The sequence below is a fragment of the Callorhinchus milii genome, unplaced genomic scaffold (assembly GCF_018977255.1).
Source record: "Callorhinchus milii isolate IMCB2004 unplaced genomic scaffold, IMCB_Cmil_1.0 Scaffold4, whole genome shotgun sequence".
NCBI lineage: Eukaryota > Metazoa > Chordata > Chondrichthyes > Chimaeriformes > Callorhinchidae > Callorhinchus > Callorhinchus milii.
The window spans coordinates 12,496,654-12,618,882 of NW_024704745.1; the positions used below are offsets into that span (position 1 = coordinate 12,496,654).

The 122,229-nt window shown below is 40.5% G+C and overlaps 3 protein-coding genes across 6 annotated transcripts; 1 reads left to right on the plus strand and 2 right to left on the minus strand.

The window, feature by feature from the left end:
- Positions 1-33,156: 33,156 nt before the first annotated feature.
- On the minus strand, positions 33,157-56,698 carry tent5c (terminal nucleotidyltransferase 5C). Of its 3 annotated transcripts, none has more exons than XM_007895862.2 (2): positions 56,243-56,698; positions 33,157-37,680 (listed from the first exon to the last, which is right to left on the minus strand). In XM_007895862.2, exon 2 carries the CDS (start codon positions 37,654-37,656, stop codon positions 36,502-36,504), a length of 1,155 nt encoding a protein of 384 aa, XP_007894053.1. In that variant the 5' UTR covers positions 37,657-37,680; positions 56,243-56,698; the 3' UTR covers positions 33,157-36,501. The 3 variants fall into 3 exon arrangements, with proteins under 3 accessions (XP_007894053.1, XP_007894055.1, XP_007894052.1); XM_007895864.2 differs by lacking the exon at positions 56,243-56,698 and adding an exon at positions 49,225-49,305; XM_007895861.2 differs by lacking the exon at positions 56,243-56,698 and adding an exon at positions 44,877-45,000.
- A 3,209-nt stretch (positions 56,699-59,907) lies between these two features.
- On the minus strand, positions 59,908-89,752 carry gdap2 (ganglioside induced differentiation associated protein 2). The gene is made up of 13 exons (XM_007895865.2): positions 89,528-89,752; positions 85,055-85,194; positions 81,668-81,821; positions 80,805-80,893; positions 80,089-80,165; positions 79,517-79,676; positions 78,343-78,493; positions 77,582-77,658; positions 73,706-73,782; positions 71,417-71,556; positions 64,901-64,955; positions 64,294-64,437; positions 59,908-63,711 (listed from the first exon to the last, which is right to left on the minus strand). The coding sequence occupies exons 1-13, from the start codon at positions 89,707-89,709 to the stop codon at positions 63,664-63,666; spliced, it is 1,494 nt and encodes a 497-aa protein (XP_007894056.1). The 5' UTR covers positions 89,710-89,752; the 3' UTR covers positions 59,908-63,663.
- A 1,547-nt stretch (positions 89,753-91,299) lies between these two features.
- On the plus strand, positions 91,300-116,691 carry wdr3 (WD repeat domain 3). 2 transcript variants are annotated; one of them, XM_007895866.2, is made up of 27 exons: positions 91,300-91,366; positions 92,611-92,837; positions 93,497-93,706; positions 94,309-94,427; positions 95,502-95,580; positions 97,043-97,138; positions 98,763-98,858; positions 99,387-99,488; positions 101,271-101,368; positions 102,653-102,763; positions 102,851-103,081; positions 104,017-104,110; positions 104,562-104,663; positions 105,259-105,344; positions 105,980-106,115; positions 107,960-108,016; positions 108,462-108,562; positions 109,409-109,520; positions 109,858-109,992; positions 111,047-111,097; positions 111,410-111,475; positions 111,608-111,700; positions 112,786-112,833; positions 112,979-113,022; positions 113,537-113,665; positions 114,790-114,883; positions 116,328-116,691. In XM_007895866.2, exons 2-27 carry the CDS (start codon positions 92,667-92,669, stop codon positions 116,481-116,483), a joined length of 2,817 nt encoding a protein of 938 aa, XP_007894057.2. In that variant the 5' UTR covers positions 91,300-91,366; positions 92,611-92,666; the 3' UTR covers positions 116,484-116,691. The 2 variants fall into 2 exon arrangements, with proteins under 2 accessions (XP_007894057.2, XP_042189808.1); XM_042333874.1 differs by having other exon boundaries at positions 91,315-91,370.
- Positions 116,692-122,229: the final 5,538 nt, after the last annotated feature.

Genomic DNA, 122,229 nt, shown 5'->3' on the forward strand with positions numbered 1-122,229 from the left:
AGATTACACAGTGCTTTGGGGAAATTTAGCTGATAAAGCATATTCATTCAGTTTGTTGCTCAGAGCGAGTGAGAGAAGCTGTATAATTTGTAGGAATTTCTTACAATAACCGGTCATTAATCAGTCATATTCAACATATTTATGTACAAACATACACGGTCAGTAAACTTTACAGTTAATCCTGTAAAGCATTTTGAGCCATATCAAATGCAAAACTTATTATTTTTCCATTGTTCCATAAATCCTTTCTGAGACATATCAACTCACTAGAAAAGGTAGGGCAGGAACTAAATGCCTGTTTTGTTTGTTACAAATACATGTTAGCCTGGCTCAGTTTGTAGCACACATGTCTCGGAGTCAGAAGATTGTGTCTGACCTTGTCTTTGTAAAGCATTTTGAGACATGATAATAATAATCCTTGCATTTGATTTAGCGTCTTATCGCGTCTTCAAGACATCTCATAGCGCTTCATAGAAAATAGTGTAAAGTGAATTGACTGTATATTTTGTGGGAGAAATGCAGCAGCCAACTGTGCACAGCAGTGTCCCACAAACAGTAATGGATTGAGTGACCAAATTATTATTTTTTTAATTAAAATTTGTTTTGGATGGGATTCCTATGCCCGGAAAAGCAAACCGCCAATCAACTAACAACCAGGTTCCTACTTACTGCTAGGTGAATAGAGGTGTGTGGAGTAAGGAAACAATGTTTTGCCTTGCCTGGTAATCAAGCCCAGGTCCTCTTACTTGCGATGACAGTGCTCTAATCACTGAGCTACAGGACTCAACGACCTATGCGAAGGGCATTATATAAATATTTTTGTTGACCCGTGTTGAATACTTTCCAGAATGAGGATGCATTACTGGGGGAGTGAGTAATGCTCTGTGTCTGCAAAGGAATCCATTCCATTGCAGACACAGAGAAATGTGTAGGTGGCATGCGTGTGTGGAACTCCCAATCGAGTTTGAATACTCTTAAGCTTGGTGATGGTCTGTCAGATACCTGGCTAATGGAAAAAAAGGAATTTTTAATAGCCACCTGGAACAGACAGATTGAACCTTGGTTTAACATCTCATCCGAAGGATGGCACTTTTGGCTATGCAGGACATCTCCAACACTAATTTTAGCTGTGGCAATGGTTTGGAAGCAGGGAAAGCAGTGTTTTTACTGAATAGCACCGAATGTTCAGATTCAGAGACAATAAACAAGCATGATGAGCAGGATCATCTAGGTATTGAATGGAAAGGCAGTGTGGGTGAATTTTCAAGGAGTTTAAAGGAAAATAATTCACCCAATACTCACTACCATATCTTTCACCTCAAAACCACCAAAATCCACCTCCATGGCTCTCACTCTATCATCATATTACAATACGAATCTGAATGTAGCAATTTTCTGCAATGTTTTATCATGATAAATTTTAAGACAAAATGTTTTTACAGACCAGATGGAATTTCATGTCTTGGAGAGGAATGGTAACAAGTTCAGACACACAATGAAATCCTAAGTTTCTATTGCAGAGACTCAAGTATTACTTTCAAAATATTAGGATTTATTGTTATGTAGTCTTATGCCAGCTCTCCCAGTGGGCCACTGAGTAAAAGCACAGAACCATACAGACAGAGGCACGGGTGGTGTGAATTCATAGAGTTTGCAACACAGAAGAAGGTCATTTAGTCCATTAGGTTGTGCTGGAGCCAGGTCAATATGACTGTGGAGGGACGGAGGCCAAGTTTAAATGGTGGGCTTTGGAGATGAAAGAATATTTGAAAGTGTTTATTTGATTGTCTTTGGCAGGGCTTAGTTAGTATCTATGAGAAGCTTTCATCCAGGAGTTTAGAGTGGGTAGGGAAAAGTGCATAAACCAGCAATCTGGGCACAATTGTTTGGCTGTCTTTACACTCCCTTCCTTAGCCCGTGCTCCTCCCCTCCACAGCTCGGGCTCTCAGCTGTGTGAAGCACTTTTAGACATCTTCCCAGCAGGAAAGGCATTATATAAATGTAAACTGTTGTTGTTGTGCAGCTTGCTCTGTAGAGAGAATGCGCTTTCCTGTTCCATGCTCTCTTACGTTCCCAGGTTCTTTCATGCGCAGATCAATACGGATACCAATCTTACCATGAATTGTTTAAAGGGGAAATCCCCAGGTTTTACATTAATTATGGATATCAGACCTCACTGGCAGAGACATGGGAACAGCAAAATATTGCTAATTTGAACCAAAGTAGCAATATTTTGGTTCAAAATAGATTTCAGGGTTTTCTATTGCTCCCTAAAATCTACCAATGGAAGCTCAAAAAAAGTGACAGTACATGAGTTGGTGTTGCTCTGAACAAGAAGCTGAAACACGAATGCAGTTTCCTTGTAAAGCAAAACTTATGCTTATAGGGAGACGTCTGCAGAGTCTCAGTATTAGAGGTACATTCAAACCTGAGTCATACTTGTTCGTCATTGTGTTAAAAGTCTTTCTTGAACCCACGCACTTGTCTCAATCGAGCTGACATGTAGACAGTTTTGTGGTCAGTGCTGAATGAAATCCTAACAGTTCTTTGGTTCTTACTCAGTCCGGTGGAATCATTTTAGCAAAAGGTTAACTCGAGAGTGGAAAACATTCAAATGTTCTTAACTTTACTCGGCCACGTATATGTAGAATTCACTGAAGGTTTAATTCTATTTCCCTCTGGTTGTTGCTGAGAATATGTTTGACACAGAATTAATTCAATGCATGTTAATTGTAAATTTGTTTGTAAATTTGTTCAGATGGAAATTTTTGTTGCCTCTTTTGTAAATACCACTATTTTTGCTTGATCTCCACAGATTGCCCTAGTTTTACCTTTTACGGGCACATTTTCCAAACTGACCAGATGATTTTCTAGGATGCAGTACAACTGCGAAGCACACAGCAGATCTCCACTATGCAACAAAGATGTTTTTTTTAAAAGCTAGTTTAGGCATTGAGGAATTTTATTCTGATTGGGTAAAAGCACCACACCTGGGTCCTTGACCTCAGAATAAAGTGTGACCTTGACCTAAGAATTGCGTGGCTAGTGGGCCTTAGCGATTTACTTAGCTGTGTTACACCTTGTACTACACAACACATAAAGGACACTATTAACCTCAGGGTAGATAAAAATAGACTGGAAAGGTCAGTTGAGTTGACAAAAGTACCATTACAGCCCGAGAATCTTAATTTACAATTTAGGCGGAAACATAGAGGAGCCTATGCTTATTTGTGCATCAAAAAGATTTTAACTTCAGTGACCATTCTTGGGTGTAGCATATGTTTCTTTGTTTAGTAGATGTTTTATGAGTTTCATCGGTGAAAGAAGGGTGAAATCTACCCTCTCATTTAACCTAAATTAAATTAACTTTTAAGAATCTTAACAGGTCAGAGCATTCAGAATTCAGCAAAGTCAGCTTTAATTTTGAAGCCTGTTTTCTATAAGTACAGACTGAACTCAGGAATTTGTCAAATTCTGGACAATGTAAACTGCTACATAAATAGAGTCAATCTAGATCCAGATGGAATTTCTCCCCCATTGAAGAGCACAGTAGCCTCGTACAAAATCTCTGTTCCAAAATGAGATACGACATTTAGAGTCAGAACCCTTGTCAGGTAGCAGCACAAATAGAATTGTAGTTATGAGGGAGGAAAATAGGCCCTTAAGTGCCTTATTGTTGACTTATAGTCATTTCCTGCATAATTGCCAATAAGTAAAAAGCTTTGGAACAGTGAATAACTTGTAAACCATCGGTTTAGTAAAAGCTTGGCAGCAGACCGAGTTCTTCAGTATATATGTCTCGCATTAAAATCAATGACGTGTAAATCATATAACACTTATATATCATCTTAAGTGTAATCAACATTATTTAGTAGGTCTGAAGGAACTTGATGGATGCTGAGATAAGATGGAATAGTTTCGGATTCCATGTTCTGCACTCAACTTGGAACAAAGCATGAGGAAAATGTGTCAAGAGGTTGCTATTTAAAGAGGTTTTGATCACATCATCACAGAGCAACAGAGGTTTGGAGGCCCTTTTGCACATTGGATCCCATCCATCCAGAATATCCACCCTACCGTCCATTCATTACAGCTGTTTATAAATGAGCCCCAAATCCTGTCCTCAACCACCTTTCCCAATAACCCGTTCCAGTTATTAATTACCCATTATGTTGGATCATGAATTTCTTTTGAAAACCCCAAAGCCAAGCTGGCTCATTAGCATGACTTGGAAGGGCAAACCATTCACTAGGGACAGGGATTCCTCCTCCTCAGCTCCTGTTAACCCCGCAAGATAAAGCCCTAACACTTTCCAGAATTAGGTAACCAAGGAGAGTGCGTATTCCATTCCAACAATCTATCTCTGAAATTTTCAAGTGTAGGTGGGATGCACGGAATTTTCAGTTTGGTTTGGATACTCTTAAGCATAGTGATGGGTTTCCACATGTTAACAGCAAATTATGTCAGCGCAAGTAAAAAGTTCATAAAGTAGACACACTCGACGGTTATTCACTTAAGGGGGAAATTGTTGTTTAACAGGAATTTTGCCGTGACAAATACAACTCCCTGGTGGATTTGTTTTAAGTGATGTGTTACAACTATGTGATACTAATTTACAGCACCTTCTTGTTTCCAGAAATTGCTGAAACCCCAAGTGAGTTGTTTAAGGGTTTGTAATGTGAGTAATACAATACATTTTCCTACAATGCTTTCAACTTTGTGAAACTTTGCTGAAGTGCTTTGGAAACAAACCTCTCTTTTGATTTCACTGGAAAGTACAGCCCATTCGTTAACTCTGACTACAATAACAAGATTACATTTGTATAGCGCCTTTCACATCAGGAGGATGTCTAAAGCCTTGTTTGCACTTCATGTTTCATGTGATCTTAAAACTAATTTGGAACAACATGTGAATGATTGAAGCTATTTACTCCAGTTCTACTTAAGAGTAAAACTCCTTCCTCCTAGAAGCACATTTGAAATATTGACTGGCCATTTTTGATTCTCTTTCAGATGCCAACTGTCCTGTTGTGCACTTCCAGAATATCCAGTTATTGGATATCTTGCTATTTTAACCAAAATTAAATCTTAGCTTGAAGGGTCACTCTATCTTAAAATTTAAAATCACATGCAGTAGCATAGTGGTTAGCATGTTCACCTTGCACGCGAGAGGACCTGGGCTTAAGTCAAGGGCGTGAGGAAACCTTAGGCAAGTTTCCTTACTCTGTTTACCTAGGAATAAATAGGAACCCAGTTGTTAGTCAACTGGCGGATAGCTTTACAGGTGTAATAATCCTTCCAAAAAACTATATTTGGTCACTCAATCCACGACTGCTGTGCACAATTGACTGCCGCATTACATCCACAATATACACGTTCAATCCACATTACAACATATTCTCTGAAGCGCTTTTAGAAATCTCAACGATATGATAAGGTGTTACATCAAATGCAAGGATTTTTTTTATTATTACATTTCTCAAATCCAGCCTTAACTAGGTCTTTATTTTTTTTAAAAAAAGTTGACAAAAAACAGATTCTAAATTAAGCTGAATTTATGAATTTTCCACAATTTTGTGCTCTCTGAAAAATAAAATGGCTCAGACTAGCTGAAATTTCAAGCCTTGCTAGTTTCAGAATCAATCTGAGCTGAGTGACGATCATTCCTTTCAGATCCAGTTTGAATGCTTCTGTTGCACCTAAACATCTTTAGTGTAACAAATTAAAGAGGACTCTTAATGGAACCAAACGTTCCAGTTACAGTAAAATCCTATTGTTTAATGTTGAATGTATTAATTACTGTACATTACTTTGTTTTAATTAATTATTGCAACGGTGCCATATTTCTATTACAATTTTATTATACTAATTCATTATACATTAGTGCACGCTAGTCCATTGTAGCCAATGTTTCATCTGGATTACTTGCAAGTCCTTTAGACTCCTGAAACAACAGGGTTCGGAGTTCAGAATAAAACTGGTTGAAACGTTGATATCATGGCGTGGTTTATTGATTTAAGTGGTGCTTTTATTAACTTCGACCATGCTGTTATTCATTGTGGTAGCTTGGTTATTCATCTCAATGATACAGTTATTAATTTGACAGCAGAGTGTACAGTGCACAAGAAACTCTGCCCAAGTCCTAAGGTAAGCAACTTGTTTGGAACGCTGAGACTATTGATAACAACAACGTGCATTTTTATAATTTCCCTTACACAGAGTAGCAATGCAAAGCGTTTTGATGAGCACGTTTTGTAGAAGGCAAATTAAATCGCCTTCCGTCAAGCTGCAGCCTAGTCCGATTGTTTCACAAAATCCAATCTAGTTACCCAAAATTTTTAATTTTCTGCATTTCTAAATTAAAACTGCAACTACAAGCATCAATGTTTTTCACTAAAATTCCAATTGTACCAGTACATGTTAGAGTTGACAAGAATATAAGACAACCTGCCTTTTTTGTGTTAATCCTTAACCTGTGGGAAGATCTACAGAAACTCAGTTTTCTTTCTCTGTGGGTCAACCAGTTCTCTATGTTTTCAGTTAGCACACTGGGAACCTGCAAAAATACTAATATTACAGTAATAAAGTAACTCAAACTTCAAAACACTTTATTACTGTAATTATCTCTAATATAATACAAAATGCTCCATTTTAAATCTACTTAAAAACACTTTAAAACTGTTACCTGTTCTCTCCCCTGCCACCCTATCCAACTTCACATCTCCGTCTCTCAGTCTTTTTATCAGTTAAGCATCATTCTTTACTATTCTCTACTTATCCTTTAGTCGAGCTATTTCTAACTTCTAAAATGTATTAGTTACAAGGACTCAATGGCAGTGCGAAAAGCTTGATAAATCTATTGACAAACAGACAATAAATCTACTGACGAGCAGAGAACTCCCACTTGTGTGGTTTACTGGTCATAACGACCAACTGTTGGTCTCGCACGCAAAAGATTAATTAGAGAGATTAAGATTAAGATCTTCGATACCAATGTTGCTTTTTTGGTCAAGTGTTTTGAATATGACATCAAGACCCATTGGGATGACTTTAAGAGTGCAATCAAGCTTGAGGTTCCATGTAATATAGAAAGAATACGTGTGTGCTGTGGGTTGGGGAGGTACACAGTCATAACACAAGTGGATGGATGGCTTTAATAGTGTGTACTGCCCACTTCCTGGAAAACTTGTAATTCTTACATTTTTAAAAATCACTATTAGGATGTAATTTTTTCGTGAGACAAATCCAAGTATCAAAGTTCAAGAATGTATGTGTGTATATGGGGTGGGTGTTGAGATCAATTATTTATTAATAATGCTCACCATATCCTACACTAGGTAAAGTGAGGTCTTAGCCTATGGAAGAACTTGAATTATCTGGTACATAAACTACCAAATCAAAGTCAGGGTATGATCATCACCCTTGTAAAAGGCATCCTTTCCTGTGAAGCTCTTTATTGCCAAGAATCATCCTTTTTGACCAAGACTGACATTTGTTGCCAGCGTTGGGCTGATAATTGAGCTTCTGAAATAAATGCAATTTCACCAGCAGAGTGCACTGTTAAGCATTTCTGAAAGCATTACACGGGAGGTCATTCAGCGAAGCTGTGAATTTTGTTATAATAAATAATCTGGTGGCCAAGCAAACTTTAAAAGCACCATTTTTTCAAAGCACTTACATGGATAACCAAAGCGAGATCTATTCCTAATTCTGTACATCCCCTGTACGAATCCAAAATATGGATTAAAGAGTAATTAAAGAGTACTAAAGGAAAGCTGCAGGGTTAGAGACAACTGCAGATGACGAGTTATAATAGTACAATCCATATGGCATCTTATCGCATCATTGAGTCTTCTCAAAGTGCCTCACGGAATTTTACTGAGAAGTGTAGACTGCGTATTTATGGACAAATAACCATGAAGGTAAGGACCAATTTTTATTTAGGGTTTGTTAGCCAGAACACTGGGAGAAACTCGGTTTACTTTTTTTTAATAGTACCATGGGATTTTTAAGGTCTACCAGAATAGGCAGACTAGGGACTCTGTTCAGCATCTCATTCGAAAGATGACACCTACAATAATGCAACACATCCCCAACACTCCGTTAGAGTGTCAGCATGGACCGATTTCAAGTCCCAGTCTTGCATAAAGCCACCTATGAAGAAATGTAATCACAGTCCAAACAAGAATGTTCTTCCCTGGATTGGTGGAATAGCATGCGTAAAAAAATATAACGGGTGCACATTCAAAATAAACTAGGGATTTGCTGGACCTTGGAAGGTGTTCTGTGGGCAACTATGACCATGTAGCCCATCAAAACAACAACAACAAAATTACATTTATAGAGCGCCTTTAACGTTGGGAGGATGTCCCAAAGCACTGAGGGAAGAGCAAGGGAAGACATTGGCAAATAACCTGAAATTATTCCTAAAATATCCAAAATATTCCTATTTTGAATTGCTTTTTCCACTAATAGATTTGCAAAATGTAGAGGATAGAGAGGATTATTCTGAGCCCAAAGTGAACTGCTCCAGACCAGTTTATATTAATTCCTCAAACACCCAATAACACCTTCTCTTCCTGCCTTCAAAACAACTTTTGAAACTTATCTCCTTGACCATGCTTTGGTCAACACCCTCCAAGTCGCCCCCTTTCCCCCCTGCTGGTGATCTCCTTTGCCTTTGTGAAGCATTTCAAGATGCTCTCCATATGTGAAATGGGATATATAAATGCAAATTCTTCTTGTCAGTGTAGTCAGGAGGAATTATAAACTGAAATACAGTCTTGGCCAACATAATGGACAAAACTTAAGTCAAATACCACATGCTTTAACAAATTATACAACCAATAGCAGATGTCTCAGTTATGCGTATTGTGGCAACCCACAGTAGTGAGGATTTATATTTCAGAGAATATATTTTGAAAGATCTGTTGGCATGTAAAGAGTCAAGCAGGCAGTTCTTACTGTGGGTATTTGCATAAGTCTAAATGCATTGTTGAAACCGATACCACCTTTGTTTAAATTGGGATCTAGGACAGTACTGAACAGTGCCCAGTACAGCTGCTACTTTCAGCCTTTGCTTTACAGCGACATAAGATTCTATATTCAGAGCCTCTTTTAAAAAAAATCTACCCCTAATTTGATTCAATGTTTTTCTTGCTTATGTAGGTCTGCGGTGATACTGATGCATCATTTGCATTGAATTAAATACTGGAATATCATGAGACTAGTTCCCACAAAACTAATACAGTAGAACATAACTGTTTATCTCTTCCTCACACAACAATGTTGAATTTTTTATAGTAAGAAGGCTGCACAATGATTTTTTTTTGCTCAGCCGTGTGTCTACCAACTACTCAAAGTTCCATTTACGCATGTACATTTCCCTGTGTCTGGAATGGAGTATGTATTCTCATACTAGGAGGGACACATCCTGCTCACCTAATCCCGGAAAGTATTAGGTGCAGTTTGGCAAGAGGCAGGGTTTGGTGGAATCCTAGAGTGTTTGTTTGGGTATTGCTGGACTTTAACCAGCTAAAGCAGTGCAGCTTGCCATCACCAACATTGTAAGGAACTGCTTGTTCAGCCAGGACCACTACTCTTCAGGACTTCAGCTTGCAGGGGTAATGAGAGCTGAGTGGGAAGAATCGCAGGCCCCAATACAGCACTGAAACTAATCAAATTCAGAATATCAAAGTTTTTTTTAAAATAGGCCAATAGTTTCACGAGTAAAGCATTCAAATCTGAAATTAGAGAGTCAAAAGTTTCAATGTTAGTCTTGATCCAAATTGAAGGATTCATTTCCTTCCCTGTTAAGAAGTGGATTTAATCCGGGACAAAATAAATTTTCACTTAGAAAAATATGGGTTTATAAAGTACAGCCAACACAGATTTGTTAAAGGCAAATCATGTCGAACAAACCTGATAGAGTTTTTTGATGAAAAGCAGAGAGGGTGCATCAAGGTAGTGCAATTGATGTAGTTTATATGGATTTTCAAAAGGCGTTTGCTAAAGTGCCACATAAGAAAATGGTAAGTAAAATAGAAACCCACGGTATTAAAGGAATAGAGGCAGCATGGATACAAAACTGGCTGGGAGACAGAAAGCAGAGAGTAGTGGTAAACAGTTGTTTTTCTGACTGGAGAGAAGTGTGCAGTGGTATTCCCCAGGGATCGTATGGGGACCACTGCTGTTTTTCATCTATATAAATAACCTGGACTTGGGTATAGGGAATACAATTTCCAAGTTTGCAGGTGATACTAAGCTAGGAAAAGTAGTAAACAGTGAAGAGGATAGTAGCAGACTGCAAATGGATGTAGACAGACTGGTAAAATGGGCAGTTTAATTGGAGAAATGCAAATTGATGCATTTTGGGAGGAAGAATGAGGAGAGGCAATATAAACTGATGGTACGATCTTAAAGGGGTGAAGGAACAGAAAGTCTTCATATAAGTAAATCTTTGAAGGTGGGAGGATAGAAAAAACTGTTAAAAAAGCATACGGGATACTAGGCTTTGTAAATAGGGGCATAGAATACAAAAGTCAGGAAAGTATTATGATCTAAAACACTGGTTAGGCCTCAGCTAGAGTACTGTGTTCAATTCTGGGCAACACACCTTAGGAAGAATGACAAGGCATTGGAGAGGGTGCAAAGGAGATTTACTAGGATGGTACCAGGAATGAGGGACTTCAGTTATCAGGAGAGGCTAGAGAAGCTAGGATTATTCTCCTTGAAGTAGAGAAGGTTAAGAGGAGGCTTAATAGAAGTTTTCAAAATTATAAGGGGATTCAATAGGGTGAACAAGGAGAAACTATTTCCACTGGCAGCTGGGTTGCTAACCCAAGGACACTGATTTAAAATAGTTGTTAAAAGAAACAGAGCGGAGGTGAGGAGAAATGTTTTTATATAGCGAGTTGTTCGGGCCTGGAATGCATTGCTTGAAAGGGTGGTGGAAGCCAATGCGATAACAGCTTTAAAGAGAGAAGTAGATAATTATCTGGGGAGGAAAAGTTTGCAGGCTATTGGGAGAGAGCGGGGGAGTTAGATTGAATTGGATAACTCTTTTCAAAGAGCCGGCATAGACACGATGGGCCGAATGGCCTCCTTCTGTGCTGTATAATTCTATGATTCTATAATTTAGTTGCTTTAATCAGCCAAAAAGCAAATGACCAATTTTATTTGAAGGATTGTTGATCAGGACAACAGGAGACACTCCCTACACTTTTTTAATAGTATCATGGGATCTTTAAAATCCACCTGAGTAGACAGAAGGGTCCTCAGTTTAACATCTCATCCACAGGACCCTGACAGTGCATTGCAGTGTGTTCCAGACAAGTGGAGTTAGCCTAGATAAGGCAAGTCCCAATGTAGACTTGAATCTAGAATCTTCTGACTCAAATTGAGAGTGCTACCAATTGAGCCTGGCTGGCTTTATCAAACCAACAGATTGAATTTCCCAATTCCTACAGTGTAGATGAGATTTCTTTGGTGGATTATGTATAATATAACTCAACCCAAATCAATGATGTGTTAATAAGCTTCTGTATTTCTCAATACTCCACCACTCTAAACCATACACTTTGTCCCACTTCCAGTGTCCTTTTGTACTTCCAGCCTTTCTTATTGGCCCTTCTGTTAATTGTCAATTTAGCCTTAGACAGAATAATTGAATTGATCTTTTCCACATTCCGTACATATACATCAATAGCAAGCCGAAATAGCGGGGTAATCCTGTCACTGTATAAATCATTGGTGAGACCACACTTAGAGTACTGTGTACAGTTCTAATCGCCACAATACAAAAAGGATATTGGAGAAATCGAGAAGATACAGAGGAGGGCAACCAAAATGATTGAGGGAAGGACTGGATTATGAGGAGCGACTAAGTAAATTGGGCTTGTTCACACTGGAAAAAAGAAGATTGAGAGGCAACATGATTGCTGTCTTTAATATTCTAAAGGGGCAAGACAATATAGATCATGAGAGGCTGTTTCAACTTATCCAGAATAGTAAAACCAGAGGACAAGGCCTGCAATTGAAGGGGGATAAACTCAGAACGAATCTACACAAACATTATTTCAGTGAGCAAATAGTGAACCTGTGGAACAGACTCCCCAGGGAGATGGTTGAAGCAGTAAGTGTTGATTGTTTCAACACAGATTAGATTTCTTTTAGGAAATAACATTATGCGATATAGTACATAGGTAGTTTAGGACATATGTGCATGCGACCGTCAGGAAGATGGAAGGCGAACTAGATGGGCATTGGTCTTTTCTCGTCTAGCATTTCTTATGTTCTTATGTACATGACTATTTACTGATGCACATTGCGCAATCCTGTACATGTCTGAGTTTGGGATACACTTAACAGCAATTCAGCAGAAACACAGTACTTGCATTTATTGGCATCATGAAATCCATATGTGGAGGAACCTTTGATCTTGGAAAATTCACAATTTGGCAAGAATAATTTCAATAAAGAAATTAATTGCAGGCAGTGCAAACAACCAAACTATCCCTTACCAAGTTTTTTACAACTTCACTCATCCAAGATAATAAAACCCGAATTATTATCTGTTTGGCATCAAAGGGTAGTGTGTACCTCTTGATGGCACGAAGGAAGTCTGTGGTGCAATGACCCAGTTCTCATTATTTAGAATGTGAAGTAACATACGTTTAATTATAAACAGAAGTTAGCCTAACTTCAAGGTCACATGTTGACAATCTGTCGTCAATTACCATAATATTTCACACTTATTTTGAGTAGTTGATAGTAACAGGTAATGGAATATTCCCCAATGTTTTACACCTAGTGTCTGGTTCGCATACTCCAAAGTAAGGTAGACATTCCTTAACCATTGCATCTACTTTTGGTATTAAAAAATAGTAATCTTAATAATCTTTAGATTTGGTATAGCACCTTTCACAGCAGGAAGACGTCTCAAAGCGCTTCACAGGACATACTGTAAAGCGTAGTGACTATTTGCTTTGCGGGCAAACGTGTAATAGAGTTACCCAAAGTGATATAACTTAGAAGCAGACCATTCATCCCACCTAGTCTGTGCCCGTGGTTATATGCTACACTATCTCTCCTATTCTCCTCTCCTGTGACGCTATTCTCTTCACTCTCACATAGGCAGCAATTTATTTCTTGGGATTCCCTTGGGATGTGCTCCCGACGTGAAAGGCGCTATACAAATGTAATCTTGTTGTTGTTGTTCTCTTGGAAGGACAATCAAAGTCCGTAAGAATTGGACCTATCTCAGGAGTGACGTTGATGAGAATTCTGGCAGGATTCCTTATTAAGGAAACCGAACACAAATTTACTGCTGGTTTCATTTGCAATATAGAGGAGGGGAATTATTAGAGACAAATCCAGACAATTGAGCAACAGGACCAGCCCTCGTTCTCCTGAAGATTAGTACCAGAGCTATTGAAACTAAATTGTTCATACTGATGTTTTATCCTCTGAATTGAAACACTGCTGTCTTTGTACTCGGCTGTGAAAGAGCAGAATGAACCAAAGACCAGAGAAAATTGTAACAAAGACAATTCATGGCTCACTTCATAGCTGTTTGTTGGATGTTGTTATGCACAAATTGGTTGCCGCATTCACTTACAAAATGCACACTTTATAGTATTTCCTGTGAAGCACTTTGAGTCATGAAATATCAAACACACAGTTTATTATTATTTTATTATAAACTTGACACTGTGAGGTAATGAGGGCACAGACAGAGTTGTAGAGCTGTGACTCGGGTAATATTTAACCCCAAAGTCGTATGTATCTGGTGAGTTCCCATCTGGTGAGGCTCAGTCCTACCTGTAACCTAACAGTTTACTGACTCTAATGAAGTCTCAGAAAAATATAGCAGAAGTTTTGTTGGAATTAAGGCCCAAGATTATTTCACCTAGTCTTAGCTGTAAGAATATTGTGTGCTTAAAAGAATTCTTAAGAGTAGAGAATTGTGGAAAATTCGTAGTCAGCGTGAATAAGGAAATTGGTTCTTTTTGTGCACTGGGGAAAACCTGCCTCCAAATAAAGAATAAATTTAAAAGTTTTCTAAAATTAATGCTTGAATTAGAGGACAATTGCCTTAAGGCTAAAACCATGATAATAATCCTTGCATTTGATATCTTGCCTTATCACGACATTGAGAAATCTCAAAGCACTTCACAGAATACACTACAGAGTTAATTGACTGTATATTTGGTGGGATAATTTCATGCTTCAAAAGAAATAGATCTGGGACTCACCAACCTCATTTTATTTGGTCAGCCGGTTATATGACAAACAAATGGATAGAAACCCATCACCATCCTTCAACATCTCTAAACTATAACAATTGAGTGTTCCACACATGTATGATTTCTGTTTGCCTGGAGGGATGTTCCCTACATACCTACCAACCTATTATATTTATAAATATTTTGAAGAAATGGCAGTGGGAAGTCATATCATGTTGTGCACCTAGACAGCTCAAGAGAATCTTACACAAAGAGCCAACAATAAGAATCAAGTGCGAGGCGTGAATGTACATGAAAAGGAAGGAAATTAAATATAGTCTTAATAAGTGGAGCTATGTCAGAAATTGTGAGAGATATCGAGTGGGGTGTCTCAAGAGTCTGTGCTGAGATCTTTCCAATTCCCTGTGTATGTAAATGACCCATATGTGAACGCTCAGTCTAAGCTGGTTGAATTTTCAGATGTCACCAAGCTACTGTGCCACCAGAGGAGGTAGTCAAAGAAAGATCTTACAAAGAAAGCTCAGCAGGATTTGAAATTGCACTAGAACTCATCAAGAGGCATTTGAAAGAGACAGGAGTATTGACCCTTTGCCCACTGGGAAATAGAGTATTGGGCTACATTGCCTAGTCAGTTGAGTCCATGCGCCCAAGTGTCATGCTCAAGCTGTATAGTGTTTGTGTCAGGTTTGCACCAGAAGTACTATGTGCAGTTATGTTCGCTAAAAATGTCTAAACAATTAGCTTCCTTCGAATTTGACTAATAACAACAGTCATGCCATTGCTAATTACTCTCTTGTTCTGCAAAGAGCTTCAAGATGTTTCTTTCACACCAAAAGGGCTATGTATAAATGTGTAACCTCTGTTTCTTGTAAGACGACACCATTATGAAAAACCCGAAGTGTTGGTATTTCAGAGTCAATCCACCCTCTCATTCTATGTGTCAGTACTGCCCACTGGGGAAAATGTTTCATCAACTCTTTCCTCTCACTTCTCTTTGAGCCACGAAAGTGGATCAGATAAAAAGCCACAGAATGTGAAGAACGCCCTTCAAACCTGGTGCATGAAAAATAGACACTGTTACCCTAATACTGGTAATCCAATGTTCCACTCCACCCCCTGCCCCCACCCACCACAAACACACACACACACGCACTCAGGACAACAAATTAATTTTTTGCGTTCTGTGTGTCACGGATATCAACTTGCAGTAAATGCCACACACATTTCTAACTCCTTGCGGGAAATGATAGCTATTCTCCCCCAAGTTTCCATTGCATGCAAGTCAAGGATGAGACGTTTGCTCATTCGTTTAGGAAGAGGTCATCTGCCCACCTGCCAAACAAAGGCCGCAAGAAGAGAACCGATCACAAAAAATGATTAAACAGATCCAAAAAAATTGGTTGAACATCATGTAATTTTTCCATGGAGAACCTCCTTGGCTCAGAGATCCCAATAATTGGCAAATTACAGTCCCCAGTTTAAAAACTTCAGACATTGAGATCCCTTTTGTGGGCGGAGGTCACTGGGTAACAGAACCCACAATCATTGTTATTGAGCTTTCATGATGTGCAGACTATGAGCGCCATTCACAAGTGTGGGCCTCAGCGATTCAAATCCTGGTCTTGAGCCAGTGACTTGCCACTTTGTATCAATCACAATACTAAACATTGTTCACCCATGGTGGGGGGCTCACACAATATAAAATTAGCTGATGAATGTGTTAGCCTCCTGGATATGTATGTTCTAATTCTATACAAGTCAAAGGGTCACATTGCCACTCAATTTGCATTAATCACCACCCAACCTGATGAAAACTTTTTTTTTCTTTTTGTGTCCAGTCTGCTAGCAAGACATGAAATACACAAAAATGCCTTCACTCATTTACTGACAGAACAATAGGTCACCAATACGATGGCCAGTATAAGTCTGCCATCCTAAACTGATACCCCATCACCACGCTGAACAACTGACTGAAATACAAAGTAGATTTGGTATATTGGGGGTTGCGCACTCAGTGATTGTTTCAGTTGTTTTTATTGTACATTATTGTGCAGCATTCTCGATCACAATGAAAGCCTCCCACCTCCTCCACACCCACCGCCCTCAGCTTTACAATACAGTCCACTTTTTGTTGTGTTTGGCACTTTTATTGCCAACCAAATCCGACTTTCAGCAAATAACACCACAGTTCCAGAAACTGGTCATTGTCCTCATCCATTTTAGACATGAATGGCTTGAGAATGTTCCTTTTGATACAGCTTGTTTTTAGAATTCACACAGAGCACGCTTAAAGATCAGTATGTGTGGAAAAATAGAAGACAGACTCGCCTCATAAAAGATAGGAAATGCTTTCTTTGAAAAACAATTGAGCCGGGGAGGAAAAAAATACATGTTTTAATATAAAAGTCATTTCTGGACGGATTAATAGCATTTTGGATCCTGTTCTGTTTCTGTTGCAGACAAGCTGAATTGGGCTAGAGTTATATCCCAAATGAGGTTGCGGTATTTTTCAAGGATTCTGCCGAAAAGTTTCTAAAATGAAAATCCATATTACTTTCAGTGCCTTATGAACTGAAAGTATTTCAGCATTAAGCTTTTCGATTTAATTGTATTATGAGCAGGAGAAATTCGCAAGCATAGTCTTAACTTGTCCCCTCACTCACCCTGCCATGCTTGGTGGGTGGGGTGGGGGGATATGAGGTAGCCCTAAACTGGGCAACAGCTCTACTTCCAATGTTTGCATAGATTTCCCCTGGGAGTAAAACAAAGTTTCTCCTGAGTTCAAAGAGCTGGAATTTCTGTAGCTTTTGTTGTATGGAAAATTAGAGCATCACTAATGTGGTAAATATAGCCCGTGACATTTTTAAAACAGTCATGCAATATACATACAACAAGATAAAAACCAGGACCTTCTCAAGTATAATTACACGGTGTATTAACACGTTGAAGTATCAGGGAGCTACAGTTCCATATACTGTAAACATGGATTTGTGTTGGTGCATGGAATTTCTGAAGGAGGAAACAACCTTACGCAGTTGGGTGTAATTTGATGCCAATGGCAATTTTGCATTTAATGGAAAGTCTGAATAAGGAATTCTGTTAGAATACCCGTCCACCCTTGAGAATTCCACTGCAAAAGTAGATCATGTTAATGGAGGTGTGACAAACCTGACAGTTAGCGGGAGTCTCCATTTGCACAGCTTGAATGCCTTGTTAGGAAATCTTCCTGAGAAATAACCCCAAAGTAAACCCGATCCTTCTCTATGGTTATATTGGATGGAGACAAGGAAGTTGGAAATTTGACCGCTCTCATCCATCGAGGGAAGTTTGCTTTCATTTCAAGAGCGACATTTTTCTGAAGCATCGTCATTCTTCTGTGGAGGAATGTGTACCAGGGTGGTTAGGGTGAACATGCCAAAGTTTGCGTTGGCTGTGCTTACTCAGTATTAATACTTTCTTTGTTCCTCCTCTACAGCGAATGGTGAAAGAGATACACTACAGCAAGTAGAGGAAGATTAATGTGAGTTTTGAGCAAATGTGGCTAAAAATCGCTAAATATGGCTACTTATAGTTATTTCTTTATAATGCAATTTCAGTAAGGAATAAACCATGTATAAAATGTGTTGCTGCACAAAATCAAGACAAAAATGGTTTCCAGTTTGGAATGAGACAAATGGAACAAGATCGATTTCCAACCTTTTCCTCAGAGCGAAGTTTTAAGATATTCTGACCCTATCTCTTCCAACAGAAGTAATCCTAGAATATGAACTAACTACTGTGAGTTTAGCTCTATTAATGTCAGAAGGTAGATTGCATTGCATATGGTTCTGGAACCTGATTTTCTCACAGTGTGTCTCAATCATCTGTCAAAACAAGGCCAAGATTAGAACTTAAATATACAAGTAAATAGAGCAATGGAAAAAGAAGGCAGAGTTTTTTGGTCAGTTGGATAATAATAATAATAACACTTGCATTTGATATAGCACATCATATCTTCGAGCCATCTCAAAGCGCTTCACAAAATGTACGGCAAAGTGAATTGTGGTTGAAACGTAGCATCCAGTTGCGCACATCAGTATCTCACAAACAGTCGTGGATTGAAGTGACCAATTTATTACATTTTTTTTGAAAGAATTATTACCCTCAAAAAGTGATCCGCCAATCAACGAACAACTGGGTTCCTACGCACTGCTAGGTAAACAGAAGCATGTGGAGTAAGAAAACTTGCCCAACATTTCACCATGCCAGGAATCAAACCCAGTGCCCTAACCACTGAGTTACAGGACTCCACAGGATGTCTGTCATATGTGGAAACTCATCAAAATACTTAGGAGCATCCAAGTTAGACCACAAACCACATATGCATGCCACCTAAGCATAGACAATTCCCTGTGTCTGGAATGGAATGCACACTCTCTCCCTTGAGGGATGCACATTAAATTTACCTAATTCCAGACAACATTAAGCGTTGGCTCAGTGTCAAGGCTTGGGGACCCCAGAGAGTGCTTTGAGGTAATGCTGGAGTTTAACCAGCTAAAACTGCATGGTTTGCCATTGAGTGCACAGACTGGCAAAGTTCCCGTTGCTCGTCCAGCTAAAACCATGCTACTCATTAGGGCTTTGACTTGCGGAGTTAACAGGCTGGCTGGGTTGTCATCAGGAGTGTCTGGAGAACTGTGGTCTCTCATTTTGGGTAACAATTCTACAGCTGAAGGTAACCCTCCAATAACACCCTGTGGCTGTTATTGATAAGTGACCTTAAAAAGGGTGTTAGCAGATTAGCCAACCTTTGTCTGAATTCCACATGCATGCTCCCAGCAGGAGTCGTTGGATAAAGATTGCAGAGAAATCTACCCAGTTTTCTCCACTTTCTGTCCCAGGAATCCTGAAGGCAACGGCAGTGCTCCCAAGCCGCTCGCTTGCATTGGCTAACTCAAAACAGATCAAAAGTCAAACCTTTAGTACAACATGATGTAATGCATTTATTCACTTTTTTTAATAAAAGTAATTAATCTGACTTGCCAGTAACATGTATTTATGCAGCTAAAAACACCTAAGCCAAATAGAAGGTCCCAAACGCATCATTGATAATGTACTGGCTAAGACATGTGCAGGATATGTCTCAACTGGGAAAATATTTGTTTTGTTCAACTTGTCTTGGCAGATTAGAAGAAGAGTGACTCCCTTTGCAGTAATGTGCATGTTGTGCTCCTTGGTTTCCAGGTCACAGCTGGTCTTTTTCTTCTAAGATTAAGGCCTCACTTTGCGAAATGGGAAGATCATTTCTATTTAATCTGTTGTGACTCATCGTCTCTTTGATTCCAACACATCCTGCTCTCTGTGACCTGCAAAATTAAACCCAATGATATCCATTTCTAGTTTCAGTGACGCTCAGCAACATGCGTGAGGCTAATCTGGGAGGCTTGGTCGTAAAGAGATTTTTTTTCACAACGCAACCTCACCTATGTAATAGGATTGATATTGCTCCAGGAAGTCTGATTGTGTTGAGGTTATTGCCGTTCTACGTACCCTAGGAATTAAAGTCTTAACTTTACAATATTTGTGAGTGGGAGTAGTTGAAGTCATACAGGATACGGATCAGGAACCTGTTGGATATATTTATCCAAGAGGCGAACATGACTAAATAATGCCTATGAAGAAAACTGAAAGTGAATTTTCTTTTGGCATTGAATGATTTGTGCTGTTTTTATTCATTGTATATTGGTCACAAGTTGTGATTTCGCAGAGCACGTTTGATATTATGTCACATAATACAGGTTGTACTTCTGGGTATACAGGATCTTATGCACTAAAGGATATTTGGTCTGAAATCTCTGGCTTGGGAACAAGAAATTTCTAATTGAGAATGCAGTGAGCAACCTGGATCATCAAAGGGGCAGAAACAGAAGTCAGCACACTTTTTGGGGTTGGTGGGGGGGAAGGTATTTTGTCAGAAGCAATCTTAATATTAAAGCAATCCTGTCAAATCAGACACTAGATTGTATTTATGTTACTGTCCTAATGATCCCCCATTGCCTAGTCTAATTGTATTGACCAACCTGTAAAAAAATCTGCAATTTTTATATTTCAGTTGTTTTAATCAATACAATTTTTAAATGTTGGCATGACATTGTGTTGTTAGCGAAGTAAAATCAATATTAAGATCATTTCTGAGGAAACATAAGAATGACATAGGCGATAGAAGCTCGACAAACAAGAAAAAAATTGGACGAGTGAGCACATAATAATAATAATTCGTGCACGTGATATAGCGCCTTATCACATCACCAAGACGTCTCAAAGCGCTTCATGGAATATATTGCAAATTGAATTGACTGTTTATTTTGTGGGTGAAATGTGGTAGCCAATTGCGCACAGCAGTGTCCCACAAACAGTCATGTATTGAGTGATCAAATTATTATTATTTTGAAGGTTTATTACACCCAGAAAAGCGATCCACCAATCGACTAACAACCAAGTTCCTACTTACTGCTCGGTAAACAGAGGTATGTGGAGTAAGGAAACTTGCCTAAGGTTTCACCCTGCTGGGAATCAAACCCGGACCCTCTTGCTTGTGAGGCGAGTGCTCTAACCAATACTCTACAGAACTCCATATAAACAAAAGTGACTGAAGGCAGGAAACAGCAACTGGATTGGTGGACAGGACAAGAACAGATTCAGCTTAAGCAGAAGGCCCAGATAATTGTCAAGACCAGACAATAGTGAACTAAATAATCAAGACACAACCAGAGGGAAAGCCAGAAGTCATGATCCGGGGATATAACTATACTCCAGCAGCATTCCTTAAGCGCTCATAGAATAAAGCATTCCTGTGTGACTTTTTTTTCTTTTTTGATGGACATTCAGGATTAAACTGGTTGGGTGGTTGGCAGTTTAGCAAGTGAAAAAACACCTATTTTTGTTGATCATCTATCTGCAACTTTTTTTGGTACTGTAAGTGAAGACGCCGGATTCTTTTTTTTCATTCTCTTATTCTTGAATAAATACAAGTCAATTGTTTACCGTGAAAGAGCAAACCTTTTGCCCCTCTGGTTGGCCACTGTGGCCTGAAATTTCACCTGTTCTTGCCCTGTGTGTAACACAATTTTGGTCACTCAATCCATGACTGTTTGTGGGACACTGCTGTGCCCAATTGGCTGCCTTGTTTCACCCACAAGATATACAGTCAATTAACTTTTCACTATATTCTGTGAAGCGCTGTGAGGTGCCTCAACTACGTGATACTATATCAAATCCATGAATAATTAAACTGGTGTAAAGGGTTACGATTTGCAATGATAAAATATGGTCGACATGAAACCCAGAATAAAGCGTTAAAACAACGATCAAGACCAGAACTAGATCAGAAGGAAAGACCCGAACAATGGTTTAAACTAGAACAATGCCAGACGCCAGAACATTTGAAAGTAAAAATGACACCGATATCAACAAGCAACAATTCATGTGGCAAAGATACAGCAAAACTCAACAGAGCTGAAAGGTAACCTAGCAGAAGATTGGCACTCTGTATAGTTAGAAGAGATGATATAAGAAATGATCCTTTAGAGAAATGTCATCAAACTTAGCCTAATGAGTGATCATTGCTGATATGCAACTCAACTCAGCGATTCAAAAAAAGTTGCTTGTCTTTTGATGACCGGATAGCATCAAGTACACACTAATTTTATTTTGGAGGAAATTATACGAGACTATGTGATGCAAGTGGTAAATTAGTCATTTTGATTGCAATTGGTGGTGTTCATGAACAGATAGGATTACTGAAAACAAGCACCTGATGAACTAGGATGGAGGCAATCATTATTGTGCTGTAACTTGCAAGTCTGAGGGTTTTGAGCAACAGTAAAATGAGGTTTGAAATGCAAAAGCAGCTCCAAATCAACCACTTTCACATTGAATGCCTTCAGTTCTGATATTGTTGTGTTACTCCATAAAGTATTGTTTCCCTGGTGATTGCAATTTTTCAGGTCACTGAGAAAAACCCTGATCCGGTGTTTAAACAAACTAGGAATAGTGGAGCCACCACAAAAGGATAACTACTTTTTTTCTGCTTAAATTTCAAAAGATGGAGCCTTTGTTTTTGTAATCAGCACATAAGCAAAATGATCACAGAGAAATATGAATATAAAACATTTTCCGATCAACTGCACTTAAAGAGACAATGTGAGACAAAGTATCCAAATCAGCACGACATGCTTCTTTATTCTAATTGTGGGTGATTAATGATTAATTTAGAAGAAAGTATTCGTGGAGCCTTAATGTTCTGAACTACTTTTGCTGAACTTCAATTGTATATCTGATTAGTTTACATCAGATTAAAAGATAATCCAGAGTCGAAGAATAAAGAGAGTTTCAGGATGTTCACACAGAAAGAGAACTGAATTACATAATGTACAAAGCAATAAAATATTTATGAAGCAGTAAGTCATTCCACAGACAGGGCGCAGAAGTATCATTATTTTGGCAGTATATTAGAATCACACAGTAATGTTATTCCTGAATAAAATCAACAGTGGTGGAAATATTGAGGTCTGAATTGCTATTTTTTTAAATAAGAGTTTTCACTCCACCTCGCCCCCTCCTTAGCCTCCTTCAAGTCCTGCCTCAAGACCCTCCTCTTTGACCATGCTATCGGCTACCCCCTCCCCTCTCCTCTCCCCCCTGACCCCAACTCAGGTCTGAAATGCTGTAATCTGTCCAGCGCCTTGGGACGTCCTCCCGACGTGAAAGGTGCTATACAAATGTAATCTTGTTGTTGTTGTTAATATGGAATTTGAATTTTGAAAATTGGGACTATGTGCTATGTTCCAATTATAATAATAGTAATAAAAATCCATGCATTTGGTATAGCGCTTTTTACGTCTTCTAGACGTCTCAAAGCGCTTCAGAGAATATCCTGTAAAGTGAATTGACTGTATATTTGTGGGTGAAACGGGGCAGCCAATTGTACACAGCAGTGTCCCACAAACAGTCGTGGATTGAGTGAACAAATGAATATTGTTTTTTTTGAGGGATTATTATCCACGGAAAAGCGACCTGCCAATCGACTAACAACCGGTTCACAGTTACTGCTAAGTAAATAGGTGTGTGGAGTAAGGAAACTTGCCCAAAATTTCGTCTGCCGTGAATAGAACCTAGGTCTCTCGCTTGCGAGGTGAGTGCTCTAACAACTGAGCTACAGCACTATGACTATGAAAAATGCTCATATTGTGTTTTAGCTTTTGATACTTAATTAGAGGAAAGGAGTTATCAGTTTACCTCAGTCGGAGGCACCTCTGAGTACACAGGTTGCATTTCACATCGTTGATCACTCTCCTCCTCCGCCACCTCTTCTCTTACCTCAACTTTCATGGTTCTGTCCTTGAGTGGTTCAGATCCTACCTCTCACATCCTCTCCACTTCATCTCCACAAACGGCTTCTCCTCCATCCCGCACACCATCTCGTGTAGCATTCCTCAGGGCTCTGTCCTTGACATCCAGCTCTATATCTCTGCCTCAACTCCAGGACCACTGCTGTCTTGATAGAATGTCTGTCAGACATCAATTCCTGGATGAGAATTAACCTTCTACAGTTGAATGCCAATTAGACCAAGGTCATCCTGATTAGCTCCTGTCAGCACCTCCACACCTCAGGCACTGGCAGCATCTCCATCCATGGATGCGCACTCCACCTCACTGAGCCAGCCCGGAACCTTGGGATCTTGTTTGGCCCTCAACTGTCCTTTCAATCCCACATCTAGGCTCAACTATGCCGACTCCCTTACCAACTCTTCGGCCTTCCCAACTCTTCCCTCCACAAGCTGCAGATCATCCAGAACTCTGCAGCCAGTGTCCTCTCCCGCACCAGGCTCCATGACCCTATCACCCTCACCCTCGCCCGGCTCCACTGACTCCACATCCTCCACAGGATTGAGTTCAAAATCCTCGTCTTCCCCTTGAAGGCTCCCCAGGCCTTGCTCCTTCCTACCTCTGTGACCTGCTAACCCCATATCAACCTGTCTGCGCCCTCTGCTCAGCAGGCTCCGGCCTGCTCCATGTCCCTCGCCCAGCCCACTCCACTATCGGCCTTCTGCTTCTCTGCCCCCACCCTTTGAAACTCCATCACCCAGTACCTTTATCTTGCTCCCTCCCTTGTCTCCTTCAAAGCACGTCTCAGGACCATCTTCTTCGATCCACCCTCCTAGCCCTACCCTCCATCTCTCCTGATCCCAACCTGCAGCTTGGGTCCAAATCCCTGGCCCAGTGCCTTGGATGTCCTCCCGACATGAAAGGCGCTTTACAAATGTAATTTGCCTTTTTTCCAATAGAAGTCAGTGTTAAACCTATCATTTAGTCTTGCTCATTTGGTAGCCATTAAAGTGCTATATGGCCCAGATTTCTGGGTATGTCCAAATTTGTCCTATCTTGCGTTCAGCCACAAACTGAACAATAACAATAAAATTCTAAAACAGATACACTCATCAGAGAAATAGTCATTAATCCAACAAGCTTCTCCACTACTGCCAGTATCAGGATGTGTGGTGAGTTCAATTTTTTTATATATGTGTCCCAGATTTGGTTTACAAAATATTGTCACCCCATTAAAGATTATGACGACTGCTCCCCAACCGCCTTCTTATAAATTTTCCACTGATAACACTGCCTGGTAGGGTGTTAGTTTATTATATTTTTATGTTGACATTCATGCTATTGTGTGACTGGGACACACCTCATTACGATGCATGGTGCTTGGCTCCAGAGTTGGGTTATAATGAGGCAGCTAATGATTCATTTAGGAGCAAAATATACAATAATTAAATAATTCAAAACTGTCAGCCCTGGTAGTTATAAATCATATTCTAAATTCAAGTCTAGGACTTGGTTTGATCAAACTCTCTTTTTAAATAAAGGCACTGCATTGTATGATGATTATTTTAGGCCCACTGGTGACTTTCAGAGGTCAGAGAACTGACAAGAAGGAGGAGTCTCTAAACCTTTCTGAGGTCACTGAAGGAATGCAAACTATACAGATCAAAGTTAATGAAAGTTTATTGCCACTTCCATTAATAATTGTTTGCCCTGCATAACTCTAAAGTTGTAAAAGGGAGTAGACACAAGATTAACTGATTTTGCTTTTATTTTTCCATCACATTTTCTCTCCTCCCCTCCTGAAGGTCAGTTTCCTCAATGGTTGTTATTCATGTGTGAGCCTTGATACAACTTCACAGCCAAGTCTGATTTTATCCTTATGCAACTTCCACAAATATGCACCTTCAAGCAAGGGATATGAATCCAGGATAGGAATATTATTTGATTTTGATCTTCACTATTGCAAAGGCACTGGGTTCAGTTGTCCTGGCGATCCAGCTAACTCAAAACAGACCAGGATAGGAACCTTCTGTGTCACTCATACAACACTGTGCATCTTTGCCTTTCCAGGGACATTTAATGCTGCATAGTCACTTCCATCTTAAATTAAATTTTCTACAACCTGGAGACAGGTAATATCACTTTCTCCCAATTTTAGGTGAAACAACCTCTATGTATTTACAGCAACACAACTTCAATTTAACACACGGGTAATACTCCACCTACATCAATCAGCACTCAAAACAGGTGGTCTTTGTGAATCATGTGTTTATGGAATTCTCTACCCCAGAAGGCTGTTAGATGCTCAGTCTTTGAACATATTCAAGATTGAGATTGATAGATTTCTAAATAGAGGGATTAAGGGATATGGGGATAAGGCGGGCAGATGGAGTTAGGTTAGAAGATCAGCCATGATCTTATTGAATGGCGGGGCGGGCTCAAGGGGCCGAATGGCCTACTCCTGCTCCTAATTCCAATGTTCCTATGTACATGCCAACCAGGTACTGTGACCATAGTGGCTATTATATAGCTGTGGTCAGGGTAAAAGTAATGAACTTTAAGCAAGTTTCAATATCATTAATCATAAATGCTATGTCAATTTGCATGCAGTTTTATGAGCTCCTTTTATGTTGAAAGGGCAATATTGGCACGTTAGGGAGTTTCCAGCTAGGCTGAATTCCCACATTGGTTTGCTCTGAAGTCTCTGCTGCAACACTTAGCATGCTGATCATCACAGCAAGATCTCTGTCTGCAGAAGTGCAAACATGCTATAGATCTTATTAAAATAAGAAAAAACTTGCAGTTATAGTATGTTATATTTAGCTGTTCCATTTGATGTCTCCTCCATACATAATTAATAGAGCACCATCTAAATCAGTAATATTGTTGATATTCTTTAACCTGAGATTAGTTCCTCACCATTGCTTGACTTTTAGTTGGCACTGGCTTCATATCATAATGAATCCAAATGATTGTAGAGTTACTTTGAATAACCATGTTTAATTGCAGCGTGGCAATCAAATTTAGAAGCACATACTCCTGATTTATCCCTTAATCTTAAATAATATCAATGAAATATATCTGGACACTTATTGCTGTCTCTCAGGTGCCATCAAAATAGTTTTATGCTTAAGAGCTGTTGCTTAGATGGAGATGAGATACTAGGATCTAAAATGTGGTGATTTAAAACATTATCTTAATAAGGATTTTGAGTTGCAAATAGGGATTTTTTCCAGTAACTTGGGAACACCTTGGGAACGTGTTCCCTACTTTTTTGCGTATAATTACTCACATTTACAAGCAAGCGCTCCAGGACGCTGCCCTGCATGAGGGATGTTATATAAATGCAAGTTGTTGTTGTTACTGGAAGAAATCCTCATTTGTGACCGGGAGGTCTTATTAAGAAATCCTGCTTGAACTCGTCCCACACTGTAGAACATTCACGTAAAGACCTAGCATTGTGTTTGGTCTTACAACACACTCCTGGCTCAAATTGCAATATTTTTGTTATAATGTTCTCACAGTGGGGATTGACAAAATTGTAAATACCTAAAAAGTTAACTCGATTTAGCTTTCGGCGAATGATAAATCCCTTATGCAGAGAACCAATGGCTGTGAGGGAAGACGTCCAAGACAAGACTATTAAGGATGTATAAAATTTTAAATGGGGTTGAAAGAGTAAGCCTAAAAACAAAAGTTTAGGATGTACCAAGATAGTAGAACAGCGGTTTAGAATTGCAATGGACAATTTCAGGACGGACACCAGGAAGTTTTTCAATACTCAGAGGGTAATTAATGACTGGAATAGGTTGCCAATAACGATGGTTGAGGGGAGCTAATTTCAAAACAGCTTGATGTGTGTTGGGAGAATGATAGGCTGGGTCTTGTGGAAGGATAAGATCAGATAGGTCGAAGGCCTTCTTCATCTGAATCAATCTTGTGATCTTTTGTTAGGACAATACCCCTTCCTCCCCACCGTCCGCCATTTTGTGGAATCCTGTAGCTCAGTGGTTAGAGCACTCACCTCGCAAGCAAGAGGACCTGGGTTCGATTCCTGGGCGGGGTAAAACGTTGGATAAGTTTCCTTAGTCCACTCGCCTCTATTCACCTAGCAGTATTCAATAATATCAAGTGAATGGTCTACACATTGCCCTTTGCTGCTGTTGTATTTCAATTGCCCCTTGTGTTGAAGGATTTTTCAGTGGTAAACACTGCATATGTTTTCTACAGGCATTTCCCCCATTATGTGGTTTCATGAAATTCTGGTCAAGGAACTCAGTTGTTAATCGATTGGTGGATCGCTTTTCCGGGGGTAATAAGCCCTTACATTTTTTGGGGGGGACACAGCAATCGACTGCAATTGTGTTTCGCCCACAAAATATACAGCTAATTCACTTTACAGTATATTCTGTGAAGCACTTTGAGACATCTCGAAGATGTGATAAGGCACTATATCAAATGCAAGGATTATTATTATAAATGTATCCGTTACACTCTGAGGGCTCATCCCTCAATAAGTGCATAGTCTGCACATCGCCCCTTGCTGTTGTTTATTTCAATCGCACCTTGTGTTGAAGGATATTTTAGTGACAAATGCTGCAGATGTTTTCTACAAATGCTCCCCATTGTGTGGTTTCATGAAATTCTGGTCAAGCGACACTGAAACTAGTAATAATAATAATTCTTGCATTTGATAATTGCTTTTCATGTCTTCTAGACATCTCAGAACACTTCACAGAATAGACTGTAAAGTAAATTGACTGTATATTTGTGGGCGAAACGCAGTAGCCAATTACGCACAGCAGTGTCCCACAAACAGTTGTGGATTAAAGTGACCGATTTATTATTTTTTTTCTTGGGAGATTATTATCAGGCATATGGACTAAGGAAACTTGCCCAAGATTTTGCCCTGCCGGGAATTGAACCCAAGTCTCTCGCTTGCGATGCGAGTGCTCTAACCACTGAGCTACAGGATTCCACAAAATGGCTTTAGAACTATCAGATCTTAGGGCCAATGAAAAGGGCGGCCTATTTATTCATTCACACAGTATCTACACTGCCAATGCAGTATAGCACAAACAAATTACTACTTTTTNGTTTGCGTGTGTGTGTGTTTGTGCACATGGCTAGAATTTTCTAGGTGAGGGATGTCAGGTGTTGACATACTTCTTATCCTCCGACCAACTCCATGACATGTTTCCCATCTAGGCAGCGTCCAGCCTAAACACTCTTGCCAAAAGCTGCAGTGTAAGCAGTTCTTGGAATGTGTGTCCAGGAGTGCAATGGGTTGATTCTTCTAAATTTCCTTCCATGGACCCTCCCCTGCTTCCCTCAAAAAATCTGGCTGAAATATGAAATAGGTAATGTAAATTTAAGGGCTTATTACCCCCGGAAAAGTGATCCTCCAATCGACCAGGTTCCTTGACCAGAATTTCATGTTATACAGCGGAATGTCATTAGATAACATTTCCGTGTTTGCAGATTTCACTTCTTTTTACATTGCAAAACTAAGGTGCAGAGGAAAAACCAAGCATCAAAAGAAATAAAACAACCAACAACAATTTGCCTTCATATAGCGAATGTGGCAGCCAATTTGGGCACAGCAATGTCCCACAACAGCCATGACGTGAATAATCAATGTTATCTGGGAATGTTGATCAGCTTGACACATTCCTATTATTGCATTGAGTATCAGCCTAGATTAAGTGAGTGCAATGTCCCAAAATAGTGCTTGAACCCATAGCTTTCTGATCCAAGAGGTAAAAGTGCTACCAATGTGCAGCAGGCTGATGCCTAAAGCATAATTAAATAAGCTTCAGATATTGGTTATAAGAAGCACAATCTAAACACAAACACAAGAAACTAATAGCTTAATATCTCCATAACATGTGCTGAAATATTAAAATAGTAATTTCCAAGACCTGTTTTAATAATGTGATGCAGTGTAATGAAAAGCATGTTACCTGAATTCTTTTTAATGATGTAGTAATTAGCAGGTAGAATTTCAGAAGGAAAGGACCACTCTTCCAAGGAACTTATAATATTCTCTGAACTACAAAGTAATGCTGCTTCAAATATTTCACCGCAGGTCTCAGGAGACCCAGATTTCCTTATGGGATTTGTTTGTGCATAAAAATCATTTGGTTAAACAAACATTTTTAAAATAAATCCCTACCTTTGACTGATCCATTGACTCTAAAGAAATATTTGGATGCGTCAGACATCCAATTACAATATTAAAATGAAATTGTTTGTTCGCAGGTGATCTCTTGGGTGACATTTTTCTAAATGGTCACCTGACAACAATTTATTTAGAGAAAAGTAAAAGGCTCACTTTGGAACCAACTGCTAGATAAAGCACCAGGTATGATCATCCTTAGTAAAACACTATCACAAGATTGATACAGACGAATCTTGTGATAAAGCCATTTGATCAGATCCTTCGGAATACCCCATTCCAATATTTTCCGATCACAGAATCAAGCCATTCCTTAAATGAGTCCTGTGTCCTGGCCACAACTATCTTCCTGTTAACTCTTTCCAGCTAAAATTATCCTGTGTGTAAAATATTTTCTGCTGTCTGGTAATATTAAGCCCTTCGTAACTCTAACCATGTGCCCTCTTGTTCGGCTGCCTTGGCTTATCCGGAAGTATTGTTATGGGTTTACTTTCTCTATTTCCATTCCTGTATAATTTCCCGTGAGACCTTTCTTTTTCAAGATAGAATGCCTTAGCTTGTCTATTTGTCCCTGATAGTTTGCTCTCAAAATATACAGTCAATTTACTTTACAGTATATTCTGAGATGCCCTTTGAGATGTCTTGACGACCTGATAAGGCGCTATATCAAATACAAGGATTATTATTATCCTTCTGACAGTGGGGATCAGTCTCATTGCTCTCATTTGCAAGTTCAATCTCATCCATAAAATACAAGCATCTCCTACTTTTATTTCAAATATGTAATAACCGGTTTTGAATTGCATTGAAACAGGTGCTTGCCCAGTTCCAATCAGCTTGATATCATCTGCAAATGTAGTTACTTTGCTCCTCGCCTGCAAATCCAAGTCAACAGGAACCAAATGAGTCACAGTCCAATCTTGCTCTGAAGGCAGCCCATTCAATACATCCCCCTATTTTAATCTAGTTCCCTTTGTGGTGATCTGATCTTTCTGTTTAGCCAATTCACAATCTACTACATCCATGTTTTACCCTTGACACCCAACGGTAGAAATTCCATCCGTTCAGATTTATTCATTCAACGTAGCATTTCAGTGTACGCAATAATTTCCAAATTGTTGAAATCAGTTTTAACTTTGAAGTCAGTTTTCTGTAGTTCTTAAAAGAAACTTGCAACAAAGTGGTTTCAAAATTAGAGATTGCATGAAATTATATATATTTTTAAAAATCACTGTTAAGAGATTTATTCAGTGCTCAAGCAGATTAAAGTATTTAAGATTAAGGAGACTGACTGAACTGTTGAGGTGGAATATAATAACAATAACAATTTCTCAAATGGGAGAACATAGCAAAGCAAATTTATAGAACATCTCTAACCCTTGCTAAATTGCCATTGGTGCCAATGATGTGATTAATTAAAGCCTGAATTCTTCCACAAAAAATAAACTCACTTCAATTACTAAAAAGAAACAATGGCTCCCTGGACTGGGATGGAGATCGCTATCCAGCAATATCCTGCTGGAAAATCCGTCTGGGTGTACAGCTGCTCGGATGCCAATATTGTACTGAAACAGTTTGGATTCACATATGACCTCCTTCCCATGCGCGATCCCAGTCTGTTTTAGTTAGTGATTTATAACAATAAACCTTGCATTTGATATAATGCGTTATCTCATCATTGAGATGTGTCAAAGTGCTTCACAGAATATACTATAAAGTGGATTGATTGACTGTATTTTGTGGGTGAAATGGATTTCATCAACAACAGAGCATTTATCAGTCAGTAAGCTCTGATTGGAAATAGCTTGGAATGACATTTTGGGTTTTGGTCAAATAACCCCCCAAAAATCACGTTATGACTATGCTAATCTTTGAAAATCTTGTTTTCTTCTGAGAGCGATCCCGTTAGATTTGTCTATCTTCTAATAAGCATTTCTGCATGTGTAGAATGTAAACCTAATGAAATCATTTTAAATACATCCGCTGAGAGTCTTTGGTGAAAAGTATTGAAATTTCACACAAAGCAGCAACAGAGAGTTGAATTCCACTTCATATAAGAAAATAGATGCACTTTTCTAGCATTCATGTACAGATGGGAAATTGATTTTTTTTGTTGCTTTCTCTTTTGAAAATAGCGAAATGCATTTCACTAACATTTTGTTGCTGTTCAGCAAACAGTTTGAAAAGGAACAATCTTCTGCACAAAAGGTTACAGTTTTTCATGCAGATCATGCCAATGTCAACCCTGGACATTCATCAAAAGGCTAGGCTGACACTAGTATTACATTGGTGGAGATCAGCTCAATGACCCAAGCCCTATATTTATCTTTTCACTGCTTATTCAACAGACAATCCTTGCTCATGTAGGTCATGAAGACAGGTTTCAGGTTCCCATTTGTCCTTGCAGACAATTTTGGTTCTAGAAGAGTTGGGGGCAAGGGGTGGGAATTGAAACTCGTCTGTGGGGAGAATCCTCATTCCCTTAGTGGAACGTAGTCTAATGTCTGAATAGTGCAGGCCTAATCTTGCTCACCAATAGAAATAAATTCAACATACTACACCAATCAAACATTGGTATAATTCATAATGAAAGATCAGAACATCTTAAGAGCAACAAATTGTAATTAACAACTCTGGTCATCTATTTGTACCAGAATTTTTCACTTTGTGTTCTAGCGATTCATATTTCCTCAACTGAGCTTTTTAAGAATAATATTTCATAGCATGAGCCACAGGAAAAACATAAAACTTACAAAACTTGCATTTACACAGACCCTTTTTTGTAAAATAAAATTTCAAAGCCCTTTTCAAATTCAGTGTTGAACACCACTTGGGAAATACAAAGTAAAGGCATTGACTGCATGCATGATCTGAGATTTTTTAAAAAAAAAGTATTTTACAAGTACAAGGCTGGTGTCATACCAGTGGTACATTGTTGTTGTACTGTAGTGGGTCACATTACTACAGTAGTGGGAGTGATGCATTGTCAAAGGTGGTGCTATCTTTCATAAGAGGTCCTGCCTGCTTTTCCAGCTGGATGTTAAAGAAGCACGTGACACTATTCAACAAGGGAGTTTCTCCTTGCACCCTAGCCAATAATCCTCCAGATTAATTAATAATGATTTATTTTGTGGTTGACAGGTCAGCTACCAGTGGCAACTTGACTGTCATTGTTAAGTGTTATGATATTGCAACTTAAAGCGTTTTAAAAGTGAGTTATTTCTTGAATGACTATGGTACACTAATATGTACCATATTCCTTTGCGCTGGCACAACTACAGAAAATGAACTGTTCCTTAAATCTTTGCAAGACAGAAAATGAAAGGGCTCCAGTGAACAAGATAAGAATAAAATTCCTGAGTCAACTTTCGTTGGTAGTCTTTATTCTCAAATAGGGACAATGGTTTACAGGTTTTCGAGTTTCAACAGCAGCACAAAACAGTCTGGAGAAAAAATATCCAGTTGTGATTTTATCACACTGAAGCATCACCAGTAAATAATTATTCACTACACATGGAATTGGATTACTTTTCAAAATGAAAAAAATACATTTTTAATTCTTTTAGGAGTGAAACTTGTTTGTGTGTCAAATTTTTCAACTTTTAACCCTGCTTTCCACTCACCACAAAAAACACACACACCCCACTGATAACAGATATGGGTCAAAGTCAATTTCCTTCTCACCCATCTGGGACACACACATCTGAAGAAAATATCTTATCCAGGCAAAGAATTTTAATGCATTTTTCACAATGTCTCTTTGAATGTTCGTGCATCTAAACAAACCTGAACTAGACATGACTTGCCAAATGAACATCAGATTTAGCTGTATTTTATAGTAATTCTCAAAAAACAGTATTACTCTCGGTATTAAGAGCACATTTATAAATTCTCTCTCAAAAAAAGAGGAACTGTATAAAAATACTATGATGATTGTGGGTCAGGGCAAACAATTGGTGATACTCAGCCCTGCAGATCCTGAAGGTCCCAGTTGGTGCCTTTCAGCCAGCCATCAAGCTGAGTGAAAGGAACACAAGTCAAAGTTTCCCCTCTATGAAAGTCCTTTCCAGAGATGGCCTGATCAACAATGGACGGCACCTGTTGAACATGGTACAATATCCTAGCAAAGGTCATTACACTGGAGTTGGGGAGGGGAGAGAAAGGAACCTCCAAAATATTTCTCTTCATGGTTCTGAGATATAGAAAAGATCTACTGTATTTTCAAAAAATCTTTTAAGAATGTTCCTACTTTTGAGTGTAAAAGGATATAAACATCCTGTTTCTAATTGATTGCTGAGCATGCCGTTACATTTTACACATGCTTGTCTTGTCAGGATTGGAACCAAATTTATCTGACGAGAACTTCAGGTGTGGTCCTGAAAATGTAAATGAAGAGATCAACAACAATGACATGGAAACTGCCCAGCCTGCTCAGTAGATACATACAAACAGTCAATGGGATCACACCATCCTTTAAAAGACTGATGCCTTGATATTACATTTATCTACAACTTTAACTAGGGCTTGTGTACTTTAACAAACCTTTCCCCAGTAGTTTTTGACTGAAGTTGCAATTTGGGTGTTCAGCGTGTGATTACATTGTGCATGTGTTATTTCATCAAAACAAGTTATAAACCCATTTTTTTTTACAAAAGTTCTTGTTTACTACTTTTCAATTCCATGCATTCCAGCTGGAGTTTTTGAAATTAAGCATCTAATTTTTTNAATTAAAAGTCATGAATCCAATAAGCTGCGTCCTCTTCACAGTGAGGATGATAGCAATACTATGTTCACACTGAAACTGGAATGTTCGAGACCAGTTCTTTTCCTGCATTGACTGCATTCATAAACACACACGTGCACAAGAAAGTCTTGAACAAAACCTCACTAACAAAGTTTGATAGTACTCTTTGTTTGGCTTGTTTCAGAGAAATGGAAGTGCTGTGCATTTCCCCTCCATTAGATTTTAATATTTATTTTCAACTGTGCTGCTGTCCATTTATGTGAACCAAATACTCTAATGTTTGGGGCACTCTCACTTTTTTTCCTCGCCCCCTCCACCCACCCAAAAAGTGGGTTTGAACGGCAAACCAGAAACTCTAGGGATGAACATAAATCTGGACTGGAACTTTTAAAAAAAAATGTAAAAAAAAAAACAACCACCAGCCATTGCCCCTTTCTTAGGAGGCAGCAAATCAAGCCAACAAGCAACTCTTGCCAGTTTAATGGTTCAGAGTTTCTATAAAATAAGCATGCTATGGATCAAACCCAACAAAGGTGTTCTCAAAATCTAAACAATCTACATTTCTTACAATACAATGAACTGTTTGCCAGGGTGCAACTGACCAGTTGACACATCTCCACAAAGTACAACTAGTACTTTGATAATACTCTGATTCCAGTTGGCTCACTGATAACCTTTTATAACAGCTCCAGTCTTCAATTTTGTTTTTAAGAGCCAGATATACTGGGCTGCAGGAGAAATTGTACAATCTCCTCCATTGCCTGATAACAATTAAGATGAAGAGGCCAATATAACACCCAAAGAACCAACCTGTAACCCACTATTATACAGCTACAAACAGCAGCGCTCTCACCAAGAGTTTGATTCCATGGGTCACTCCATAATAAATTCATTCCCACCGCCCATTTGCCCTTCATTGAGCTCATTCTGGTACCAAATGCAGTCCTGTTTAGGGAGAACAAAACTATTGCCAACATTCTGCTTTTTAAACGTGCAGAAAAGTAGGATACAAATTTGTTCAAGAAGACAACTAACTAGGCTCCCATGGTTAAAATCTTTATCACAAAACGTTTCATCCAATGGTATTATCTCCTTCCTGCCCTATCATTTTTCCCCAGTCAAAGACTGCCCAATTGATCACATTTATTGAAAAGGTTAATTTTCCAGATTACTCATTTCCGTGGCCCTTATACTATTGCTGATCCCATCAGGGTCACATACTCTCATTTTCAGATTCCATTTTCCTGTAATGCAGGGGGGGGTTTTCCCCCCTCACCTGTGGGTTACAATGTGATATTTTCCTCACCACAAGTGCACAGATTCTTCTCAATCCTGACCCCCAACGTAACTGACTGCTCGAACGTAATTTGGCAAAGAGTTGTTACAAGCTTCTGCAGTTTATATTTTTCTAAATAAAAAACTATTATTACCAAGTGACTATTATTGCTGCTTACCACTGTGCATCCTCCATATTTCATTTTGCAGTGGTCACCATTAGATGGATGTTTATTTAATACATTAAATGATCATCAAGTTTTGCATTTCTACTTTAAAAATTGAGAAAAACACTCCTGGTACACAGTGTAAAAATGACAGGCAACAAATCAATTTTGGATTCACTTTCCACAAGGTGAGCAAGTTAATATCTCAAGAACACTACAACACAGTACTATTGGGGCTCTTGCTACTGTGTGGACTCATTTCACAAATTTAATCTTTCATGTATCATAGTGGTTTCTCTTCTATTTTGGAAATCTTTCCCATAGCAAAAAGTAATGTGTGCGTATTATCCTTGTATTCACATTGCAGTTTAATACGTGCAACATGTACAATAACCATTGGGTTTGTTCCCTTCTCATCTTATGTGAGTGCAAGAACCCATTAAGGTGAGCTGAGCTGTGTTGAGCTGCACATGGTTCAACTGGATCAAGCTGCACACGAGTCAACTGTGAACATAGCATTACTGATTAGTTGCAGGGAAGCCAGGTAGGATATGAATGCTGGTATGAGGTGGCAGTGTGTGCGACATAATAGTTGCTAAAGTTTGCATCACTGACATATGGAGCAGGCTGGTAATAGCAGGTGACATTGGTGACATTGGGTATGATGTTCTGCTCTGCCAGCACCCTGAGAGCCAAGAGGCTGATTAGGTTAAGAGTCTGACGTCTTTCGTGTCCCATCAGACAGACAGTACTCTCATTCACAACATTGCGCAGGATCATCAGGTAGTCGTATTTGCTTTTCTCTTCCCCAATGAAGTGGTTTTGGAGGTAGACTTCCATTTTTCTCTGCTGTTCAGTAATGTCTGGAAAATCGATAAAGAAACGAGAACACATATACCGCTCCAGCGTTTTGATCTCCTCTGCACTGGCTGGCTTGAAGTCTCTGACCAGAAGGTTGCAGTATTTCAGCAGTCCCCCTCCTCGGATTTCCTCTGGGGCCTTGGTTGCTATCAGAGTGTTCCTGAGGTGATCCAAGGCTTCCTCAAAGTTCCCATACACACTCTCTCCTATCACTGTTGGGTGGAAATGCTCGTTCATTGGGTTCTCAGAGTAGTCATAGTAAAATAAAAGGGAGTCCAAAATGATCTGGAAGGAATCCACACTGAACTCAAATTGACGACGAAGGGAATCCACAAATTTCAGTTCCACATTCTTCCCATTATTGTTGGAGAGTGAGATCAAGCTCCAGTGGTCTGTGTCTGTGCAGACTTTCACCATTTTCTGCACGTAGACCTCTTTGAGTGTAAGAGGGGTGATTCTTTCCTTATTGACCCCTTCAGGAAGAAACTCCAAAAGACATCCCAACACCACATCCTTTACCAACTGGAACTCCATTTCCCCTGGTAGATCAACCCCAAAAATTAAATCCAAATCTTTATAGCTCAAGCCATTGTCCTTGACCAGGACGTGGCTGGCTGCTGACCCATTAAGACGGATATCCCGTACAACAATTCCACGTTCCAAAAGCCTGGTCCTCACAGTCTTAACCACATCTTTGAGCCTGACCTCCAAAGTGGGAAAATTCCCACGGCCATGAATAAAGACCACATCAGTCAGGACATCGTTCAGTCTGCTCACTTGCTCCCAACTCAGCACATTGGTGGCTTTACTTTCTGCCATGTTGAATCTTCAAACGTTAGTCAACTGGAAGGGAGGGGGGAGAAAAAAAAACGACAATTAAACCAGTTTTTTTTAAACTAAACCAATCATACTTTCGTAGACGAATTGATACTTGGTCTATTCAAAGCGTACATGGTCCTAATAACCTCAGTAAAGACACCACAAGTGCCAAACCTTGATTTAATTTGGTATCCTTATTTCAAACTTTAACTTGAACGTCATAACAGAGCAATGTAGTGAAAAAGATTGATTAATAACACTGATTTAATAGTTGATTATCAACAATTCCAATAGCAAGCATGCTATCAACAACCATGAGGCCATTAGGTTATTGTGGAGTTTACTTAGTGTACAGAGCTTAACAGAGCAGAATCTCTTGTTTACCCCAGTCAGGTTAATATGTTACATAATGCAATATAAACATCAAGTGCCCAGTCAACCCTACTCAGGCTCATGTCAGGGCTACTTTCAAATAATATAGATAGACACTCAACCGTTGCAGTTTTCCCTTTCAACTATAAATCAGCCTAAATGGTGTCCACATTTGAAAGCATCTCTCAATTTAATGCAGTACATAACAACTTTAATTTATACAGTGCCCCTCATGCAGGGTAGAATCCCAGAGGGCTAGCTATTGCTTGAGTGACCCAAGCAAGTAAACTAGGCTCAATGTGTTAATTCATCAACTGGACTTTTGAACCGCAGTTTAAAAAAAAACTGCCTTGGTTAAAGCGTGAACTCCCGAGAATGCCACTAACTTATCTGAACGAGTATTGTAAAGAAATTCTTAGACAACTTGGTAAAGAACTGCTAAAACAAGGAAGCTGAAGCAAAATTACTGGCCTGTCAAAATTACTGGTCTCAGTAAAGTATTGACTGGACACCCATGCACTCCTTAGCTAGAGAATGCATGATGCTGAGCAGAGAAAACTTTGCACCAAACATTTCCTACTTTTCCTGTGCAGAACAATTATAATTGTGAACAAAACTCGACATCAAAAAATGATCTTATTAAAATGCTTTCAGGGAGGCATAACACATTAATGATCTCAATTTAACACATTTGTTGCATCGATGCAAGAATTTTGATATAGATCCAGCTGTCATAGGAGATTCTCAATAGATCTAGAAGTGCTTTAACACTTTCGGAATTACTGGAAGTCACTTAGATCACAGTTGCATTGATCTGTGGAGAGTCCAGACACAAATTACGTGAATTTGAAAGCTCAAATGTTTGAACACATCCATTTGCTGGACAATTTTTTTGATGTAGGATTCTGGGCAAAATTAAAGTACACATTTTGTACATCAAATCATCCAGTCCATTTTTAAATCAATGAGCCATTTCAAAATGGAAATAAATATTTTGGTTAAAATACCTTCAAAGGATTTAAGGGAGTGGGAGGGAGAGAAAAAATAACTTAAAAGCAAGCAAATGCCTGACAGAATGAGGTGGTAATACATTGAGTACACATATCCAGGTAGGAATGTCCAAGATTTCAAAAGTAATCTTATTGAAAGCTACATACTGCAATGTTGTTCCTTTTGCAACTACAGTAATGAATTATCCCATTAAAAAAATATCTTCCATGTGAAGTATCAAACCCAATGCTACGACAATTAATTTGGCTGCAATGTGTAACGACCTTCATGAATTACATAATTAGTACCAATTAATTGTTTCAAAGCTACAGCTGTCACAGAATTTTTCCACCACAAGTCTGAACTAAATAAATTTGCCCATTAAATGGTCCCTATTAAAATGCCCATTAACCATTACAAGGATATTAAAATTTCACAAGTTCAACTTCAAGCCAACTTTTTTTTAAAAAATGATTTTATTGCTGACCTCGCATCCTTGCCCCTGGATCCCTGCCAAAAGCATTACTAAGGATAGAGGGCAGAGTTATCCAATAGAAAGTTCAGCTGTTTGTACATTCGCATATACCAGAAACTTGTCGACTTGCCATTACAGAGGTGCATCAATTTTGGGTATGGATTAAAATACAAGAAAAAAAGGGTATATTTTGACCTTAACATCACATCTGCCTGCCAACTTTGAATCTCTCAGCCTAGACATTGTCCCCCCTCCCCAATGACTTTCACCAATGGGCTTACCATGCCTTCCTTGCTGACCCCTCCACACCCAGAGCTTGCTTTTTAGTCTCGGCGTACGCATTTTGGCTGCAGCCACCGACCTGAGCTGCTTCCCCACAATACCCCCCACCCCTGTCCTCTACCCTCACTTACTCCCGCTCAGGCCTCCTCTCCCAATGCCCTCCCCGACTCCTATCCCTGCTCAACTGTCCCACTGCCTCCCTGTGCTCCAGCCTGTGAATCCTCCGGCGGGCCCACTGTGGGAGTCACCACCTGCTGTCTAACAGCAGCCAGTCTGACTGCCCTATCCCCTACTCTAACCGCAAGACTCACCAGTCCGCGACCACAGGGGCCAACCTCTCCTCCCTGATCCAAATCCCTACCCTCCCTATCAGTCGCGCCCCCTCCCCCACTTTCCGTCACAACGGTCCCCTCCGCATCGGTCTACAAAACGTCCGTTCCCTCGTCAACAAAACACACACCATCCATGACCTCATTGGCGATGAATACATTGACATCCTCATCCTCACTGAAACCTGGATCACTCCAAATGAGACCTTCCCCCTGACTGAGGCCACACCACCCAGCTACACCTTCCATCACACCCCTCGACCTAATTGCCGTGTGGCAGGGTGGCTCTCAACTCCCAGTCTCCACTCAGCCTATCCCCTTACTCCTCTGGAACTTTCCTCTCCTTTGAGTACCTTACCCTCTATCATCCCTCCAACCTTTCCCTCAAATCTTTGTTCTACTCCAAGACAATCTTGGAGGCCAAGGACGACCCCTGGCTCCTCTTCTCCATCACAAACTGACTCCTCCGCCCAACCTCTCACACCTCACCCATCCTCACCTCAAATTCCAACTGTGAGGCGATGCTGGACTTCCTCGCATCCAAAGTTGCAGGAATCCATTCAGCTGCCTCTGCATCTGCTACTCCGTCCCCATCTCCTCCTCCCACCCCAGCCTCTATCCACCCCTCCCTCCTCACCTTTGAATCCATCTCCCCTTCCTCTCTCATCATCACCATAACCCATATGAAACCCACCACCTGCTCCCTCGACTCCATCCTTACCCCCCTCCTTACCTCCCAGCTCCACCTACTTGCCCCTCTTCTCACTGACATAGTTAACCTCTCCCTGTCCTCTGGTACTGTTCTCACCCCTTTAAAAACTGTTATCATCACTCATATCCTTAAAAAACCCTCCCTGGACCCTTCTCTACTCCCTAACTACAGCCCCATCTCAAACTTCTTCTTCAAGGTCCTGGAATGAGTTGTTGCTTCTCAGCTTTGCTCCTTCCTCTCCCACCATTCCCTTCTCGAACCCCTCCAATCGGGCTTCCATGTGCCCACAGCACAGAAACTGCTCTGGTCAAAGTGACAAATGACATTCTGTCCACCTGCGACCAGGGCTCCCTCTGCCTCCTCGTTCTCTGCTGCTTTCGACATCAACCACTCTATCCTCATCCACCGCCTCACCCCTCAGCTCAACGGCTCTGTCCCTGATTGGTTCAAATTGTACCTCTCACAACGCCTGCACTTCATCTCCTCAAACAGCTTCTCTTCTAGTCCCTGCACCATAACATGCGGTGTTCCTCAGGGCTCTGTCCTTGGTCCCCTCCTCTTCAATATCTATATGCTCCCTCTTGGTGACATCATCCACAGACATGGAGTCAGCTTCCAAATGTATGCGGATGACACCCAACTCTACCGCTCTGCCTCCACCCTTGACTCCAGGAGCACTGCTGTTCTGAAAGAATATCTGTCAGACATCAAGTCCTGGATGAGAACTAACTTTCTTCAGTTGAAAGTCAACAAGACCGAGGCTCTCCTGATTGGCTCCCGTCAGCGCCTCCACACCTCAGGCGCTGACAGCATCACCATCCATGGTTGCTCACTCCACCTTGCTAAGCCAGTCCAGAACCTTGGGGTCTTGTTTGACCCTCAACTATCCTTTCTACCCCACATCTGCCTTCCCCCACCTCCGCAACGTTGCCCAGCTCTGACACTGTCTCACACCTCAGCTCGGCTCAGTAACTGTCTGTCCAGAGCCTTGGGATGTCCTCCCGATATGAAAGGCACTATACAAATCTAATTTTGTTGCTGTTAACAATACGCAATTGTTATCAAAATGACATTAATGAAACTGCAACAATCTACTGTAGGTACTGTCTGACCATTAGTAAAATTTCACACATGCCCATCAAATATTAGAATGTGCTGATATAAGTTGGTTTAGGGTTAGTTACGCTCATTAATTTCTCGTACACACCTGCAATGCACAGGCATCAGTTAAAAGGCTTGCATGCAGCTTTGACCCTACGAAAGGTTACAAATGCAATCCATCAAGGTGCTTTGTCATTCACACCCACCCAAAATAGCAAATTTAGTTAACCACTGAAACATCAAAATCAACAAATTAAATGTTTAAAATACAGAATAGGTGTGGCACAGACACAGAGGCGACCTTTTCTAGTTATCACCCAGTCTACATTTAATGAGAGCAGAACCACAGGCGTGTTAGGCCTCGAATTCTGATCAACAGATATAAATGATCTTGCAGAGTTTTTTTTACTGGCAATATTATGTACAGCACAGTCAAGCTACATACTCAGCTGGGGTTGCAGTCAACTATGTAGAAAATATCAAAGTAATTTCAATTAATTTAAAAACAAATCAGCCACAGAAACTATATCAAGCTTCATACACTGCTTATCATGCAAAGTAGATTGTGCAGAGGACACCCGACAAACAGCAATGAAGGTTGCTGGAAACATTTGCCTGATCAGAGGGTTCCATACTTTGGAGAGAGAGAAAAAAATATTCTCCCCACCTGAAGTCAAAGACTTTTCCTTTCCTCTTGCCAATTATATAAATTTAAATTTTTCCTCCTGTGATCACCATAAACCAAACATCAAATTGTAACTTATAGAACTAGATAACTGTTCCCAGGCCCTTGACAGTCATTCTTAGAGCCAGACACTGGGTGGGGGGGGAAGGGAGGGAGTGGTCTGAGAACAGGACACTGATCATTCAAGCTTCCAATGGGAAAGCTCCAGTCCTTCTCTAAGTGTTTCATCTACACTGGCACAACTGAGACGATCTACTCAGTGTTGAGTTACAAATCTAGATCTCCCCACTCCTTGTTCGCACTTTTTCTGCTGGACAACCCTCAGAATGCTCAGTCTTACCTGAAGTTATATTTGACAGTTAGATAGCATTCAATTAAGTTGGCAATTCAGATGAGGACATTAGGATCCAATCGGTTACAACAAGAATAAACAGAGTTTGACAGAGAACCAAGTAAGTTACTGCCTCAGAAACAGAAGTCTATACAAAATAGTAATACACAAATCAAAGATGAAGCAGCCCAAACAGAGCCTGGGCAGTTACCCTATACTAAAGTACACTCATGTATGTGTTATATGGGTAAACAGAAGTTACCCACTACCAGGTTTCAATTGCTGTAACTTGGTGCAGGTCACATCTTTACAGAAACGAAAACTAATCTAATCTCAGCAGCAATGAAAAGTCACAGGTGCAATTACGGTTTTTAAAACTGTATATGGAACCTTTCTTTACAGATGTTACACCTATATTACACAGTATTCAAAGACCACACAAAAGCATCCCAACATAGCAGCGAGGGGAGAGTGTATCAATGCACGACATGCTTCTGATGTGGCAAACTAATGTCTACTTGGATTCACAACATATTGTGCAAAATAAAATTAACCCAACAGTTTCTATGAAATTACTACATTTCATAGAAACTAACCCTTTAATTAACCAAACAAACCAAAAGATCTTAAAAAAATCCAAATATGACAAAATAAAAGAACACAAAACTCCATATTTACAACCACCTTACTGTAATGGATTAGTCTGCAAGGATGCCAGCACCAATAATAAGTAATCTCTGAAAGATACATTTGGAAGGATATGATTAATGAGCTAATTTTACCTCACACACACCTCTACCAATATTCTATGACCATGCAATTGAGCTTTACAGATCATAACACACATTTCAGACTAGTTTAAAAGATGATATTACTGCAGAAAAAAGACACATGCATTTGTCCTCTTCACATGCATTTTCATTTCATAAAGTGGCAAATCACTAAAAGACAGAAACACACTTGCTTTAACTTCTGAGATCCCTTTCTGAACCCATTGGTGAATTCATCCGTCTTAAATTTGGCAATAATTCAAAAGTCTCCAGTTAAAATGAAATTATTTTGACTTTTTTTAAAAAAAAAATTTTCACAGTGATCACAGCTTAACTTCACACAAACTACAAACAAACACAATCAAAGGGTTGCAGTATTTACCAGAGAGGGGTGGGGGAACACACAATTCGGCCAGAATAATGTTGGTTATTTCTAGGAAGTGAAAGAGAGAAGCAGAGACAATCCACAAACACACTACCTAAGGCAGGAAAACATTCACACTGTGGGCAACGAAGGAAACGAAACTAGACAAGAAATAAATAATGAAAGGCCATTTAGCTTTCCCAGGTGAATGCAAATCAGACAAATCAGCAGCACTGGTGTTAATGTGCACCATTAGTGAAGCTAATAGTTATTTTTCCAATTAAATTGGGTTTGTTTCAGCTTGTTGAAACGTTACAAGAAAATCCTATTGAATAAAAAAAAACTTTGTTTCCCCAAAGGCAACAACTGTTCAAAATGTAGTTTTGAAACAATTCATTGAATAGGTTAAATGGTAAATTTGCAGTGAAGGAAAATAAACTTTAAACGGTTTTTAGCCCTTTTGGACAAAGCTCCACGATACGAGTAAAAACATTAGCTGAAGTCGATTCCCTTCAGTTAAGTGTCCATACCCTCCTACTTGTTAGGTTGCAAATTAAAACTGGTCAAACAAAGTAGAGTAATATAACTAAGACACACATTACTGATTTATTTTGGGGAGGGGAGATTTTTTTAAAAAAAAACCTTTTGCCAGACTTCCAAGATATTCAGTTTAACTTAAAAAAAATGCAAACAGCTGAAATGAGGTTTAAACAGTAAAGTCACCAACATTTGAGTGAACACACCACTGACCAGCAGTCTCTGTTGGCAGCTGAGTGCCCCAGGGCTGGGCTGTGATTTATAGAGCTCACCTGCTTTACAGTCCCCAAAAAAAAGCAAGTCGTGCCTTTCCTTCCAACTGCACCAAACCGAGCAAGACAGACCCGTCTTTAAAGGGGTTCCTCTGAGCATTACTGTTGTCAGCTCCAGTGACTTCCCTTTGCAGTGACTCGCACAATTTCGTTGCAAAAAAAAAAGGGAATTGCCTAATGCGGTTGAATGCAACCTGTAGCAAACCTCACTCCACCCTGATTGACTTTTTATTGCCAGGTTTATTAGAGGTGCTTAACACACCGAATGCAGTGGTGTGAAGGGCTTCAGAGCTTTTAAGTTCAGAACATTATTTAAGGGGTGGGGGGGATTGGTTTGAAAACATCTGACAAAAACTAGTAAACATGTGGAACAGGCTGGAGGGGCTGAAAGGCCTCCTCCTGTTCTCCTAACACAATAATTTGAAGCTACAGCACAATAATACATACTAATATATCAAGCTTTTACAATCTTTTATTGGAGTTAAATAATTTCCAACACCAACGTCACATCTTGTCTAGGATTTATAGAGCAAGATTGTGCCACTAGTGAATTCTACTCCCAAACATTTTTCACCCCGGTTTGAGATCAGAGTGTATAATTCCACAAAGTTAAATACAATACAATACAAAATTACATTTGCAAAGTGCCTTTCACATCAGGAGGGTGTCCCAAGGTACAGAACAGTTAGGGATAGGAATTAGAACTGGGCAGAGGGCATCAGGGAGGGTAGGAGGGTGGCAGAAGGCTAGGCTAGGTCAAAGAGCAGGAGTCCTGTAGCTCAGTGGTTAGAGTACTCGCCTTGCAAGTGAGACACCTGGATTCAATTCCAGGCAGGACAAAGCCTTGGGCAAGTTTCCTTACTCCACATACCTAATAATAATCCCTCCAAAAAAACTGCTTGTGTGGCGCAATTGGCTGCTGCGTTTCGCCCACAAATATACAGTCAATTCACTTTGCAGCATATTCTGTGAAGCGCTTTGAGACATCGAGAAGACGTGAAAAGCGCTATATCAAACGCAAAGATTATTATATTATTATTATATCTTGAGCTGTCTTGAAGGAAGCGAGGGAGCGAGGTGAAGGGAATGTGGGATGGAGTTCTACTAAGTGCATGCCTGTTGTTATGAGATTCCCGCAGACACTCACTTGCAGTATGAGCAGAATACCATCAATTCAGATGATAAACACAGTGCAGTGCTCAGACAGAGACTAAGTATTTGTTTATGGCTGGAGGCATCAATTTTCACTGATCTATTATTGGTGTTGGGCACAATTCCTGTTACACTCAATTCACAAAAGTGGGAACTCTATCTACTTCTGTAATTCTTTTTGTAAACAGCAACACCAGCATTCCATTGCACTTCAGGGAATTTTTTTCAGGTGTGGTTGTAATCATTATATCGACCTCAAAAGGGTGAAGGTCTGAGTGAATCCACAAGGATTACAACCCATAATCCAGTGCTCAAGTGACTGAGTTTGGAAAGATAGGTTGAACTAGCTCACAAGGAACATGCTGGGCAAAAAATAGGTAGCTCTGCAGTGACCCAAAGCACTGTTGATGGTTGACCAGTCTTCCTTGATGATCAATGAAACTAGGAAGTGCAGACATGCCATCCACTCTGCAAAGATAAATCTTTAAAATCTAGGTCAAGTACCTTTCACTGCGTGGCTACCAATGTTTTAAACTTGCTCTTTATGTGCTGAACATTGAAGATTGTAATTTCATTATATGTAGCTAATCTTCATTCTAACACGACTATCATTGCATCCAGCTACGTGGTAAATGAATTAGGACACTGGCCACAATTTACAAAAAGAATTACAGAAGTAGATAGAGTTCCCCTTTTATGAGTTGAGTGTAACAGGAATTGTGCCCAACACCAATCTTCATCTTCATAAGTTAGAATAATACAAGTACAACCCCCAGGGTCATCTAACACTGGAGCAATTCCAGAATCAAACATAAGTTCCATCAAGTTTCAGTCAATAAATCAAGTTTCTTGCAATACTGTAAGCAGTTGAGAGTACCAAGACTGCTTGTTTTATTCTGCTGTTAGTTAGTAGGAGTTAGGAAAATGTCCAGGCTCTGTACTCCCCATTGAAAAAGATCACAGTCAAAGTCAAATTTTCCTGCTCTATTTTTAGGGACAGAGAGAGGAGTAATAAATTAAAAGAAAATTTAAATGACAATGAATGCTTTCTAAATTAATCGATTCGCTACAATTTATTATACATTTATTTTTGGGCTATGCACGTAAGTGGAGCGCATAGAAATATGCTCTAATGATTAGAACACATTTATTTCCAAGAATACAGTTTTATGTTTAAGAGAATAGGGCATTTTCAACAGAACAACAAGTTGCATTTTTAAAAATGCAAGAGCACTTGACAGTGGCAGAGCAAGACGCCGAGCCGGAGGAGGGGGAGGTGATCATATTCACAGTCAAATAGGAAGGTCTCCAGGTGTGACCTGAACATGGAGAAGAAAGGGGCAAGGCAGAGGGAGGTTCCACAGGTTTGGAAAGAAAGAAAGAAAGAAAGGGGAAAGAAAGGGGCAAGGCGGAGGTTCCACAGGTTTGGAAAGAAAGAAAGGGGAAAGAAAGGGGCAAGGCGGAGGTTCCACAGGTTTGGAAAGAAAGAAAGGGGAAAGAAAGGGGCAAGGCGGAGGTTCCACAGGTTTGGGCCGTAGTGGCTGAAAGCGTAGCCACCAATGATGGAACAGAGGGCACGAGGGACATGCAAAAGGCTGGAGCCAGTCGAGCTGGGGCAGCGGACTGTGGTTTGTGGTGTAAGCAGGTAGGATAGACAGGGAGGTGCCAGGGCATGAGCGATTTGAAAACGAGAGTGAGGATCTTGAAATCGATCCGTTCAGAGCCAGTGGAGCCAGGCTAGAACTGGTGTGATAGGGGTACAGAATTTAGTGTAGGTGAGTATGCGGGCGGTGGAATTTTGGATCAGCTGGATCCTGTGCATGGTGGATCTGGGAAGACCACAGTGCAAAGAGGGCATTTGAGAAGTCAAATCGGGAGGTGACGAACGCATGGACGAGTGTTTTGGCTGTGACTGCGGTAAGGTGCAGTTGGAGGTGGGCAATGTGCCAGAGGTGGAGAAATATGTTATTTTTTAAAATTCTTTACACTGGCTAGTCACTGCAAGTCCTGAGTTTAACAAAAAGACATTAAACTGACCTGTTTAGATAAACGACTACATTAGCGATTGGAAAGGTGAGAATTGGACCATTAATGTGTTGAGGGGCTCTCACATGAGCCCCTGGATAGGCGAAAGCAGGAGCTCCATGGACTGGAGACCCATGTGGCAAACAAAAAATGTCTTGTTATTTATAATACTCACGGAGAAAAATAAGGTAGAAAAAAAAGTCATAAACTACAGATCGGCATCACAGTAACCGAGTGACATCACAAAGCAGCTTCAACCGCTTTCATGTGCAGCAAAAATAGAAAAATGATTGATCTCTCCGGGTTGGCAAAACCCTAGCGTTAGAATTTATCAATATGATCGATTATTTCCACTTGACAATAACCTATCTGTGGATGTGTGGACGCATGAGTTATTCAGCCATCTTGACTAACGGAAATATTTAGTATAGCTGCCTACTGCAGCCCGTAAAACAATCTACTTGTGCTGTACATTTTTAAGATTACTCAGGCGGCACTGTGTGTGCTTCCACGCACAGTGCCGCCTGATATACTCGGCTGTATTTGTGGCAGATTAGCTGCTCCACATAACGTGAGCAAGCATGTCTCAACACACGCTCTGAAAATGTTGATGGGTTAAATAAAGAGTATGTTAAGCCTTCTTGAAATAGATGTTTCACTTAGATGTTTTGTAACAATAGAAACATTGATGCCATGTCATGTTCACTCTAAGTCTCTCACATTCTCAAGTTCACTGGGACTGCAATCGTCCCATATGTAGTAATGTTTATGATTTCCATCACCTACTTTCTATAACGATACTGACACAGAAATAAATAAGACATGTAGTTTATAGAGAAAGAACTGGTATTTTGATATTGGTTTGTTATGTCAAAACAAACTCAGTGGTTAGAGCACTCGCCTTGCAAGGGAGCGACGTGGGTTCTATTCCCGGCGCGACTCTGTTTACCTAACAGTAAGTAGGAACCTGGTTGTTAATCAATTGGTGGATCGCTTTTCCAGGGATAGTAATCCCTAAAAAAACACAATAATAATTTGGTCACCCAGTCCACAACTGTTTGCGGGATGCTGCTGTGCTTAATTCGCTGCCGCGTTTCGCCCACAAAATACACAGTCAATTCACTTTATAGTATATTCTGTGAAGCGTTTTGCAAATTATTAAAACACTTACTGTAACTTACTGCCACCGACTAGATTGTTGGGAAAGGGAACTGAATCGTTGTCTTTATGCACCACCTTTTACTGTAAGTACAAATTTAAATTAAGAATAAGTTAGCTACAGAAGAAACTGTGGAGAGGAAGAAAGGGAATTGCAGGATAGCTACAAATGTGACACTTGCAACACCAAAATCAGTTTCTGATTAGCTTCTTAATATACAGCCAATTCACTTTACAGTATATTCTGTGCAGCGCTTTGAGACGTCTGAAGACCTGATAAGGTGCTATATCAAGTGTGAGTATGGCCTCTTCCCGCTGTTCATCACTGGGAAAAATCTGGTGATAAAGTGTGAGGCCCTCTCAGTGTTACTGTACATGGCCCAGGTCTGGCCTTTGATCAGAAACAACATCACTGCAGTCACTAGAGAGATTTTCCAACTGATCTGGGGATCCAAGATGGATTGTGTCTGCAGAGACACGATGCACAAAACCCTGGAAAAGGGGGGGAAAGGAGACCCTAATGTAGCCCTGATGCTCATGGCCATCTTTGTGTGTAGCTGCCTGAGGCTGTGCCTGGAGCCCCGCTACACTGGCAACAAATGCCGCGACGTGCTGGGTTTCTACCTGTACCCGGTGCTAAGAAGGGTTAGCCTGGCAAAACTGCCTTGAAACGTTCCACAGAGTTGCAGCGTGACCCAAAACACCTATCCTAAGTTGAGAAATTCCTGAAGAACACATCCCAGACCCCCGCGCAATCACCCAGTGGTCCACGCAGCAGGTAGTCAAAACATTTCGAAACGGGGAGAGGGCAGACCCGATCGAGAGGTACCCTGAGGTGACAGCCAGCTACGTTTGGCAAAATGTCTCGTCACTGGCCCTGACCAACAACCATCAGGACATGGCTTGGCTGGTGATAAAAGGGGCCCTCCCCCTCAGGGCTTTCATGCACGGTCACGGTCTGGGCCAGTCAGCACGCTGCCCTCGGGCTGGCTGAAGAGGCCAGGAGACCATGGACCACCTCTTCCTTCCTGGAGTGTTGTTTCGCAAAGGCGGTTTGGAAAAAGAAGGAATGGATTCTCTTGTGGATCGTCCCCGGGGACCTGCTGTCACAGCACTGGGTGCTCTATGGCCTCTTCCCGGTCACTCACAGAGAAACCCACCTCGAGTGTGTGCCTGGAGGATCATAAACTCGGAAAAGGAGGCCCTTTGGCACTCCTGATACCAGGTGTTCGTCTGGCAGAACGAGGGGATGGTGAGGGACTGTGTCAGGATCACGCACACTAGGATCAGGGACTATACACTGAGGAACAAGCTGAAGCTTGGCTCAACCACAGCAAAGGCCAGATGGGGCCTGACCAAAAAACAAAGAGTCTCATGGACTAAGGGACATTTGCTCATTCAAGATTTTTTGTTAACAATCAGGGATCTTCAATTAAATCATGCTGTCAAGTGAATGAGAACATAGGATACTCTTTACCTTCTAATTTATATTCAGTCTGTAATCTGATGTCATTTATAATTAGATAATTTTCTTAACTCCATTTACATGAGAACATGTTGGTCACAAAAAAATTAGTTCAACATAACATGGTGTACATTTGCATCATTTAGTAGACTAATGCTAATTTAATTCAACCATGAATTCTTCCAGTTGCAAAATTCAAGGGTATCCTGATATTTGATTAGCTTTATTCACCTACAAATACACGGCCACTACACTTTATGGAGAAAAAAAACTTTGTAAAGCGATTTGAAACATTTTGAAGTGATGAAGTGGGATATATCAAATGCAAAGATTATTATTATGTAAGCAATTTATATCAGCTTTCGCCCACAAAACATGCAGTCACTACAATTTATCCTGTGAGGCTCTTGGGAAGACATGAAAGGTGTTGTACCAAATATAAGGATTGTTACTATTGTGTTTATTTTCAGCATCAATGTTTGTAAACTAAAAACATGTAGAACCAGTTTGTCCACAGAGATGAGTTTCCTGGGACTGGGTAGCAGTCTAAAATTTTACATTTGTAGCATTTTTCAAGACCTTAATTCAATGTTAGATCCAGCTGTAAACAGCTATTGTTGGGCTGCCACCAGACTACTTTCTCACTGGCCCAGCCAGTTTTTGTTTGAGTTGCCTGCTTATCACTGTATTTATGCGATCCCACACCACTGAGCTGTTCAGCTGAGCGAGATGGTTCAGATATAATAATTCACAGTAGCAGATTACAAACTCATGCTTGTTCTCTCTGCTCCCACCTCTGATTTGGGGTAAACCATGAAGTCACTGCTGGACTGGCTTTTAGTGCAGCCTAGACTAAAATGTTTAATGTGCTGAGGACAGGATTGGTTCGACTGGCTAGAGGAAGTATAGATAGATACACCTGGGGAGAGATGGGACCACCCTGAAGCAGGCAGAGAGGCTTGAGGGAGGGGGTAGAGGGCAGAACACAATGGTGTGAGTGCAAAAGTGTTGGGGTCAATAAATTGAAAAGAGCTGTGTAGACCAACACAGGCTTAAGGAGGATGAGAAGAGTGAATGATTGGGGGGAGGGGGGGAGATAACAAATGGCAGAGGAAGTAAAGGGTTTTGGGGTGTGAATGAGGGGGACAAACAGTTAATGTGGCCAAACGAAGACGGGCTCAATAAGTGTGACTGGGGTAAAAGTAACCAAAAGAAGTAGGGAATTTGGGGATGGTATGAAATGATGTCTCCTTTTTTTAGAATAATAACTGGGTATGACAGGGCATGGGAGCAATTTACTCAGCAGCTGGGATCTCATGTGCAACGAAAGTTGGCAACGGTTCAAAACAAAATAATAAAACTCGACCCCAAAATGTCAGGATTGACATTACTTTTCCTGTATTTTAATAAGATCCCCGGATATCCGGGCTTTCGAAAAGAGCTATTTCCAGCAAGGCTGATTAAAGGACCTGCTATTTGAGACAGACACAATGGCATTTTTAAATTAATCTCCCTAAATTCAGGATACAAGGATGTGAAAGCAAGAGTAATAACAATATATATCATAATAATCCTTGCTTTTGATACAGAGCCTTGTCATGTCATTGAGACGCCTCAAAGCCCTTCACAGAATATACTGTAAAGTGAATTGACTGTATAGTGACTGAAATGCAGCAGCCAATTCCACACAGCAGTGTCCGACACACAGTTGTTGATTGAGTGACCAAATTATAATTTTTTTTAAGGGATTATTATCCCTAGCCAACCGGGTCCCTACTTACTGCTAGTTAAACAGAGGAGTGTGGAGTAAGGAGACTTGCCCAAGGTTTCACCCTACCCGGGAATCAAATCCAGCTCCTCCTGCGTATGTGGCAAGTGCGTTAACCACTGTACTATCGGAATCTGTTCTGTTAACATTTTGAGGGGGTTCCCTGTATTTTCTCACAATGATTTGCGTATCAATTGCTTTTACTTCTGGAATCATTAGTTGAAACTGATGAAGATTTAAAGTTAGCTTTATTTCGCCCACAAAATACACAGTCAATCCACTTGACAATGTATTCTGTGAAGCACTTTGAGACTCTGTAATGAGTCATGAGTAATAAGTAATGAGTAATGAGAGAAAGAAGAACAGTACTGTAAAATATAAAAGCTCCAAATCTTTATGTGGAGACTCATTTGCCTTAAAAGTCATTAAGAAAGCGATAGTTGGCAGTTCTTTTGAAACATAAGGATTAATAGGATGATTAAAAATAATTTAACAGCAGTCTTAAAATAAAGTTTAAAGTATAGAGTATAGTATAGTATAAAGTATAAAATAGTTTTGTTCTGATTTTAAACGGTGCAAAATGGTGTGAGAGCAAGAGTGATGGAGTCAATAAAAGGCAAAGGGCTGTGTAGGAAGACGAAGAGGAGGAAAGGATCGTGCTTTCAATTGTTCTCAGGAAACGAGAAAAAAAGAGGATACACATACAGAAAAGTAACTGAGCGCTCAGAAGAGAAACAAGAATATGTATTCACAAAGCGAACTGATCAGCCAGGTGTCTGACACATGGAAACCCATCAGCCATCACCAGCTCCTAAGAGTATTCAAACCAGGCTGAGAGCTTTACATATGGATGCCACCAACACGTGGAAATGTCTCCATGCCTGAAATGAAATACTCACTCTCTCCTAGGAGGGATGCATCCTGCTTACATATTTCTGGATAGCATTAGGCGCAGGTCGGCAAGCGTTAAGGCTTCGGGCCACCAGTTTGTGGTTTGGGTACTGCTGGACCCAACTGTCTAAAACTGGCTAAAACCACATAGCTTGCCACTGAGAGCACCGCCTGGCAAACTTCCCACTCTTGCCCTGCTAAGACCACCCTAACCATTAGGACTTTGGTTTGCAGGATTAACAGGTGTACACAGTGGTCTAACCCTCCAAATCCTGCTGATAAGCCAAATCGCTGGTCTGTCATCAGCAGAGCCCTAGAGTAATACCCCCCCCCCCCCACCCCCCCCCCCCCCCCCCCACACACACACACACACTCGTCAGAAACGATTAATGTTGTACTTATTCCCACCGGAACCGTAAAATACATAACACATTATAACAACATAACATTTTTACAACTCGAGTTCTTTGGGGACGCATTCTGCGAATTGCATTTTTCATTTGTAAGACAATTTGTCAACTTCTAGTCAAAGCCTAACAGTTAATTCCCGCACCAAAGGCAACTTTCACACATACTCCCTCTCTCTCTCTCTCTCTCTCTCACACACACACACACACTCCTGCCTTTCTTTTTTTAAAAAAAAAGCTACTCTTAACAGCCGTCAAAGTTGCAATCTTTAATAGGATCCTATTTTATCTATTCTATTGCAGTGGAGAAGTCTGTCTCTTTCTCTCTCTCTCTCTCTCTCTCTCTATCTATCCATCCTCTCTCTCTCTGTCTATCTGTCTCTCTAATCTATCTGCTGCTGATGTTATTCTGTGTCTGTGATCCGAGGGGAAGTGAGTGTGTGTGAGTGAGTGTGAGTGAGTGTGTGTGTGAAGGAGAGCTGCCTGCAAATCCTTGCAAATCCTGTTGTTGGGGGAGAAAACAAGTTGTTTCTTACACTACCCCTCAGCCTCCGCCACTCAGATCTCCTGGATATTTAATCCATTTCCAAGCGGCTGCTCAAACTTCTTCTGTTAACTTATCCTTTCGTCCCTATAAACGCGTTGTCCCTTTTTGTAGGGCGGTCGTATGTATATCCCACCGAAATGTATGGGGTTTTAGCTTCGATTTTTTTTTAGACATCCCCCAAAGCCATTATATATATTTATATATATATATAAAAAACACTACAACGCCTCTTCCACTCCAGAGAACTGCATATGAATCAAATATCATGAGATTGCAAATGTCACAACGTTTCCACACGAGTTTGTGGCACTTTTGCACATAATAATGATAGATTTCAGTAAATGACAGCTCCAGGAACACACATAAATCACTAATGGGTCTGCCCTGTATGTGTGCCTTTGCCATGTATAGACCCAGTCAAGTTATTCTCAATCCTCTCTCTCTCTCTCCCCCCCCCCCCCCACACACACACACCCTATCATTTTCGTCCAGAACATTTATTATTACACTTTTGAAGAACGCTCTAAGGTGCAAAATCTTTCCATTCCTCAAAGGGTCATTTGCACTGAAAAGTGCACATTGGGATCCCCTTTTTTTCTTTAAAAAAAATTCCTTGTGGTAATGCATTCATTCCCTGTAATGCAAATGATCAGAAGATTCTTGAACTTTCTCTCTCTCATTTGGTCACTGCATTTTTTAAAAAAAAGACGGATTACGAGACCAAATATGTTAAACCCACTCCCCCCCAAAAAAACACTCTCTCGCTTTCTTATCTCCCTGCAATGCGCGCACTCGGTTGAAATGTTTCTCTTAAGGTATTCAGTCGGTTGCCCCTATGGTGCATGTTTGCTTTCGACCTTTATAAAGAGCACGTTGTTGGCTGCTTTCTAACTATATTGTTTCATCACCTCCCCTTTATCCGGCAGTAGGTTTGAACCGATCTCGTCTCACTTCAGCACTCACTCAACTCACTCACTCACTCACTCACACAATCAATGGACTGCAATGGACAAAGTGAAATGACACTCTCAATAAGTTTGGATTCTAACTCAGTCACTTTCACCCCCTGAACTCTTCAGTGTGGGTCTGTCTGTCTCTGTCTGTACTGTCTGTCTCTGTACTGTACTGCCTGTCTGTACTGTCTATCTGTGTCTGTACTGTCTGTGTCTGTACTGTATGTCTGTGTCTGTACTGTCTGTCTCTGTCTGTACTGTATGTCTGTCTGTACTGTACGTCTGTCTGTACTGTCTGTCTCTGTACTGTATGTCTGTACTGTCTGTCTGTCTCTGTCTGTTCTGTCTATCTGTGTCTGTACTGTCTGTCTGTCTCTGTGTGTACTGTCTATCTGTGTCTGTACTGTCTGTCTGTCTCTGTCTGTACTGTATGTCTGTACTGTCTCTGTCTGTACTGTCTGTCTGTACTGTCGATCTGTGTCTGTCTGTCTCTGTCTGTATTGTATGTCTGTCTGTACTGTCTGTCTGTCTCTGTCTGTCGTACTGTCTGTCTCTCTGTCTGTACTGTACTGTACTGTCTGTCCGTCTGTCCCCCTATCTCTGCCCCACTGGTGTCACGGTTTACAATGAGCAATAAAGCGGTTCACCATTACTGTTCGGTTTGTTAAAGTCACTATTGCTGATACAATCCGCGAAGTGGAAACCGGGGCTGTGAACACAAACAGCGAAGTTCACGTCAAGACAGCACCGACTTGTTTTTCCCCCCAGAGTGGAGTTCAACAGAACCCAGAGAGCAGTTCTAAAAGGAAGTTACAAATCGCTGTGCCTTTATTTAAACATAGACATTATATATAGCTTCTCTATATATGTAGACATTAAAGCGTTATGACTTCGTATCTGCCAGCACTTAAAAATAGTCGCTGCTGATTCAACTTATTGCTGTTGGAAGTGTTGACTGCACCGAAACAGGACAGTAACACAACACAGAGAAATTACTCACCCCTGAAAATAGTGCACTCAAATTCCTGACCAGACTGTTTGGTTTATTTTCAGAAAGTCACTGGTAAGCCTTTCCAAGTGAAATAGAACATGATGTCCTGTTTTTTTTTGTTAGATATATATATATAAAATGCCCTGGATTCAGTCTTGAGTGAAGTTCTTGATGCTATGCACAAATGTCTTCTGTTCAAGTGACTTTTGAGCTCCAGCTCTTTCCTGGTCCAACCTATGAATGTGATCTGTGTCTGTCTCTCTCTCTCTCTCTCTCTGGGTCAGTCTGTATAAATGGGATCTGGGCTCCAATCCTCGCTGGTGAATCCGTACGTGGTCTTGTCTCCATGGAGATGTTTTTTTCGTCAGACTTTTGTGGGCTGGAAGCCACCAGCACAGTCTGAGGCTGGTCAGAACACCCCCTCTGCAGTCAGTGCTGCAGAACAGCGGCTCATTAACATTATTTGTGTGTGTGTGTGTGTTGGGGAGATATCATGCAACCAACTCAATGCAGCGTTGAGCACTCAGCACAGCATCATCCTCCACCTCCTGTCTAATGCACTCGTTTGATCTGTCATTCCTAGGGGTTTCCCCTCTTCTTCCCCTCCCCTTCCCCCCTCCCTTCAGATCCCACCCCCCAAGAAATGATTCCCTTTCATTCCCGGCCTTTGCACGGTTTCCTCATAAGAAGACCATTTGAGCGTAAAGAGAGTCTTGAGACGAAGCTACGTCAAACGGGCTTTTACAGGGTTTTTTTTTATATTTGTGTATAAAAGAAGTGAAACACTGCGTGAGATGTCTCAACGCACTTGACAGTGGTTTGACTGTGTATTTTGTGGTTGAAACAAGTCGGGCAATTGCATACAGCAGTGCCCCACAAAGAGTCATGGATGTCATTCATCTTCTGTCCCTGTTATCAGTGTTATGTATTGTACTTTGTGATTTGCCAGTTTTTTTCTGTTTGGTTCTCTCTCCACACCCACCCCAAACACACAACTGTTTAAACACCAGGTTAAAATTTCAGCCTGAAGGATTTGCTCTGTGTTTGGCCCACCTCGTGGAATTTGTTCAGGTCACTGGTCTCCCCCTACACACATACACACCAAATAAAACAAATCAATACCCTATACAATGCAAAGTTGGTATCCACCTGCTTATCACAGCACAAACTGCTAAGATTGCAGACTATTAATAGCTGTCTGAACCCCTCTCTCCCACCCCCCCAAAAAAAAAACTATTTGAAAACCCTGTTTTTTGTGCCCTTTTAAAACATTAAGTTACTTGTCCATTTCTGTTTTAATGCCATTATTTCGCTATGACTTGGAACTGCCAAAGATTTACAACGTTCCAATGGATCAGTCCACAAATAGTGTGTGAATCGTACGGAGAAAGTTCAGCAATTGAAAGACTTAGCAAGATGGCAAAAGTCAAGTTGTGCTTTGCGCCACCTACTGTTACATTATCACCATTTCAAATATGTGGCTACTACTGTTGCCCAAGGTTTCGCCTCTACCGGGAATCGAGCCTAATGATTATCCCTCAAGAAAAAAAATGAATAATAATTTGGTCACTTAATCCATGACTGTTTGTGGGACAGTGCTGTGCGCAATTGGCTGCCGCTTTTTGCCCACAAATATACAGTCAATTCACTTTTGCAGTATATTCTGTGAAGCGCTTCGAGACGTCTCAAAGACGTGAAAAGTGTTATATCAAGTGCAAGGATTATTGTTATTACTGTACTTAGGTAGATAAGAAAGAAAATTCCAGGATTGGGGATATTAAAAACACTAACCTATAAAAACTAAATGATTGAATACTAAATTTACCCTATGCCTGGATAGGACTAAATAACTCATATGTACTACATGCCTAAGTAAGTTGCACAGTTCCCATAAATCTGATGCATTTCACATCTATTTTCACATACATGGTTTGAAGCAAATAATAATAATCCTTGATATAGGATATATATATCACATAATTGACATGTCTCATAGTGTAAAATTCACATTTTCTTGTGGAGTATACAATACAAAGTTACATTTGTATGTCAGGCCAAGGCGCTGAACAGTCAGGCAGGGATTAGGACCCGAGCGCTTGTGGGTGGAGGGAAGAGAGGGTAGGAGGGTGGCCAAGGGCATGGTCAAAGAGGAAGGCATGCCTTGAAGGAAGCAAGGGAGGGAGCAAGGCAAAGGGAATGTTGGGATGGAGTTCCAGAGGGTATCTGCTACTATAAGTATAAAGTGAACAACCTCCAAAAGCATTGTATGGTTGGTCACGGAGGAAGCTTAAATTAGCATCATTAAAATAGAATAAAATTCCAGCCCTCATATTTTGCATTATACATATAAAAGTCAAAATATCACAAATACATTTTGGAAGTCACTGATGTATATGCATACATTTCCATATAACCAAGTTTTGAGTGTAATTTATAGGATTCCTGTAGGTCTGATTTTTTTTCACATACTATAGTGCTGCCATACACTCAATAATTTGGCAACTGGCTCTGTCCAAGCTGTAGATTTGTTATTCATCCAGTAATAATGGGTTAGAAATGTGAATATGCAGCAATTGCAGATTAACAAAATCAGCTTTGTGGACAGAAGTAAAGGTAAATTAGTTCCAGGGTCCACATTTAATTCATTGTGAAAATTCAATTTGAGAATTTAATTTCCAGTGAGAATTGAAATGTGTACAATTTGCAGCTGGACAGCAGGTACTTTAAAATCTATCAATTTTCACTGTAGTGCAAAATAACTGTGTAAGCCAACTTTGAACTGATGGGTAATTCAAAAATGTGGGAGCTGTGTGGAATATGTTCTGTCATACAGTATACACATAGAACAATAGAAATGCACGACACAGAGGGAGGCCATTCAGACTATTTTTCAGGTCAGTGTTTGTGAGAAACCTCTATGCATGATCGGCTGCTGCATTTCACCCACAAAATATTGTCAATTCACTTTACAGTATAATCTGTGAAGTGCTTTGAGATGTCTCGAAGACATGATAAAGGGCTATATCAAATGCAAGTTATTATTATGTTTAATCCTCCAAGAAGTCACACATCCTAATTCCGTGCTGTTCCCCCAAACCTTCTAGTTGCTTTTCTTAAATACTCCAAATAAATTCTGCTATATTAGCCATCGCTGGCGACTCATTCCATATCCTGACAAAGTTCTGGGAGGTTTCCCCAAACCTCTCCTTTTACTTAGTTACAATCTTGACTTCATGCCCTTTGGTCTTTGAATCCCCTACCAGCAGTTTTGCCAATTAATTTCCTCAAACCCTTACATTATCTTAAGCCCTTCATAATGCCCCTCAACCTTCCTTGCTCCAACACGATTAGTGTCAAAACACAAACCAAAGAACCTAGTCTGTACTCCAACTCCTAGTAGTGGTCATTTTATCATTGTAGAGATTGGCTAGCTCGCTGCCATTTCAACCTAAAAAAAAGTTGTTTTTAAAAAAAATTGGTCCACATGTAGCCTGGATATACAAGTATTGTCAAAGCAGAGCAGAATTTCTTCAGGATCATGTTTTTCTTTGTAAACATTACAATTGCTTTTTTAAAAAAAACACAGAAGATTCAAACCAGGTTAGAAACAGTATTTCTTTTTGTTTGAAACTTAAAACAAACATTTGTGACCAAAACAAATAAAACAAGTTTCACTTGATTGGCAATCTTTTATTAACATGAAATAAAATGTAATCTGCCAGAACTAAAGACAAGATTTGAAAACATATTGGTACTTGTCCCAAATAAAAACTGTGCAAATAAAGTGAACTTTTTTCAATACAAATTATAAACAGAATTAACAAATTATATTCAACTAACATATAGGCAGTTATTAAACTGGACTTAGTGAGAGGATTGGATGAAGTCAGAATGAAACACATATCAAAGAATTTAAAAATTAGGCTGATTTTCTTGGCTTTTTTCATATAAAACAATAAATGGATTCATGGTAATACCATTCTGCATAGTTCACATCTCTTGTGGTTACAGATTAAAGCCCTGAGGGGCTGACACAAAGCTCCATTAACTGTGACGATTCTGAAGGACTCTACATGCCATGATGGCCACACAGCATTTTGCAAGTAACTGAGAGTGCAAATATTTTATATATAAATAGGCAAAAAATGGAACCAAAGGTATTCTAGTGTACTGAAGGGCAGGGGGAGAGAAAAAGAGAACAGAAGCCATTTCAGCTAATCATAAACCTCAATATTTGGCTGGTCAATGCAGTGAATGTCAAGCAGATTTTCATCAGAACAAGATTGAAAATTGAGGAATCAATTATTCTGCATAATGTATAGTGAATTCTGCTCAATGCTCGTACCACTTTTTAAGCTGCATTTTAGTCTTAAGACGCTAACTATTAATCAAGAGCATAGGATCCATCTTACTATTCTATTAATCATAAATTACATGAACATGCTTTACCTGTACAGGGTGACATCTGCTGTACAAGTTCATTTATATGTAAACTACAGTTAAAACTGTCTTTCAATAAGTGGCTGCTTGATTTTTAAAATATTTAAGGATATTTCAGGTAAGCTGACCCAGACCATTCCATTGTGTACCTTTCTCCACTTCCACAATAGTTCCTGAGGTGGAAGTTCTGGTAATTTTGTGATCACCACTTTGGTTGCTCAAATGCAAAGTTTCAAACCACCATTTTTTTTTAAGAAAGTGAAACATAGAATTTTTTGAATTACCAAAAAGAGACCTCTCTTATATCTATAGTTAACCATTCTGAACATTCTCAAATTAGAATTGGTGCGAAGTGATCATTCTTAAAACAAATCTTTTGAAAGAATAGTGTGATGAATGACTCATATTATGCCACTCTAATACAAGAAAACAATTCTATGAAATGATTTAACGCCAATTCCATTTTTGAAGGGCCCTCTGAATAGCAGAGTTAAACGTTTTTAAATAGCTTGATGAAGCAATGATACTGACATTGTATACAAATCCACATCAATTTCCCCTCTCAAGTAGTGACGTTAATAACCAAATTAGTAACTCAGTTTATCGGTAAAGAGAACTTAAAGTTCCAAAGTGAGTTTGCAGTTGATTTGCCTATCCTTGAGTGATAGTGGTCTTCCGAATCCTCAGTGCACACCACAGTTTGATACAACATGAATTGTTCTTTTAATGGCTCAGTTTGTTTATTCAATGTGTGGATGAAACATACAAACAGAGGTCCCAAGTCTGTATTGAGTTAGCTGATTTCAGTCTGGAACATGGGAGGGGGTGGGGAGGAAAGAAAAAAAGGAGAGAATAGAAAGGAGGAAAACACATTTTTCTAAATCCAAGTCTCAATATAAATTCATTCCAAAACTTATACACTAACAAGTTAACAACAAGAATATATTGAATAACACTTACAATAATAGGTGCAATGCTCAGCTGTGAAAATCAATATAGGACATGCTGTCATGTTGTGAATTTGCCTTCAGCCCGATGGAAAACCCTTTTCAACTGAATAGAACTAAAATACACCAAACCACAAACGACATAAAAATCACAAAAGTACCACAGAAAAATTTGTACTATGATTTTGTGGTTATAAAAGTGAGCGACATCAAAGTTAGCGAACCTTCCAGCATGTAACCGGCTAACCATTTAGGTTGGGCAGATTCAGATCAACTCCTTAACACAGCCTCACAAAAAAAAAACTCTTCTACATCTATATAACTTACACATTTCACCATCACTGTTACTAAGTGGAGATTTAAACCTGGGATCCAGAGCTGAAGTGGCACAGTTATCCAGTACCATGAAAATTAAATTAGGTTCAGCATTCTAACTGAATTGTTATGATAATATTTTGGTTTTAGATAGAAGGGTAGAAAACTAGCACCCACCTCTCTAACCAAAAATATCAGAAGGCAAAAAGAAGTCAAATCTCTCCCACCTCTAAATCAAACAGTTTCTTGAGTTACATTCCATTAAAGACTTAAATTCTGATTCTAAAATGTAAACAAAAAAGTACATCATAGATTACGGTTGCCACTGTGTGATTTTTATTGTTTTCCAATTGTAGAGGTGTAAGAGATGTTTATTTGACTTTAATATTTTTTTATTTTCAAGCTTTGACTACAAAAGTGGCAAAAAGGAACAGGAATTACATTCTTCAAAATTGGTTACCATTAACTAGAACTATTTTAAACTAGACCTAGAATTGATATGTAGTACCTCCACCTCTACTTGTCAATAGAATAAAAATATTTTAGGAGTAATAATTCTGCTTGCACAATGAACCAATAATTCACTGCACTAAGTGCAGTAGTGGTCTAATCTCCAAACAGATTTAAAACCTCCCAAAAGATGTAGCCCAGGAAACAAAGACTGCTAGCGAGGAATGCTGCAAATGGGATCAGTGCCTCTCTTCTGAGTATGGACCTTTCTACCAGTGAAATACTACCACCTCCAACAGAGGGCTGATTCAAGCCTAAATACGGCATATATTAATTAAGCACAGCATCATTTTATGTCACATCATCTGACTCATTGATGAAGTGCCTTTGGAATAAGCTTCTCAACAAAAGTAACACAATGACTCCAATATTTTACTGTATCAAACTGTTTACTTGCCACTACAAGAATCACCAGTGAGGAAGAGTGCATATGGCTCTTGTGTTAATTAAGATAGACTACTCCACACTTCTGGATCTAACTCTACTTCCAGTCAGTTTATATAAGATTGAAAATGGTGAATTCAGTGCAGATTACAGGTCTGTGCACTTCAGTTAGTCTGCATGTATCATCACCATAAGTCTAATGTGGCTCAGCTTATTTTTCTAAAAATGCATACGAATTGGAAGATCCTTGTTCAGAAAAAAACAATTATTGGCAAGTAACAGGACCCTTAATTTAAAAANTACAAGCAGAGAATTTGTCAAGATAATGCTGTTCACCCAAGACTGAAATGAATAATGTTCCACTGATTGTCATAAACTGAAGTGAGTTAAATCCCTTACATTATCCATTCAGCTTACATCACAGTGGAATAAGGTGCAGATTCAGGATTTAAAACAGTTGTAACTCTCACAACTTATAGAAATTCCCATGATCTTTAATGAGAATAGAGTGGCAGATTTTGGCTGCTGAAGAATCAGTAGTTATTAGACCTATTGTTATTAGAGTACAGTATTAAAAGCACCATTCTTGGAAATTTATTCTAAGGCCAATGAGAATGGAACATTTTGAAAACAGACAAATTATGAAATAAGACACTTGTCTCTTTCACAAACAATAGTTTGCCCTTCATTTATGGCATGGCTCTTTGTCGCACAATATAAAAATTGATTGCTATCCATGAACATAAATTCTGATGGAGAAAAAAGCCTCCTGAATATAAACATTTATTCGGAGCATGCAGCTAGACATAGAAACCAATGGCATATACTACTCCTTCACAGGTCAGGAGAGGAAGGGTACGAATATAGGTAAGGTCCATTAACCTGTGGGAAAACAAAAATATGAGATCGTTATTCCAACTCCTTCAGTTTATATTTTTCTCCTCCAAACTGGGCAAATACGACACAATAAACTCTTTAGTTTGCTGTGTAGAGACATACTCATGAATGACTGATACACTTACGCCTTCAACGGAGGCCGCCTGAAATTTATTCTCAGTGGCATGATTCAATTTTTTTTTCAATCAGCACATTGGAGTGGGGGGTGGTACTTCTAGCTGCTCAAGGCAGTCAACAACAACAAGATTACAACAGTTCCATGTCAATGAATAACAAGCCACTGTATCCTAGGTGGGAAGATCTACAAGTACTTTCACTCTAAGTTCAGATTTATTAACAGTCTGGTTTCAGGCCAGTTGGAATTTAACCCACTGTAAACCTGGACTCATTTTTCTAGAGCACATTACTGGTAGTACTAAAGAAATGCTTAAGATAAATTGTGACAAACCATCATAAACCTTACGTTATTGAAAAATACTGACAGTCATGAACAAAAAAAATGAACAAATCAGATTAGAAAATTCAATACTGTAAGAAAAACACTTAAGAGTAACAAGTGACACTTACCCTAGCATTGCACTCAAGCACAAAGGGCGGAATGTCAATTTGTTCTGGGGAAATGAAGGCATACAACTGAGGAAGGTTCTCAATATAGTGAACTTTGTCCTTTAACCCTGAGACAGAAAAGGTTGTGAATATCCAGGTCATCACCTAGAGAGGAGAACAGAAAATGAGTGCCAGTGAAATTGTATAGCACAAGCAGTTAAGTGGGAATGGTTAAAACTAAATATTCCTTGTATTTATTATATATACACTAAGACTACTGAATTTACTTCCCCAGGATACATTCTTCTTTGGTGATGGGGGGGGGGGGGAGGGGAGAAGGGGGAAACAAATAGAAAGACAGCAGTCTGTCTCCCTTCGTTGGCAGCTCCCTTGATTTTGATGTCATGGCCTTGGCCATGTCAGGCTAATCTCAGTTATGTCAGGGTGACCTTATGATTATGTTTGACTCATTGACCCACTTTTAACTTCAGTGACATAACAAAATCATTTCCTAAAGTCCAAGATTCTACAGTAGCGGTTTTCTAGTTCAAGCTTATTATGAACCTTGTAGTGATAAGACTAAGGTGCAATGGGGGAAAAAAAGGGTCGAAAGAGGAAAAAGACTTACCTTAGATCGAAACGTTGGGTTCACAAAATAAAACGCTTTAAGGTTTTTCTTGTACCTGTAATAAAGAGGAATATTTTAATTTAACTACCACTTTCTTTCCCACACATCTTTCTGCCCTCTTCATGTAAACACTCCCATTCAAAGTCCCTGATCACCTCTAACAAGAGTGTAAAGCTGAAGCTGTGGACCTCCAGAAACACAACCAATTAATTACTTGCAGCTGGTAGAACAGCCTGGCCAGCACCTTCAAGACAAGATAGACCGGCTATAAACCAGTTAATCCCATTAACACTCGTTCAATTACACATTACGATATTGTACAGGTAGTCATCACGTGCACGTGAATTATAAGCAACACTGATTCAAAATGGGTCATACTTTATAATGAAGCCTCTTAAAGACTCAACTTCCAGAATGAATCTCCAAATATGTCTATTCCTCCATTGTTTTTAAATTTCTGCAACCTCCAGAGATCAGATTAAATTGACACTTATGAATGATTGTTAATATCACAAATTACAGAAGGTCAAAACAGATCAGGTCATACTAAAGTGTTTTCTTGATGGTACAGTAGATTGCAAATTGTACTGTGGGCAGTCTTTTAAAAAAATCTACGTGTTCTTACTCGGCTGTTCCCACATGTTAAAAAAATACATTATATTCCATTCATCTTTAGCCAGGTTCTCTCTTTTTCAGACAATCTCTCCCACAAAAAGATTAAAAGTACAATAAATCATAAGCACCTTAATGTGAATAGTCTTGCATTGAAATTGAAAACAAAATGCAAGAAAATGATTAATTCCCACACTAAGCTGTACTTATTGCTCTCATAATGAGAACTGGCAGCAGAATCCCTACATGACCAATAAATAGTAATGAGAATGGCTACTGCCTTAATTTGGAACCATACCTATAACTTAATTCCAGTCCCATGCTCCATTATAATTTACAAGGGAGCTAATTTTCAGTGCCCTCAGAACTAAATTACTAATTTTTTGGCCGAATAGATTACGTTTCAATTTGTTTCATAAAGTATAGACATTCCAGTACAGAAGGTTATTCAGCTCAAGTCTATGATGGTGCTCACTCATCCACTGGAGTCAAGTACTTTTATTTTCAATTCCCTGCACTTTCCCCATCCACTTTTAGATTGTTCCTCTTTTGATGTTTATCCATTCCCCTTTTAAATGTTACGGTCTCAGCCTCAATAGCCACTTATAGCAAAGTATTCCATATTCTAAAATAACCATTTGTGTGGAAAAAAAGCTTCCAATTCTTCTAGTTACAATCCTAAGATCTGACAATTAATGATGTACCAACCAGCGGTAATCATCTTTCATCATCTAACCAACTTCTTCTTTAAGGCATCTATTCGTTCCTCCCTTAACCCTTTCTTTCCAGTGAAAAACACAGAACCCTTACTGACATCTCTAGCATCATCTACATGGAAAAAATAATAAATAATAATATGGGTCACTCAATCGACAACAGTTTGTGGGACACTGCTGTGCACAATTGGCAATTCACTTTAGTTTATTCTGTGGAGTACTTTGAGAAGTCTAGAAGACATGATAACATGTTATATCAAATGCAAGGATTAATGCAAGGGCGGAGGATGTACAGAAGGCCTGGGTGTTGCTGACCAGGCCCACTTTTTTCCACCTCCGCCACATTGCCCGCCTCCGTCTGTACCTCACATCCATAGCAGCTGAAACCCTCGTCCACACCTTTGTCACTTCCCAGCTGGATTTTTCAAATGCCCTTCTTGCCGGTCTCCCCAGTTCCAAACATAAAATACAATTAATTAAGAACTGTGCCGCCGGATACTAACCACACAAAACCCTGGACCCGATCACTTCAGTCCTTGCCAGGCTGCACTGGCTCCCAATCTCAGATCAACAGATCAACTTCAAAATCATCTCTCGTTTTCAAATCCCTTCATGCCCTCTCTACCTTTCCAACCTGCTCATCCCCCACTGACTCTGCTTGGCCAGCTCCGGCCTCCTGTTCGTCCCTCGCCTCCTCCACTCCACCATTGCGGTCGTGCTTTCAATCACTACGCCCAGAAGCTCTGGAACTCTCTCGCAAACCCTCCGCCTTGTCCCCTCCCTCGCCACTTTCAAATCCCACCTAAAGACCTTCTTTTTGATTCTGCTTACAGTCACCCTCCCTCAACCACTGGCTCAGAGTCAGACTCCGCCACTGTTAAGCATCCTGGGACACTACCGGATGTGAAGGGCGCTATATAAATGCAAGTTTTTGTTTAGTGTGTGCTTTAACTCTCTGCTATCTTTTTTCCAACACCTTATTCCTTCTGAAAATGCAATAATTATCCTTGCATTTGATACAAAGCTTTATTACACCTTCGCGATACATCAAAGCACTTCACAGAATATACTGAGAAGTGAATTGACTGTTTATTTTGTGGGCGAAACGCAGCAGCCAATCGCACACAACAGTGTCCCACAAAGTCATGGATTGAAGTGACTAATTTATTATTTTAAGGAATTATTACCCCCGGAAACGCAATCTGCCAATCGACTAACAACCGGGTTCCCACTTACTGCTAAATAAACAGAGGCGTGTGAAGTAAGGAAACTTGCCCAACATACAATGTAGTAGCAGTAACAAAGACTTGGCTCAAGCAAGGACAGGAATGGGAGCTGAATATTCCTGGCTACAATGTATTCAGGAGGGATAGGGAAGGAACAAAAGGAGGGGGTGTAGCAATGTTAGTCAAAGATACGGTTATAGCCGTGGAAAGGGTCGAGATGCTGGAGGGCCCCAAAACGGAATCTATCTGGTTAGAGTTAAGGAACAAAAAAAAAGCTGTTACACTGGTAGGGGTATACAATAGACCACCAAACAGTGGGAAGGAAATAGATGAGCAGATCTGCAAGCAGATCTCAGACAGACGCAAGGCCAATAGAGTTGTGATAATGGGGGACTTTAATTATCCCAACATAGACTGGCAAAACAACAGCGCAAAGGGCAAGGAGGGGAAAATATTCCTAAAATGCATACAGGACAACTTTCTTGATCAGTACATTTCCAGCCCAACAAGGAAGAAAGCAGTGCTAGATCTAGTTCTGGGGAATGAAGTAGGAAAGTGGAGCAGGTTTCAGTGGGAGAGCATCTGGGTAATAGTGATCATAACATCATTAGATTCAAAGTGCATATGGAAAAAGACAAGGAACCATCTAAGGTAAAAATATTCAACTGGAAGAGGGCAAATTTCAGTGAGTTAAAAAGGGACCTAGCCAAGGTGGACTGGAAAGAAAGATTGGCAGGTAAAACAACTAAAGAGCAGTGGGAAGTCTTCAAGGATGAGATAGCTCGGGGACAAAATAAATACATTAGCACAAAAGGGAAAAGTAGGGCTTCCAAACCTCCATGGATGACAAAGGTAATTCTATCTAAAATGAAGCAGAAAAAGGAGGCGTTTGACAAATGTCAAACCCAAGATACAGAAGACAACCATATCGAATATAGGAAGTGCAGAAGAGGTTTCAAAAATGAAATAAGAGGGGCAAAAAGTTTATACGAAAAAAGGATGGCGGGAATTCTAAAATATTTTACAAACATATCAAGGAAAAAAGGCTAGTCAAAGGTCAGGTGGGGCCAATTAAGGACCAAGGGGGAAATCTTATTGTGGAGGCAGAGGGCATGGCTGATGTGCTGAATGAGTACTTTGCACCTGTCTTCACAAAAGAAGTGGATGCACCAAATGCCGCAGTATCGGAGGAGAGGGTAGAGGAAATGGATAGGATAAGTATAAACAAAGAGGAAGTACTGAAAAGGTTGACTGCTCTGAAGGTAGATAAGTCGCCCGGTCCGGACGGAATGCAACCAAGGTTACTATGGGAGGCACGGGTACAAATAGCGGACGCTTTGGCTACAATTTTTCAATCTTCGTTGGACACAGGAGTGGTGCCAGAGGACTGGAGAGTGGCCAACGTGACTCCCTTGTACAAAAAGGGACAGAAGGACAAACCTGGGAACTACAGGCCAATCAGTCTAACATCAGTAGTGGGGAAATTCCTGGAGTCTATATATTCCGGGACAGAATAAATCTTCACTTAGAAGAATATAGGTTAATTAGGGACAGCCGGGACGGATTTGTTAAAGGCAAATCTTGTCTAACAAATCTAATAGAATTTTTCGATTAGGTTAAGGAGAGGGTGGATAAAGGTAGTGCAGTTGATGTAGTTTATATGGACTTTCAAAAGGCATTTGACAAAGTGCCACAAGAAAGACTTGTAAGAAAGATAGAAGCCCATGGTATACAAGGGACAGTGGCAGCATGGATCCAGAACTGGCTGGGAGACAGAAAGCAGAGAGTTGTGGTGAACGGCTGCTTTTCTGACTGGAGGGAAGTGTACAGTGGCGTCCCCCAGAGATCGGTATTAGGACCACTGCTCTTCTTAATATACATAAATGATCTGGACTTGGGTACAGCAAAACCTTTCTCTTTGACCGTGCTTTCAGCTCCCCTCTCGACTCTCTACCCCCTCCTCGCTCCCTCCCTTCCCTCCCCTCACCCTGACCATTTCCCCCCTGCTCGGGTCCTGACCCAACTGTCCAGCGCCTTGGGACATCCTTCCGACATGAAAGGCGCTCTATAAATGGAATCTTGTTGTTGTAGTAGCAAGCACCATTTCCAAGTTCGCGGATGACACAAAGTTAGATAGGGTGGTAAACAGTGAGAAGGATAGGAGCCAACTGCAGGAAGACATAAACAGAATGGTAAAAGAGGCAGACACATGGCAGATGAGTTTCAATGTTGAGAAATGCGAAGTAATGCATTTTGGTAGAAATAATGAGGGGAGGCAATACAGGCTGGTAATACAATCTTAAGGGGGGTAAAAGAACAGAGAGACCTGGGGGTGCAGGTAAATGAATCCTTGAAGGTGGCAGGACAGGTATATAAAGCTGTAAAAAGGGCAAATGGGATTCTAGGCTTATAAATAGGGTAGAGTACAAGAGTCAGGAGGTTATGATTAACCTATATAAAACACTGGTTAGGCCTCAGTTAGAATACTGCGCCTAGTTCTGGGCACCACACTATAGGAAGGATGTTAAGGCATTGGAAAGGGTGCAGAGGAGATTTACGAGGATGGTACCAGGAATGAGGGACATCGATTATGAGGAAAGGCTAGAGAGGCTGGGATTATTCTCATTGGAGCAGAGAAAGTTATGAGACCTAATAGAGGTCTTCAAAATCAATAGGGGATTTGATAGGTTATAAAGGGAAAAACTGTTTCCACTGGTGGGTGTGTCTGTGACTGGAGGTCACAGATTCAAAATAGTCTCTAAAAGAAGCAGAGGGGAGGTGAGAAGAAATTTTTTCATGCAGCGAGTTATTCAAATCTGGAACGCATTGCCTGAAAGGGTGGTGGAGGCCGATTCGATAACTACTTTTAAAAACGCGGTGGACGGGTATTTGAGGACGGATTTGCAGGATTATGGGGAAAGGACTGGGGAGTGGGATTGACATTAATTGCTCTATTCAAAGAGCCGGCACAAACTCGATGGGCCGAATGGCCTCTTTTTGCGCTGTACAATTCTATGATTTCGCTCTGTCGGGAATTGAACCCAGGTCTCTCGGGTGCGAGGCGAGTGCTCTAACCACTGAGTTACAGGACTCCACTTGTACACATGAACTACATTCCTCCCAGACTCGCCCTCTCCCTCATCTTTTGAGGTCTCACTCCACACCCTCCTCTCCCCACCCACTTGGCTTCCACCCTCAGTTCAGGTGCCAAGTCAGGATTGTCAATCGCTTTGAGACATCCACCTGAAGTGAAAGGTGTTATATCAATTTAATTTGTATTGCATCCATACTCACTGTAATTTTCTTAAAATAGGCTAATCTTGTCCTTTCAAATCAATTCCATCTCTTCAAGATGAATCCCTGCCCTTCCAATGCCTATTGATACATTAATGTACACCGCACTGATGAACTGCACTACACTCATTGAATGGTTGACAGCTGCCTTAAGGTCTTGCCCATGTCAGTCTGTGCTGCTCTACAGAGACTGTGCATGCATTATGTAATTCATGCTTTGCATGAAGCTTCACTTTTATTTTCTCCTCATCAACTAAAACACAAAAAAGGCATAAATTCAGTAATTTCACTAAACAATATTAAACATTGTGTTCAACGCAGAAGGTACTCTGGGGCTTTCGTCCAAGGTCAGGGAAAGATTGGGGGAGTGGGGAGGAAGAAAGTCTCAGCATATTATTGCCAGTTATCACAGTGTCAGTAATATAAGGCGAGCTCTGCTTGTACTATACTTAGTTTGGGAATGCTTGATGCAGTCACCAAGTAAAAATAGGTTTATTTGTTCACATCATTATCCCTTAAGTTGAGCATGCAGAATGCACATTGCAATTCATATTAAAAATCTTTTCTCCTTTAACCAAATAGTACCTTACAATGATATGTAATATTAACAAATCAGCTGTAATTTCATTAGTTAAGATACAAGAATATAGATGACACAAGTGACTTACTTCACATCAACTACTTCATATAACCTTTTGAGGAACTCTGAGTTGGGATGATGGTGGTCATTCGTCAGCGTATGGAAGTACACCATGACAAACTCCCTCACTGCAATGTGGTCCATAATGTGGATGAAATAGAGGAGGGCCTAAATATATAACAAAAAAACAATCAATACATTCCACTTATTGCAACCTAATATTTATAATTTTGCTCATACAGGGGCCTATAAAAACTCTGTTCCTGATGAAGGGAAGGAGGGACGAAAGAGACATTTGGAAACGGTTGTCACTTTGCCATGATTTGAAAATAGTTTGGATGAGAATGTTGAGTTTCAAGGGAACTGCTAACGTAGCCAATGTGCAGGGTGGCCAGTGTCAAAGGTTGACTGTGTGCCGGGCAGCCTAGTGTTTGCCACATTACCAGTCATAAAATGAAAAGCTGGATATTATTATTCAGGATTATCCAAATAGCGAATTAATTATTTGTTCACAACAAGAAGTCATGATAAATGGAAGAAAGCACTTGCCCCAAATCATAGCCTCATGTTTCTAAGCAAGAAGCAGTGCTGCGGTGGACTGGGAGACTCCAGGTTTTCTTCCCAGGTTGGGAATCTCACAATGTTAAACCATGGAGGATGTGTGTGGGGAAGAAAAGGCCCTAAGAGAAAGATTATATATACATAAAAATATTACTTAAGTGCTATGTAAAACAGAATGTAACAGTGAATAAGAGGGGAAAAATTACACTTAGGTGTTTATTCATTGCACAGACTGAAAACTACTTCCACCAAGTTTCATATTTACATCCTTTATGCACAAAGCTGTGTATGGAGCAAAACACTGCCAATTGCTCATCACAACATAGACTACAGACAGCATGGTCCTCCTCACTCCCTAATTATCAATTTGAATACAGACGATGAAATACACGCAAACCAGAAATGAACTGAACTATCATTTAAGCCTTCAGTGGCTTTGAGAGCCACCTTTTGTGCAAACTTGAAATGGTCATAGACAAGGAGTCTTTATCCTGCCTGGTAGTTGACAAATGGAAGAAACGTACACAGTTTACTACTTATTTTGCCACATGCTGCTTGCTTTACTGGAACTTTTTTATTAAATCATTCCTTAGACCAGTGAATATCCTTAACTCAATCTACACAGAAAGTCACACTCTACAACTCAAATGACCAACAACGTGCTAAGAGCCCAAATCAGGGAACCATAATATCTAAATACAAAGTAAATTTGGATTTTAAGTAAAACCTTCAGATGTGCTAAAAACACTCAACAAATTACACTTAGCATGTAGGGTCAAAGTGGGCAACTTAAGAACACATAAAACTGTGTGCTCCAACAGGTGAGACAAGAGCTAAAGCCTTATTCATCACAAGTGCCACATACATCTCATTGGACAACTATGCTCAAGTTTCCAGATGTTACTCTATGACGATTATAGTATCAAATGTTGCCTTACTGAACTGTTGCCAAAGAAATAGGTTTATGAAGTGTACCACAGGACCTCTTGAGCTATGTAATAGAGAACAGGAGATACAAGTCAATCCACTGGAATAGCGATATACATGTTGGAAGAGTTAGCTGAGTATTATCAATGGAATTTTATTTAGTATTTTGTACTTATTACATTATAGAGTTTAGTAATAATTATTGGACTTCATTTCACTACTAGTTTTTTAAAAAAACTACCCTGATTTTCTAGTGTTACATTCTGCTCTGTGCCAGCCAACGTGATGTACAAAGAGCAGCTGCTCACTTCACATCCTTCTTCTCGGTCTTGCTTGGTAATTGCTTTGCTTCCAGCAGGAAATTATACAATAAACATGGGTTCAAACCAGCCTGAAACCATCATCTCCACCATCACTGGAATCAGCTATTCCACAAATCAGGATGGCTCCACTAGTACAATGGTGCAGTCATAAGTAAAGATTTTGCTTCCCTTCCTTCAAGGAACAATTATTTAAAGGATAAACAAGCTAGACTCAAATACCTTATTCAATTTGATCAAGGTCTCAAATTCTGATGGAATATATACATTTTTTATATTTAAATAATTACTTTATGCAAATGCTGAACATAGAGAATAGTTTGCCCAGGGAGACAGACAGTGTGGGCATTTTCAAGAGGGAATTGGATGTCTTTTGATGGCAAATCGGGAGGAATGTGAACAAGTATTTAAAAATTAAACCAGTCAGATGGATTGCAATGCCTATTTTTGTCTTTCTGAAATTTAGTTAGATTTCTATCAATGCAAGCAAAGCTTTCTATGAATCTTACCTTATCCGGGTCTATTAGTGTCATAGGAATATTCCTTCCAACTATTACCACTACCGTTCGACCACATTTATCAACACCTGCAACAAAGAATCAGATGGAGACATGTAATTTAGATATGAATGACTTTAGTACGGTAACTATTTATAATCCTTAATAATAATTCTTGATGACCCAGCACTCATCTAACACTGCAATCAACCAAGCCTGTGAACCCACAAGCAGTCTGACTCAGAGCCGAAATCCAATTAACCAAGCTAACTGGCAATGAATACAGTCGGATAGTTGCTAGTCTACATTTTTTGTCACTTATTATAAAATACAGTGGCTACATCCCAAGTTTGCAAATTAAAATCAGTGGTACAAATTCTGCAGATTTTATAATAATAAATGACCTAATATAGAATATTATTCATATTGCTCAGTATAATTATATGTCATATAGAACTATTAGTCTTAAGAAACATCCTTCTAGAATACAGTGACCTATAAATATCACCAGTTTTATAAAGCTACATATGCCAAATGCTTGGTTTTGTCTAGGTTACAAGGCTTGAACTCTGTGACAGTTCACAATCTAGATTGAAAAAGAACAGCACTGAAGGATTTCTGCATTGTTAGGAACTTCATTCTTTGGATCCAGACTGTTCATTTTGATGCTAAGTCCAGGTAAATATTTATTTTTTAAAAAATTAATTAAAACAGGATGCAATATCAAATGAAAGTGCCTGTTGGATGAAAGGAGTACGTAAGGCCATAATGTCCCTCTACAGCTGAATAGACTGCCAGGTCACAGTCTCAGTTCAAAAACAAACAGCTGCTTGGGCAAGCTACCAGTGTATTTCTGGCAAATTACATAAGAACATAAGAATTAGGAGCAGGCCATTCAGCCCCTCGAGCCTGCCCCGCCATTCGATAAGATCATGGCTGATCTTCAGACCTAACTCTAATTACCTGCCCTATCCCCTAATCCCTCTATTTTTTAAAAATCTATCAGTCTCAGCCTTGAAGATGTTCAAGGACTGAGCATCTACAACCTTCTGGGGTAGTGAATTCCATAAATTCACTACCCTCTGAGTGAAGGAATGTTTCCTCAACTCTGTTCTAAAAGGCTGACCCTTACACTCCAGTTTTGAGGAGAGAAAAGAAAAACACAGATTCTGATCTACCAGGAGCAGAAGTTACCAAGCCCCTGCAGCTGCATTCTTGTTTCTGCCATTTATGAGTTGCAAGAAACACGAAACCACTAAATTCACTTTGGGCAGGAAATGCTGCAGGCTCCTTGTTGCAAAATGCTACTCATGTCATGGGGTATTCCTCAGGGCTGTGTCCTCAGTCCTCTCCAACATGTACGTATTTCATCTTGGTGACATCATCTGCAGACATGATATCAACTTCCACATGTATGCGGATGACACCCAACTCTATCTCTCTGCCTCGACTCTGGTCCATAGCTGTCTTGACAGAATGTCTGTCAGACATCAAGTCCTAGATGAGAGCTAACTTTCCACAGTTGAACATCGACAAGACCGAGGACCTCCTGATTGGCTCCCATCAGCACCTCTGGAAATGACAGTATCACCATCCAAGGATGCGCACTCCACTTCACTGAGCCGGTCCGGAACCTTGGCATCTTGTTTGACCCTCAACTATTCTTTCTATCCCACATCCGGGCCATGTCCCACTCTGTTTTCCCCCCACCTCCACAACATTGCCCGGCTCTGCCACTGCCTCACCCCTCAGGCCGCTGAGTCCCTCATACACACATTCCTAGCTACATAAAATCCCTGCTTGTCGGCCTCCCCGACTCCTCCCTCCATGGGCTGCAGATCATTCAGTACTCTCCCGCGACCCTATGACCCCCTTCCACTGACTCGACTCCACTGGCTTCCTACTACACAGAGGATACAGTTCAAGATCCTGGTCCTAACCTTCTAAGCCCTCCATAACCTTGCTCCCCCTATCTCTACAACCTCCTAACCCCCTACCAACCCGCCCACTTCCTCGGCTCAGCGGGCTCCTGCCTGCTTCACACCCCCTGCCTCACCCGCCCACCATTGTGGAGCGGGCCTTCTGCCACTCCGCCCCCACTTTCTGGAACTCCATCCTGCACCCTCCGCCTTGCCCCCTCCCTTGCCTCCGTCAAGTCCCGTCTAAAGATCCTCCTCTTCGATCATGCCTTTGATCCCCCTCCTTCCCCCACCTCTGCCCTCCATGCTCTCCGATCCCGAGCTCAGGTCCAAAACACTGATTGTCCAGTGCCTGGGATGTCCTCCTCACATGAAAGGTGTTATACAAACATAATTTTGATGTTGCTATACCACTGTATATTTATGTGAATGACTTACTTGTGTTTGGAGTGGAGGAAATGTAAAAAAAAACTACTCCCATGGTATACTTTGTAAAATCAGTAGTTAGTTGAGACTGTAGTTCAAACTTTTGCCCATCATGTTGCAGCAAACACTGACATCAAAAACTTTGTTCTGAGGGACAACTCAATTAATAACTACAACATGATGATGGCAGAATTAACATTTTAAAGCCTGACCATCATTCACAGCCTCTTATGACCTTCTCTCTAAAACACTCTTCTAAAGTCCCTTTGTCTTTCACCTTCTCTCCCCATCTTCAAACCACTCTCAAATTCCACCCCTTTTTCCTCGTCACCCAGTGATTCCAAGTCTTAGGCAAAGTGTTCAATAAGTTTCCTATATGCTGGACTGTCCAGTGCCTTGGGACATCCTTCCGATGTGAAACAACAACAACAACAAGATTCCATTTAAGGCACTATACAAATGTAATTTTGTTGTAAATGGAAGGTACCACACAAGTAGTTTGTGTGAATGGATTTCTCTTACACACACACACACACACACACACGGAAAGGGGTTTCACAATCAGACAATCACATTGTACACTTAGAGCTGGACAAGAACTTTGAACAAAGCCATTTTTATTCTAGTAGCATAACAAGACTCCCTATAAAATGGACTTCTAAGATTAACATTTAGCTTAGCTATTAATACAATTTTGCAATTTATTTCCAGCGATCTAATTGCTGGTTTATAACCTTAATGCACAAGTCCTGATGACATGGCTAATGGCTTAGTTTTCAAATCAAGCTTTGTTTCTAAAAAAAAAGGTATCTTGCAGTCAGGTTTGTCAGAACAGTGCATGAGATGCAAAAATATCAACTGTTGCAATAGTCAAGAGATTAATTATGGGGCTAGAGGAGAGCCAAACTTCAAACCAGATGTACAAATTTAGCATGGCTTTGCTTTTCCTGGTATCATCATATGGCTCAGTCTAAAATTCAGTACACTGATCATGGAGGAGGTTTGGTGTCACATAGAGAAGTGATTAGCTCAGCAGATGAAAACATGTCTATATACAGTCCAGCAGAGGCATGCTCTTTTTCCCCCCCTTTGACAGCTATATAAGGGTCAATGAAGTCAGTTTGATTAGTTTAATCTGTATCAAATTGGGAAACTGTTATTTTGTTTTGTCAGTTTAATCAGCTGGGGATTTTGATTCTGGCAAACAGAAAATATAGCAAGGTTTACTTGTATTAAGACTTTCAAATTACTCAATTTGAATATAAAGACCAGGACAAATAACTTTAAAAAACATTTGCAAAAAAGGGAAATCAACACCCTGGTGATCAGTAAAATCTGGGCAATTTAAATTGACACAATTTCTTCCTTATACTCCTGAATGCAAGACACTTGTCAGTGTTAACTCCAGCTATAATCTCAACTCCCTTGAAATATTAAATTGAGGAAACCCAGATCACACAGGCCCATTCGATAGCAGACATGTTATGCAAAGAGTTTTATTTTACATACATTATGTTCAAGTCCTAGAGTAATCAGTACTTACCAGTCTGGTATAATGCTTTCAGTGCAGCAATGTCTGACAAGTCATCTGCTCTAGCTCTGCACAACCAACGATTATAGCTAAAGATGAGAATGAAACAAAGTTTTTTAATCATTCTGTGGATAATCTTTGGTAATTGAGGGAAAACAAAGAAATTGCTGGTTGCTGAAATCATTCAATAGTGTGACATCTGCTATTTCCAAATATGCATGATGAGTGTACTTTAGAAGCCACATCAAGAAACATTTACGTGGAATAACACTCCAGTTACAAAAGTGTGATGGCACAAAATTAAAACTATACACAAATTTCTTGGAAAACACACTGAGGGAGCACAACCAGTGTTAGATATCGATTCATGCCCATATTTCAACATATGGTGCTCCAGGCTTCAGCTGTGCCACAAGAATAGATTTGCTGAGGAAAAGCAGAGTACGCAGCCAAAGCAATAAACTGTAGAATGAAATAGGACTCCGAAAGCTCCAAAGGTAATGGGTTATTTATGGTTTTATTTTTAAAAACATGAACTTTCATGGACAAAAACATGCCTCAGTTCTATAAATGCAATACATTTATTTAGTGCCCTTTTATATATTTACGGCACATCTTTTGACAGCGAGCCTATTGACACACAAGTCTTTTGTGCTTCAATTTTTATTCTGCTTTTTCCACAAATGTTGGAACAGATCACTTGGAAAAAGCATTAAAGGTATCTGATAATGCATTAATTTGACGAGAAATAAGTTTGCATATTCCATACTCACTTTCTCTGATGCGCTTTTTGGACAGCTGCCTCAGACATTTGCCCTTGTAAAATCAGTCGCCTTTGTTTATCAATATCTCCTTCCATCTTAGCAAATGCATGCATCCCAATATACTCTAGGTCAAGACCTTCCTCGTCAGATTCATCTTCATCTACAATGATAAATACATTACCACCCATTAGATCAGCAATAAGTCCTTGGACCCAACTTAATTTGTAGGTAGGATTTTATACCTTTACTCTACTTTTACCTAAGGTACTTTAAGCCTTCCTCGGTTACTGACACTCGTGCCTTAAAGAGTCAGAAAGTTGTAGGTTCAATGCCCCACGTCAGAATTTTGAGCTCAAAGTCTAGGGGCAGTCCAGTGGAATGCTGGACTGTCAGAGATGACGTCCGAAAAGATACTGAACCAATGCCCTGCCTACCTGTTCAGGTGGACATGAAAGATTCCATAGCACTGTTGGAAAAGAGAAGGGAGTTTCTCCTGGAGTTCTTCCCAACAGCTACCCGGCTAAAATTGGTCACTCACTTAATGGCTGTTTGTGGGACATTGCTGTGCCTAAATTACTGCTGAATTTCCCTTCAAATAGTCACTATACTTCATTGTAAAATTCTGTGAACTGCTTCGATACGTGTTGATGACATGTTAAGAAGCTACGTCAAATGTAAGGATTGTTATTGGAATTAATACTTCTTCACAAAAGGCAATGTCTCAGTCTCATCTCTAGATTACACGAAAAAACAAGCTGCCCTGGAACTTTGTATATCTTCAAGTTCAGGGCAGCTTGTTGAACAAAATAAAGTGGGTCAGCTCCCAATCTGACTACAGTACACCACTCCAATGAGGCATACATGGAGCCATTCATCTTAGAGTGGAAATTGTTAAAAGGAATTGAAGCATTATGTCAGAGTAGCTGAATCACTGGCTGGGAACGGTGTCACAGGATCATTAATGATTTATTAAGGGTCCTGGAATGCTAATACTTCTTAGAACAACCATTAACATATTCAGTAAATAGACATAATACCATGAAAAACATAAAAGCCTCTTCCCCCAGCAGAACAGGAGTGTCTGATAATTGATTGCATACACTGTACTTTGGTGTATCAATCCATAAATAAATCTAAATAAATATTAAAATGAAAGGAAAATGTAAAAAACTAACAGACTCACATTGTGAAATGCCTGGTTTGTCCAAAATACGGATTTGTCTTTCTGCAATGACTGGCTCCCCTTCAGCATTCCCGATATCAACAGGGAGAAATGGAAGACACCTTCTTTCCTCTTCCAACGACCTCGGAAAATAAAGAGGCATCAACCTTCTATATGCAGCCTGTGGGGAAAAGACACCCTCTTTGAAACCTCATTGCAAGGAAAGCTTAAATGATTGGATTTTAAAATCAGAAACACTGAAAAAATTAACTTTCCATCAACTTTTTTGTAATAAGTCATTCAATACATAACAATATAAAATCATTATGGATTTACAAATCAATAGATTACAACAATAACTTGCATTTATATAGCTACCTTCATGCGGGGTAGCATCCTGGAGCACTTAAATCCCCATTACATGTGGGATGGGGAAGAAGATCATGGATTTATAACATCGTATTTAGAGCCACAAATAATCGGTACAATAATTATTGTCCAGAAATACAATTTAGGAAAGCTTTGAACCACTGAGTATTCAGAATTACATTGCAGCACTTGCATACAATAATTTACTGAACTGGATAAGTTACCTCTTCAAGATCAGTGACTGCAAATACAACAGTCTCGATAGTGTCTCCATGTTTCTCCAAGAAACGCCTAACTGTTCCTGAAAATTTAAAGGAGAAAACTTTAAACATACACATTTTTGTTGAGATCTTACTTTCTTCAGTGAAAATGTTAATTTTGCTCATCTCTGAATTTCATGGTTGCACTTTCACAAAACTCGACACAGCCGGGGAGGAGTAGAAATCAGCTCCAGGTGTCAGAGGCAGGACAGGGAAAAGCAGTTTGCAGAACTTTTTAGTACAAGCATGGCTAACCCAATGTAGCAAATGTCTCATTCGAATATAGACAAATGATAAATGAGATAAACCCAATAAGGACTATTCTAATTAGGTTAATTGCATTTATAATATACACCATATAAAGTGAATAGCTTTAAAGCAGGAGGGGAATCATGGGGTAGAAGCAAGTTCCTAAACAAATCATTTAACCTTTGTCTTTTCTGATTGAATTGTGCTTGCTAATATAACAGTAAAGAAATGGTCTTAGTCATTAATGTAAGATAATTGAATTCAAACAGCAATTTTAGTTGTGTGAGACAGTTCCCAATTTAAAGTATTATAAGACTAAAGGTTACAAGTGGAAATATATAGGATAATCAATAATGAAAGTTCTATCCAAACATCCCAATTGCTCCCTCACTCTCTTCTACCATCCCTCTCCCCAATCAAATGACACCTACTAAGAGCAATGTTTGTAGCATCCTCCAAAGGGTAGCATCTTTTTAATGTGTTGATAACACATAATCCTACTGAAGACATCGAGTGTTCCCTGTGACAAGTTTAAAAAAAAAAGTAGTTAGCATAGATTCATTCACTTACCAAATCTTTCTAAAAGAAAATCATATGGGATTCACAAGCCAGCTATCTGAATCTACAATGTACCAGTTGATATTATGGTATGAACCTCCCAATGTGAAAAGCATTATACAAATGTAATTTGTTGTTGAAATGCTTCTTGGATACAATAGTTTGGAGATATCAACCTGAGGAAGACAATTTAAGTTAACCATTTATTCTTAAATACAGCAGATGCACAAGTGAACTATACTCCACAACAATGTTTAAATAATCTACACAATAGTTTTTAGAAATTATTTGAATAAAATGTTGAAAATATCAGCCTTGCTTGGCTCCAGAGCATCAATCATCCCTAATAGACAGTTACTTCCCATTTGCTGAATATAATAAGACCCACCGAATCAAGCACATTTTTTGGGTCAGAAGTGATGTAACGGGGCTTCGATCTATATTTTGGTTCTTCTAAATAACTGTACAAAAGTTGGTGCTGCTAATTTCACTTTAGTTGTTTCTCTCAAATGACACTATTCAAAATATAAAAAAGAGTTCTCCCCCCTCCGTGGCATGGCCAACAAATTGGTCATTCATTTCCTGGCTGTCTATGGGACATTGTTGTGCCCAATTGCGCTGCCGCATTTGCCTACAAGTACACAACCCTCCATTTCACAATATCCTATGAAGTACTTTGACTTGTACTTCCAATGTGATATGGCCTTATACAAAACACAAGGATTATTATTTTTACCTGGCTAACAGAAAGATATTCCTGTAGCAACTATATAAGGAGCTCTCAGCTGCTGTTCTGTACTTTGGATTGTATCTCGGGCCTACTGTGTGGATAATATATCTGGCAGCCAAGTTAAAGCCTTTAGTCATCTTCGCCTCTCCAGTGCGGCATCCTAAAAAACAAAATTGTTCCACACAGATTACAGAAAATAAATTATTGTGTAATGCATACCATGGTCAGTAGGGGTCAGCAAACTACTAGCGATAATAACTTGCAGGCAAGTACAGTAAATCCTGTGAAACGCACTTACAACACTGGTTCACTTATAGCACCGCTGGAATGTGGATCCAACCAAATATGTGCAGAAAGCCTGCTGTTTAATGAACCCCTCCCCCAACTTCCTTGTTATATTGTATATATGGATATTTGACAATCAGGTGAATAGAACAGACACTGAAATAATACTCAAGCCAGAAATAATTTAGTTAAGTGATAACAGAAGGCAAATTCATCAAATTTTAACTTTACAAATAATCAAATTTATTTTTTCTGTTTTTAAATGTAAAATAAGTTAGTCAGATACAGAAAGCATCTCCTCACGTCTATGGAAACTCCCCAGAATTCAAAGAAGTAGTCAGCTATTTTACTTTAAAAAAATATGACTTGGCAAGCAAGTCACAGGTTGTATTGTGAAACTATTGTTTTAGCAATAGTGCAAAGTACACTGCAGCCTGGATAATTTTGCCTTTTCAGTTAACTTTAGAACTAAAGAGACATCTTTCCCAACGATAGTTAATTGAAATTCGAATCATATCTTGCTTGCATTCCAATAACAAAAATCCTATAAGTTGTTATAGAATAAATACAGCCAAAAAATTAAATACAAGACCTTTATTGTCATGAATGCCACTCAGTAATTAAGAGAAAGTACAATTTCAGTTAGGAACATCTTTTTAAAAAAAAGCAGCTTAGATTCATCTTTATAAATGAAGTCTTGAAAATAGAAAAAAAAAGCTGCGCTAAGGAGTCCTGAAGTGTAGAGATTACAGCACATAAAATTCATAACCAAATTTACTCTTTAGAGTGCCTCAACATCAACGGCACTAAGGAGCAATCCTTGGGAACACATCTTTCTCGTCCACTCCTTGGACTGTGCAGGCTTCCTGCAGGGCAGCAAAGCATGGCTGCTGGCAGGGCACGAGCCCTCTTGGCTCTGGTGCAGATTGGCACTGTTTTGCAGGCACTCACTGGAATCTTCCAGCCTGACAAAATGCTCAGAGCCCAAATCCTCATCGGATGAACTGTACTGCGAGTTACTGCATGCCCGCCTTTGGGCTGAGGATTCTCTGGTTCACAATTCTTGGTCCAAAGAATTCTCAGGTAGATCAGAGCTCAGCGAGAACCTTGCACTTGAGCCATAACCCCAGTAGAGATTGCACTGCTTTCTTTCTCTCCTTAGACTTGTTGGGCTCCTTCAGATCATTTATGAATTAGATCTAGACCGTCTGCCTCACTGGCGTACAGCGCCTTGTTGTCAATGGCACTGAGGAGCGATCTGTCACACACTGTATCTTTAGCACATCAATTTACCCAGATAGTGAGTAGGTAGACTTCTTCCCCCCCAACCCAATGTTATCCTCATGCCATTTCTTTGTCATTTGCTCAGCCTCTCCTTCCTCTGGCCCAACTCGTCATCTCATTGAAATAGTCTTGAAACACTTAACCATAGAAATAACATTTGAAAAAAAATAACAATTACACACACTCTTCCCTTTATTAATTCTGGTAGAAAAACAAATCTCCCATTTCTCCACACAAACAGATTCACAAGAGGCTCCTTTTCTCAATTTGCTCTCATTCGTCAAAGATACCTACTCTACCATCTTCCCAATACAGCCTTATGCACAAATGAGTCCAGGATCCTGATCTCAACCACCTTTCCTGGTAACATACACTTTTACTAAACTTCACACACCTAATAATAATCCCTCTAAAAAACAAAAAAAATAATAAATTGGTCATTTTTAATCCACGACTGTTCGTGTGACACTGCTGTGCGCAATTGGCCGCCGTGTTTCACCCACAAATATACAGTCAATTCACTTTACAGCATATTCTGTGAAGCGCTTTGAGACATCCAGAAGACGTGAAAAGCGCTATATCAAATGCAAGGATTATTATTATTATTCACACAAAAAAAATCCTACGATGCGCTTTGAGTCTTTGACGACATGATAAGGTGCTACTTCAAATGCAAGTATTAACCTGATTCAGTAATTTCCCTCTGTGTAAAGACATATTGGGTCGTCTTGTTCTGTTGCCTTGGCATTGATGATTTGAATGAAAAGTAGCCAGAGCAATCTTCAGATTAGGGCTTGACAGATAAATTAAGTGATAAATAAACCTTTTGGTATAGCACTGAGATAAATCGGTTCAGTCACTCATCTGAAATGAGCTTTAAGTCCTCGATTCAGGCAACAGAGGGAAGCTACAGTTGACCTCAGCATTCCTTGGTTATGTGATGCGCTTTCTGAGGGAAGAGACAGGATTCTAGCTATAGATGGTTATCCAGTGACCTTATGATCAGATTAGGTCCTCTACAACTCACCTTCACCACAGTGTATACAGACAGTCAAAATGGTTTAGCACTTATTGTTCAGTCTCATAAATAAAGAACAACTACTGAAGTGAGATATTGGTGGGCTGCCAGGGGTAGTGAGATTGCAGAGTGTGATTCATCACTTTCAGAAGTGGTGCATAGGAAGACAAAAAAACATTTATTCAGCCTCATCATGTGCCAGACATGTAGCAAATTTAATTAAAAATTTCAAAGCATAGAGACATGCAATGTGGCACAAAACATGTTAGATCAACAAGAAGAAAAAAAATCAACTTCTGAACCATTTTTCAGTAGAAGAAATTAAATTAGATGCACTAAGCTAGTTAATAAAGCATCAGTTATTGAAGACAGTAAGTCTTTGTTGCCTTACTTAAATCAACCATTCTAGTCACAAAGCAGCCAAGTCACAGGTCAATAATGGATCTTTTAACCTCTTCACTACCGTGAGCTTGGTTCCTAAACAAACAAGCTTAAAACACCTAGACATTAATTAATAATTTGGATGAGTCTCAAGACTAATTTTTTACTATAATAATAATAATAAATAATAATTCATTAAAATCTATCTGCATCCAAAATACAAAGTCACTCCATTTTACAGTAGATCCTGCAAAAACTTTGAGCCATCCTCTCGAAGCAAAAGGGCTATATCAAATGCATGAATTATTATTTGGAGTATTTTGGAACAGGCATATTGAGGGACCTTGAATGGAGGCAGAAACAAAAGAAACACATTTAAATCACCTAATCAGTTGCTGTGTACAGCTAAGTATAATGCCTCTTACCTTTTAATTTTTGCAATTCTTCCCTGAGCTCTGGGCCTGCATACAAATGAATGCTGTCACTAATGCTGTTCTTCTCAGACAGCATTTCATTACTGGTGTTCACAATAGCTGTACCGTTCAACAAGGCCACATCCCCCATCCTGAAAAAGAAACCTTCAGATATTGCACGGTATATGCAAATTTTCAGTATCAGTACACAGATTTGAGTTCAAAGTATCATCAAATCCAGCATCATCAAAGTCCATTTTATGTCTACGTGGGAACAGTTCAGTTACTTGACGTAGAAACTTGTTGATGGAATGTAACACTTTGTCCTGGATGTAAAGGCCTCACTTGATCCCTAGGAAGGTTTATTAAAACTGAACTTCTACAAGAAAATGTGCATATAGTTCTTAGATAACTAATTTAAACTTTGGTGGAATGGGATCAAAGTGAGTTGATCATTACATCTGGGATGCATTGCTTATTGCTGGATCGTCAGAATTTTTCATCAAACCAGTGAAATCTCAGTTATGTATGTGTCAGCCTGGCTCAATAGTAGCACTCCCACTTCAGAGTCAAAAGCTTGTGGGTTCAAGCTTCACTTTGGGACTTGAACTCAGTTTCAGCTGACATTCCAATGTAGTGTTGAGGGTTATATTTTGTTGTTGGAGGTACCTTCAGATGAGACGTTAAACTGAGGTCCCATCTGCCTGTTCAGGTGGCACTATTTGAAAAGAGAAGGGTATTTCTACAGGTGTCCTGGCCAACATTCCCATAAATAAAATTAGTTATTCACTTCATGGCTGATTGTAGGACACTTGTGTGCTAACTGGCTGCCGCATTTGTCCACAAATGCACATTTGCATTTCAAAGAACACACAAACTCCAGTCTGCAAAAATAAATCATCTGATTTACTTGCATCAGCTTTTAGAAGATCCAATTGGGATGGTGGAAATAGTTGAGGTGGGTTGAATAATTTAACGAAGGCCATCTGAGAATTAAGAATCATGGTCAGTTCCTTAGATTTAGATGAACTACAATTGTTTACAGGTTCAATTCCAATGTATGTCATCTGGCAGCCAGTTTGAATGGGAAAGAGAACAGTACAACTTAAGAAAGCAGGAAACTATTTCAGATACAAAAACAGAAGTCGCTGGGAACGCTCAGCAAATCAGGCAGTTCATGTTTTGGGCCCATGACCCTTTGTCAGATCTGGGGCATGTGGGGGGAAGAGGCTTTTAAGGATTAACAGAGAGGGGGGAGGCAGGGCAAGGAAGACAAAGGAGAAAATAGGTTAGAGGACAGGGATGATGGGTTAAAGAGGTGTTAATAAAGCCAAGATAAATTTTGATATTTAAAGATATGTAGGAACACTTCATGCTTGAATTTTTCACTTCATGTTCATATATTTACCATAAAAAGCAGCAAGCAAATAAAGTGAGGAATGTCTTCAGTGAACTACTAACAATGTACTCTGAGTCACTACACCACGTGAAGAGTGCTACATAAATGCAAGTTGTTGAGATATTTTTGACTTATTTTCATAACCCTGAAGTAAGAGGAAGTGGAAACAGTTACAAAGCTTAATTTTAAACCTACATAGTTTACTATGCATTAATTCTACTTTGAGACTAAAGTATAAATATTCCACTTAAAACAAACAATGGTTGGCCAGAGCTATTGTTGCTGCGAATAAGCGGTGTCTCTTTAAGAGAAAACATTTACTACCCTGTAAACTTGGGACCATTCCCTATAAATACTTCTAATCTTTTGCTGAATATCAGCCTATTTCATACACCAACTTTATTATCCATTAGAATTACTCAAGTTTGGCTCCTGCGCAAGCATTCAAATACTTTAGCTCACAAAAACACAAATAATTTACTTAAAGGTTAAATTGCTGAACTGAAAATACTTTATTAGCAATACACTGCACAATATTTAAACAACAAAGTTCCAATGGACAAAACATCCTCTGAATGAGACATTAAACCCATTTCCCATCTATCTGTTCAGATAGACTTTAAAGATACCACAACACTATTGGGAAATGGGGATTGTTCCTACTGCCAACAATTCTCAGATTTAAAAATTAGCTGTGTTATGGCATATTGCTCTATCCAAATTTGATGCCACATTCACCAACAATAAACAGTCACTACACTTTATAGAAAACACCGAAGCACTTGGAGTTGTTCCAAAGTGCTAAGGTACAACAACATACGAAAGGATTATTATTCAGTTATCAACCTCTCTTTTTAGTAACCTTATGAAACAAAGATTTTGCTCAGGCTGCGCTACCGTTTCTCTTGAATGGACATGGCCAGGCGTGTGAGTTACAGGTAGGATATTATAGGTGGGGAATTCCTCGCTACTAAATGTAGCAACTCAGACGATGTTCACCAATGTGGAAATTAAACAATAAGTATACTACAAATACACAACACATAGCTATTATGCTTCATATGTGAATTGTATTTCTTTAACTGGTACCTTCGTTGACTTCAAAATTTGCACATTCTAATCTGCTGTACAGGGTGCCTTCACACCAATATTTTGTACCAACAGTAACCACAATTTCTTGATAAGAGTATCACTGGGTTACAATGTACACAACAGTGCACCTCCATACTGAACACTTAATTAGGTAAGGGTATTCAGGGATACGGGCAAGAGTGGGTAATTAGACTTGAGGTACAAATCAGCTATGATCTTATAGAATGGCAGAATGGGCTTGAGGGGCTGAATGGCCTACTTCTGTTCACTGTTGATAATTATTTGATAAGAGTCTGCAACTCTTAAGTAAAGGAAATACAATAATCTTCCAAAATAAAATATAGCCAATATTGTCAGCTAGTGTCTAACACATGCAGAAACCAATCAACGTGCTTAAGAGTATCCAAACCAGACAAAGTTCCATGCAGGCTAAGTACACATGGGAATTTCCATAGACCGGAATGCACACCTTCCCTCCAGAGGGAAACCGTTGCTTAAGGGTACTACTGCAGCTAAAACAGCATAACTTGCAATTGAAAGCACTGTCTGGCAAGCTTCCCACAACTTGCCCAGCTAGGACCACCCCATCCATTGGGGCTTTGGCTTACAGGGTTAACAAAAGCTGAGTGGAAAGAATCGATTCCCCCAGTGACCAATCTGTCCCTCAATCCTGTTAATGATCCAGCAGTACCTAGGTGTACTATGGATCCGTCTGCCACATAGAATTGATTAGATTCAGACCTTCCGTTGCCAAGCACATCATCTTGGAGCCAGTTCAACTCCAAGGAGACCCACTCACCTCCCCTATTAAGAAGGATAATTACCAGTTGGCCATTTTACATCCGACAAGTGCAAGTTTGAGCCCCTGCCAGGTGAATGGCAGGTAACAGGCACTACCATGGGATTCCTGGTGAGCAGCACAGCTCAGCATGAAATGTGTGAGAACATTACAATTATCTTCCTACCCACAGCTCAGACACTCATCCCTCCCTACCCACTGAGCATTAATTCCAATAGTCATGAGTTTCAAGTATGAAATAAGATAAATGTGTGACATAAACAAGGCATCAATTGGCAATGGTTCACAGAAAAACATTGCATCCAACCTTTTGGCTTCTGAATTACGTGCCCCTCAGTCCATTTCAGTCAATGAAATGCTACATTCTAATGTGTAGTCCCTATAGGTTTTCGTCAGATTCTACAGTGCAATTAAATACTTCTTGTATATTATATTGACAGCTCAACTGCTGCAGACAGTTCGAGACCACAGATCCAGAGTTAAAATCAAAACCTCAATATTATTTGAATTGGTCCAACCTCATCTGCTGATCAACAGTAAAATGGGCAGTCTACGAGATTACTTACTATGTCTAAACATAAACCCAGGAAGAAATGTAAAGGATGCAATTGGACATTTTCCACTTTCTGCGGTTGATCATGGAATAATAATAAGTTTCAGCCACAAAATACAGCGAATCCACTTCACAATCTATTCGTAGATGGAAAGACCGTCACCCAGGTCCAACAGGCGCAGGTGAACCAAGCACAGCAGCATCTCAACCGCCTACAAAAGTAGGGGGGACAAGGGGATTTGAACATGCAATCATGTGCGAGTGGCCTGTGCAGTCATCCACTCAACTGGACCTGGAAGCAATCTGCCATGTCACCCCTTTTCCTTTAAAATGGTGAACCCGCAGAGCATTTCAAAAGCATGCCATTAAAAAAAAATGCGTGAAATCATGCTGCAAGTGCTGGAATTTAAAATATGTTAGCAAGAATGTCCCCCCCCCCACCCAGCCCCCGGGGGTCTTTTCCGGGCACAAAGCTGAATTAAGAACTGTACGACACACGATTGATTTTGGATGAAGTATCCCTATTGAACCTCGGCAGGAACCTCAGCGGTGGGGAGGGAGGGAAGGGAGGGAGGTGGGGAGGGAAGGGAGGGAGGTGGGGAGGGAAGGGAGGGAGGTGGGGAGGGAAGGGAGAACACGTACCACAGAATAATTTTCCTGTTGATGTCTTCTCTGTGAGGGAAGGGTGACGAGACTGAGGGGTCGCGTTGCATTTCGCCGCAGGTCCTGGCGGAATCGGTCTGGTCGCCTTCGTGCAAACTGTCGGCCCAACGGGGTAGGGTCTGAACGTCCACCACCGGGGACCGGGCGCCCAGAGGGTCCATCCTGCAGCCTCGCGAAAAGTCTCGAGTGTGTGGGGGGGACTTGCTGTCAGCGGAGGAGAGGGTGACTGACGGTGGGAGGTGGAGGGAGGAGGGAGGAGGGGGTGGGGGGGGGGGGAGAGAAGACAAGGGACAGGGGCAGGAAAAGGGGAGGAAGGAGAAGCCAAATACACACACCCACACTCACACTCCCTCCCTCCCCAACACCTTTTGTGAGCGGCGACAGTCGATTTTAAAATCAAACTCGCTCCGTCTGTGCGCCTAAAAGAAAACCAGGAGCTGCCGACGACTCTCTCTCTCTCTCTCTCTCTCCCTCCCTCTCTCCCTCTCTCGGGCTGTTCGCTTCGATCTGTCTGTCGTGCAGAGGGCTCGGTTCCTCTCCTCGGCAACGAGGACCACCCCACCTGGGGACAAGGGGTACAGCTGGCGAGGAGGCCGCCCCCTCCGCTGGCTGACCCCGGCGCTGGGGAGGCCGATCGCCTTTCCGCTTTCAGTCAGAGACGACCCCCCCCCACTCCCACCTCCCGCCGGCGGCGGCGGCTTTTAATTCGTCATTTTTTTTGGGAAATTGTCTTCTTTTTTTTGGGTGGTTTCGTAAGAAAATATGTCCGTCCCACCCGCTCCCCCCTCACCGCCTCCGGGTCGACACGATAAATGTTCTCGTCGCTCGGGCCGTCGGCTGCCGTGGCTGTCCCGGCCCTACCCTCGGTCCCTGGGTCCCGGCCCTGCCCCCCGGTCCCTGGGTCCCGGCCCTGCCCCCCGGTCCCTGGGTCCCGGCCCTGCCCCTGGGTCCCGGCCCTGCCCCCCGGTCCCTGGGTCCCGGCCCTGCCCCTGGGTCCCGGCCCTGCCCCCCGGTCCCTGGGTCCCGGCCCTGCCCCCCGGTCCCTGGGTCCCGGCCCTGCCCCTGGGTCCCGGCCCTGCCCCTGGGTCCCGGCCCTGCCCCTCGGTCCCTGGGTCCCGGCCCTGGGCCGCTCCTCCGGGGGATCAACCGTTGAATCTCTCGTGACGGCGTTTCCTCGGCTTCGTTTCGCAGACGGTGCAGTCGGTCACACGCTCTCTCCTCCGGGTGAGCAGGAAGGTGTGCGCGTGTTTTTTTTTGTTTGTAAATGTCTGGTCTATTTAGTGTGTGTGTACTTAACTCACTCACTCAGGTACCTGCTCCGGTCGCCGTTTTTATTGGCTCCATTCGGGGTCGGGGTGGGTAGAGAGAGGGGGACGTGGGGGGGGGCGGACGGGACGCGCGCATGCGCACACGGTCACCGACCACCAACGGCCGCTCAGCCTCGCGCACGCGGCAGACCGAGCTCCAACGGCCGCGTCGCGCGCGCTCCGCGACACATCCACACACACACGCGCGCGCGCGCGCGCGCGCACACACCACGGGGAGGGGGGGCGGCCCGCGGCCGTCCGAACGTACGTCACCTTCACGCGAGATCGAGAGCTCGAGAGCTCGCTCGCTCGCTCAGACTTCACCAGTCGATTCGCAGAGATCAGGATCGCCCTCTCCAGTTCGCTGTCCCGAGGGCTGCGCCGGTCCGTTGGATTGGTTCGGGGATCGAGCGCTCGCGCCTGTTCGCTCTGTCGCGCTCCGCGAAGCACTGGGGAGCAACTCGCGTTCGGAGCTGCGGCGGACGGGCGGTCGGTCGGTCGGACGGAGCGAGTGAGTGAGTGATCGGTCGATCGATGGATCGATCGCGTGGCGGCCTCTTTGGCTGAGAGCGAGTGTCGTTTCACGCCGAATCCCTTGAATCCCGATATCGATCCGGATCGCGTTTTAAAGGCTGTGAATGCGATTTTCCTGCCACGTTACACGGCGCGGAACCGGGCCATTCCGGGGGGCCCGACCCGCCCACACCGAGGCCCCCACTCCTCCCCTCCCCACACCCCTCCCCCACACCCCTCCCCCACCCTCCCCCCCACCCCTCCCCCACACCCCTCCCCCACCCCTCCCCCCACCCCTCCCCCCACCCCTCCCCCACCCTCCCCACACCCCTCCCCACACCCCCCCCCCACCCCTCCCCCCCACCCCTCCCCCCACCCCTCCCCCCCACCCTCCCCCCCACCCCTCCCCCACACCCTCCCCCACACCCTCCCCCACACCCCTCCCCCCACCCCTCCCCCCCACCCCTCCCCCCCACCCCTCCCCCCACCCCTCCCCCACACCCTCCCCCACACCCCTCCCCCACACCCCTCCCCCACACCCCTCCCCCACACCCCTCCCCCCACCCCTCCCCCACACCCTCCCCCACCCCTCCCCCACACCCCTCCCCACACCCCTCCACCCCTCCCCCACACCCCTCGTGTTTACGTGGACTATAAAATAATAATAATAATCCTCGCATTTGATATAGCGCTTTTCACGTCGGGAGGACGTCCCGAAGCGCTTCACAGAACACACTGTAAAGTGAACCGACTGTACATTTGTGGGCGAACGCGGCGGCCAATCGCGCACAGCCATGTCCCGCAGACAGTCGCGGATTGAAAATGACCGATTTCTTATTCTTTTGTTTTTTTTTGGAGGGATTGTTATCACGTCTCTGAAGCGCGTTGAGTCCTGTTGGCTCGCGGGCGGTGACCGCATTTTGTAGACACATTTTGTTGTGTGTGTCCCCCCCCCCCCCCTCCCCCCACTCCCGCCCTCCCCCCCCCAAAAAAAACACACGCGAGACTTGATTGACCCAATTTTTTTCCCCCCATCCCCGGGGGGAGGGGGTGGGATGCGTCGGTCAGGACACCGGGAGGCACTCCCGTCACTTTTCCAAGAGCGCCACCGGAGCTCGAAGGTCCGCTTGGAGCAGTTTGGCGTCTCGCCGAAAGGATGGCGCGCGCCCGACAACGCGCTCGTCCGTTTGTGTCCCAAACAGAAGCGTTCACTCGCTGTCGGTCTTTGGTTTGCCTTTTCAGGAACGGACGTCGTTTCGCTCACTGCGCGCCGCGCTGCCCTGTGAGCGCGCCCGGCCATGGGCCTGACAAAGCAGTACCTGCGGTACGCCGCCACGGCGGTTTTTGGAGTGATCGCAAGCCCCAAAGCCAACGTGGTTTACGTGCAGCTGCGAGGAGAGAAGGGTCGGTACGTGGCGGTTGCTGCGTGTGAGCATGTGTTCATCTGGGATATAAGGAAAGGAGAAAAGGTAAGTGAGGTTGTCTTGAGCACAGTAGCCATCTGAAGAATTTTTTTCACAGCTCCAAACTCAGTAGAGCGCCCAATATCCCCACCGGTTGGGACCAGACCTATTATAGATGTGAAGACAGTGCAGATTATGTTGTGTTATTTTGACGACGCAAGTCAAGTTAGACGGTTGTCAAGAGAACAAAATCAGTCAATTATGTCGTGCTTCTGTCAAATAAGCATTGTACTTGTACGCTGATCATTATGTAAACTACAATGTCAATACGAACCAAAAACATCCATAAGGGCACATACTAACACTATGGCAGTGTCAACCTTTCTCTTTGTCACTCTCATGTTTGCCCACATCGTGCCACTCTCTTCCCGCTCTCACGCAGCGGTTGTTTTTTTCTGTCTCTTATCTCTAACCATTTACTGCAACTGTATCAAATTCCTCATTGAAATTGCGGATTTCAATCTCAGGATCTCAGCATCGCTTTACTTCCTTCCACATCTTAGCCAATAAGTGGATTCTCTGGTGTATGGATATGCAGCACTCTTCCTGTAAAGTATACTAAAAGAGAACCTTTTGTTTTATTAGTTCATGTTCTGTTTGCCTGCAAGCACAGAGTTTGAAACAGTGCATTGTTTTGAAGTCCTTGTTGTATGTTGAATCCACAGATATTAATTCTTCAGGGTATTAAACATGAAGTGACGTACTTGTGCTCCTCTCCCGATGGCCGTCACCTGGCGGTTGGGTATGAAGATGGCTCAATACGAATATTCAACATAATGACTGGAGAGAGCAATGTCACTTTCAATGGGCACAAATCATCAGTATCCATTCTTAATTATGATAGTCTTGGAGCACGGCTAGTATCTGGATCAAAGGTACGGATTTGAGGTCATTTGGTTGGGGGTGGGGGGGTGTCAGTGTAAAATTGTTTGCAAGGCAAAATATGACTGGATAGTAAAATTGTTTTCTGTTTTGCACTGAGTAATACGTCAGGTTGCCTAAAAAACAGTCCCTATGTGAAGTGCACTATGTAATACAAGTTGTTTTGTAATGTAAGGTTGCAATAATGTATCCCTGCATTGGAGACTAATACATTTCTGCAACAGAAATTAGGTACTACAGTACAGTGTATTTTCCTTATTCTGTGTGATTAGGAGTTTAACATTGTTTTCTTTCATTCAGTACAAACATTTACAGAATTTGCAACATGCGCTTCCCTAACATACAGCTTCTGTCATGTAGTAAAACTGATTTATTGTTCTGCAAAAGACTGTTGAAAATAATAATAATACTTGCATTTGATATAGCAATTTATCACGTCTTCCAGGCATCTCAAAACGGTTTACCAAATATACTGTAAAGTGAATTTTGTGGGCAAAAGGCGGCAGCCAATTGTCCCACAAATAGTCATGGATTGAGTGACCAAATTATTATTATTTTAATTTCAATATCGTGGAAATTTTTGCACTTTTTCCAGGACACAGAAATCATTGTATGGGATATTGTCAACGAGAGTGGTTTATACAGACTGAAAGGGCACAAAGATGTTATTACACAAGCAATGTTTCTCAAAGACAAGAACCTTCTGGTCTCCAGGTATTAGCAACATTGTTTTCAGCACAACAGGAGGCTATTCACTCCATTATTATTCTTGTGCTACTTCTACATGCATTACTAAATAACCCTTTTTTGAATTAATAATTCCAGCTTTATTACAAATTCCTACTCTTTCTCCATAACCTCAAATGTTTTTACTGTCCAGTGTTTATCCAGTTCCTTTTTAAATAATTTCATTGATTCAACTTCAAAAATCAGTTGTAGCAATCAAACCCAAACAACCTTCTGAGTGAAGAATTTCCTTCTAACCCCTCACCCTCTTTTATACTGGAGAGAAATGAACAAAAAGATGTCACTATTTAAAAGATGTTTTTTCTTTTGGTACTTTATTGTGGTTACCGTGTTAATAATAATAATAAATAATAATAATAATCCTTGCATTTGATATAGCACTTTTCACGTCTTCTCGACGACTCAAAGTGCTTCACAGAATAGACTGTAAAGTGAATTGACCGTACATAATTTGTGGGTGAAACGCAGCAGCCAATTGCGCACAGCAGTGTCCCACAGACAGTCGTGGATTGAAAATGACCAATTTATTATTATTTTGGAGGGTTATTATTAGGCGTGTGGAGTAAGGAAACTTGCCCAAAGTTTTGCCCTGCCTGGAATTGAACCCTAATGGGAAATTCTCAAACCATTATATTGTTTTTGTTAACTAAAAGATAAGGGTTGACACATTTTAACTCAATAACATCAGCACAAAAGGTGCCTCCAAAGACTCCCCCAAAACATCACCAACAGCTAAGTTGCAGCAAATCCTACTATCATCTCGTACAGCATCCCATGATGGCTGGTACTCTTCAGATTTCTCTGTTTCTTCAGACTTTTCATGTGGATTGGTGTCCAATTCCTCAAAACTTGATCCTGAGAGTGGAAAATCTAAGTTTGTATTATTATTATTATAAAACTTGATTGTAACAGAGTATCCTGCAGGAAATGTCTCAGAGGGAATGACTGGGTTAATGGAAGCAGGAATCTTTTTATTTGAATCTATGTTTATGACTCTCGGGAATTGAATACATTTGTTTCTTTCTGTCCGCTTTGTTTTAGTTCCAAGGACACATTTGTGAAATGGTGGGACTTGGATACACAACATTGCTTCAAAACCATGGTCGGACATCGTAGTGAGGTTAGCAATTAATTTATAGAAGCCATTCAGACTGTGTTGGTTTGATCTGCGGTGCTGTAACCATTTCGCTACCAAAAAAATTGTAACGTTTTATATTTCCTCAAGACAATCGTTGTTCAGTCAGGCCCAGCACTGAATGTTATTTTATTCTCTGTGAAACGTGAGGATTGTGCTGTAATTAGTCTCAGCACAGTCCAATGCAATGTTTCATCTGATGCTTGTGTTATTTTGATGATGCAAATAAAGTTAGAACGTTGTCAGGAGGTCAAAATCCAGTCAATTATGTCACGTTTCTGTCAAATAAGCATTGTACTTGTACACTGGTCAGTTTGGAAGCATGCTTGCTGTGGGTCAGAACAATTTAAAAAAAAAACATGTTGTGTCTTCAAGTCCTTCATGAGGACTAAGGTTCATAGTCCAGGCTGACCTCTCGTACACTGCATTGTTAGGGTGCCATTTTTTGGACGAAACATTGAACTGAGCTCCTATCCAACTCAAAACACAAAATACTGCACATGCTGGAATCTGAAACAAAAACACAGAGAGCTGGCGAAGGGTCGTGGACCCGAAACGTTGACTCACTTTCCTTTCTTCATAGATGATGCTTGACCTGCTGAGTTTCCCCAGCTCTCTGTGTTTTTTGTTCCTTTCTGCCTCCTTGGACAGGCATGAAGGATCGAATGACGCTTGTTCAAAAAGAGAAGAGAGATTCTTCCATTACTCTGGCAAAGAAACCCCTAACTACAATGGTCGATTACTTCATAGATGTTTGTGGGACCTTGTTATGTGCATAATATCTGCCTCATTTGCCTACATATCTAAACAGTCGTTATATTTAACAGCCCATAAATATATGGTAATTCCCCATATGGTAATATATAATTCCCCATGAAGCCCTTTGACAAGTGCTGATGTTATAGTTACTGTATCCATGCAAATGGTAGTCATTATTGTTATTATTATATATTATTACTTATTCTATTGATTATTCACAAAAAATAGATGTTTACAAAGCAGTCATCTAAATTTAGGTTACCAACGTGGCAAAACCTAGTTCATTAGAATTACCTGAAGTGAATGACCTATCTAGGGGTTTCTTTGTCAGAGTAATGAAAGAAACTCCCTTTTCTTTTTGAACAGATTCATAGGATTCTTCATGTCTACCCAACTTCGTTCCTTAATATTACTCGAGGATAGTAGGTTTCGCAAACCGTTCTTGTTCGGCAGTCCAAACATCTGCAGAATAACTTCTCTACTTGGTTAAAATATGATGTCAGTCAGGGACTATCTAGAAATAATCTTTGTTAGATTAACTGGAATTCATTTTTAGGAGATTAACTGAAATTCATTAATGCTTAATGGTTCTAGAGAAACCGTTATACTTTTTATTAATTGTCCTTGAATTTTGTTTAAAGAAAAAAGGTTTAATGTGGATGTTTGTTACCCTCTGTGTTTCCTCCAGGTGTGGGGATTTGTATTGCTTTCAGAGGAGAAGCGAATAGTGACTGGATCATCTGACAGTGAACTCCGAGCATGGGACATCTGCTATCTGGATGAAGTAAGAATACTATTAATAAACCACTCATGTCACTGTTGCTTAGCTGTTGACTTTGTCTATATAACATTCACTTTCATTTTAATTTTAGTTTGTAAATGGCTTCAAGGCATTTTCTCTTACCATGCAAGTGATTATTGTTATTAAACACATCAAAGAGAAATGTTGTCAATATGAATTTTTAATGTGCTCCAGGCCACTTTCATGATCCAACCAACCTTCTGTCCATGTTTCACAGCTTCAGCTAAGGCCCGTCATGTTGTTCCGAGCTATTGGCTCTGAACAACATCGTTGTGTATTTTTGCACTAAATTTACAGCAAATATCAATTATGGAAGTATAGAAAAAGTGGTTCTCTAGTTTAATGGATTATTTCCTTGCAACAAAGAGACCAAATATAATGAAACCTACTCTCTTATTGATTCTAAGTGAGCCCCCAAATAAGGTTGTTATGAGCTCTGGTCAAGATCAAATGCTGGCTTTAATATTGGTAGCATTTAGACTTGCTTGAAATGTAATCTGTGACGCCAAACAGCACATTTCAAACATCAGTCACTTTTAAGTTTACCATGAAAAGCGTTGTGTAAATTGGAGCAGTGCCAGCATTAGTGTCTTGCTGCTCGGATCACCTTCAGCGGGTGGTTTCAGCAATACTTCACTTTGTAACATTCCAGTACAAACCAAGATCTGATCTGATGCCCAATGATCCATTTCTTTGTGCAGTACCCTGAACGGCTGAGGAAACTTTAAGGATCTGTTTCTGAGCTGGTTGTATGACTAAAATTGGGTTAGATTCTTTTAATAGCTCTAGTTATTGCAGTGAAGAGGAGGGCATGATTCTGGCTTCGCTCTCCACATCGCTCCACTGCTGAAAGAACATTACTTTTCTTCCTGCAGTACAGTATACATGCAGTATATGTACAGTATATGTACATTATACATGCAGTACAGTATACATGCAGCAGAGTATATGTACAATATATGCACAGTATACATGCAGTATAGTATATGCACAGTATACATGCAGTACAGTATGTGTACAGTATATGTATTATTCATGTAGTACAGTATGTGTGCAGTACAGTATGTGTACAGTATATGTACATTATACATGCAGTACAGTATGTGTGCAGTATATGTATTATTCACGCACTACAGTATACATGCAGTACAGTATATGTACAGTCTATGTATTATACACGCAGTACAGTATATGTACAGTCTATGTATTATACATGCAGTACACTATATATACAGTATATGTACAGTATACATGTAGTACAGTATACATGTGACACAGTATGTGTACAGTATATGTACATTATACATGCAGTACAGTATACATACAATACAGTACACGTACAGTATATGTATTATTCATGCAGTACAGTATACATCCAGTACAATATATGTACAGTATACATACAGTATACATGCAGTACAGTATACATACAGTACAGTATACATGCAGTACAGTATACATGCAGAATAAAAAGGTGATGGTAAATTGTAACCATCGTCTATCTCCATGTTTGTGTTGGGTGACGACATTAACTATGTTGATTACTATTCTGATTTTTTTTAATCATTCTGGTGGAGACTATTACCCTGTGTTGTAAATCTTACAGAAGAAGGAACTTGGAGAACCAGATATGAAAAAGACAAAGGGTCACCTGGTACACACTGAAGAAACTGAAAGGGAGCTGAATGAAAACCCAGAGGAGGTGAATTTTATTCAATACAGTCTTCAGATCTTCAACAATTTCATTCTAATTTAGTTTGATCGAGTTTCTTATGTGACACTCCAGAACAGTACTGGGGGAGCTTGCTATATTGTCAGAGTTGCCATCCTTCAGATGAGGCATTAAACCAAAGTCTGTTCAGGTGGATGTTAAAGATCCCGTGGTTTTGTTCAAATAGAGAAGGGGAGTTTCTCCTGGTGTCCTAGCCAACAATCCTCCAGATTGAATCAGTCTTTACCTCATGTGTGTTTGTGGCACTTTGCTGTGTACAAATAAGTGCCATTTTTGCCTACAAATGCGGTCATTTCAGCAGTTCCCTATGAAGCTCTTTGAGATGTTTCAACATTAAAGGTTATATCATACACAAGGATTATTATTTTTAAGCGATAGCCAGCAATAGGGAGTTTGGTGAATCTTGGATACAAAGGGATAAATGGGATTCATTATTTGGGTGTACATTAAAGTGAAAATGCTGCCTTTGGTTTTATTCACCCTCTGTTTCTCTCACAGCTTATACTGACCTGTCAGAAAGCTGGATCCATGCTTCGGGATGGCAGAAATCGTGTTGTTTCCTTCAGAGCAGATCAAAGCAGCAAAATTGTAGCCTGCCATGTGAGTAGCAATCCATTTGCAAACATTGTCTTCACACCATTCACCACATTAGGCAACTTGGTCAACTGCCTATTACAGTTTTTATATTACCATACCAAGATCCCTCAGTACGATTAAAAAAAGAGAAGGGTTTTCTCCCAGTATCCGGGCCAATAATCTCTCAAATAAAATTGCTCCTTAACTTCATGGTTGAATGAGGGATATTGCTGTGTGCAAATCGCTGCCTCATTCGTTTGTAAAATGCACAGTAACTCCACTTTACAGTAAGATCCTGTGAAATGCTTTTGAGATGACCTCCTGCGTGAATGTCATACTAATAATAAAATCCTTTGCATTTCTCAAATGCAAGGAAGTTTTTTAGTAATATTTAACAATAATGGCTAGTAAATAAATCCATTTATATCATAAGTTCAGCTATTTAGCCTGAACTATAACAACGAAAGCTGCAATATACTCTAAGTGGCAAAATAAATGATACCATGTGGTAACTAATCTGCAGAGTGAAGATGTCACCATCATTGGCATTTTCAAGCTGGGTATTCGTAGTTCTTAGCTGTGGCTCCCAGCAACAATATTGCTCCACTGAAAGGAGGAGCAGCAAATGGTACTCTGAGCCAAGCTGATCATTCAAACAATTTGGCCATGTCTAATACAACCAGGAGGCTTGCCTGTTGAAGTGGGAGTTCTATTTCAATTGAATTTGTGATTTATGTCATTGTCTCAAGGTGATGTCCAGCAATGGATGGGGCGTATTTCCTGCACTTAGTGTCAGGTTCAGATAATTAATGTTATTCCTGAATAAAGATTCTTTGCTGCTACATTGAGAGTTTTGATATAAATAAGGGTGAGTGGAAAGCGGTTTGGTTCACATTTAAATGGGGACTGTTTATCTGCAGGCAGCTGAAACAGTTGTCTTGCGGTAACAGATAGGTAGAGGCTGCTTACTAAAGGTTCATGCTTGAGTACATTCAAGATCCAAACAGCTCACATTTGCATGCTGTATATATTAACAGTATTACTATTTATCCAGTAATAGTTTGCTAATTTACAAAGTACTATTTTACCACAGGGCAATTTGTATTTTTTAAAAACAAACTTGGAAAAATGTCAACACATTATTGAGTGAAAATAAAAGGTGACGATCAATAAACGATCTAACAGGAAACAATTTCAGATATAGTCCTTTCCCAACTTGTGGATCCTCCAGTTCTAAGTAAAATTGCACTGAATTAGAACATAACAACATAAGAATTTGCTAGGCGAAAGAAGACAAGGTCCACCCAGTTCGCCTTCCACCATCCTGACAGTCGCTTGATGATCTGTTTAGTCTGATTGAAGAAGTTCTAATTTAAATATTATCCAGCATGGGGGAGAAATTCTACCTGGATCTAGTTTTATTATTTTAAGAACAGAAAACCAGCTTCATTTGAGACTGGGTTCAACAATTTGGGAAATCTAATGCTCTGAAATGCTAAGAAAATAGAGTAAATCTTTCCCCAGGTGGAATTTCTCCCAAAACAAGTGCTATTTATAGCAATTGTGGCCTGCTTTCCGTGCTCTCTTTTAAAAACTGTCCTTTAAAATGGTTACTCAATAACCATTACAGCTGAAATTACAGGTGTTTTGCAGGTGTTGCTGTCTGCTGCAGATTTCATGTTTCCATCTATGCTAGCAAGGTTAAGATTTTAAATAATAAAATGTTCCAATTTAACGTGGAGTAAAACTGTACATTTGAGATCTAGCCTTTCTTGTGAATCATACAAATGTTACATTTGCTTGTAGGGTACAGATAATGTGCTTGAGGTTTTCATGGCCCTCAGCGAAGAGGAAGTCAAAAAAAGGATTGAAAAAAAGCAAAAGAAAGTGAAGAAAAGGGCAAAGTGAGTGAACTTATGCAGTTGCGGGACATGGACTCAGGGCTATGATTTCTCATACATAGAAACAGGCGTAGGCCATTCAGCCCCTCAAGCCTGTTCTGCCATTCTATAAGATGGCTGATCTGTACCTCAAGTCCAATTACCTGCACAACATTTCCCTTAATACCCTGACCTAACAAATATCTATCTACCTCAGTCTTGAAAATGTGAATGGATCCAGTATCCACAACCTTTCCTGGGAGAGACTTCCAGATTTCCACTACCCTTTGGGTGAAAAACTGTCTCCTAATTTCACTCCTAAATGGCCCTGCTCTAATTTTAAGATTATGTCCCCTTGTTCTGGATTCCCCCACCAGAGGAGATAGTTTCTCTGTATCCACCGTATCAAATCCCTTTATTATTTTAAAAACCTCAATCAGATCACCCTTCAACCTTCTAAACTCAAGAGAATAGATACCAAGTTTACGCAACCTGTCTTCATAATTTAACCGTTTTAGCCCTGGTATCATTCTGGTGAATCTGCGCTGCACTCCTTCCAGAACCAATATATCCTTCCTGAGGTGTGGTGCCCAAATCTGAATGAGGTACTCCAGATGGGGTCTGACCAAGGCTCTATGTAACTGAAGCATCATTTCCTCTCCTTTATATTCCAGCCCCTTTTAGATAAAGGCCATCCCATTAGCCTTTTTGATAACTTTTTGAGAGACTCCAGACCTTGTTGGTGCCATTTGGGGAGTGATCTTGTTGAAAAGATTGGACCAGTGTTTGAAATGGCTCATGGTCCTGCAGATATAGAAACAATTTGGAGAAAATTGACTTCAACAGATTCAACAACAAAATACAATAGTACTTAGCTTAAGCTGGTGGGTATCTATAGCAACCTACTGGCCTGAATCATTTATAAAGTCTGCTCTGCAGCGGACAAGCTTATAATGTGACCTTTCTGGTTGGACTGCAACGATTTAAAGCATAATAATAATAATAATAATAATCCTTGCATTTGATATAGCGCTTTTCACGTCGGGAGGACGTGAAACCTGTTATACTACCATATCAGGGTATCCGTCACCTCAATTGACTCTATTGTCACAGAAAATACCACATCTAGTGGTATTGTCCTCTATGTTCACCTGAGTATGGGTACAGAAAAAATCCTGTCTTAAAATTTTGGTTTCAATAATATGCACTTTAAAGTATTCGATCAAATGGATAAGCCGGATTTTGTTTGCATGTAGAATCATATTATATTCTAGTGTATTTACTGAAATGGAATGCATTATTCAACAGAAAAAGGGCCGAGTCAGGCGAAGCTGATACAGACTTGGAGATTGCTGTGCAACAAAGCCTAGAGGATGAGCTTGAGCGAATCACCAATATTAAAGCCTCGGCAAAAATCAGGTAAAATTTGTGGTCAGTCTGCGGTTACCTGCACAACAGATTACTGGAGAAAATGCATTGAGCCATTGATTCACTTTATTTTATTAGATCGTTTGACTCTCTGTTGGCATCAAATGGGGAGCTGAAGGTTGTGATGCTGCTACAGAACAACACAGTTGAGGCCTACACGCTGAATCATACAGTGAAGTTACCAGAGTGCACAAAGACAGCCAGGATAACTCTTGCAGGTCACCGGACCGACAGTAGAACCCTTGCTTTCAGTTCGGACAACATTGCGATACTCTCTGCATCAGCTGAGACAATAAAGATATGGAACAGGTTTGAGCTGTTTACTATGTGAATGTAGGGATACAATAAAACATTTATATTACACTTTTCACATTGGGAGGATGTCCCAAGGCTCTTGGGATGATTCAGTACAGGTGAATATTCCAATGGCAGATTACCAAAATACTTTAGTTAGGTAACTCGAAACACAAGTAGAGGAGAGAAACAATTAATCTCACCGATTGGCACCATCCCCATGTGGATAAGGAAACCATGTGCACAATTGGTCATCATGCAAAATCCAAATTGGCTAAAGTGCCGTCCAAACTTTTTAACAACAGGAATCGTACTGTGTCTCTACAGTATCACTCTGTGCCAGCCCTTCTCTCTAACTCAGCGCTCTTTCAGACCTTCAAACTTTCTATCTCTGTCTCAATGACTTTCTCAGTCTTTGTCTCTTGCTCTGTATCTGACTTTCTCTATCTTGTTGTGTGACTCTAACCCTATACTGTACCTGTAATAGATTGTTGAGCTCTTCACACTGCTGTGCAAGTAACTTGGGGTTTCCGTACCCTTGCACACGTGCAAAAAAAATTTTTTGCTGCCATCTCACAGTACTGGATTTGAGTGCCATGCAAGATATGTGGTGTTTTACTGTAATAGGGAAAATAAAACAATTTCGGCCTCTGAATCTAGGTGAGCCAATATGGTAAATTCATCTTCTAAGCAATCAATTGCACCATACAAAACAGTTACTTGTAGCCAAACATAAATGCAGTAGGATTGGGTATATTAGGATTGGGGTTAGTTGATGAACAGGTTGCGGTTTGTTAATGATTTGCTTAGGTCAGACCTACATGGATGTGTATTTAACTCCTCACCTATTGTGTTCTCAGTGGGAGATTTGCTGTATAAATACAGGTTGTTGTTATTAGGTCTATTATTCCTTGTGAAACTCTGACAGATGTAGTTTTGCTATCTCACAGGTCCACTCTACAGTGTATTAGGACCATGGAATGTGAATACGCTCTCTGCTCTCTCTTTGTTCCTGGAGACAGGCAAATAATTATAGGAACTAAGGTAAGGGAGATAGTATTTTGCAACATTTACAGCCCACAGTAAATAGTGTTTGTACATATTTCAACTGTTGTAATGATAACAAACTGCAAGAATTATGATAATTGGAATAAATCAAAGGTCAATGGATAACAACCATAGAGAACCCTATTTTCTTGCCATTTCAGTGCTACATTGGTATCTGGTGCTGAAACATTCTACGCTTGACAATATAGTTGAAGTAAGAACAAAACACAAATAGTGGAATACAAAGGATAGTTAATGTAGTTGCCGTTCTTATCACTTTGATTAATTGTGTTAGATCTAAGGTTCCAATTCAATGGGGCGAAGAAAGTCATGGTGGTTTTGTTGTTAAGGTAGCGTTGCCCTTTCTCTCGACAAACCTGCCAGATAACAGTATTCAGAAACTCCCCACAGAGTTTTTTTAATTTCCTTGTGGTTTTCTTTCCTCTAGTCTGGGAAACTGCAGCTCTTTGATTTGGCTTCAGGGCGTTTGTTGGAAACCATTGATGCCCACAAAGGAGCAGTGTGGTCCATATCACTGGCACCAGACCAGGTAAGGCAAAGGATCAAACTTCAGTTAATTAATTTGTAGTGAAGCCTGTAGATACTTAACTGTATTACCCATCCCCATATGCTGCAAATCCTATGATGTGCTTTGCGATGCCCTATCTACATGAAAGATAATATACCATATGAAAGTATTATTAATAAAGTCCAATAGCCCCTCTACAAAGACTTTGCAAATATACCAACACCAGAATTAAAAACACAATTCCTACAGTTTACAGGAAATCGTGTGACGTGCTTTCAGATGTGTTCCTGACGTGAAAGGCGCTATATTAAATGCAGGTGCTTTTTCAAGTGCTGCACCATTCAAGCCCTTTTTCAGCTCCAATATTAAAGCAAGGTGACTGCTGCTTTCATGGATTTGCTGCTGCATCAAAAGTAATACATTTATGAGCATGAGGTGCTTCTTGTTTGAATCCAATGACTACTCTTAACTCGGCACATTTCAAGTGAAGTTCAGACTTCTCAAGATGCCCATCTGTATGGCACCTGTGAGTGAGGTGGGCTTATCCTTGCTAACAAAGCCAGATGCGTGAGAGCAGTTTTGCCCTTGGGAGTAATGTCTGTCCTCTTTCTTCCAGCGTGGATTTGTTACTGGAAGTGCTGATAAGGTGGTGAAATTTTGGGAGTTTGAGTTGGTGAAGGATGAAGAGTCTTCCCAGAAAAGGTGAGCTTTGAACAGGCGAGAGAGAGCTGAAAGGAACACTTTTAAGTCAACATTTTGAAACTTTGGGTTTCATTATAACTGCAAAGTCCCTATTATGTTTGTTTAAAAATTTTCTCTCCCCCTCATCCTGTTTCCTTCCATAGACATCAGACTCCCTCCAGTACTTTGCCCAAGTAGTCAATGTTCATTTTGGATTTGTGCGACAGAGTAGTTGACCAATCCCAATCATGTTTGCGGAAAATCAACCGCAAACTTAAGAGCGAATTTAAGACTGTTTTTCAAAATTCAGCACTATCTTAAATTTTAAGATGTGGTCCCAAGCTTAAAAACATGAGAAATTTTGGAACCTGAGGCTCAATACATGTACTTTTAGGCAACTGAATAGAAATCAGAAGCAAGAAGCCTGACTAATTTTCTCTTGCCTAATTCGGGACACTGAGGGACATTGTAGTGCCCTTATTGGAGCCCCAAACTGAGCACAGAATAGGGATTAAAGTACTTCAAAGTGCTAAATAAGTAGAATGAATCTAGACCCATATGGAGTTCCTCCCCATTCGTCGGGTATATAATTTCTCCTATTTCTCCTTTTATTGTTAATGCTGACTTCTTCATTATTGTTCTTCCCCTGCTGGCAGGCTCTCTTTGAACCACATCCGAAGCCTGCAGCTGGATGACGATATCTTGTGTGTGAGCTACAGCCCCAATCAGAGAATGCTGGCAGTATCACTGCTCGATTGTACAGTTAAAATATTCTACACGGACACACTCAAGGTAATTGATTGTTGGAGACATTTAACAGGACTTGGAGAAATGCTGGTTGCAAAAGAATCTCTAAGTAGGAAACTGCACTTGACAGCAACCAACCATTGATACATGTGGTTGTACATTTAATTCCTGTGTTGCGTTGGCTGATCTCAATCAAGGTTCTGTTCAGGATTCTACAATTGGCCTCAATGCCCCTAGGCTAGGTGGAAGAAATTCAACCAGGACTTCAACTCACCTTCGAACTACTTCCTACAGAAAAGTTTGGGTGTGTGGTTTTCAGTTGAGACCAGGACAATGTTGAAAAATATTTGCAAATGTAGCCAGAGTTTTGTAAGCCTGACAACAACAACAAGATTACATTTGTATAGCGCCTTTCACGTCGGGAGGACGTCACAAGGCACTGGACAGAGTATAGCATTTCAGACCTGAGCTGGGGTTGGGGGGCTAAGGGGGAGGGGAAGGGAAGGGGGGTGGCCGATGGCATGGTCGAAGAGGAGGGTCTTGAGGTGGGACTTAAAGGAGGCTAAGGAGGGGGTGAGGCGGAGTGACTGGGGGATGGAATTCCAAAGGTTGGGGGCAGAGTGGCTGAAGGCTTTCCCGCCAATGGTGGGGTCGGGTGGGTGGGGGGCCGTGGAGCAGGCCAGAGCCGGCTGAGCGGAGGGAACGGATGGGTGGGTAGGGGGTTAGGAGGTCGCAGAGGTAGAGTGGGGCGAGACCATGGAGGGCTTTATATGTGAGAACCAGGAACTTGAACTGGATCCTCTGAAGGAGAGCGAGCCAATGGAGTCGGGCGAGAGGAGGGAAGATGGGGTCACTGAGTTTGGTGCAGGAGAGGACATGGGCTGCAGAGTTCTGGATTATCTGCAGCCTGTAGAGGGAGGAGTTGGGAAGGCCGACAAGCCTTTGCAAAGTCAAGCCTGGAGGTGATGAAGGCATGAACAAGAGTTTCAGCGGCCTGAGGGGTGAGGTAGTGGCGGACTCGGGCGATGTTACAGAGATGAGGGAAGGCAGAGCGGGTCATGGCTTGAATGTGTGGGAGAAAAGACAGTTGAGGGTCGATCAAGATACCTAGGTCCCTGACTGGCGGTGAGTTGTAGTGTGCAACCATGGAGGTGATGGTGTCAGAGCCTGAGGTGCTGAGGCGCTGGCGTGAGCCAATTAGAAGGGCCTCAGTCTTGTTCACATTCAACTGTAGGAAATTAGCCCTCATCCAGTACTTGATTTCTGACGGGCAGTCTGTCAAGACAGCAGTGGTCCTGGAGTTGAGGGTGGAGGCATAAAGATAGAGTTGGGTGTCATCCACATACATGTGGAAGTTGACCCCATGTCTGCGGATGATGTCACCAAGGGGGAGCACGTAGATATTAAAGAGGAGAGGGCCAAGGACAGAGCCCTGGGGGATGCCAGATGTGACAGTGCGGGGGCTGGAGGAGAAACCGTTAGAGGCAACGAAGTGGAGACAGTGAGAGAGATAGGAATCGAACCAGGCAACGGCAGGTCCGCGAAGATTAAGTAGAGGAGAGGCGGTGTATGAGGATGGAGTGGTTGACAGTGTCGAAGGTGGCAGAGAGGTTGAGGAGGACAAGGAGGCAGAGGGAGCCCTGATCACAGATGTTCAGAATGTCATTAGTGACTTTGACCAGGGCTGTTTCCGTGTTTTGGGCAGCGTGGAAGCCGGATTGGAGGGGTTCTAATCTAATAAGCAAATTAAATTTCCTTTGGTTATTATTTCTTCACTGGTGCTGAAATAATTAAAAGATTTCAACAAAAGTTACATTTTGTGATTTTCCATAAGAAAATGAAAATCTGTGACTTCTTACAATTCTCCTTGTTTAATTCTTCCTCCGCAGTTTTTCCTGTCTCTGTATGGACATAAGTTGCCCGTTCTCTGTATGGATATATCGTATGTAAGTATTCTTCGTTCTTGGTGTACATTGTAGAAACTGTTAAGTTCTTAAAATGGCCACGGATTAAAATGGCAAATTGTTGAATTAGGTTTTAACCTTGAAGTTGGTTTTCTATAGTTTTTAAAAGAACTTAATAGAAAAAAAACAGTCTTCAAAATTTAAGGCTGCATTTAAGAATTGTCCAAATTTTGGATTGCTTCATTTCATTGAGTTCATTTAATAGAGCCTTCATTCACTTACTCTTAATCAAATATACCGTGGGCATAATAATTTATTCCCTGAGACCATATAATTATTCTTGTGGCTATATGCATTGCATTTCAGATTAGTAGTACAGCATTAAGTTGTGAAAGCATGTCAATTGCTACCCAGTTAATAATAAATATGCCATTTCTAGACATCTGTTTTCTTGTTTTTCATGCCACTCTGATCTCTGCATGTGTAGGACAGCACACTGATAGCAACTGGTTCAGCTGACAGGAACGTGAAGATCTGGGGATTAGAATTCGGTGATTGTCACAAGTCTCTCTTCGCTCATGATGACAGGTACATGTTAATTTACAAACCATCTGTCGCACTTGGTACCCAACAAGATGTCAGAGCACCGGTTTGTTCCATAGAGATAAGAACGGTGATTTGTAATTCTATTTGATCTCTTGCATAAGTAAAAATGTGATGTGCAACAATTGATGCTCTGCATTGTCTGTTTGAGGGTATAGTTTAGAATAAAACAGAATTGTTTCTAAGAAAACTAGCGTTTTTTTTGTGTCAAGAAATATTTTGGCACCTGATTTGCATTTTTCAACCTGTGGTGTGTTGTACTTCTGATTTATTTGTTTCTTTTGTGTTACCTATTCATTTATTTAGTCTGGGGTGTATTTGGATAAAGTAAAAAGGGGTAACATTAGAAAAATAATTAGTAGAAACATCTACACGATGGATTGGTTAGCTCCCTCTGTGCTGAAATTGTCTGTTTCTTTGAAAGCACCGCATTCCCCACACCACTGATGTAGTTGTACACTGAAACCCACACATGTACAATCAGTGCATGGACATCCCAGCTCAGCAACTCTACCTGTATAGGTTCAGCTCAGGGTGTCTGCCCTCTGCTGGCACCTTATGTGTAACAGTTTGTACTGGCCTCCACTAGACCTGACCAATCTCGATTCTACATACTACAGTGATGGTCAACACTGGGACATTGGACCATTTAATGGATCAGAGGTTCTCCATCACCTCTGACACTAACTGCCATAGAGAAATTGCTATGTTATTGCTAAAAGTATAATTTGCGTAAATGTCTAGAGGAAGCAGTGGATATGTTAGACCACCTTAAAACAAGTCATGATCTAAACAACGTGCACTTTTTTTTCTGATCTGTGTTCTTTGCAGTGTAATGTGTTTGCGGTTTGTAGCAAAAACCCACCTCTTCTTCACTGCTGGGAAAGATCGGAAAGTCAAACAGTGGGATGCTGACAAGTTTGAACACATCCAGACACTGGAAGTAAGTGGGACCTTAGCTTAAAGTGACATGAGCTAGTTAATGTAGTCATAGTTTGAAATTATGAATCGTCCTGTCTGTCCTTGTCTCTCTGCCAGTGCAGAAACAAAACTGAAAGCTTTTAAAGTATATTATACTGTCTCATTAATATTAATGTAGGACAGTATTTCCACATAAATTACTTTAAAACCGCAGCTTGCTACATGCACATCAGTGTATATTTCTGGCAAGTGGAAAAGAAATTTCTTAAGTGGAACAAGCACAGCATGAGATTTGGACTGCTGCTGGGTTCTTATACACCCAAGGGCCGGGTCTTTTATGTTGTTTTGTTCTCCACCAGGGACATCATGGAGAAGTCTGGTGTCTGGCCATCAGTCCCAATGGAGATCATGTGGTTTCTTCCGCACATGATAAATCTCTACGATTGTGGGAGCGAACTAGAGAGACAATCATCCTGGAGGAAGAGCGAGAAATGGTAAGTTAGGTATAACTCTTATTTGGAGTGCGAATGGCAGTTATATCAGTTTCTCAAATATTTACTAAGGGGTAGGAGCAGACAGGTTGCAAAGTACAGCGATATATCAAAGCATTGTGCTGATAAGATGGGGGGGTGGGTAACATGTTGATCTGTACAGGCATGTTCTTGATCTTAGCTGGTGAAGGGCACAAAGTGAAAGCCAAGCGAAAGGAAGAAGGTGAAACCAAGGATGCATTCTCCAGGCTGCCTTTGGGTCGGTCAGTCAAAGGCAGCACTGACAAAAGGAGCAGTACGTCTGGCTGTCTACTAGCGGTTGGGAGTAATGATCTAAATATAAAACGTGAATGAACAACACATTTCAAATGAAGGTTATAAAGTTACCAACCTGTACCCAACCAGATAAATGACTCAAGTGACTCCATATCTTCCCCCCCCCCCACCTCCAACAGAGATGTGAAAACTAGTGAATGAGACAGTTTTAGATCATTTGAAAAGATGGGAATGTAGTTTTTATGCTGGATAGACTTCATTAATAGAGTCTAGGATGAGGGTGTGAGCTATACACACTTTCACTACTCAAATGAAAAGATATTGGAAATCCTGGATATTCAATTATCTAGTGTTGTCAGAGTTGGATCACCGAACTAAATGTTATCCAATTGTATCACCTAACTAAATGTTATCGTCGTGGCAGCACAAAACAGGCTGTAAATTTCTATTGATGCAGTGAATGTGTTGCTGCTGCTTTGATTCTCTTACCTCAGCTTGGGTGAATTACTGATTTACTATATAATTCCACCTTGCCTTATTGCACAGTCCTGTTTTGTATGTCTAGGTACAAAAGCTGTTCCTATGCTTTCACACCGATTAATTTTCACTGGCTTTGAATTTTGTTCCCCAACAATTAATGCAGAATTTGAGGCAGTCCTTATTAGTTTTGCATGTAAACTGCAGGGAAAATGGAGCTGATCAGTTCTCTAGGTGGTATTCCCTCTGCTTAGAATATTTGCAGTGTTTGCAATAAGCACTGATGAATTTTATGTCTCCACAGCAAAGAGAAGCAGAATATGAAGAGAGTGTGGCAAAGGAGAGTGGACCTGTGGTGAGTCTGCTTTTCTATATCATTTGGACATATTTTTCCAGTAATTGGGATAGAGTCGGATATGTATGACTTGGGGAAACTAAAAATTCCCAATAGTGTTCCAGAGAGCGGTGCTGTAGTACCTAAAGTCACAGCACTCCGAGGCGCTATCCTACGTGAATGACCCTATATAAATACGTGCTGTTGTTGTTGTGGGAGTATCAAGTGAAGTGACAGCCACCAATGGTGGAACATGGGTTAGGAGATGGCATATTGTTACGAGGCTGGAGTACAAAACCCATTCTTACTGACAAATTATCCTTCATCTTCCAGGTGCCCGGAGAGCAAGAGGGGGAGGCAGGCTTGGCCGGAAAGAAGACAATCGAAACTGTTAAAGCTGTAAGTATTTAATACTTATTATTATTTAATACTGAACGATTGATCGCAGAATGAACAAGCTGTTAGAGATGGTGGGGTTTGGGGATCTGCTGGAGTACATCACATTGATCTGTCAACTTTTACTCTCGTCAGACGGAGCGCATCATGGAAGCGATTGAGCTGTATCGGGAAGAGACAACAAAATTGGAGGAGCACAGAGAAGCTTGCAAACGTGCTGGAAAAGAGGTGAGATGTTCTCCATCATGATGACCCATTTACTGCTGAGGCATCCAATCATTTTTACAAACTTGTAACGTGCATGTTAAATAACTCTTGTTACAGGATCAAATATTGTCAGGATTGAGTCACTGGTTATTGTTTTCGTATGGTTATTACAGGCCAGAAAACAAGTTGTGCCTCATTCATGTAATTTAAATACAATTGTGTGGGAGACACTATAAATTTCAATTTACAATACAAAATTACATTTGTGTAGCGTCTTTCACGCTGGGAGGACGTCCCAAAGGCACTGGACAGTCAGAGATTTGGAGCCGAGCAGGGGTCGGGATTGGGAAGGGAGGCAAGGAAGGGAGTGAGGCGAAGGATGTGTGAGAAAGCTAAATGTTATGTTACTCGGTGTCATTTCTACCCTCTAGTTAATAATAGGCCAATCAATGTCTCAGATAGTGGTTTCTGAATCAAGTTGGTTAAACTCCAGGAGTACCACAATACGCACTCTGGGGTCCAAACCTTGGATCTTGCCATCCTGCGCACTAATAAACCCTCAACGCCCACCCTCAGCCCCGGTGCCAAGCCAGTTGACATGAAAGGTGCTATTTAAATTTGTATTGCAATGCTCTCCAGAACTAGGTAAGCAGGCTGTATCCCTCCGGGAAGCATGAAATACAAAAATCTGTAAATAAATGCTCATTGTTGTTTTGTTGTTGTAAATGGTAGAAGTCAAGAGAATGCCAAGCTAACATTTTGGATGTGACCCTTAACAGAACACATTATGCTGCAATGTGGAAGAAATGTTCGCCTTACAATAGACATTCAAAAATAGATTCTAGTACCACTTTGTTTCCTGAAGTACTTTTTGGCACTCCAGATACTTCAAATTAAGTAGCTTCTCAAGGGACAAAAACTAAGCTGCAGGGGCTATTGCAGCCTCAAATCACAAATAGGGAAGGATTTATTCTGGTGTTATGTTACTAATGGATATCTTGTTCTAACATCCCCAGTTTAGCAGCCAACAGGACTTCCTTGCACTAAGCCACTGCAGTGCTGACAACGAGATAAATTAGAAGATAATTTCTTTCTTTTTTTNGCAGCTGCCTCCTCCTACTAACCCCATACTGACTGCATACGGAAACATATCAGTAAGTAGTATCAAGATCCATTTTTTTTCAAACCTCTTCTTTTACAGGATGCTGAAACTGTTGTTTTTGTATTTTAGAACTTGGTGAATCATTTTATTTGTTTTTATACATGAAAAAAATATTTTTTTTCCACTTTGTCCCCCAGCCATCTCGATATGTCTTGGATGTCATTCGAAAAGTCAAATCAAGGTGAGTAGTAATTGGTCTGCTTTCATTTCTTTCGTCAACACAAAGCTCTTGATGATCTCTTTAGATTCTTTATATTAATTGATATTCCCTGGCATCTGGCCTTCTTGAATCCAGGATAGGTCTTTTCTGTCCAGTTACAACAGTAATGACTCTTAATAATGAATTAATAATAACCAATTATTAAGAGAGTCACATTGTCCTGTGAATATCTTGGATGATAGGAGGGATGGGGGTTATCAATCCAATCGTGTGATGTTTTCCAAGTCGTTGGGGACGGGGGAGTGCGGGAAGGAATATAATTGTGTGATATTTCTGAGGTTGAGAATTGTAATTTCCAAATGACTGAGATGCTTTGCCAACACGAGACACTGTTAAAATGCAGATGTTGGCATCTGCTCCTCAGCAGTTTAGTCTGAGGGAGGTTAAATATTCCTTAAGGGTAAAGGAAATACAGAAAGAAATGTTTAGAATGTGAAGATTTTAATGTTTTTTTTCTATTGGGATCTTTTTCCAGTGAGCTAGAAGAATCACTGCTTGTCCTTCCATTTTCCTACACTCCTGATCTGCTCACTCTGTTCAATGAGTACATCCAGCATTCTCTAGAAGTTGAACTCATTTGCCGATGTCTTTTTTTCCTGCTCAGGTAGGTGTTTGGAATGAGAACACTTTGCATTATTCCCCAAGTTTAACCCTCTCACACTCCTCCACATTTGGCGGTAGGGAAAAAATCCTTGGTGTCAGCCTGGCTCAAGCGATAATACTTTCGCCTCTGGGTCAGAAAGTTGAAACCTTAACGTTGAAACCTTAAGCTCAGCCTAGGCTGGCACTCCAGTGCAATGTTACATTGTTGGAGGTACTGTCCTTCGTATTAGATGTTAAACCAAGATTCTATTTACCTGTTCTTCGGGTGGATGTTAATTTTCTGTGATGTTGTTGGAAAAGAGAAGGGAGTTTTCTACACCCTGGCCCTATTTTGCATTGTGAGTCACACTATTTTAAGTTTAGTATTTTAAAGGGGAACTAAAGTCTGTTTTTTTTCCAAGACAGCAGGACTAACAACCACAAATTCAGGCTTGTTTGGGGGGCAATGTTATAGCAATATTTCTTTAAACCCACTGCTAAACATGGGTTATCAGGAAGGGAGATTGAAGTCAGGATACTGAACTCATTTAAGAAATAGCTTGTTTCTGTAATGGGATGAAATGAGCTGAAGGATTTTCTTCATCTGAATCTCTTGTGAAAAAGAAGAAATAAAACCTTTGTCATCTTGGTAATAATAATAATAATAATCCTTGCATTTGATATAGCGCTTTTCATGTCTTCTAGACGTCTCAAAGCGCTTCACTGAATATACTGTAAAGTGAATTGACTGTATATTGGTGGATCAAAAAAGCTGAACTAAAAGCACCGACCCGAGGGAAATCTGAGTACTAGCAATTTATTGCTTTATACTCACGATTTCTGCACTTTCCTGGGATCACATGGCTCCAGATTAAATCTCAGTCCAGTTTAAAGAGCCCGTTTACATCAATCAATAGCACCACTCTTGCTTGTCCTGTTAAACAAACATGACGAGGGCCAAGTAGAGGGTACGTCCAGGGGAAGGTCTTCAAGAAAGAACTTTTCTTTTTATGTAGAGGAGCATTTTATAAGGATGGTATTGTCTATTATTTCCAGAAGTACTTGGGACAAACCTACTTCTAGACTGTAGTTGCTCTAACTAAAATGTGTGTCTGATGTGATTATTATTTTTATTCGTTTCTGTAGGATTCATTTTGGACAGATCACTGGTAATCAGATGCTCCTAACAGTAATGGACAGCTTGAGACAAAATACAATCGGAAAGATCAATGCTATGAGGGTATGATTGTGGTTTATACCAAGCTTATTAACAGCAGAATGTTTAGTCAACAAAGTCCTCAGTTGTCTAACTCCACATTTCAACCATCAAATATACTGATTTCATAAGTGAAACTGTTGTATTGGTTTGTTTTTTGACTGGTTTAGTGGATGCCTTTATTACACTGTTTTGGGAGCAACACAAAAATTCACAATACGAAAGACAACATTTTATAAATTATGTATAAAGGATAATTGGAAATGCTGGAAATAGGAAATAAAAAACGAAAATGTAAAGCATTTCCAGCGTTAGCTTTTGTTAGAAAGAGGCTGCTCATAACATGTTTCACTCCATTAGCTGTGGTGATGCTCCAAGACTACCCCGCATGAAGGGCGCTACATAAATGCCAGTGTTGTTGTGGTGCTAAGTGACCGTTCTGCACATAAATTTCTAACATAGGAAGAGGGCAATCAACCTGTTGACTGTCAGTCTGCTGTACTAGATTATTGGATTATTGGATTATTCCTTATCGCCCATAATCCCCTGTCTATCTTATTTTTAAGCAGGCAATTCATTCTGCCTCTATGACCTTCTAACAGTGCGGTGCAATGACATTCTCACAACCATCTGTGTGAAGAAATGTGTTTTATTTCTTCTAACAGTTTAGTTTTGATTTTAAGATGATGTCCCTTGCTTTGGATCTCTCTCTACCAAAGGGAACAGTCATGCACTATCTTGCTTGTTAACCTCTTTAGCTATTTCAGCCAGATCATCCTTTAACTTGATCAGACATAACCTGTCCATCAGTGATCTATGCAGCAGCACTTACTTGCCTCCATTCCCCATGTTCTAAAACTCAGCATCCCATTAGCCTCATTAACTGCTTTCTCTACTCGCAAAACAGATTTTTACAATTTATGTGCTTGGACCCCTAAGTCAATCCCTTTGCTTATCTACAGCCTCTAGTCCTTCACCATTTAGAATGCATTACCATCCATAATTTTTTCGTCCAAACTTTACCAAGCTCACACATAGTTTTGTTAAACATGATCTACCATTGTTTTACCCACTCACTTAATCTATATCAGTCCCTTTGCAGTTTTCTGTCGTCCTCCTCAAAAGTTATGATGCATTCTAGGTTATTAGCATCAGCATATTTGGAAATTCTATTCCTATAAGCCAGTCGTTTCTTTGTGGTGTGAAAACCTAGGGCCCAAGCACCAATCCCAGTTAATCACTCTCCGGCAATCAGAGAATGTCACATTTAGGCCAATTCTTTTGCCTCCTTCAAAGTCACAATGATGTCTTCATTTTTATGTTCTTTAAGTTTAGCTAATGATCTCTTATGTGGCTCCTTATCAAATACCTTCTGAAAATCTAAATTGTACTTCATATGCTATAAATTATGGCACAGGTTGAAAATATGATTCACTTTTTTTTATTTTCTCTTTCTGTTCCTTGGCAGGATGTAATGGGCTTCAATTTGGCAGGACTTCAGTTTCTACAGAGGGAGATAGAAGCCAAAGAAGATGTGACTTTCTTTGCTGATGCAACCGAGCAATTCAATGAGAAGAAGAGGAAAAGAAAGAAACGGGAGAGGGTTATTCTCACTGTTGTGTAATGTTCATTTAATATTAATTTAATATTAAATGAACACTAAACTCTAGTATTCCTTGTGTCTCATGTGGGAGCAGGAAGACAAATTATTTACATTTGTTTTCTCAGTTCTGCTACAATATAAAATCTTTCACCTCAAATGTATACAAAAGTATTGATGTTTTAATACAAATGCATTGATGTTTCAATAAAATCAAATTTTTAAAACTGGATTCTAAAAAGATCTGGAGAATAATAATCCTTGCATTTAAATATAGCGTCTCATCACGTCTTTGAGAAAGACAGGGAAGTGAAACTAAACTCACTCTGACAGAAAGCCAGCACAGGCACAATGGGCCAAGTGACTGCCTGCCTTCTGTGTTGAATGATTTCCTGAGAAATGCAACCATCTGTTATTAATAATAATAATTCTTGCATCTGATATAGCGCCCTATCGTGTATTCGAGACATCTCAAAGCACTTCAAAGAATATACCATAAAGTGAATTGAGTGTATATTTTTGGGCGAATCGCAGCAGCCAATTGCACACAGCAGTGTCCCACAAACAGTTATAGATTGAGTGACAAAATCATCATTTTTCTATTAATTGTTTATGAAGGGATTATTACCTCTGGAAAAGAGATCTGCAGATCGACTAACAACCGGGTGGCTACTTCCTGCTAGATAAATAGAGGCATATGGAGTAAGAAAACTTGCCTAACATTTCGCCCTCCCGGGAATCAAACCCAGGTCTTTGCTTGCGAGGCGAGTCTGAATCTACTTGTTTTTGTAGGAATTGCAGACTTGCCCCGTGTCAATATTTTGGAGTTTAATTAACATACTTGCAATAATTATTCATTGCATTTAATACACACCTTTCACTTCAGGAGGATGTCTCAAATTGCTTAACAGGACTTATTGCAACATGCAGTGACAGTGCAATTTGTAGGCAAAAGCCAATGGAACAAAGGACTGACACCAATTGTCAGAAGAGATACAATATGTTAGCAGATGTGGAAATAATATGGTTGAAAACTTCTTGTCTGTTTGTATTGGCCTTTAGTCAAATTGCCATTGGCATGAGACAGATGTAACTCTGAAGGTGTATGTTTTGTTCCTTTTTTGCCCCGAAGTCAGTGACTTATGCTGATCCAATGAGTGACAGTAAACAGCTATACTTCATGTGTAAGTCTAGACAGTAAGTGTCAGCAGACTGCTCAACAATGGGGAGGGGCATTAGCCCAAACCAATCCTGTCCTCACTCAATTCCCATACACATGCAGATTTCAGTTCTGAGTAGGGATCAGTCCAGGTTCCTGTTTTGTAGTGATAATATTTCAGAATATGTAATTCAGCTGCTTCACAAACTGGTTAGATTTTAGAAAGAATCAGACCTTAATTTATTATTTTTTAAAGATTAATGAATGTGGGTGGTTCGCTTTTAATACATTAAATGCAAATTATAAATGTTAAATGTATAAAAATGCACAATAGCTCCTTTGGTTAGCATTATTCTTTGGTTTGTATAATCAAAGGGACAATTTTAAGGTTTACCACAAAGCTGTCTCTAGTTGCTCACTGCAACAGATCTGACAGCAGAGGGTGCTCTTGTTTTGAACAAGATTCATCCCAAAACAACAGTATAATACTGGGATTACAATATAAAGGTACTATTTTCCGAGCTGTTGTTGCCTCATTCTGTTTTGCACAGGGTGAGTAACAAGCCAGCTGCTGATCCACATACAGTCTAGTCCCTGATGTTCAATGATATATTTTGTAGCAGACGCCATTTCACGCATCAGCTTGCAGAATATCTGAAAATGCTTTTGAACACAATGTGCGATGAGCAGAGGGAGAGCAGGCAAAGTATTGAACTCGCCAATTAATTTGATATGGTGAGTTTCATGTCAGGAAGACATCCGAAAAACACTTCAAAGGATTTACTGTAAAATGTATTTTGTAAGCAAACACGGCAGCCAATTTGCACACAATGGTGTCTCACAAATTTAGCTGTGAAGAGAATGATGAATTTTTATTGGGGATTGTCCGCCAGGAAACTGAGAGAAACTCCCTCTTCTTTAAGAATATAATGTAATACATATTGAAATGTCACAGCTTAACTGGTGAATAACTTGGTGAGTCTCGTCTCTGTGACTGGAGCAACCTCCCACTGATTGGCGATATAAAAAAAACGAAAACTGCAGATTCTGGAAATCTGAAAATGCTGGAAATCCACAGCAGGTCGACCAGCATTTAAAAAAACCAAGGGAAACCAAGTTGAAATTTCGGTCATGAACCTTCAACAGAACTCAGTCAGTGAGTGCTGTGTCAATAAATTTGGGTGACAAATGTACTCAAAATATAATGCTTACATAGAATTACATAGAACGCTACAGCACAGAAATGGGCCATTCGGTAGTTAGTGCCGGTGTTTATTTCCTTTCTAATCCAAATTTACCCCCGAATTTAAATTAATCAGTTGCTCAACTTGTTGGGATATGCTGGCACAAATTAGCTGCTGTGTTTACCCGTATATCATTTTCTAATCCTAGTTTGTAAAGAGCTTCAAGATGTTTATTTTCATATGTAAGGTGTGTCGGCACTGCAACGGTTAACCACACAGTAGGACACAGAGAAATAAACCATTCTGTTGACCAGCTGGAATGTTTAATCTATGTACTATTATTTTTTGAGGTATCTCTTCCTAAATGTTTATGTAGCCCGGTATGTGAAAAACTGTACTCCGCAATGGTTCAGGAGATCATGCGCGATTTTATTCTGCGAAATGCAGGCAGGGATTTAGACAAGCCACGGCCACCTGTAGTCAATAAGGGGAAATGTTCCAAGCATAAAAAAAAGGATGTAGGAGAATGGCCTAGAATAGGAACTGTGGCAGGCATGTAGCATGGAACAAGATAGATATTGAATCCTTGTGGGAACATGATGAGGCTATGCGTACACAGTTTAATTAATGAACAACGAATATCGGAACCAGAAGGTTTCTAAGGTTTTCAATAAATCAGATTCAAAAAGGGGTTAAACGATATTGAAAATAATTAGATCCCAAATTCATAACAGATGATGAATTCGGGATAAAATTATAGTACCAGTAAGAGCCCACAATCTGACTGAAATACAAGTCAATTTGTAGGTCTCAGAAACATCTGGTCCAGATATAACAACCCAATGCACAAATTTAGAAGGAACAAGAGTACTAGGAAAACATGAATGTTGAGAAAGAGCATATAATGTGGATGAATCACGATGGGTAACAGAGTACAAATTCCAGCTGGTCAACAGAATGGTTCATTTGTCCGTGGCTTTTCTCTGTGACCTACTGTGGTTAATTATTGCAATGTCGACAAGGTACTATATATATATATATAAGATATTCCTATTATTGATTGGTATTCTGAGATGTTGCAAATTCAAATTCTTCCAAGAGCGGAAAAAATCCGCCCCCTATCCTTGAAACATCACTCTTGTTGTAGAGTCCTGCAGCTCAGTGGTTAGAGCACTCGCTTTGCAAGTGAGAGACCTGAGTTCAATTCCAGGCAGAGGGCGAAACCTTGGGCAAGTTTCCTTACTCCACACAGAGCCTAATAATAATCCCTCCAAAACCAAAAACAATAATAAATTGGTCATTTTCAATCCACGACTGTTTGTGGGACACTGCTGTGCGCAATTGGCTGCCGCGTTCGCCCACAAATATACAGTCAATTCACTTTACAGTATATTCTGTGAAACGCTTTGGGACGTCTAGAAGACGTGAAAAGCGCTATATCAAATGCAAGGATTATTATTATTATTATAACGTGACCCACGATGGAAGTCGATGGGCATTTGAGCAGAATGCTTAACAAAGATTCCTGTTAAATAATTAAATATAGGAACGAAATTGCGACATTCAACAGCTGTAATTGGTCAATTATTCATGGCTTTTTTGTGGGACATAGTTGAATGCAAATTAGCTGCCATGTTCACTTACTAAATAGACAATTACTGAATTTTACAGACATGGGGTCAACTTCCACATGTATGCGGATGACACCCAACTCTATCTCTCTGCCTCCTCCCTCGACTCCAGGACCACTGCTGTCCTGACAGAATGTCTGTCAGACATCAAGTCCTGGATGAGAGCTAACTTTCTATAGTTGAACATCAACAAGACCCTCCTGATTGGCTCCCATCAGCGCCTCCACAACCTCAAGCACTGACAGCATCACCATCCATGTTTGCACACTCCACTCATTGAGCCAGTCCAGAACTTTGGCATCTTGTTTGACCATCAACTATCCTTTCTACCCCACATCCATGCCATGACCAGCTCTGCCTTCCCCCACCTTCGCAACATCACACGGCTTCACTACAGTCTCACACCACAGGCCGACAAGACCCTCATACACGCATTCATAACATCCAGGCTTGACTATGCAAACTCCCTGCTTGTCAGCCTCCCCAACTCCTCCCTCCATAGGCTGCAGATCATCCAGAACTCTGCAGGCCGTGTCCTATCCCACACCAGGCTCCACGACCCTATCACCCCCATCCTCGCCCGACTCCACTGGCTTCCCATCACACAGAAGATACAGTTCAAGATCCTGGTCCTCAGATTCAAAGCCCTTCATGGCCTTGCTATACCCCCTACCTCTGCAACTTCCTAACCTCCTACCAACGTAGCCGCACCCTCCGCACAGCAGGCACCTGCCTGCTTCACGTTGCCTGCCTCACCTGCCTTCAGTCACTCTGCTTCCACCCTCTGGATCTCCATCCCACAGTCCCTCTGCTTTGCCCCTCACTTACCTCCTGCAAGCCCCTTCTCAAGACTTTCTTCTTTGACCGTGCCTTCGATCACTCTCCATTCACCCTCTGCCCTCCAGCCTCCCTGATCCCAACCCCCACCTCGTGTCCGAAACATTGATTGTCCAGCGCCTTGGCACGTACTCCTGATGTGAAAGGCGCTATACAAATGTAATTTTGTTGTTGTTATTAAATCCTATGAAGCGCTTTGAGATATCCTCTAGTGAAAGATGGTGTATCAAATGCAAAGATTATTATTAATATTTTAAAAGATTGATGCGACAGATTTACTGCAACAAGCAAGCTACATTTTCTCCTTCCCGTCTATTCTTCAGACAGTCCTTTGTTGTTCTGTGCTTGCACATCATGGCAATCAGCATTATTGTCAGCCTGTCATTTTAATTCTCATCGGTTCAGACACTGGTATGTCTCTGCGAGATTGTTTTGACACACCACTCCTCCACTCAGTGCCTAAATTGCTGTATTTTTTATGTTGAAAGCTTTGGGAATGTTTTACGTTCTGCTGTTCTAAAAAAAATCTCATACAAGCTGTACAGTCTGTTCTTTCTGAGATGACGCAGGTTATAGTTGATCGTAATTTTTAAAAAAAAATGTAAACGAGCACCTGTTAGAAATATCCACATGCAATGATGTAGAGTGATTCAGTAGTGGATGTTAACATATATGATGTTTTCTTTATTTCATATTTCCATGTACTTTTGTGTTTGTTCTGCTGAAGCGGGTAGCTCATTGTGTTTTATTCTTACTTTCAGTATGTACCCTGCAGATGTCCATGATGGGACAGGAGAATACATTAAGACCGAAATTTCACCTCGCCTTTTTTTTNCTGAAAATTGAAGATTATGCAGAATTGTGGAAAATTCAGTCCTAATTTACAAACTGATTTCTTTCAAGAAGTGCAAGAAAACCGTCTGCCGAGCGAAGACTGAAGTTCAGAATTTTCCACCATT

Excerpts from the sequence above, each read along its gene's own strand:
- wdr3 (XM_007895866.2), top strand. The coding sequence starts at position 92,667 with ATGGGCCTGACAAAGCAGTACCTGCGGTACGCCGCCACGGCGGTTTTT. Across the intron at positions 102,764-102,850 it reads AAAGCCTCGGCAAAAATCAG|ATCGTTTGACTCTCTGTTGG; the intron begins GTAAAATTTGTG and ends TTATTTTATTAG. Across the intron at positions 114,884-116,327 it reads GAAAGATCAATGCTATGAGG|GATGTAATGGGCTTCAATTT; the intron begins GTATGATTGTGG and ends GTTCCTTGGCAG.
- gdap2 (XM_007895865.2), bottom strand. The coding sequence starts at position 89,709 with ATGGACCCTCTGGGCGCCCGGTCCCCGGTGGTGGACGTTCAGACCCTA. Across the intron at positions 80,894-81,667 it reads AATATCTTTCTGTTAGCCAG|GGAACACTCGATGTCTTCAG; the intron begins GTAAAAATAATA and ends AACTTGTCACAG. Across the intron at positions 78,494-79,516 it reads CAAACCAGGCATTTCACAAT|ATGAAGATGAATCTGACGAG; the intron begins GTGAGTCTGTTA and ends TTATCATTGTAG.
- tent5c (XM_007895862.2), bottom strand. The coding sequence starts at position 37,656 with ATGGCAGAAAGTAAAGCCACCAATGTGCTGAGTTGGGAGCAAGTGAGC.